Source organism: Somniosus microcephalus, chromosome 6 (assembly GCF_052327205.1).
Source record: "Somniosus microcephalus isolate GS21.2 chromosome 6, FLI_Smic_1.0, whole genome shotgun sequence".
Classification (NCBI taxonomy): Eukaryota; Metazoa; Chordata; class Chondrichthyes; order Squaliformes; family Somniosidae; genus Somniosus; species Somniosus microcephalus.
In genome coordinates, this window is record NC_140992.1 from 119,353,709 (window position 1) to 119,497,887 (window position 144,179).

The 144,179-nt window shown below is 47.8% G+C and overlaps 1 protein-coding gene across 1 annotated transcript; it reads left to right on the plus strand.

The window, feature by feature from the left end:
* Positions 1-21,151: 21,151 nt before the first annotated feature.
* LOC147116043 (ciliary rootlet coiled-coil protein 2-like) lies at positions 21,152-97,728 on the plus strand. The gene is made up of 3 exons (XM_085991996.1): positions 21,152-21,393; positions 30,909-31,059; positions 97,556-97,728. The coding sequence occupies exons 1-3, from the start codon at positions 21,343-21,345 to the stop codon at positions 97,726-97,728; spliced, it is 375 nt and encodes a 124-aa protein (XP_085848122.1). The 5' UTR covers positions 21,152-21,342.
* Positions 97,729-144,179: the final 46,451 nt, after the last annotated feature.

Sequence of the window (144,179 nt, forward strand, 5' to 3'; positions counted from 1 at the left end):
GTAAGCCACCGGGTTTACCCCCTCATCCAAGACACCGACACGTACCCGGCCGCCTGCGACATCCTAAAGGTGCATTACCAGCAGCCTACGAACGAGGTGTACACTAGGCATCTGCTCGCTACTCGCACACAGCGACCTGGGGAATCGCTGGATGAGTTCCTAGTCACCCTGAAAACGCTTGGCAAAGACTGCAAGTGCCAAGATGTAAAAGCCGCAGTGTACACCGACGAGCTTGTTCGTGGTGCCTTTATCACAGGCCTCAGCTCCACTTACATCCGGCAGAGACTACTGGAAAAAATGGGATTGGACCTGAAACAGGCTGTGGACACAGCGCGATCCCTGGATGTGGCCCAGAGAAACTCGGAAGCCTACTCTTCAGCCCACGCCGCCCACACCGCCACGTGTGCACCAAGGGTGCCGCCATCTTGGAAGGCATCTTCCCCGCCCGGCAGCCCGACACCGTCGGGGCCCCACTCTCCCCCCAGAAGCCCTACGACAGCCGCGACACGTCGGGGCCCCAACTGCTACTTCTGCGGGCAGCCGAAGCACACCAGAAACCTGTGCCCGGCAAAAGGCGCCACCTGCTTTAAGTGCGGTAAGAAGGGGCACTGCGGGAAGGTGTGCAGAGGGAACCCCGCTGGAAAACCCACCACCGCCGCGTGTGCGCCGTGGGAGCGGCCACCTTGGACGCCATCTTGCCCGACCTCGTGGGGTCCGCCATCTTGTGAGCAGACAGCGTGGACGCCATCTTGTCTCGATCAGGGCCCTACAGTGGCATCGGTCACAGTGGACCAGACCAGACCGCACCCGCTATCCAAATCAATGGTGGACATCGAGGTAAACGGGTGCGGGGTTAAATGTTTATTTGACAGTGGAAGCACGGAGAGTTTTATTCACCCTGGACTAGTACAACAACTATCTCTAACGGTGGTCCCTGCTCGGGGCACCATCTCTATGGCTGATAAAACCCAGACATCGACCATTATGGGTTACTGCGCGGTACAATTGTCCGTTAACGGAACTGTATGTGATAATTTTAAATTACTAATCATGAAGAGTCTATGTGCGGGCGTGATCTTGGGCCTGGACTTCCAGTGCCACCACCAAAGCATCACGCTCAATTACGGTGGGTCCCAGCCGCCCCTCACAGTGTGCGGTCTGGCTACCCTGAAGGTAAAGCCGCCTTCGCTATTCGCGAACCTTACTCCCAACTGCCGGCCAATAGCGACCAAAAGCAGGAGGTACAGCTGGGAGGACAGGCGGTTTATCGCGACTGAGGTGGACAGGCTGCTGAGGGAGCGCGTTATTGAACGCAGCAACAGCCCGTGGCGCGCCCAAGTGGTGGTGGTGAGAGGTAGCGAGAAGAAACGGATGGTGATCGACTATAGCCAAACGATCAACATGTACACCCAACTAGACGCCTACCCGCTACCCCGCATATCAGAAATGGTGAACCAAATTGCCCAATACCGGGTGTTCTCCACCATCGACCTCAAGTCAGCGTACCACCAGCTCCCTATCAGACCAGAGGACCGCCCGTACACCGCCTTCGAGGTGAACGGACGCCTCTACCAATTCCTCAGAGTCCCCTTTGGGGTGACGAATGGGGTCTCGGTCTTCCAGAGGGAGATGGACCGCATGGTCGATGACCACCACTTGCAGGCAACCTTCCCCTACCTCGACAACGTCACCATCTGCGGTCACAACCAGCAGGATCACGACTCGAACCTCAAGAGGTTCCTGAAAACCGCACAAAAACTCAACCTCACTTACAACAAGGACAAGTGCGTTTTCAACACCACGCGCCTCTGCATACTAGGCAGCATGGTGGAGAATGGGGAAATCGGACCAGACCCCGACCGATTGCGCCCCCTACGGGAGCTGCCCCTGCCCAACACTCCCAAAGCCCTGAAAAGGTGCCTGGGGTTATTTTCTTATTATGCCCAATGGGTTCCCAACTACTCCGACAAAGCCCGCCCCCTCTTGAAAGCATCCTCTTTTCCGCTCTCTGCTGAGGCCCACGCCGCCTTCAAAAGCATTAATCGGGATATTGAGCGGGCCACGCTACAGGCAGTGGACGAGGACACTCCCTTTCAAGTGGAAAGTGATGCGTCTGACTTTGCCTTGGCGGCCACCCTCAACCAGGCGGGGCGGCCCGTAGCTTTCTTCTCGAGGACCCTCCAAGGGCCCGAGATCAGACACTCCTCCGTGGAAAAGGAGGCCCAAGCCATCGTGGAGGCAGTGCGCCACTGGCGCCACTACCTAGCCGGCAAACGCTTCACCCGACTTACCGACCAGCGGTCGGTAGCGTTTATGTTTAATAATAAACAGAAGGGGAAGATTAAAAATGATAAGATTCTCAGGTGGCGGATCGAGCTCTCCACCTTCGAGTATGACATCATTTACCGGCCAGGGGCCCTTAACGAATCCCCCGACGCCCTCTCACGAGGGATGTGTGCCAGCGCCACCGGGGATTGGCTACAGACCCTCCACAACGACCTCTGCCACCCAGGGGTCACACGGCTGTTCCACTTCATAAAGTCCCGCAACTTACCCTACTCGATTGAGGAAGTTCGGTCTCTGACCAGGAACTGCCGCACTTGCGCTGAGTGCAAGCCTCGGTTCTACCGCCCAGATAGAGCCCACTTAATCAAAGCTACACGGCCCTTTGAGCGGCTCAGCTTAGATTTCAAGGGCCCCCTCCCGTCAGCCAACCGCAATGTTTACTTCCTGAACATTGTGGACGAATACTCCCGTTTCCCATTCGCCTTCCCCTGCCCAGACATGACCAGCGCCACGGTCATTAAATGCCTCAACAGCCTGTTCTGCCTGTTCGGTATGCTGAGCTACATCCATACGGATAGGGGGGTGTCCTTCATGAGTGAAGAGCTACGCCAGTACATGCTGTCCAGGGGGATCGCCGCGAGCCGTACCACCAGCTACAACCCCCAGGGTAACGGTCAGGTGGAGCGAGAGAATGGGACAGTATGGAAAGCAGTCACTCTAGCTCTAAGGACCAAGGGCCTCCCTACCTCCCGCTGGCAGGAAGTCCTCCCAGATGTGCTCCATTCGATACGGTCGCTATTGTGTACTGCCACTAATGCCACGCCTCATGAACGAATGTTCGTCTTTCCCCAGAAATCCACCTCAGGCGTATCCATGCCTCTCCACCCCAGGTCCGGTATTTGTACGAAGGCATGTGAGGGGCCACAAGACAGACCCTCTCGTGGAGTCAGTGCACCTACTCCATGCCAACCCCCAATACACGTATGTCCGGCACGCCGACGGAAGGGAGGACACCGTGTCCATAAAAGACGTCACCCCAGCCGGTAACGACAACAAACACGACAACAACAGCAACAACGATCACAGCAACTCTTACCCACCCACTATTCCTTCATCACCCCCGGAAGAACATAGACCAATGGTGCCCCCACCAACTACCCCTTCAACAACCCTGGCGGCGCCCCCGGCAGAGACCCAGGAGGCCACCGGGGACACCCAGCCGACACCCGCGGCACCACAACAGCTACGTCGGTCACAGAGGACTACCAAACCCCCGAACAGACTAAATCTGTAGAAGGGGTGAATGTGATGAAATATGCCATTCATCAGTCACGCTGTATTCTCTGTGTTTGATTGTGCCTGTGACTGTGACAAGCAGGGGAGTTTAGTTTCAGTTTCATTTCCTTACCTGTAATGTATTGTGTGTAGGGCTCCGCCCATACCTGGCCCCTACTTAAGCAGGCCCCAGCGTGTCTCACAGGCAGTACAGCAGATCTCTGGATGAGAGACACTTCTCCACTGTGTATTACTTTCTGAGTTAATAAAAGCCTTGCTTTGCTCCGTTAACATTGAGTCTCGGATTCATTGAGGCACATCACTGTTCTCCCAAAGTCCGTGTATTATTGAGGCGCGGACTTTACAGTGGCGATGTGTAAGTTCGAACTCACCTGCAGTGTGGCATCATCTCACGGGGATCTCGCCTGAAAGGAAGGTCCTGGAAGGTCGTAGTCTGAGCAACGGGCGTCGACCAAGGGTAACCGCCCAAAGAATCCATCGGTGTTTGGAGAATTGCAGGAGAGACTGTGGTTCCAGCGAATCGTGCTGGTAGCAGGTAGCGCGCTGACCCTTCCGGACTGCGGCGGGCTCAAGCTCGATCGAGCAGCTCTACAAATCGGGCCGCGCAGCATCACCGGGAAAAGAAAACAAGAGAGAGAGGGTGGAGCGCACAGGGCGCGGTCGGTGCTCGAGAAAAGGACAGCGGAGAGAAACTAAATGGGGGGGGAAGGAGACGCGCCGAAGCTGCGGGTCGCCGCCATTACCCCGTAGAACGCTAGGAGCAGCGTGGCAGTAAGGGGAAGAAGCAAAAGCGCGGGAGGTGCCATTTTATCCCATTGGGGAAGAAGCAAAAGCGCAGGAGGTGCCATTTTATTCCATTGGGGAAGAAGCAAAAGCGCAGGAGGCGCCATTTTATTCCATCGGGAAAGAAGCAAAAGCGCGGGAGGTGCCATTTTAAATTGGCCAAGATGCCGAAAAGTGGCAGTATCACTGCTTTCGACAACGAGGTAGAAGACTGGACCACGTATGTGGAAAGAATTGAAGTGTACTGCAAGGCAAATGAGGTGGCCGATGGAAAGAGGGCGTCGGTATTATTAAATCTGATGGGTGCGAGTACGTATGGCCTATTGCAGAATTTAATTACCCCAGCTAAACCAATGGAGAAAAGTTTTGAGGAGATTGTTCATATCTTACAGGAACACCTAAGCCCTACACCACTGCTGATAGCAGAAAGATTCAAGTTCCATAAAAGAAACCAGCACAAAGATGAGAGCAATGCTGACTATCTTACGGAACTATGCAAGTTATCAAAGCACTGCCAGTTCGGAGCAGGACTGGCAGACACCTTACAGGATAAGTTTGTCTGCGGGCTCCAGAGTGAAGGAACCCAGAAACGACTACTTTCAAAAAAGGACCTGACGCTAGAACAGGCTTTCAGCGTGGCAGTATCCTATGAAGCAGCAGCACGGGGAGCTGCGGAAATACAACAGAAACCACAAGAATACAGCGCTAACGAAATGGTGTATGGAGCCGAAAAGTATTATCGCTGCGGCAGAACAACCCATGAGCAGAAGGACTGCTGGTTTAAAGACAAAATATGCAGGCAATGCGGGAAAATGAGACATCTAGCAAGAGTCTGCAGGTCAGGAAAGAAGACCAACACGACAAGAACTACTAAGGAACAGTACAGGAAAGTAAAGAAACTGACAGATAGTAGTTCAGAAGATCAGGAGAGTGATAAGGACTCCGGGAGCAGGCAACTAAGTTGTTTAAAGTTACATAACGTGATCACAAAAGAAGATCACCGAACCATTTGGGTCACCCTCATGATAGCAGGGTCCCCAGTGAAGTTGGAATTGGACACAGGATCAGCCCTAACTGTCATGAATCGACGAGACTATGAGCAGCTATTCTCACACATACCCTTAAAGGACACGTCCATTGTATTGAAGACATACATGGGGCAAAAGGTCTACCCCAGAGGAAAAATAAGAGTGCCAGTTGAATATAACGGAAAGGAAACACAGAAACTATACATGTATATACTACGAGATGGAGGACCACCATTATTGGGACGTGAATGGATCCAAAGACTACAATTGGATTGGCATTCCATTCTGGCACTAACTGTGACTGACAAAAAAGATGATGACGTCGCACCTGGACGTCTGTCACAAATTCTATCTGACGTGGAAGAGGTGTTCCAACAAGGACTTGGGACTCTAAAAGGAGTAAAGGCAACCATAAAGATTGAGGATAACGCAACCCCAAAATTTTTCAAGGCCAGACCGGTGCCATACGCAATACGCCCAGCTGTGGAAGCTGAACTGGAGAGTCTGGAGCGTTCGGGGGTGCTGTCTAAGGTGGACTGGAGCGAGTGGGCCACACCCATTGTTCCTGTAATGAAGAAAGCATTGAGCAGCACGCCTGGGGAGCCAAGGAAGGTTCGCATCTGTGGGGACTTCAAGGTGACTGTGAACCCAGTCCTGCACACAGTACAGTATTCGCTTCCGCGGATAGAAAATATTTTCGCCTAACTATCTGGAGGGAAACGTTTTACAAAGATTGACCTGGCTCAAGCGTATCTACAAATGGAGGTGGAAGAAGCATCTCGGAAATACCTCACGATAAACACTCACAAAGGCCTTTACCAGTACAATCGACTGGTATTTGGGGTAGCATCGGCCCCGGCTATGTGGCAGAGGGCAATGGAACAAGTCCTGCAAGGGATCCCGGGGACCCAGTGTTATTTGGACGACATCCTGGTTACGGGCGAAAATGACAATGAACACCTTGCCAACCTGGAACAGTTGCTCACGAGATTGCAGGAATATGGGCTACGAGCCAACCGTCCCAAATGCGAGTTCTTCAGGAGGCAAATCTCGTATTGTGGCCACATGATTGATGAGGAAGGGTTGCATAAGTCGCCGGACAAGATTGAGGCTGTAGTCAAGGCTCCAGCACCAGAAAATGTGTCGCAACTGAGGTCGTTCCTCGGGTTGGTGAACTACAGGTAGACTATCCTTTATCCGAAAACCTCGGGACCAGCCGAGTTTCGGATAAAGGAGAATTTCGGATTTCGGAAGGTGGGTCGGCGGGGGTCCGCGGGGGGGTCGGCGGGGGGTCATGCGCACGACTTACGCTGACACTCAGCGTAAGTCAGTCGGGGTCGGCGGGGGTCGGGGCCGGCGGGGTACGCGGGGGGGTCGGCGGTTGTCGGGGCTGGCGGGGTCGGCGGTTGTCGGGGCCGGCGGGGTCCGCGGGGGGGTCGGCGGTTGTCGGGGCTGGCGGGGTCGGCGGTTGTCGGGGCCGGCGGGGTCCGTGGGGAGGTCGGCGGTTGTCGGGGCTGGCGGGGTCGGCGGTTGTCGGGGCTGGCGGGGTCGGCGGTTGTCGGGGCTGGCGGGGTTGGCGGTTGTCAGGGCTGGCGGGGTCGGCGGTTGTCGGGGCCGGCGGGGTCCACGGGGGGGTCGGCGGGGGGTCGTGCGCATGACTTACCCTTTATCCGGACTTCTGAAAACCAAAACCCTCTAAAAACCGAAGGTTTTCTCGTTCAGCGTAAGTTGTACGCACGACTTACGCTGAATGAAAAAACCTTCGGTTTTTAGAGGGTTTCGGTTTTCAGAAGTCCGGATAAAGGGTAGTCTACCTGTACTACCATAAGTTCTTGCCGAATTTATCTACAATTCTGCACCCACTGAATGCCCTCCTTCAAACTGGTGTAACATGGAAATGGTGTGATGAGTGTAAGTGTGCCTTTCAGGAATGTAAATGCCAAATCACTTCAAAAGAAGTATTGGCCCACGACAACCCAACACTACCGATTCGGTTGGCATGTGATGCATCACCTTACGGCATTGGAGCGGTGCTGTCACACAAATTCCGTGACGGTTCAGAGAGGCCAATAGCCTTTGCATCGTGCTCGCTAACCTCAGCCGAGCGTAACTACGCCCAGATTGACAGGGAGGCCCTCAGCCTGGTGTGGGGGGTGAAGAAGTTCAATCATTATCTGCACGGGCAGAAATTCACCCTACTGACTGATCATCAACCCCTGGTCTCAATTTTTAACCCAAAGAAGGACGTTCCGGTGATGATGGCGCAACGGCTGCAAAGATGGTCACTTTTTCTAGGGGCACATCAGTATGACATAGAGTACAAAGGTACGAAACAACATGGAAATGCTGATGGGCTGTCACGCCTACCGTTGCCTATGGCGGAAGAAGCACCTGCAGTGGACCCAGTGGAGATATTCCATGCGACCATAGTCGAATGTTTGCCTGTTACAAACGCAAGTATTGAGAAGGAAACCCGAAATGACCCGACACTCTCTCGGGTCTATGATTTGACGGTGAAGGGATGGCCAGCATATGGCGATTCACTGTTGCCAGCATTCTCGCCAAGGAGGGAACAGCTGTCAGTGTGCCGGGGAACCTTGATGTGTGGATCCTGAGTGGTAATTCCACCCAAGCTGAGAGATAGAGTATTCAATGAGCTTCACGAGGGTCATCTGGGAGGGGTAAAAATGAAGAGCCTAGCCAGGGCGTTTGTGTGGTGGCCGGGAATCGATAAAGAAATCGAGGATATGACCAAGAGATGCAAAGGATGCCAGAAGGTCCAAAACGCTCCACCACAGGCCCCGCTACATCCATGGGAGTGGCCCTCATCTCCATGGCAATGGGTACACATTGATTTTGCTGGTCCATTTATGGACTCAATGTTTCTAATCACTGTGGACGCCCATTCGAAATGGCCAGAGGTCATTAAAATGTCCTCCACCACCACGGAGAAAACTATTGCAGTCCTAAAGACCATCTTCACCAGGAATGGGTTGCCAGAACAGATCTGTTCCGACAATGGCCCAGAGTTTGTGTCTGAGGATTTCCGGAGGTTCCTGAAGAATAATGGGGTGAACCATTACACATCTGCCCCATATCATCCAGCCACAAATGGATTGGCTGAGAGGTTTGTTCAGACCTTTAAAAAGGCCATAAAGCCAATGTATAATGACGACATACCATTGCAACACAAGGTGGATAACTTCCTGTTTGCTTACCGGAATGCAACACATGCAGTAACCAACCAAACTCCAGCCGTACTGTTTTTCAACTGGAGACTAAGATGTCGCTTGGATTTGCTCAAACCAAACATAAGGCGAGATGTTGAGGATAAGCAGTTCCAGCACATAAATGAGAAGCCAACCAGGAGCTTCAAGATAGGGCAACCAGTCTTGGCCCGCGACTACCGAACAGAAAAATGGCAGCCAGGCATGATATGCACACAGCAGGGACCACTAATGTACACAGTGGACGTTGGAGAGAGCATCGTGAGACGCCATGCTGACCAGATTCTAGAGTCACAGGAACAAGCCAAACCTGTACCACAAGCATGTGCACCTGGTAATGAGCCCGAAGTACAGATTGCATCTACCTCAGAAGCAGGGGTATTGGAAGCTGACGAACTAACCAATGACAATGAGCCCGAATTGACTCCACCGCCAGAACAGGATACTTGAGAAAGGCGCTATCCAGTCCGGATCAGAAAGCCTCCTCAAAGACTGAACTTATAAATGACTATTTCAGTTGATGTATATATTACTGAGAAAATTGTAATTTTAATTAGTTATTATTTAGTTGTTAAGTGAATGTTATGTACTGTTTATCTAAAAGGGGAGGAATTGTTGTGTCTGTACCTTTAAGGGAATAACTGGTCTTAGACTGCAGTACCAGCAGTGACCACCCCTGTATAAAAGGCCCTAGCAGGCTTCTGTATTTTCAGTTTCAAGCTGCCTCTTGTTCAGTAAAGTACCTGTTAAACTGTTCTCCCGAAGTCCGTGTATTATTGAGGCGCGGACTTTACAAGAATGAGACTGATGACATCAATCTGGTCAAACCTGTTCTCGAGTAAAACTACAGATGGACAGAGGGAGGTGTTCCAAAAAGGAAACAGCACATACAATTGCAAAGAATATTATAGATCCAGGAACTGGGATAGATATAAAGAACAGCAAAGGAAGACAAAAAGATTGTAAGAGCTGCAAGAAGGGAATACGAAAAGAAACTTGCGAGGGCAATCAAGATTAACACAAGAAGTTTTTCCAATTATATTAGAAGAAAATGAGAGTCAAGGTTAATGTGGGCCCTTTATAAACAGATGGGGCTAATATTGCAAATGAAAATGAGAAAATGGCAGACTTGTTGAATGATTACTTTGTGTCAGTCTTCACAGTAGAGGAAGAGGATAATATACCTGACATTCCAGGGAATTAACAATGAATTAAGGTCTGGAACTCAGGCGATAAACAGTATTAGGAAAAATAATGGCGCTAAAGACTGACAAATCTCCAGGATTTTAAACACAGAGTTTTAAAGGAAGTAGGTGAGGAAAGTGCAGATGCTTCAGCCATAATCTTCCAAAGCACTCTCGATTCAGGAATTGTGCTTCAGATTGGAATATTGCAAATGGAACTCTATTATTTAAGAAAGGTGAGAGAGAGAAAACAGGAAATTATAGAGCTGTTACACAAACATCTGTTGTGTGGAGTTGTGTGGATATTATTAGAATCTATAGTTGAGGACAGAGTGATTGAGCACTTAGATAAATTTGAGCTGATTAGAGAGAGCCAACGTGGATTTGTAAAGGTAGGTCATGTCCAACGAACCTAATTGAATTTTTTGAGGAAGTAACTACAGTAGGAGACAGGGGAATGTCTATGGATGTTATATGGATTTCCAGAAAGCATTCGATAAGGCTCCGCATATGAAGATGTTAGCACAAATGAAAGCTCAAGGAATTGAAGGCAAATTATTCATCTGGTTCGGAGATTGGTTAGCCAGTAGAAGACAAAGGGAGGAATTTTAATCTAAAAAAGCGGGTAATGCATCACAAAGGTCACCGATGCTATGTTGAACAAGACAGCCAATCCTGTGATTTTTTCCAGTGCTGAAGCCAGTGTTATTGAGTGGGCGCTCGGCTTTGCAGCTCTGGTTGGCATTCCCTGGGTGCAGGGTATCATGGTGTGCACACATGTTGCCATCGGGGCAAACCCACATCAGCCAGGTGTGTTTGTAAACCACAAGGGCTTCCACTCCCTCAATGTGCAGCTCGTCTGCAACCATAGGAAGATGATCCTGCATGTGTGCACCAGATTCCCTGGCTGCTGTCATGACTCTTTTGAGCTGCGCCGGTCCAACCTCCCTCAACTCCTCGCACCTCCAAACACACTTACCGGCTGGCTGCTTGGAGACAAGGGCTATCCACTAAAGACGTGGCTCGCACGCACCCGACCCGACCCTAAGGTGGAACTCCTGGTCAGAGAATCCATTGTGGCTCTGCCTAAGAGCTCAACGGGTTAATTTGATGATTCCTAATTTCCTTCTGTCACCGTGCGGAAATACCCACTTAAACTAAGAAACTGAAATTTAATAATGCCACGTAAACGGGAGGCGTATGACAGATACCGAGGGCTAAACACTCCAGAATCTTTAGAGTACAGAAAATGCAGGGGTGCGATTAAAAAGCATATTAGGAAAGCAAAGAGAGAGCATGAAAAATTCTTGGCAAGTAAAATCAAGGAAAACCCAAAGATATTTTATAAATATATTAAGGTTAAGAAGATAACTAAAGAAAGGGTATGGCCTATTAGAGATGAAGAGGGTAATCTGTGTGTGGAGGCGGGCGACGTCGGTAGGGTTCTTAATGAAAACTTTGCGTCTGCTTTCACAAAGGAGAGGGGTGAAGCAGATATTGCCATCAGGGGGGAGGAGTGTGAAATACTAGATGAAATAAACATAATGAGAGAGGAAGTATTAAGGGGTTTATCAGCTTTAAAAGTGGATAAATCCCCAGGCCCGGATAAAATGTATTCCAGGCTGTTAAGCGAAGCAAAAGAGGAAATTGCAGAGGCCCTGACCATCATTTTTCAATCCTCTCTGGCTTCAGGTGTGGTGCCGGAGGACTGGAGGATTGCTAATGTGGTACCCTTGTTTAAAAAGGGAGAAAAGGATAGACCGAGTAATTACAGGCCAGTCAGTCTAACCTTGGTGGTGGGAAAATTATTGGGAAGAATTCTGAAAGACAGGATAAATCTTCATTTAGAAAGACACGGATTAATCAAGGATAGTCAGCACGGATTTGTTAAGGGAAGGTCGTGTCTGACAAACTTGATTGAATTTTTTGAGGAGGTAACAAGGATGGTAGATGAGGTAGATGAGGGTAGTGCATTTGATGTAGCGTATATGGACTTTTGCAATACTTTTGATAAGGTTCCACATGGCAGACTGGTCACGAAGTTAAAAGCCCATGGGATCCAGGGCAAAGTGTCAAGTTGGATTCAAAACTGGCTTGGAGCCAGGAAGCAGATGGTTGATGGGTGTTTTGTGACTGGAAGGCTGTTTCCAGTGAGGTTCTGCAGGGCTCAGTACTGGGTCCCTTGCTTTTTGTCGTAGATATCCATGATCTAGACTTAAATATAAGGGGTATGATTAAGAAGTTTGCAGATGATACTAATTTCGGCTATGTGGTTGATACTGAAGAAGGAAGCTGTAGACTGCAGGAAGATATCAATAAATTGGTCAGGTGGGCAGAACAGTGGCAAATGGAATTCAATCTGGAGAAGTGTGAGTTAATGCATTTGGGGAGGGCTAACAAGGAAAGGGAATACACATTAAATGGTAGGACACTGAGTAGTGTAGAGGAACAAAGAGACCTTGGAGTGCATGTCCACAGATTCCTGAAGTTAGCAGGCCAGGTATATAAGGTGGTTAAGAAGGCATACGGAATGTTTGCCTTTATTAGCCATGGCATAGAACACAAGAGCAGGGAGGTTATGCTTCAACTGTATAAAACACTAGTTAGGCCTCTGCTAGAGTGCTGCATGCAGTTCTGGTCACCACATTACAGGACAGATGTGATTGCACTAGAGAGGGTACAAAGAAGATTTACAAGGATGTTACCGGGAGTAGAGAATCTTAGCTATGAGGAAGGACTGGATAGGCTGGGTCTGTTTTCCTTGGAACAGAGGAGGCTCAGGGGAGACCTTATTGAGATGTATAAAATTATGAGGGGCATCGATGAAGTGAATAGAAAGGGCCTATTTCCCTTAGCAGAGGTGTCAAAAACCAGGGGACACAGATTTAAAGTAATTGGTGGAAGGTTTAGAGGAGATTTGAGGGGACATTTCTTCACCCAGAGGGTTGTGGGGGTCTGGAACTCACTGCCTGAAAGGGTGGAAGAGGCAGGAACCCTAACCACGTTTAAAAAGTACTTGGATGTGCACTTGGGATGCTCTAACCTGCAGGGCTATGGACCAAGAGCTGAGAAGTGGGATTAAGCTAGATAGCTCTTTGTTGGCCGGCTATGGCATGATGGGCCGAAATGACCTCCTTCCGTGCTGTAACTTTCTATGATTCTATGATTCTATGTATAAATTTACATCCAGCAATAAAAAAGTGCTTCCTTGCTGAATTAAGAAAACTGCTGTCAGTGGATAGGGTTAACTTCTTTGCAGGTTTATAAGAAGTTGGGTCAAAACTTGGTCAGACATCAATACGTCACTTCACGTAAACCGAAGAAAACTTTCCCAAACAAACAAATGCCATCTTTTTATATTTTATTCCCTCAGCCACTGTCATGGTCAAACACCATATAAGTTTGTATCTGCTATACTCGCTTATCAAATTGAATACTACTCACACATATATGAGTTCTTTTATCCTGAGTCCTGCTGCGTTGCCTTGGTTTGTCATTGGTGAAAGTAGTATAACTCCTGCCCTAGAGTTCATTTGTGATTGAGTTCCTGATGGTTGGGGATTGACATCAATCCATTCTCAACGCCATGGTTTTCAAACAGCTACAAAATCAGGTCCTTCGCTAGGCTCGCCAATGTTGTATTATGCAAACTTCTGTTGTTCGCTTGAGTAGTAACAAATTCAGTCTTCTGGTTATAATCATTTTATTCTTTAACTTCAGCATAAAAAAGCAATTGACAAGCAAAGTATAGTCACAGATAGAGAACATGAACCTAGGCATGGGTCCCTTTTTGTGCTGCTTGAACAAAGGAAAAAGCTATATTTATACACTGTTTCCTTATCAAACTGAAACTGGTATTGCCCAATTATGGTAATCTCTGGCTACTGCTATGTACAGAGACACAAGTCTACATTTTACATCAACAACCTTACATGAAAGATGTCTTGTCCTTGCTATGGTAAACATATCCAAGGCCAGTTGGTTGTGAACACCAGCTATTGCTAAGTGAAATCTGTAACCCTCTCTCTCTCTCTCTCTAATGATGCCAACCACATTTTTCTCCTATATTGAATGAACTAAACATGAATACCTTTCAGAAGTTGAATTAACCGAGTTCCATATGCCAACAGGTTGGAGGCGTGGGGTCAGTTAAAGTGTTAAAAATGTGAATCCCGACCTGAACCCACCTCCAACCCGCACACTTCTGTTTTTAATGGAGGCAGGACGGGGGAGGGGAGGGGCAGAGAACCTGCTGCCAGCAGGCGGGTTGTCTATTAAATATTATGATATGGCTGGAAGCCTCTTCTTTAACCTCCATTTTGTCTTTAACTTTAGCTGGTTGGGTTTTGCACACCTCGTGAAACCTGCCAGCTAATGCAAGGCGAAGACTGCTGCACCCAGGAGGAAAGTGTGTTTACAGGGACCTCATGAATACAGGATCCCTGCCTACCCATCCCCGTGATCAGAGAAACCCCCACGAGGCCTCCGATCATGTCCCAGGCCTCCGATTTCCACCCAGGCCTACCTCAATAATAATAATAATAATAATCAACTTTATTGTCATTGTTAGTGCACAAGTGCAGTACAACGAAATGTAGGCTTGCGGCTCCCGAGAGTGTACATTTAGGTTAAGACATTTAAACATTCAACATACATTTGGCTTGTAATACATTAACATAAACATAACCATAATAAAGTGCATTGGCAGATGTGCAGGCTTTAGAGTTTATTTGTGGAGTTCAGTAGGATGACAGCCCTGGGAAAGAAGCTGTTCCTAAATCTGGTCGTACGGGTGCGAATGCATCTGTAGCATCTCCCAGATGGCAGGAGGGTGAACAGACTGTGGCTGGGGTGGGTAGGGTCTTTGATGATGGTCCGTGACCTCCGTAAACAGCGTTTCTGGTATATGTGCTCTATGGTCGGTAGCCGGGTGCCGGTAATGCGTTGGGCAGTTTTGACTACCCGCTGCAGGGCTTTCCGGTCATAGTAGCTACAGCTGCCATACCATACTGTGATACAGTTCGTCAGGATGCTCTCTATTGCGCAATGGTAAAAGTTAGAGAGGATCAGGGGTGACAGGTTACATCCCTTCAGCCTCCTTAGGAAATATAGGCGCTGCTGGGCCTTCTTCACCAGAGAGGAGGTATTGAGGGACCAGGAGAGGTCTTCCGTGATGTGGACTCCGAGGAACTTAAAGCTGTCCACCCTTTCCACCACAGCCCCATTGATTTGGATGGGGGTGTGACTTCCGCCTTTCGACTTCCTGAAGTCCAAAATGATTTCTTTGGTTTTCTTGATGTTAAGGGCCAGGTTGTTATCGGCGCACCACTTCATGAGATGCTGGACCTCCTCCCTGTAGGCTGACTCATCGTTGTTGGTGATCTGGCCTACTACCGTGGTATCAACCACAAACTTGATGATGGTGTTGGAACCATGAACAGCCACACAGTCGTGGGTGAAGAGGGAGTAGAGGAGGGGGCTCAGCACACATCCTTGTGGGGCCCCCGTGTTCAGGGTCGGGGGGGGGGAGGTGTGGTTACCTAATTTGACAGACTGGGGGCTGTTTGTTAGGAAGTCCAGGGTCCAGTTGCAGAGGGAAGTGTTCAGGCCAAGAGTGTGGAGTTTGGTGGCCAGCTTATTGGGGACGATAGTGTTGAATGCTGAGCTGTAGTCTATGAACAGCATTCTGATGTAGGTCTCTTTACCATCTAAGTGATTCAGTGCAGTGTAGAGCAGTTGTGATTGCATCCTCCATTGATCTGTTTGCACGATAGGCAAATTGGTGTTGGTCAAGAGAGGCGGGAACACAGGCTTTGATATGAGCCAGGACCAGTCTCTCGAAACATTTCATTATGATGGGTATGAGTGCGACAGGTCGATAGTCGTTCAGGCACGTCACAGCCATTTGTTTTGGCACAGGAATAATGGTAGCGGTCTTGAAGCATGTAGGGACTACTGCCTGGGCCAATGACAGATTGAAGGTGGCGGTGAAGACATCGGCCAGCTGATCAGCGCATTCCTTGAGTACCCGTCCAGGGATGCTATCTGGTCCAGCAGCCTTTCGTGCGTTCACTCCGCGTAGAACACCCCTTACGTCGGAGGTCGACAGAGTGAGCACCTGGTCTTCCGGGGGTGGCAAGGCTTTGGTAGCCGGCTCCCTGTTGTCCCTGTCGAAGCGAGCGTAGAAGTTGTTAAGCTCCTCCGAAGGGAGGCATCGCTAACCGGGGGGCTGGTGTTTTTGCTCTTGTCATCAGTGATGGACTGGATGCCTTGCCACATGCGCCGGGAGTCCGAGTTGTTGTGGAAATGATCCCCTATCCGCAGTGTCTGTTTCCTTTTGGCAGTCCTGATACCCTTTTTTAGGTTGGTCCTAGCTGCACTGTAAGCCGCCGCGTCGCCAGATTTAAATGCTGCGTTGCGTGCTTTCAACAGCGAGCGGACCTCTCCGTTCATCCAGGGTTTCTGGTTGGGGTATGTCCTGATATTTTTATGGGTCGTGACGACCTCGACGCAACTGTTAATGTAGAATAACACTGTGGATGCATATTCCTCGATGTCATTATGGGCAAACATGCCCCAATCAGTGCGTTCGAAGCAATCCTGAAGCTCCGAGACTGCCCCCTCTGGCCATACTTTCACTGATCTCACTGATGTTCTCATTCTTTTGATGAGCGGTTTGTATGCCGGGGCTAGAAACAGGGAGAGGTGGTCAGACTTCCCAAGGTGGGGGCAGGGAATGGCCTTATAAGCGTCTACAATGCTTGTGTAGACTTGACCCAGTGTGTTCTCCCCTCTTGTGGGGCAGGAAACATTCTGGTGGAATTTCGGTAGTACAGTTTTTAGGTTTATGTGATTGAAGTCCCCCGCGATGATAAAAGCTCCATCTGGGTACGCAGTTTGTTGTTCGCTGATGGCCCTGTAGAGGTCCTTCAGTGCTAGTTTGGCATTAGCGTGTGGTGGGATGTAGACCGCAGTGATGATAACAGCCGTGAATTCCCGAGGCAGGTAGAAGGGTCTGCACCATACCTCAAGGCCTCTGATTCCCCACAAGCCCTCCGCCCCTACTCCTCCCCCACCCATCTGCCCCACCTTAATGTGCTGCTCCTGTCCCCTGATCCTCACCCATCGCCCAGTCCCCCACCGTTGTAAGATTCGAAATTTTCAGCAATAATCGCGCAAGAAAACCGGATAAAATAAGGCTGTTTATTGACCAAAGTAAGCTTGCACAGAAAAACCTTTGATAAAAGGGCATACAAAATGGCCGCCGGGCCCCGTGATCAGTTTTCTGGACCATTTTATTTCTGTTACTGCAAGCCAGACAGGCTTGTGGATTGAAGACAGTAAGCCCGCGAAAGCCAGTATCTGGGAACCGAAACTCAGGGAAACAGCATACATATTCAATGGATTCTAAGTACAGGATGGGGCCCATCAAGATATGGGCGGACAATGCAAAAACACTTATACCCATTTATTGTACAAAGGAGAAACCGTTTAACAGCCATCAAGGAAAATCTCCGGACCGATCAATATGCGAACCGAGTCGCGATGACAATGTAAAAGACATTAAAAGACATTATCGGCCAGGAAGGCCAGTTAAGTAATCACCGGCTCCCGTTACAAGACAAAGCGCCCCTGCAGAGATTTCTGCCTGCCAAAATTAATACAAAGACAGGACTATGATTTGGCGGGAGATAAGACTGTCCCAAAAGAGTATAACTATGGATTGAAAGTCCATCTAAACACAACTTCTTCTACAAGGAACGATCGGAGGAAACACGATCGACATTATCGGAGTGATCGACGGAACGAACGGACGAACGAAGGACGGACGGTGACGGTTACACCGATCCAGGATCGGCGCCTCTTCTACCTCGGTAGCTTTGGAATTGATGAAGACACTTCGTCTTTTTGAAGACGCTTCGGACGGACAATTTCGGCGAAAAGACAACGTGGTCGGTGTTCAGCCAGACAAGGCTCGGTGACGACGGGAAGATGACGAGGGTGGCCCGGGTACTGGGGTCGGGAGATCATCGACGACCCAGGCCGAAGGAGAAGAAACCCTCTGGAAAGCCACCGAGCCAGGCGGGAGCGAGGGAGGTCCTCGGCATACCATTCGGCCAGAGACCTTCAGATTCTCCCATTTGTATGCAGTTCTTCAACTGCTTGTAGCTGATCTTCAACCTTGACGAGCGCTCATCGAGGCTGTGTCTACCCCGCCGCCTCGAGAGAGAGAGAGAGAATATCGACTGCGCCAGAATTTTCCAAATCCACGTGACGACGGAAAGCGGTGCCAAAAGGCTGCGAACCCCCTTTTTCGCGATTTTGAGAGTGGTGAGCATGATCCCAAGTTCCCCAGGTCGAAACTTAGTTTAGGTATAGGGGAGGGAGTTAAGGGTAATCGTAATGTGTTTTCCCTTTTACGATGTGCCGTGTGTTCCCCATTTCCATAGAGTCAAGTTCATAAATTTGTGCATGATTGTAGTTACTTTAATCTGTGCCTATGACATGTATTTTGTAATGCTTCAAACTGTTTAAAAATAAAAGCATCCATTTTGTGCTGTTCAACCTGGTCTATTGAGTCCTTTCTCTGCACTACTGTTCTCTGCATCTAAGTCCAAGGTCTAGAACCGTAGGGGGAGCGGGTCGAACCACTCAAGGGTAATTATTGCACGAAGCCTGGCAGGAGACCAGAACGAGCAAGAGAAACCCCCTACAATTGGGTCTAAAGATCCAGGCTATCTCTCCCTAAAGGAAAGGAACAACCCGAGAATGTTACCCTCCTCCAGATAACACTTTTAATAAGTTTAGCTAGACTGTAACGTCCCGGATATTATGAGGGTCCGGAGAACTCCTTTAGAATTCTGTAACTCTTCACCAAAGAGTGTACAGAGATTGATTTTGCGAGTTATTGATACAGAAGACTTATGTGAGACAATTCTAAAAATATATAGAGAACCAACGTGCAATTTACAGTTGGTGAATCAGTCAATCACAAAGTTAACAATTCCACAAAGAGAAAAAATATGATCTTTTTAACAGAGAATCTTACTTTTAAATCTTAACTTCACTACAGTATTACAGTTCTTAAAGTTTTCTATACAGGATATCTATCAATATCAAATACCTTTGATCCCCGAGGTACAAAGAGGTAGACCAGAGAGTCGCCTCTGTAGCTGAGAATCGCCTTGCCCGATTAAAGCGACTCTGATATCCCATTTGAAACTTCAATATTTATACCCTTTTCCAGTTGTATTTCCTTTAAGGTTTTCTGCTGATGCAAGTTAATTATCCCTATTCATCTTTCTGCTGACCTCTGCAATTCTTTACTGCTACATCAGCTTGTAATATTCCAGAATCTTGTCTTTCTCCAGGTGTTCTGGGTTAACCATATAAAACGGTGTGACGGGCAGGTGTCCCTTATTTTATGTCATTTTTATGAGGGCAGATGTTCCTTATCTTATGTGCCATCTTTACGAAGTTTAAATTAAAACACCTTGGGCTCGATTTTCCAAGCCCCGAGGAGGCGGGTTTGGAGGCAGGAGTGGTGGGAAAATTGCAGAATCAGGGGGGGCAAGAACCCATCCCGCCCCCAACCCGCCTCCGTGCCAATGTCCCAGGAGGCGGGTACCTGACCTGTGCTGGGAGCCGCCTCCCTGAGGCGGGAAGGGGATTAGTGCCAATTAACTGCCTGTTAACAGGTAGTTAACAGGCAGTTTTTTGCCTAATCCCTATTTTTAACCCTGAAGTGTGGGCTGTCCGACGGCTCCAAACCACGCCAAGTTAGCGAGGCAGACCGTCGGTCTGCAGGGGTTGGAGGGGTCGAGATGTCCATTGTGCAGGTGAATGATGGGTGCATGTGTGCAGAGGTAATTGTGTGAGGTAAGTGTAAAGTCTTTTAATAAGTTTTACTTACCTTTACTTTCTCCTGCAGGCTTCCTTCCTTCAGTTCTTGGGAGTCCCTCAGCTCACCGGCACAGAAAGCAGAATGGCCGCTGAACTGTCAAAAGCTGCAGCCTCTGCTTTCTGGTCTGGAGAGATCTCTAACTGAGTCTGAGTAGAAGGACTCAAGTTAGAAGTCAGATTGTCAATGTTGGACAGCTTCACAGAGCTGTCAAACACTGATTTTTCATCTGTCAAAAGCTCTTGACAGATGAAATGTCAATCGCTGACGTCACCAGTAACCAGGTGTCCCTTAATTGGCCTGCTGAGCCCGCTGGGCAGGCTTAACAAGGTCAATCAAGGGAAAATAGCATGGGTTGGCCACAAGTCAATGGGGGTGGGACTACAACCCAAAAAGTGGGAGTCCCGCCTCCAAAAGCTCCCCACTGACAAAATCGAGCCCCTTATCCAGGGTGAACCATTGTTTTTGTTCCCAAAAGTCAGCCTGTCGGAGCCATGCACCTTCTGTTTCAATAAGGTTATTTATTCAGGGTCAACAACTGTCTTATCTCAATAGCCAGAATACTTTCATAGCTATTTCATAGTTAGGTTTCTAAATTTCCAAACCCAGTTTGTCATGTTTTAAAGAAGTTATAAGGTAGTGTTCCTTATAGTATATTCCTTTACAGTGCCAACGGCAGTTTAACCTCCGGTGGCTCTGTAACCTTATCCTACACTAGCTGCCGGTTAAGCAGCGCCTTGGTTTCAAAATTCTCATCCTTGGTTTCAAATCCCTCCATGGCCTCGCCCCTCCCTATCTCTGTAATCTCCTTCAGCCCCACAACCCCCCGAGAAATCTGCGCTCCTCTAATTCTGCCCTTTTGAGCATCCCTGATTAGAGTCGCTCAACCTTTGGTGGCCGTGCCTTCTGTCGCCTCGGCCCTAAGCTCTGGAATGCCTTCCCTAAACCTCTCCGCCTCGCTACCTCTCTTTCCTCCTTTAAGACGCACCTTAAAACCTACCTCTTTGACCAAGCTTTTGGTCACTTGCCCTAATTTCTCCTTATGTGGCTCATGTTCCGTCTTTAACACTCCTGTGCAGCGCCTTGGGACGTTTTACTACGTTAAAGGCGCTATATAAATATAAGTTGTTGTTAATGTTGCAGCCACATGCAACCACTTCAATGCAGATTATTGATTTGATAGTTGAGCCCATGCAATGTTTTTCTTCCCCCTTTTATTCTGCCTCTCATGTTTTGTCCTGTGTGTTGCTGCTGCCGATCCCGCTCCTCGCTGCCTGGATCCCGCCGGTCTGGACGCCCTCCCTCCAGCACTCTCCCGACTGCAGACGCAGCTTTCCAAAGCGTCCCCGTCTCCAGGCGACCCGCCTTCGCCCGGCGTCCCGTTTCCACGACAACGCAAGCTGTTTCCCCAGCAACCGTCGCCGGGGAGGGTTCGGCGGGGGAAAGACCGTGGGGGACCGGGGCTGCAGCTGATCGCCCGCCAGAGCCGGGACTGAGTGCAGCCGGCGAGAGCAGCGAAGGGCGGCCGGGCCCGGCCAGCAGCAACCCCAGCACCCCCTTCCCATCCCGCAGGTCGTGCAGCCGGGGCCGAGCTGCTGCTTGCCTGCTGCGGGTGGTCCAGGGGCACCGGGATCCCCATGAGTTCACCGAGCGAGCGCCTTGAGGAGAAGCTGGAGACTGTGATCCAGGTAGACGCGGCTGTTTTCCTTTCACTTTGGCACTTAATTTCCCACCTTACAACGTGGCTACACTTCAAAATGCACTTCATTGGCTGTAAAGCGCTTTGGGACGTCTGGTGGTCGTGAAAGGCGCTATATAAACGCACATCTTTCTTTCAAACAACGAGTGGGAATCCCCAAGGTAGGGAATTACTTCCAGCCAAACTTCGCCTCCCCTCCCCGGGGGTGGCTCCCCTCCCTGGGGTAGCGGGGGAGCCGGGTTGGCAGACTGCCTTGTTCGCCTGCAATGTGTGAGCTTGGTGCTCAGGTACAGCCCAGCACTGAGGAATGTGTTCCCTTGAGGGGCTGGTGCAGTCTCAAGGGACAGAGAATCCTGGGCAGCGCAGCCACCCTTTCCCGAGAAGCACAGCCAGGTGCCTCAGGCTCCGCTCCGGGAGCGCTGCTTCGCAAAATTGTCCTGTCCCTGCAGTGCGGCTCTGAGCACGCGTGATCCTAAAACTGGCAGCGTGATTTGGGGAGATTACTCACCACGCGAAAGCCATGTGTGATATGGATCATTGAAACACGTAAAATTCTTACAGGGCTTGGCACGGTAGATGCTGGGAGGATGTTTCCCCTGGCTGGAGAGTCCAGAACTAGGGTCACAGTCTCTGGATAAGGGGTCGGCCATTTAGGACTGAGATGAGGAGGAATTTCTTCACTCAGAGGGTGGTGAATCTTTGGAATTCTCTACCCCAGAGGACTGTGGAGGCTCAGCTGTTGAGTATATTCTAGACAGAGATCAATAGATTTTTGGATACTCAGGGAACCAAGGGATATGGGGATAGGGCAGGAAAGTGGAGTTGAGGTAGAAGATCAGCCATGATCTTATTGAAGGGCAAATCAGGCTCAAAGGGCCGAATGGCCTACTCCTGCTCCTATTTCTTATGCTCTTATGTGCGATATGCACTTCTTCCCACCCATCTTGAGTCTGCACCGGGTGCAGTTTAACTCAGGAGACCACCCAGTGAATTAAATCCACCTTTGAAACTTCCTTCTGTTTCTGTACTGACCCCTGTCCAGCTGCATTTTGGTTGTACCAAATACCCGCCACCCCCCCCCCATCGGACTTCATTTTGAGTTTGACCTCTCCCAATCTGACTTTATTTTTGAGGCTGTACCATTCACCCTGCTGCCCCCCTCCCCCCATTGGACCCCACTTTGAGTTTGAAACTCAAGAGGCCATCCAGCAGACTAAAGCCATAAAGTGTTGGGCCCAATCTCCATCTCACTACGGTTTGAATCATAGAATTTACAGCACAGGAACAGGCCATTCGGCCCCACATTTCTATGCTGGTGTTTATGCTCCACGTGAGCCGCCTCTCACCTTACTTCATCTCACCTTCAACATATCAAACACCTTTGACTTGGGGACCAACTTTGACTATTATGCACAGGGACATTAGCAGTGGTAGACATCGCCCATCTAAGCTGTGTATTCAGTTCATTTTGTGATTCTTCACTTTTATCAGGCTGATGGCCAATGAAGGTTGTAATTTTTCTGTCTCACTTTCTACGTTGTCAAATTAATGAGTAACATCACAACCATCTGCTAATTTCCACTCACCACAGTGTGCTTCATGTGCCTGCCTTAAGAGTTCTACTCTGGCAAAAGGTCACCGATCTGAAACGTTAACTGTTTCTCTCTCCACAGATGCTGTCTGACCTGCTGAGCATTTCCAGCATTTTCTGTTTAGCTGATGTGTCTGCCATCCTGAATTATTACCTGTAACTGGCCTGTAGTAGGGATCAGAAAGAAAACATTGAGGTCAAACCGAACACAATGGCTAATGGTTCCCAGTGAATGGAGAGTTAGTGTAAAGATTAGCAATGTTGTATGTGTAGTACTGGACACGTGCTGCATGCACTCTCATACACAAATGCTGGAGGAACAGGCTTGCAGCTACTGAAAAGCCACAGGTAAGGGCCGATACCACAATCAGGCGCTCCCAGCAAAGAGTGATGCTCGCAGGGAGCACTGGTTGAGATGTCACGGCCCGCAGCCTCTAATCTTTCACCCATTTAAATCAATCAGGGAGGCAGGCCTGCGGTTTCCTGGTCAGTTCTCCCCGTGGGTGCCTTCAATGCCTGGAACATCTACTGGGAGAGTCAGCCCTGTAATACACTTACTGCTACTTCACTGCAAGCCAATTATCACGCAGTAAACTGCCACTCATTGCCTCAAAACTATTAAACCTTCAGTTTGGACCATGTTTGGATAACCTACCTGGAGCAACAGGGCCATGACATGTACAAAGACCAAATTCTGAATGAAACTGTATAAATGAATACAGATCTCCATCCCCTGTGATTTAGTTGGTAAGCGCAGGGCTTGTTGTCATCTGACTATACTTGGCTGTGCTAAGCCAAGGCATCAGAACTCATTCAATGACCCATGCACTTTGCTGGGCAGCTGCTAATGGCAGCTCTGAGTTGGAAGGTTGTGGGCTTGAGTCCCACTCCAGGAGTTTAGCACATAATCTGAGCTGACACTTCAGTGCAGTATTGCTGGGAACTGTGCAGCAAAGTAAACAAGGCTGTGCTTCTACCTCAAGAAGCTCCATGATCGATTTAAAGAGGTGTTTCTTTTGCCAATATTCAGCCCGTATATACAGGCTTCTGATGCATCTTGTTGCTTGCTGGCTTGCATATATCCATCTCCACTTAGTGGCGAAGGTGTGACTGCTATGAACTAATCCAGAAATCAAGAGTTTGAGATATATAAACTTGTACAAGCACCGTTGTTTTTTTTCTGTATGCCTGTTACTCTGAGCACTGCCCCATGAAAAGAACAGGCAGTTAGGCTCTTGGGCAATGTTGAAATGGGTCACAAAACCACAGTATCCCACTGCACCCCTGTAATTGTGTTTTTCTAGTATATTGCAAAACAAGCTGCCCTGCTACAACACTCCCTCCAGCCTGGCATCATCTGCTACGGAGATAAGCAACTACAAATCAGCTTGTCTGCTCACACCACTGATCTCTGCATTTGCCCTTGGGTTGCTATCAATCAAGCAGCAAAATCTTAGGGTTGGTGGGCAGAGGTCACCAGTGGGAGTGCACCAACCAGAAACTTTTGGGATGTTTGTCCAGAGTCTCTACTTCAGTCATCAACTCCGGTAATGCATTCGACAGCCTCGCAACCTCTAGAACCTGGGTAAGGGCCCCTATTGAAAAAGAGTTTGGACAGTTTCAACCCTGCTCCTAGTGGAGTGAGGACTTCAGTACAAAACCGCTCCTAATTTGGAACTAAAGGGGTGATCTGTGGCGCAGCTGGCAGATACCTGGAATGCATATCAGAAATTGTGAACCCCAAGCCACTGATTTTCCATCCATTAAAATTGATGGACTGAAGATCACAGGCCAGGCATGTGCAACTTCCAGAAAGGTGCCGTGAGCCCTCGGCAGGAGTGCTGAAGTGAACCGGTGGCAGTGAGTCAGGAGCAGCCCAACTAGAGCGGGCCTGTGTGGGAACACAGCATCGGCGGCAGTTCAAACCGGTGGCAGTGAGTCAGGAGCAGCCCGACTAGAGCGGGCCTGTGTGGGAACACAGCATCGGCGGCAGTTCAAACCGGTGGCAGTGAGTCAGGAGCAGCCCGACTAGAGCGGGCCTGTGTGGGAACACAGCATCGGCGGCAGTTCAAACCGGTGGCAGTGAGTCAGGAGCAGCCCGACTAGAGCGGGCCTGTGTGGGAACACAGCATCGGCGGCAGTTCAAACCGGTGGCAGTGAGTCAGGAGCAGCCCGACTAGAGCGGGCTTGTGTGGGAACACAGCATCGGCGGCAGTTCAAACCGGTGGCAGTGAGTCAGGAGCGGCCCGACTAGAGCGGGCCTGTGTGGGAACACAGCATCGGCGGCAGTTCAAACCGGCGGCAGTGAGTGAGGAGCGGCCCGACTAGAGCGGGCTTGTGTGGGAACACAGCATCGGCGGCAGTTCAAACCGGCGGCAGTGAGTCAGGAGCAGCCCGACTAGAGCGGGCCTGTGTGGGAACACAGCATCGGCGGCAGTTACAGTTACACCAGCGGCAGTGAGTGAGGAGCGGCCCAACCAGTTCAACAGCAGGGGAGAGAGGTAAAAAGTAATCAAAGTGTGACGTCACCAGGAAGCAGGTAAGTGATTGGTTGGTGAGTATTTGGTTGGTGAGTATTTCTCTTTTTTCTTTAAACTTTAACTCTGGTTTATAGTTTCTAAGGTCTCTCTGGTGTAGCAGGGACTGTTGGTAAACCAGTTAACTGTAGTGTAATTAGTGGGATTGATTGATTTAATTTAAATTCAATTAATTAAAGGGTAAGTCATGGCAGGACAGCCGGGCCCCGTGATCTGCTCCTCCTGCGATATGTGGGAACTCAGGGACACTTCCTGTGTCCCTGACAACTACATGTGCAGGAAGTGTGTCCAGCTGCAGCTACTGACAGACCACATTGCGGCGCTGGAGCTACGATTGGACACATACTGGAGCGTTCACGATGCTCAGGACAACGTGAATAGCACATTTACAGAGTTGGACACACCGCAGGTAGAGGTTGGACAGGAAGAAAGGGAACGGGTGACCAACAGGCAGAGTACTAGGCGCAGGCAGGTAGTGCAGGGATCCCCTGTGGCCATCCCCCTCTCCAACAGATACACCACTTTGAGTACTGTTGGGGGGGATGGCTTATCAGAGGAAGGCAGCAGCAGCCAACTTCCTGGCACCAGGGGTGGCTCTGCTGCACAGAATGGGAGGAAAAAGAGGGGTAGAGCTATAGTAATAGGGGATTAAATTGTAAGGGGAATAGATAGGCGTTTCTGCGGCCGCAAATGAGACTCCAGGATGGTGTGTTGCCTCCCTGGTGCAAGGGTCAAGGATGTCTCCGAGCGACTCCAGAACATCTTGGAAGGGGAGGGTGAACAGCCAGTTGTCGTGGTGCATATAGGCACCAACGATATAGGTAAAAAGCGGGATGAGGTCCTAAAAGCGGAGTATAGGGAGTTAGGAGATAAATTTAAAAACAGGACCTCAAAGGTAGTAATCTCAGGATTGCTACCAGTACCACGTGCTAGTCAGAGTAGAAATAGAAGGATACTTCAGATGAATATGTGGCTAGAGGAATGGTGCCAGGGGGAGGGATTCAAGTTCCTGGGACATTGGAACCGGTTCTGGGGGAGGTGGGACTAGTTCAAACCGGACGGTTTGCACCTGGGCAGGGCTGGAACCAATGTCCTAGGGGGAGTGTTTGCTAGTGCTGTGGGGGAGGGTTTAAACTAAAATGGCAGGGGGTTGGGAACCTGAGCAGGGAGACAGAGGAAAGGGAAACAAGGATAAAAGCAAAAGATAGGAAGGAGAAAAACAAAAGTGGCAGTCAGAGAAATCAACTGTTTAAATCAAACATGGCCACAGTAAATAATAATTCTAATAGGTCTAAGAGCGTTAAAAAAACAAGCCTGAAGGCTTTGTGTCTTAATGCGAGGAGCATTTGTAATAAGGTGGATGAATTGGCTGCGCAAATAGAAGTAAACAAATATGATTTGGTTGGGATTACGGAAACGTGGCTCAAGGAAGGCCAGGACTGGGAACTCAACATCCAGGGGTATTCGATATTCAGGAAAGATAGGCAAAAAGGAAAGGGAGGTGGGGTAGCATTACTAGTTAAAGAAGGGATTAACACAATTGTAATGAAGGATATTAGCTCTGATGAGGTGGAATCTGTATGGCTGGAATTGAGAAATACTAAGGGGAAAAAAACGTTAGTGGGAGTGGTTTATAGACCTCCAAACAGTAAGGCGGAGGTTGGGGATGGCATTAAAAGAGAAATTAAAGAAGCGTGCAATAAGGGCACAGCAGTCATCATGGGTGACTTTAATCTACATATAGATTGGGCCAACCAAATGAGTAACAATACTGTGGAGGAGGAATTCCTGGAGTGTTTACGGGATGGTTTCCTGGACCAATATGTCGAGGAACCAACCAGAGATCAGGCCATCTTAGACTGGGCATTATGTAATGAGAAAGGATTAATTAGCAATCTTGTTGTAAGAGGCCCCTTGGGTCGGAGCGATCATAACATGAACGAATTCTTCATTAAGATGGAGAATGAAGTAGTTGACTCGGAGACTAGGGTCCTCAATTTAAATAAAGGAAACTATGATGGTCTGAGGAGCGAGTTGGGTAGGATTGATTGGGGAATGGCACTCAAAGGGTTGACGGTGGATAGGCAATGGCAAACATTCAAAGACCGAATGGATGAACTACAGAATTTGTTCATCCCAGTTTGGCATAAAAATAAAACAAAAAAGGTGACCCAACCGTGGCTAACAAGGGAAATTAGGGATAGCATAAGGTCCAAGGAGAGGGCATATAAATTGGCCAGAAAAAGCAATAATCCTGAGGATTGGGAGCAGTTTAGGATTCAACAAAGGAGGACAAAGGGATTAATTAAGAAAGGGAAAATAGAATATGAGAGTAAGCTTGCAGAGAACATAAAAACTGACTGTAAAAGCTTTTATAGATATGTGAAGAGAAAAAGATTGGTGAAGTCAAGCGTAGGTCCCTTGCAGTCAGAATCGGGGGAATTTATAATGGGGAACAAAGAAATGGCAGACCAACTAAATACATATTTTGGTTCTGTCTTCACAAAAGAGGACACAAATAACCTCCCAGAGATGCCGGGGAATATAGGGTCTGATGAAAGGGTGGAACTGAAAGAAATCAGTATTTGTAGGGAAATGGTGTTAGGAAAATTGATGGGACTGAAGGCCGATAAATCCCCAGGGCCTGATAATCTACATCCCAGGGTACTTAAGGAAGTGGCCCTAGAAATAGTAGATGCATTGCTGGTCATCTTCCAGAACTTGATAGACTCTGGAACGGTACCCATGGATTGGCGGGTAGCTAATGTTACCCCACTATTCAAAAAAGGTGGTAGAGAAAAGGCAGGGAATTATAGACCGGTAAGCTTGACATCGGTAGTGGGGAAAATGCTAGAGTCCATTATAAAAGATGTAATAGCAGAGCACTTGGAAAACAGCGACAGGATCGGACAAAGTCAACATGGATTTACAAAAGGTAAATCATGCTTGACTAATCTACTGGAATTTTTTGAGGATGTAACGGGCAAAATAGATAAGGGAGAACCAGTGGATGTGGTGTATTTGGACTTTCAGAAGGCTTTCGATAAGGTCCCGCATAAGAGATTAGCATGCAAAATTAAGGCACATGGGATTGGGGGCAAGGTATTGACTTGGATAGAGAGCTGGTTGGCGGACAGAAAGCAAAGAGTTGGAATAAACGGGTCGTTTTCCGAGTGGCAGGCAGTGACTAGTGGGGTACCGCAAGGATTGGTCCAAGGACCCCAGCTGTTCACAATATATATTAATGATCTGGACGAGGGAATTGGATGTAATATCTCCAAATTTGCAGACGACACAAAGCTGCGGGGGAGGGTATGCTGTGAGGAGGATGTCGTGAAACTCCAGCACGATTTGGACAGGTTGGGTGATTGGGCAGAAACATGGCAAATGCACTATAATGTGGATAAATGTGAGGTTATCCACTTTGGTGACAAAAACAGGAAGGCAGATTATTATTTGAATGGTAATAGATTGGGAGAAGGGGAAGTGCAAAGAGACCTGGGTGTTCTTGTGCACCAGCCGCTGAAGGTAAGCATGCAGGTGCAGCAGGCGGTTAAGAAGGCAAATGGTATGTTGGCCTTCGTAGGAAGAGGGTTCGAGTACAAGAACAAGGATGTCTTGCTGCAGTTGTACAGGGCCTTGGTGAGACCACACCTTGAGTATTGTGTGCAGTTTTGGTCACCTTACCTGAGGAAGGACGTTCTTGCCATGGAAGGAGTGCAGCGAAGATTCACCAGGCTGATACCTGGGATGGCAGGAATGACGTATGAGGAGAGATTGTGTCGATTGGGCTTATACTCACTGGAGTTTAGAAGATTGAGAGGGGATCTCATCGAAACCTATAAAATTCTGTCAGGCCTGGACAGACTAGATACAGGAAGGATGTTTCTGATGGCCGGGGAGTCCAGAACCAGGGGTCATAGTCTAAGGATAAGGGGTAAGCCATTTAGGACTGAAATGAGGAGGAATTTCTTCACCCAGAGAGTGGTGAACCTATGGAATTCTCTGCCACAGAGGGCGGTGGAGGCCAGTTCATTAAGTATATTCAAGAAAGAGTTGGATATATTTCTTAAGGCTAAAGGGATCAAGGGATATGGGGAGAAGGCAGGGCCCGGGTACTGAATTTGGATGATCAGCCATGATCTCATTGAGTGGCGGAGCAGGCTCGAAGGGCCGAATGGCCTACTCCTGCTCCTATCTTCTATGTATCTATGTATCTATGTAAAATACTCTCCTTAAATTGGCAACCTCATTCAGAGAGGTCACAAAGTTGTCTGGTGTCGGATTGGATTAAAGGAATATTCGTGGGGCAGAGTAGTGGGAGCTTTACTTTGTTGCTCCATTCCCCATTAATCAACAACACTAAAAAAAAAGATTACCTGGCCATTATCACATTGCTGTTTGTGGGAGCTGGCCATGTGCAATTTGGCGGCTGCGTTTCCTGCATTACAAGAGTGACTACGCTTTAAAAAAATACATAATTGGCTGTAAAGCACTTTGGGCTGTCTGGGGGTCGTGAAAGGCCCTATATAAGTGCAAGTCCTGTTGCCTAGAAATTCGTGACTACCACAAAAGCTGCCAGTGCACTGCGGCTGGGCGTTAACGGCCGCCGAAAATGGTGGCTCTGGCAGGACCGAAAAATTGGCGCTGAGGCTAATTAACATTTGCCCAGCGCTTAACTCACTGTGCGATGCCGTCCTGGCGGGGTGCAAGCAAGCGAGCGGGACTGGACTAAGTGACTTGTTGTGCCAAGTTATATGGGCTGCAGATTGACTGATAGGCTGATAGCCACAGTCTGGAAGGAGCTGGAGGCAAAAAAAGTTCCACTGCAGTAAATCTGATGGTGCAAAGCTACATGGAAGTCAGTTGGAACTGATTTCTGCCCAATTTCCTGGTGTGTAACATTCATCTTTGCCCAGTTTCTGGGCATAATGGGGCGCTAACTTTGACTTCATTGCCTCTCCGTCTAGTGATTCTGGGGCACTATGTGGCTTAACCTGATGTAAATTCTTATCCAGATCCTGTGTCTTAAAATCAGTGCATCCTTCTAAAGGTAGATGTTTCTCCAGTGGTCAGTCCAACAGTTGAGTTTCTCATGGACATGCACATGGACTTGCGTATGGCATTCTTTCCTGTAGGGTTCACTGTTCCCTTGCTTTCTCTTAACACTTCTGTTATTTTAATGTTAATAAAGGTTTTGGCAAACTTTGTGAAAACTTCATAAAATAGTACCAAACACTGGCATTGGGATTAAGTTCTCCAGGTCTATTATTTTAAGTGTCTGGGAAACTACAGTAGATGCTGCAGAACATTCTGAGTTTGTGGGTCTGAGTATGTGTGTGTGTGTCTCAGCTAATTATTTTCCTGTTGTTTCAGAAACTGGAAGACACTGTCCTGAACCCAGAGGTAAGTGGAGAGGACAAAAGTCTGACGGTGCGTGGAGAAGGGGAAGGCGCTGCACCAACTCTGGTCCCTGCTCGAATCCGAGAGATAGTTACCAAGAATCTAACTGAGGAAATAATGGAAGGTTAGTGTACAGCTCTAAATAAAAATCACATTACTAGGGAGCGGAAGGGTAATGGTGAATACAATACGTTACTATGGAAATGGAGAGTGACATTTACATTTAGTTTACAAGGGCCACGTCTTCTGCCTCCTGAGGCTTTTGCAGTGCGCTTTTGTATTCCAGTGCTTGCTGCAGTGTATTGTATTTTGTTAAGTCTGTGGGAGTGGCATTTCTTTTTATTCATTCATGGGATTTAGGAGTCGCTGGCAAAGCCAACATTTATTGCCCATCCCTAATTGCCCTTGAAAAAAAAGCCCTTGGTGGCAGTGAGCCATCTTCTGGAACCGCTGCAGTCCGTGTGGTGAAGGTACGGCCACAGTGCTGTTAGGTAGCGAGTTCCAGGATTTTGACCCACCGACGATGAAGGAATGGCGAAATATTTCCAAGTCAGGATGATGTGTGACTTGGAGGGGAACTTGGAAGTGGTGGTATTCCCATGCACCTGCTGCCCTTGTCCTTCTACTAGGTAGAGGTCACGGGTTTGTGAGGGGCTGTCGAAGAAGCCTTGGTGAGTTGCTGCAGTGCATCTTGTAGATGGTGCACAGTTTTAGTGCCAGAAAATTGCATTAAATGGAAGTTCATTTTTTACTCTTTTTTGTCAACACACAACTTCCCCGTGCATTTTCAAATTGGGCGGATTCTAATTAATGCTCAGAGCCAATCAGCACGTGACTGCAATTATGCTGCTGAGCTCCTTGTTACCGTTACTTGCTGAGCTGCTAATGTTCTGTGTACTGAGCATGCCTCCAGTACTTCTTGCTCGGTTAATAGTGCTTTATTAATTAGCTTATTGCTCCTAGCTGTTCTTTTCATACAGCTTATCGCTGGCTGCAAGATACGTATCCATCAACTCATGGGACAGCTTGGCCATCTTTCAAACTTTCAGGATGAAATCACATAACAGGCAACACGTAGCAGGAGTGTAAAATGTTACACCGTTGTTCACAGGGAATGCGATGAGTTAGCACCTGTTATACTGGGACTACTTATGAGCTCACATACAGAATGATGTTATTTGTAAAATTGTTATTTACTGTACGTAATGGATAAGTGAGGAAGTGTGTAAGTATTCCAGAATATGCAGTACGGCTCAGCTTCTTCACTCTGTTCATTTTGGCACATCAGAACCTGTAAATATGTCTGATCCCATTGTGCTTCAGATTTTCAGTGCCTGTATTGAATGGTACGTAAAATTCATTCACACCATGCTGTTAGCAGATCGAATGTCAGCATATGTATTAAAGTTTGGCACTTTGCCTATATCATCGTCACTGCATTCATTGTGTGAAGTACTCGGAGACCTGTTGGTGATTTGATAAAGTGCTGTATAAATGCAAATATTTATTTTATTGCTCAAAGGTAAGTACCATTGAAGGAGGCCATTTGGCCTATCCAGCTCATCCTTTCATAGAAACCTATGGTCCCCTATCACAGCACACAATTGCCTGTAAATAACTCCATAGTTTTCTCTCCACTACCCTACCTGGTGACCATTCCATGTATTAATCACTCTTGGTGTGAAGAAGTGCTTCTGACATCATTGATCCAGTGACAATGAAGGAATAACAATATGGGGGAGAAATTGGGTATAGCCCCGTTTGGGGCGCTAGTCTGGCGAAGCGCAAAGCCTAGTGCCAGTTGCGATTTAGCGCCACCTGGCACGATATTGGGTCGTTGCGCCCCTGAGGGTGATTGCGGCGCTAAATCAGGCACTGCACGAGGCTCTTAAGGTGCTAACTCGGGGGCGCAACCCAATTTAGCGGCGGCGGGACGCAGCGCAGGTGCTTTCAATAATCACTTTCCCTGAGACACACTGGCACCGGCCAGTTCTTAAAGGGGCAGGTCAATTGGCATCACCAGACACACTCACTGCCTTGTAGGCCTTCAAAGCAGCGGGAGCCTACCTGTGGCGCACCAGCCTAGCAAGAAATGGAAAGGGTGAGGCAGAGGGCGGAACGCCTCACTGATGGGGCATTGGATGCTTTGGTTGGCGCAGTGGAATCAAGGCCAAGGAAGATGGTCGGAATGTGATTAATGTTTTGGACAGTCTCCCGGGTGTGAGAGGCAGTTATGTGTCAGTGTATTAGTTTTGCTTTCTGTTGCCATAGCTTTCTCATGTTTGAAGGGACCACATTTTGTGTAATGAAACACTTTCTTCATTTACAATGGCCATGCCTTCTATTTACATGCATCTTGCCCTTCACAGGCTTGGGGGTATCAGACCGGTTCCATTCCTGTTCTTGGAATGGCAGCAAGCATTCCGTGAGAGGGGCCTAGAAGCTACTTCTGATCAGCCTCTGACGCGCAGCCTGAGAAGAGCCGCTCGCGTAGAAGTTCAGGCCAGCAGGCATCTTCTCAGCCACCGAGAGAGATGTCCTGCACCTTATCTGAGGCTGCAGATCTGGCTGAAGCAGCTGGCACAGCTCAGCCACCACCTTCTTTCTAAATCGCAGCCTTCTGACACACTGCTCCTCCGGCATGTTCATGCAGGAAAACTGCTGTTGGAAAACCCTGCCAGCGTAAGGTCTGCTGTGGCGACGTCTGTTGGCCCTCCTCCGTCTGGCCATGCCCGCCCCCCTCTCCCAGCGTCTCAGTGCCCTTTCCAGATTATTCAGCAGCAGGACGTTCCCCTCCAATGCAGCCCCCATAATAAGTGCCCACAGGAAGGTTCCCCGTTGTCAAGGCTCACCAACAGCAAGGTGATGGTCAGAAGGCTGAAGATCGTCTGCCTGCGCTGGCTCAGTGGTCAAATGGCTCTCAGTGTGCAGCTCAGCAACTCTTTGTAGCTCTCGAGGAAGTTGTGCACCAAAAATGGCTGCCGCTTTTAAACCACACCAGTCCCCTTTAAATAACGCTCCTCCAGCCCAAGAGCGACTTGGTAAGGTCCAGGTAAGCTGTCACTATTAGCGCCAGGTGCTACGGAGGGGGGCGCCACTGAATTTCCAGTCCGGGGCACCCAAAAGGTGTTGCACACTCAAATGACATCATAATCAGCCTACACCCATGAGTGGGCGCTAAGATTTAGCGCCGGCGCTAAATGCATGCTCAATATGGGGCGAGGCGCTAGGCGCCTTGCGCCCGCCCGGAAATTGGCTAACGCCCCACTTCTCGGCCTCTTTAGGCGTTAATCGGTGGCGCAACCAGCTGAATTTCTCCCCCTAAATGTCCAAGTCAGGATTCACACAACACCAGGTTATAGTCCAACAGTTTTATTTGAAATCACAAGCTTTCGGAGCGCTGCTCCTTCGTCAGGTGAAGTGGAGAGATGCCTATAGACACAGATTATATAGTCAGAGAATAATGCCAGATGATTATAGGTAATCTTTCTAACTTGTGTGACTTCTTACATTTGTCCACCCCAGTCCAACACCGGCATCTCCACACCAAGTCAGGATGGTGTGTGACCTAGAAGGAAACTTTGAGGTGATGGTGTTCCCATGCATCTGCTGCTTTTGTCCTTCTAGGTGGTGAAGGTCATGGGTTTGAGAGGTTCTGCTGAAGAAGCCTTGCTGAGTTGCTGCTATGTATCCTGTAGATAGCACACCCTGCAGCCACGATGGTGGAGAGAGTGGATGTTTAAGTCAGTGGTTGGTGTGCCGATTAAGCTGACTGCTTTGTCCTGGATAGTGTTGAGCTTTTTCAATGTTGCTGGAGCTGTACCCATATAATAATAATAGTAATAATAATAATCAACTTTATTGTCATTGTTAGTGCACAAGTGCAGTACAACGAAATGTAGGCTTGCGGCTCCCGAGAGTGTACATTTAGAATAAGACATTTAAACATTCAACATTCATTTGGCTTGTAATACATTAACATAAACATAACCATAATAAAGTGCATTGGCAGATGTGCAGGCTTTAGAGTTTATTTGTGGAGTTCAGTAGGATGACAGCCCTGGGAAAGAAGCTGTTCCTAAATCTGGTCGTTCGGGTGCGAATGCATCTGTAGCGTCTCCCAAATGGCAGGAGGGCGAACAGACTGTGGCTGGGGTGGGTAGGGTCTTTGATGATGGTCCGTGACCTCCGTAAACAGCGTTTCTGGTATATGTGCTCTATGGTCGGTAGCCAGGTGCTGGTAATGCATTGGGCAGTTTTGACTACCCGCTGCAGGGCTTTCCGGTCATAGTAGCTACAGCTGCCATACCACACTGTGATACAGTTCGTCAGCAAATGGGGAATATTCCATCACAATCCTGACTTCTGTAGGTGATAGAGAGGCTTTGGGGAGTTAAGAGGTGGTCACTGTTGCCAATGCTGTCATGGAAAGATGGATCTGCGACAAATAGATTGGTGAGGACGAGGTCAAGTAGGTTATTCCCTTGTGCTGGTTCTGGCACCACCTGCTGCAAGCCCAGTCTAGCAGTTATATCGTTCAGGACTCGGCCATGTTGGTCAGTGGTGTTAATAACCAGCTTATCTTGGTGAGGAACATTGAAGTCTCCCACCCAGAGTACATTCTGTGCCCTCGCTACCCTCAGGGCTCCCTTCAAGTGGTGTTTAATGAGGAGTAGTGTTGATTCATCAGCTGAGGGAGGATGGTAGTTGGTAATCAGCAGGAGGTTTCCTTGCCCTTGTTTGACCTGAAGCCGTGAGACTTCATGGGGTCCAGAGTCAAGGTTGAGCACTCCCACTCTACCCTGACTCCCCATGCCAACCTGCATTCTCCTCCCCTTTCCCCATCCTAACCTTACAATCATAGAAACATAGAAGTTGGGGCAGGAGTAGGCCATTCGGCCCCTCGAGCCTGCTCCGCCATTCAATGAGACCATGGCTGATCATCCAAATTCAGTACCCTGTCCGTGCCTTCTCCCCATATCCCTTGATCCCTTTAGCCTTAAGAAATATATCCAACTCCTTCTTGAATATATTTAATGAATTGGCCTCCACTGCCTTCTATGGCAGATAATTCCACAGGTTCACCACTCTCTGGGTGAAGAAATTCCTCCTCATCTCTGTCCTAAATGGCTTACCCCTTATCCTTAGACTGTGACCCCTGGTTCTGGACTCCCCGGCCATCGAGAACATCCTTCCTTCATCCAGTCTGTCCAGTCCTGTTAGAATTTTATAAGTTTCAATGAGATCCCCTCTCATTCTTCTAAACTCCAGCGAGTATAAGCCCAATCGACCCAATCTCTCCTCATAAGTCATTCCTGCCATCCCAGGTGTCAGTCTGGTGAATCTTCGCTGCACTCCCCCATGGCAAGAACATCCTTCCTCAGATAAGGCGACCAAAACTGCACACAATACTCAAGGTGTGGTCTCACCAAGGCCCTGTACAACTGCAGCAAGACATCCTTGTTCTTGTCTGTAATGTCCGAGGATCAATAATACTCAGACTGCAGGAGAACAATAAAACAGGTATTTACTGAACAGAGAGTAATTCAAAACTGAAATACAGAAGCCTGCTATGGCTTTATATACAGGGGTGGTCACTGCCGGTACTCGCATTTGGGGTGGTTGGCTCGTAGCCCATATTCCTGTAATCTCGTGAGCACCTGCTCCAGGTTGGCAAGGTGTTCACTGTCATTTTCGCCCATAACCAGGATGTCGTCCAAATAACACTGGGTCCCCGGGATCCCTTGCAGGACTTGTTCCATCGCCCTCTGCCAAATAGACGGGGCTGATGCTACCCCGGATACCAGTCGATTGTACTGGTAAAGGCCTTTGTGAGTGATTGTCGTGAGGTATTTCCTAGACGCTTCTTCCACCTCCATTTGTAGATACGCATGGGCCAGATCAATCTTTGTAAAGCGTTTCCCTCCAGATAGTGAGGCAAAAATATCTTCTATCCGTGGAAGTGGATATTGTACTGTGTGCAGGACTGGGTTCACAGTTACCTTGAAGTCCCCACAGATGCGAACCTTCTTCGGTTCCCCAGGCGTGCTGCTCAATGATTTCTTCATTACAGGAATGATGGGTGTGGCCCACTCGCTCCAGTCCACCTTGGACAGCACACCCGAACGCTCCAGACTCTCCAGCTCTGCTTCAACGGCTGGGCGGATCGCGTAAGGTACCGGTCTGGCCTTAAAAAAATTTGGGTTTGCGTTATCTTCGATTTTTATCGTTGCCGTTACTCCTTTTAGAGTCCCAAGTCCTTGTTGGAACACCTCTTTCGCGTCAGTTAGAATTTTTGACAGTCGCCCAGGTGTGACATCATCATCCTTTTTATCAGTCACAGTTAGCGCCTGAATGGAATGCCAATCCAATTGTATTTTTCGGATCCATTCACATCCCAATAATGGTGGTCCTCCATCTGGTAGTATATATAGATACAGTTTCTGTGTTTCCTTGCCGTTGTATTCAACTGGCACCCTTATTTTTCCTCTGGGGTAGACTTTTTGCCCCGTGTATGTCTTCAATACAATGGACGTGTCCTTCAAGGGTATGTGTGAGAATAGCCGCTCATAGTCTCGTCGATTCATGACAGTTAGGGCTGATCCTGTGTCCAATTCCATCTTTACTGGGGACCCTGCTATCATGAGGGTGACCCAAATGTTTCGTGATCCTCCTTTGCGATCACGTTGTGTAACTTTAGACAACTTAGTCTCCTGCTCCCGGAGTCCTTATCACTCTCCTGATCTTCCGAAATACTGTCTGTCAATTTCTTTACTTTCTTGTACTTTTCCTTAGTAGTTCTTGTAGTGTTGGTTTTCTTTCCCAACCTGCAGACTCTTGCTATATGTCCCATTTTCCCACATTGCCTGCATACGTTGTCCTTAACCCAGCAGTCCTTCTGATCATGGGTTGTTCTGCCACAGCGATAGCACTTTTCTGCTCCATACGCCATTTCGTTAGCGCTGTATTCCTGTGGTTTCTGTTGTATTTCCGCAGCTCCCCGTGCTGCTGCTTCGTAGGATACTGCCACGCTGAAAGCCTGTTCTAGCGTCAGGTCCTTTTCCGAAAGTAGTCGTTTCTGGGTTCCTTCACTCTGGAGCCCGCAGACAAACTTATCCCGCAAGGTGTCTGCCAGTCCTGCTCCGAACTGGCAGTGCTTCGATAACTTGCGTAGTTCCGTAAGATAGTCAGCATTGTTCTCATCTTTGTGCTGGTTTCTTTTATGGAACTTGAATCTTTCTGCTATCAGCAGCGGTGTAGGTTTTAGGTGTTCCTGTAAGATATTAACAATCTCTTCAAAACTTTTCTCCATTGGTTTAGCTGGGGTAATTAAATTCCGCAATAGGCCGTACGTTCTCGCGCCCATCAAATTTAATAATACCGACACATTCTTTCCATTGGCCACCTCATTGGCATTGCAGTACACTTCAATTCTTTCCACATACGTGGTCCAGTCTTCTACCTCGTTGTCAAAAGCAGTGATACTGCCACTCTTTGGCATCTTGGGTTATTTAAAATGGCGCCTCCCGTGCTTTTTCTTCTTCCCCAATGTAATAAAATGGCGCCTCCCGTGCTTTTCCTTCTTCCCCAATGGAATAAAATGGCGCCTCCTGCGCTTTTCCTTCTTCCCCTTGCTGCCACGCTGCTCCTAGCATTCTACAGGGTAATGGCGGCGACCCGCGGCTTCGGCGCATCTCACTTTTCCTTCCCCGCATTCTATCCTCTCCACGCTGCCCAGTTCTTGAGCACCGACCGCGCCCTGTGCGCTCCACCGTCTCTCTCTCTCTTCCTCCCGACTACGTTGCACGGCCCCTTTGCAGAGCTGCTCGATCGAGCCCGAGCCCGCCGCAGTCCGGAAGGGTCAGCACACTACCTGCTACCAGCACGACTTGCTGGAACACCTCGACTGGGGAGCCAGGCCCAGCTCTCCACAGCCTCCCCTGCAACTCTCCGATGGATCCCTGGGCGGTTGCCCGCGGTCGACGCCCGCCGTTCTGACTTCAACCTCCAAGAAGCTTCTCTTCAGGGAAAAGATCCCCGTGAGGTGATGCAGTACTGCAGGTGAGTTCAAACCTGCCCGTCGCCAGTGTAATATCCGAGGATCAATAATACTCAGACTGCAGGAGAACAATAATACAGGTATTTACTGAACAGAGAGTAATTCAAGACTGAAATACAGAAGCCTGCTATAGCTTTATATACAGGGGTGGTCACTGCCGGTTCTGCAGTATAGAATCAGTTCTTCTCTTAAAGGCACTTACACAACATTGTCCTCGAACCCTCTCGCTACGAAGGCCAACATACCATTTGCCTTCTTAACCGCCTGCTGCACCTGCATGCTTACCTTCAGCGACTAGTGCACAAGGGCACCCAGGTCTCGTTGCGCTTCCCCTTCTCCCAATCTTTGCCGTTCAGATAATAACCTGCCTTCCTGTTTTTGCCACCAAAGTGGATAACCTCGCATTCATCCACATTATTATACTGCATCTGCCATGCATCTGCCCAATCACCCAACCTGTCCAAATCATACTGGAGTTTCTTGGCATCCTCCTCGCAGCACACATGCCCACCCAGCTTTGTGTCATCTGCAACCTTGGAAATATTACATCTAGTTCCCTCGTCTAGATCATTCATACATATTGTGAATAGCTGGGGTCCTAGGAACGATCCCTGCGGTACCCTACTAGTCACTGCCTGCCACTCGGAAAAAGACCCGTTTATTCCAACTCTTTGCTTCCTGTCTGCCAACCAGTTCTTTATCCAAGTCAGTACCTTGCCCCCAATCCCATGTGCCTTAACTTTACACACTAATCTCTTATGAGGGACTTTATCGAAAGCCTTCTGAAAGTCCAAATACACCACATCCACTGGTTCTCCCTTATCTATTCTACCAGTTACATCCTCAAAAAATTCCAGTCGATGAGTCAAGCATGATTTACCTTTTGTAAATCCATGTTGACTTTGTCCGATCCTGTCACTGTTTTCCAAGTGCTCTGCTATTACATCTTTTATAATGGACTCTAGCATTTTCCCCACCACCGATGTCAGGCTTACCCTGTTTTCTCTCTACCACCTTTTTTGAATAGTGGGGTAACATTAGCTATCCTCCAATCCATGGGAACTGTTCCAGAGTCTATCGAATTTTGGAAGATGACCAGCAATGCATCTACTATTTCTAGGGCCACTTCCTTAAGGGATTTATCGGCCTTCAATCCCCTACTCTTTCCCCATTCTGACCTTACAATCCCCTCCCCTTTCCCATCCTAACCTTCCATTCTCCTTCCCTTTCCTAGCCTAACTTCTTAACTCCCTTCCCCTTTGTCCATCTAATCTCTCCATTCGCCTCCCATTTCTTGAATGAATCATTTAATCAATTAATTTTGGTTCCAATCTTTTATTATCAATATGTCTGAGAGGAATCTGTTGTTCAAAAACTCTCAAAAGAGGAATGACAGCCTTTGTATACAATCTTCATATTAATTATGTTCTTGAAGGACAAATCAAGATTTTACAAAGGTTCATTAAACGCTGTTGGAGTAAATGGGTGGAACACAATGAATCTGTGAGAGTGTGGACAGAGTGTGAGGAGAACAACACCATCCTCTATATTCTGTGAAAATGGGGTCTACATTTAATGGGAAGCAACAATCTAAAGGATTGAACAGATCATAGGATTTTTTATATGCACTTGGATTCTGAACATTGTGAAGGCTCTTTACAGGGACTTCTCTGCTTTCGTCACCTCTGCAGAGACCTCTGGAGACCCTCCTGGAGATCTGCATCATGATATTGCTTTGGAAGGTGCCTCAGGCAGAAAGGGTGCTGGATTCTCTGTGGCTGGACCAACAGAATTCTTTTTGGATGTCTGGCACCCTTCCTGGATTTCCATACACAGGATATGGATGGCGAAGGAGATAGGATAGATAGTGATTTTGGCTTTCTAAGTTCCTTCAGCAGGTTTCCTGTTGTTGTATTGGCCAGACTTTCTTACTACGATCTGTCCTGGATTAAAACTAGGGCGGGGCATTCCTTGCATGGTCTGGAGCTTTCCCATCTGCCCCATGTCCACGTTGTGGATGGAGGGGTCCCAAGTCCTTGGTATGCAGGTTCCATCACACATTTTATGAATTATTTCCCTAAATGTATATGCTGATTAGCCTGGCTGAATTTTCTAATCCAAATGGGCCCTGTAATGTGACGTGTCAACTGCACCAACAGTTGACCTCTTCAGATACCCACTGAAGCATTCTCGCCTCATGACTACTCAGGAAACAGTTGCATTGGCAGTGGGATGGAATGCAGGTTGTGAGTGTTGCTCAGGGGCTGCTCATGAATGGCATGGCAATTCAATTGGGAATGTTTCATGTCAACTGGCTGTGTAGCACCAGAAGGCAAGTTGTGGTACTAGTGTTGTTAATTAATAACTGAATGGCCGTTATCTGCTCTTGGGCTCAAAATGATTGAAATGATTAATGCTGAATTCAGAAGTCATTGTAACGAGAGTGTGTGAAACCAAGGCCAAAATTGTGCACAGCAAGGTCCAACAAAGTGTGTCAGGTATTGCTGATATAAAGTGCGAGGGGAACAACGTTACCTGCAACTGGTGCATCATAACTACAGTACCTCATAGTCACTACATTACAGCTCACTTCATGTCCTGAGAGTATAGTTTACTTCATGTACTGACAGTATAGCTCACTTCATGTACTGACAGTATAGCTCACATCGTGCACTGACAGTATAGCTCACTTCATGTCCTGACAGTATAGCTCACTTCATTCATTGAAAGAATAGCTCACTTCATGTACTGACAGTATAGCTCACTTCATGTACTGATAGTATAGCTCACATCATGTCCTGAGAGTATAGCTTACTTCATGTACTGACAGTATAGCTCACTTCATTCATTAACAGAATAGCTCACTTCATGAACTGATAGTATAGCTCACATCATGTCCTGACAGTATAGCTTTCTTCATGTATTGACAGTATAGCTCACTTCATGTACTGACAGTATAGCTCACTTCATGTCCTGACAGTATTTAGGGAGCTAGGTAGCAGATTAAAAAGCACGATCTCAAAGGATGTAATCTCTGGATGTAACTGAACCAACCAGGGGGCAGGCAATCTTAGATCTGGTCCTGTGTAATGAGACAGGATTAATAAAAATGTCCTAGTAAAGGATACCCTTGGAATGAGTGACCATAATATGGTTGAATTCCAAATTCAGTTTGAGGGTGAGAGAGTTGGATCTCAAACCAGCATACTAAGCTTAAATAAAGGAGACTATGAAGGTATGAGAGTAGAATTGACTAAAGTGGACTGGGAAAACAGATTAAAGTGTAAGACGGTACAAGAGCAGTGGTCTACATTCAAGGAGATATTTCACATCTTTCAAGATAAATATATTCCACTGAGGAAAAAAGGGAGTAACAGAAAAGACAGCCATCCGTGGCTTAGTAAAGTAATAAAGGATAGTATTTGACTGAAAACAAGGGCATATAAATTAGCCAAATCTAGTGGGAGGATAGAAGATTGGGAAGCATTTAAAAGCCAGCAAACATTAACTAAAACATTAATTAAGAAAGGGAAGATAGATTATGAAAGTAAACTAGCAAAAAATATAAAAACAGATAGCAAGAGTTTCTACAGCTATATAAAAAGAAAAAGGGTGGCTAAAGTGAACGTTGGTCCCTTAGAGGATGGGACCGCGAAACTAGTGGTGGGGAACATGGAGATGGCAAAGACGCTGAACAAATATTTTGTATCAGTCTTTACAGTAGAGGACACTAAAAATATCCCAACACTGGACAAACAGGGGGCAATGGGGGGGAGGAGCTAAACACGATTAAAATCACTAAGGAGATGGTACTCAGTAAAATAATGGGACTTAAGGCAGATAAATCCCCCGGACCTGATGCCCTACATCCTAGGGTCTTGAGAGAAGTGGCGGTAGGGATTGTGGATGCATTGGTGATCATTTTCCAGAACTCCCTGGACTCAGGAAAGGTCCTGGCAGATTGGAAAACTGCTAATGTAACACCCTTATTTAAGAAGGGAAGTAGACAAAAAGCTGGAAACTATAGACCAGTTAGCCTAACATCTGTGGTTGGCAAAATGTTGGAGTCCATTATTAAGGAAACAGTAACAGAGCATTTGGATAAACATAATTTAATAGGACAGAGTCAGCATGGTTTTACGAAGGGGAAGTCATGTTTGACAAATTTGCTCGAATTCTTTGAGGATGTAACATACAGGGTGGGTAAAGGGGAACCAGTGGATGTAGTGTATTTGGACTTCCAAAAGGCATTTGACAAGGTTCCACACAAAAGATTACTGATCAAGATAAAAATCACGGGATTGGGGGTAATATACTGGCATGGGTGGAGGATTGGCTATCTAACAGAAAACAAAAAGTTGGGATAAATGGTTCATTCTCGGGCTGGCAATCAGTAACTAGTGGTGTTCCGCAGGGGTCAGTGCTGGGACCCCAACTCTTTACAATCTATATTAACGATTTGGAGGAAGGGACCGAGTGCAACATATCCAAGTTTGCCGACGATACAAAGATGGGAGGGAAAGCAGTGAGTGAGGAGGACATAAAAAACCTGCAAAAGGACATAGACAGGCTAAGTGAGTGGGCAGAGATTTGGCAGATGCAATATAATGTTGGAAAGTATAATAATAATATAATAAACAACTTTATTGTCATTGTTAGTGCACAAGTGCAGTACAACGAAATGTAGGCTTGCGGCTCCCGAGAGTGTACATTTAGATTAAGACATTTAAACATTCAGCATACATTTGGCTTGTAATACATTAACATAAACATAACCATAATAAAGTGCATTGGCAGATGTGCAGGCTTTAGAGTTTATTTGTGGAGTAAGTCCAAAGATGTGCGAGTTAGGTTGATTGGCTATGATAAATTGACCCTTAGTGTTAGGGGGATTAAATACGTGGGGATAGGGTGGGATATGTGTTGGTGTAGGGGTTACGGGGATCGGGTGGGATATGTGTCGGTGCAGGCTCAATGGGCCGAAATGGCCTCTATCTGCACTGTGGGGTTTCTGTGATTCTGTGATTCAGTAGGATGACAGCCCTGGGAAAGAAGCTGTTCCTAAATCTGGTCGTACAGGTGCGAATGCATCTGTAGCGTCTCCCAGATGACAGGAGGGTGAACAGACTGTGGCTGGGGTGGGTAGGGTCTTTGATGATGGTCCGTGACCTCCGTAAACAGATTTTCTGGTATATGTGCTCTATGGTCGGTAGTCGGGTGCCGGTAATGCGTTGGGCAGTTTTGACTACCCGCTGCAGGGCTTTCCGGTAATAGTAGCTACAGCTGCCATACCATACTGTGATACAGTTTGTCAGGATGCTCTCTATTGTGCAGCGGTAAAAGTTAGAGAGGATCAGGGGTGACAGGTTACATCCCTTCAGCCTCCTTAGGAAATATAGGCGTGTGAGTTTATGCACTTTGGCAGAAAAAATCAAAGAGCAAGTTATTATCTAAATGGAGAGAAACTGCAAAGTGCTACAGTACAAAGGGATCTGGGGGTCCTGGTGCATGAAACACAAAAAGTTAGTATGCAGGTGCAGTAGATGATCAGGAAGGCCAATGGAATCTTGGCTTTTATTGCAAGGGGGATGGAGTATAAAAACAGGGAAGTCTTGCTGCAGTTATACAGGGTATTGGTGAGGCCACACCTGGAATACTGCGTGCAGTTTTGGTTTCCATATTTAAGAAAAGATATACTTGCTCTCGAGGCGGTTCACAGAAGGTTCACTCGGTTGATTCCAGAGATGAGGGGGTTGACGTATGAGGAAAGGTTGAGTAGGTTGGGACTCTACTCATTGGAGTTCAGAAGAATGAGAGGCGATCTTATCGAAACATATAAGATTGTGAGGGGGCTTGATCGGGTGGATGCGGTGAGGATGTTTCCACTGATGGGTGAGACTAGAACTAGGGGGCATAATCTTAGAATAAGGGGCTGCCCTTTCAAAACTGAGATGAGGAGAAACTTCTTCACTCAGAGGGTAGTAAATCTATGGAATTTGCTACCCCAGAGAGCTGTGGAAGCTGCAACATTAAATAAATTTAAAATGGAGATAGACATTTTCCTAGCAGATAAGGGAATTAGGGGTTACGGGGAGAGGGCAGGGAAGTGGACGTGAGTCTAGATTCAGATCAGCCATGATCCTATTGAATGGCGGAGCAGGCCCGAGGGGCCGTATGGCCTACTCCTGCTCCTATTTCTTACGTTCTTATGTTCTTATGTTACTCCCGGTGCCACGTGCTAGTGAGTATAGGAATAGGAGGATAGAGCAGATGAATGTGTGGCTAAAGATTTGGTGCAGGAGGCAGGGCTTTAGTTTCCTGGATCACTGGGTCTGCTTCTGTGGAAGGTGGGACCTGTACAAGTCAGACGGGTTGCACCTGAACCACAACGGGACCAACATCTTTGCGGAGAGGTTTGCTTGTGCTGTTGGTGGGGGGGTGGTTTAACATAAGAACATAAGAAATAGGAGCATGAGTAGGCCAATCGGCCCCTCGAGCCTGCTCCGCCATTCAATAAGATCATGGCTGATCTGATCCTAACCTCAAATCTACTTTCACTCTCCATCCCACCCATGCCCATGTGATCTCCCGGGAGAGGCGAAAAACCAGATAATAAACCCAATGGCCAATTTGGGAGAAAAAATCTGGGAAATTCCTCTCCGACCCATCTAGGCGATCGAAACTCGTCCAGGAGATCACTCTGTCCCTGTATTTCCTGCAGTACTTACCTTCTGTAAGAGGTGATCTCCACCCCAGCCAGGAACAGGCCCAATTTACTCTTGAAGGACTCCTAGCTGGCAGCCTGTTCCCGAGGTCTCCACTAATCCCTGTGAATAGAACCATCTCCTGAAATCTAACACAGAATTAGAACACAAGAAGTAGTAGCAGGATCAGGCTACACGGCCCCTGGGCCCGCTCCGCCAACCACAGGGCCATGACCGATCTGAACCTAGCCTCATGTCCGATTTCCTACCCGCTCCCCGTAACCCCTAATTCCCCTTACTTCTAGGAAACTGTCTATTTCTGTTTTAAATTTATTTAATGATGTAGCTTCCACAGCTGTCTGGGGCAGCAAATACCACAGACCTACCACCCTCTGAGTGAAGAAGTTTCTCCTCATCTCAGTTTTGAAAGAGCAGCCCCTTATTCGAAGATTATGCCCCCTAGTTCTAGTTTCACCCATCATTGGGAACATCCTCACCGCATCCACCCGATCAAGCCCCTTCACAATCTTATATGTTTCAATAAGATCGCCTCTCATTCTTCTGAACTCCAATGAGTAGAGTCCCAATCTACTGAACCTCTCCTCATATGTCAACCCCCTCATCCCCAGGATTAACCGAGTGAACCTTCTTTGTACTGCCTCAAGAGCAAGTATGTCTTTTCTTAAGTATGGACACCAAAACTGTATGCAGTATTCCAGGTGTGGTCTCACCAATACCTTGTACAACTGCAGCAATACCTCCCTGTTTTTATATTCCATCCCCCTAGCAATAAAAGCCAACATTCCATTGGCCTTCTTGATTACCTGCTGCACCTGCATACTAACTTTTTGTGTTTCGTGCATCAGGACCCCCAGATCCCTTTGTACTGCAGTACTTTCCAGTTTCTTGCCATTAAGATAATAACTTGCTCTATGATTTTTCCTGCCAAAGTGCATAACCTCACACTTTCCAGTATTATATTCTATCTGCCAAATCTCTGCCCACTTACTTAGCCTATCTATGTCCCTTTGCAGGTTTTTTATGTCCTCCTCACTCACTACTTTCCCTCCCATCTTTGTATCATCTGCAAACTTTGATATGTCACACTCGGTCCCTTCCTCCAAATCGTTAATATAGATTGTAAAGAGTTGGGGTCCCAGCACTGACCCCTGCGGAACACCACTAGTTACTGATTGCCAGTCTGAGAATGAACCATTTATCCCAACTCTTTGCTTTCTGTTAGCTAGCCAATCCTCCACCCATGCCAGAATATTACCCCCAATACCGTGATTTTTTATCTTGAGCAATAATCTTTTATGTGGCACCTTGTCAAATGCCTTTTGGAAGTCTAAATACACTACGTCCACTGGTTCCCCTTTACCCACCCTGTATGTTACTTCCTCAAAGAACTCAAGCAAATTTGTCAAACATGACTTCCCCTTCGTAAAACCATGCTGACTTTGTCCTATTAAATTATGTTTATCCAAATGTCCCATTACTGTCTCCTTAATAATGGACTCTAACATTTTACCAACCACAGATGTTAGACTAACTGGTCTATAGTTTCCAGCCTTCTGCCTACTACCCTTTTTAAATAAGGGTGTTACATTAGCAGTTTTCCAATCTGCCGGGACCTTTACTGAGTCCAGGGAGTTTTGGAAAATGATTACCAATGCATCCACAATCCCTACCGCCACTTCCCTCAAGACCCTAGGATGTAAGCCATCAGGTCCAGGGGATTTATCTGCCTTAAGTCCCATTATTTTACCGAGTACCACTTCCTTAGTGATTTTAATCGTATTTAGCTCCTCCCCCCCTAGAGCCCCTGTTTGTCCAGTGTTGGGATATCCTTAGTGTCCTCTACTGTAAAGACTGATACAAAATATTTGTTCAGCGTTTTTGCCATCTCCATGTTTCCCACCATTAATTTCCCGGTCTCATCCTCTAAGGGACCAATATTTACTTTAGCCACCCTTTTTCTTTTTATATAACTATAGAAACTCTTGCTATCTGTTTTTATATTTTTTGCTAATTTACTTTCATAATCTATCTTCCCTTTCTTAATCAATCTTTTAGTTATTTTTTGCTGTCTTTTAAAGACTTCCCAATCATCTATCCTCCCACTAGATTTGGCTACCTTATATGCCCTTGTTTTTAGTCAGATACCATCCTTTATTACTTTACTCAGCCACGGATGGCTGTCTTTTCTTTTACACCCTTTTTTCCTCAGTGGAATATATATTTTTGAAAGTTGTAAAATAACTCCTTGAATGTACACCACTGATCATGTACCGTCTTACCCTTTAATCTATTTTCCCAGTCCACTCTCATCAATTCCACTCTCATACATTCATAGTCTCCTTTATTCAAGCTCAGTACATTTGTTTGAGATCCAACCTTCTCACCCTCTAATTGAATATGGAATTCAACCATGTTATGGTCACTCATTCCAAGGGGATCCTTTACTAGGACATTTTTAATTAATCCTGTCTCATTACACAGGACCAGATCTAAGGTTGCTTGCCCCCTGGTCAGTTCAGTTACATACTGCTCAAGAAACCCATCCCTAATACACTCAATGAACTCTTCCTCAAGGCTGGCTTGCCCAATTTGATTTGTCCAGTTAATATGAAAGTTAAAATCCCCCATAATTATAGATGTTCCCTTATTACAAGCCCCAACTATTTCCTGATTAATACTCCGTCCAACAGAGTTGCAACTGTTAGGAGGCCTATAGACTACGCCCACCAGTGTTTTTTTCCCCTTATTATTCCTTATCTCCACCCAAACTGTTTCATTATCCTGATCCTTTGACCCAATATCATTTCTCTGTATTGCAGTGATTCCATCCTTTATTAACATAGCCACCCCACCTCCCCTTCCTTCCTGCCTGTCCTTCCTGATTGTTAAATACCCTCGTATGTTTAATTCCCAGGCATTGTCACCCTGCAGCCATGTTTCTGTAATGGCCACAAGATCATACCCATATGTAGTTATTTGTGCCGTCAACTCGTCCATTTTGTTACGAATGCTACGTGCATTCAGATAAAGAACTTTCAAATATGTTTTGTGACACTCAGTTCCTGCTTTTTCCCCTTTTACTACTTTACCTTTTACTCCATACATTCTGGCCTAGAAATTCAGTTGGCTGTGCCAGCCGTTAGCGCCTTAGGAGGAGCAGATCTCGAGCGCTAGGCGCTTAGCGCCCGGGCGCAGCGCGATCTGCGCCTCGCCCCAACTTCAGTAGACATTTGCGCCGGCGCAAAGTCTTTGCACACGCTCATCTGCGCGCGCAGCTCATGACGTCATTTCGTCGTGCAACGCCCTTTGTGCGCCCGGAACCGGAACTTCACTCGCGCCGCCCCATTGTGCGCCGGGCGGCCCTAACGACTGTTGAGTGGAACGGTACACAGCCGAGGCGGGCCGCGGGGAGCGCAAATTAAAGGGCACTTACCCTGCACTATAAAGGGCAGCCATTTTGCAGCACTCACTCTTGTGCAACGGATTTTTGGAGAGAGACCAAGGAAGGGAGCTTACTGCTTTGGCCCAACACTAGGACAGGTATTTTTGGCTTCAGGCCAGAGCTTTGCAATTCTCTTTGCCTTCATTGAGATCTCAGTGTTTGCCAGCATATTATGGGGGCTGCATTGGGTGCCAACGCTGAGTTTCAGCATTATGTCGGAAGGGCTTACAGACGCCGTGAGAGAGTGGCAGCCCTGGCTAGACGCAGAGGGGGCAACAGGCGTCGCCAAGGGAGGCCTTACCCACCCAGGGTATTCTGCCAGCAGTTCTCCTATCTCAACATGTCTGCCGCGCAGTGTGTTAGGAGGCTGCGATTCAGAAGGGAGGTGGTTGCAGAGATCTGCCAGCTGCTTCACAGAGATCTGCGTCCACAGCTGAGGCGCAGGACGTCTCTGTCGGTGGCAGTGAAGGTAACGGTGGCTCTCAACTTCTATGCCACCGGCTCCTTCCAATCCGCTGCTGGGGACATCGCTAACATCTCCCAGTTCGCCGTGCATTGCTGCATCCGCCAGGTGACCAATGCCCTTTTCAGAAGGAGACGCCAATTCATCTCCTTCCCCATGACCCTGGACAAGCAGCAGCAGCGTGCAGTGGGATTTGCAAGAATAGTGGGCTTCCCCATGATGCAGGGCGCCATTGACTGCACGCATGTGGCTTTGCGGGCACCTCTGGAACATGCCGAGGATTACCGCAACCGGAAGGGCTACCATTCCCTCAACGTACAGCTGGTGTGTGACCACAGGCAGCGCATCCTAGCTGTCAATGCCCGCTTTCCAGGCAGCAGCCACGATGCCTTTATCCTGCGACAGACAACTGTGGCTGACATGTTCCAGGCACAGCCTCACCCAAGAGGATGGCTTATCGGGGACAAAGGCTATCCTTTGTGTACCTGGCTCATGACCCCGCTCCGCGCGCCCAGGACCCCTGTTGAAGAGGCATACAACGAGAGCCATCAAGCGACCAGGAACCTCATCGAACAAACAATCGGCATCCTGAAGCAACGGTTCCACTGTCTGGATCGCTCCGGGGGAGCCCTCCAGTATTCGCAGGAGCGAGTCTCCCAATTCGTCGTCGTTTGCTGCATGCTGCACAACCTGGCTATCTGCAGGACTCAGGCACTGCCACCTCACGTTGGACCACCACCTCAGGAGGAGGAGCAGGAGGAGCATGAGGAGGAGGAGGAGGAGGACCAGCCCAGGAGGGAGGCAGAAGGTCCAAGGGCCGCCCGTCGGCGGCTTATTGAACGTCACTTCTAGGCCCCCTGTCAGGGAATGGCTTGTGCCAATGAAAGAACATGATTGCAGCCGCTCCGCAAGCCCTCAGCCGGTTAAGGCAACAAACACTTCAAAGATCAAACATGGACAATGTGAATAAATAAAATGGTTTATTGTACAAACTCAGGGCCCTTCCCACATGAAAACCAAAAACACACGAAACCCCCAAAAAACACTCACACACATGACTCACTCCCACAACCTGGGGAGGATTAACAAAAGATGTAAACAAAAATGGCCTTCATCCTTGGCCTTCACAAAACACCCATTCCAAAAAACAAAACATTTGGTCACACCCTCTACTTTGTGGCCCGCGACGGCGATGCCTTCTGCAAACTTTGGCGGCCCCTGCACGCCCTGCTGCTCCTCCTCAAAGTGAGGCCAGTGGCTGCTGCAAGGCTGGGGGAAGGCTCCTGAGGGGCACATGTCGTGACGGCAGATGCCATTGGGGGTCGGCCTAGATGAGTTCTGGCCCTCGAGGGGCCGACTGGTGAATGCTGCAGCTGTGGCTGGGCAGCATCAGTTGCTGCAGCAGCTCGTGGCAGCTCCACTGGGGGAGTGGCAGTGGCGGCTGGAGGAATGGGGGCAAGCTGGCGGATGGCAGGCACTCGCTGGTCGCCTGAGACACTGGCACTCGCCCGGGCCAGCACTGCAGCATGCGCAGCAATCTGCCGAGCGACAGACCGCTGTGCTGCTGCAGCGCGGCGGGTGCCCTGGCGATGCCTGGCTGACACAGCGAGTGTGGCAGCAGTGAGTGCCCGTGTTGCCCTGTTCTGTGACCGCACCAGAGCAGCCAGTGACTGCACGGCACCACTGATCACCTGGCCAGTCGCTGCCTGAGCTGCCCCGAATTCCGCCCGACTCGCTGCCTGATCTGCCCCGAATTCCGCCAAACTGGTGGTCTGTGAGGCCCCGAATTCGGTCACACTCCGAGACAGGGACTCGATGGCCTCAGGCATCCCTGCCACTACCCCCATGAGCTCCGTGTGCCGGCGCTCTGAGTCCGCGGACATGTCCTCGAGGAGGCGCAGCTCCTCGGCGTTGACCGTCTCCGGACTGGAGGCCGGACTCTCCCTCTGGGGAGAAGGCCGCCGAGCTGCCCGACCCTTCCTGCGTTGCTGGACGCTGCTGGGCCCAGCAATTGGACTCCCCTCCAACCCTTCCCCCCTCTGGGGAGAAGGCCGCTGAGCTTAAACCCCACTCCCGCATTTCTGCAGGCCGCTGGTCCCAGGAGCTACACTCCCCTCCGACACTTCCCCCAGGCTCCCCTCCAGGGAAGACGTGTCCCCTACATTGGCATGGCTTGCCGCGGCTGAGGGTTCCCCTGATGGGCCGCCTTCCTCTTCCTCATCCTCCTCCTCCTCTTCTGAGGGGCTGTCGCTGGCAACTTCAGGGACCTCCTCCTCACCACCTGAAAGCAGGAAGGCACAAGAGTAGCTTTAGAGTGAGGAGAGGGCGTCAGCGAGGGATGCATGAGTGGTGGCATTCAGCGCATTGGTCGGACAGTGGCAAAGGATGTAGATCTGATGCACAAGTGGGACGAGAGAGGTCCAAAAGGTGATGTCCTTACCATTGGTGCCTAGAACAGGGTCGGCATCTCCAGATGCAACGGGGCCAATCACCCGGGCACCCATGATGCGCTCCACGCGCTGTTGCAGCTCGGTGAGCTGCTGGATCTGGGGTCCGCCTCCCCCGGTCTCAGTCCGGCTCCTCTTATTATTGGCCAGCTTGGCCTGCAAGAGAAAGGACGGCCTCTAAGTACAGTGTGTAGCCCTGATCTTGTGTGCACTGCCTCCCATGGTGGAATAGCCTGGCCAGTGTGTAGCCCTGATCTTGTGTGCACTGCCTTCCATGGTGGAATAGCCTGGCCAGTGTGTAGCCCTGATCTTGTGTGCACTGCCTCCCATGGTGGAATAGCCTGGCCAGTGTGTAGCCCTGATCTTGTGTGCACTGCCTCCCATGGTGGAATAGCCTGGCCAGTGTGTAGCCCTGATCTTGCGTGCACTGCCTCCCATGGTCGAATAGCCTGGCCAGTGTGTTAAGTGCACAATGTGCAATTGATGTTCATGACTGTCCCATAGCTGCTTCATGAGGGCTGGCCATTAGGGTTTTCAGGTCCCTTTGCCCATAATGTGAGGTGCACATGCAAGGATGAGGAGGACACTGGAAAGGGTACTCACCCTGACAATCCTGGCGAGGTCATTTAGCTTTTTGCGGCATTGTACAGAGCTCCTGGGGACCTCACTGTTGGATGTCACCCTGGTGGCGACATGCCTCCAGGCTTTCCGGTAGACGCGGGCCGCCGGCTTCTTCCCATTGTCCGGAAACAAAATATGGCGTCTCTTCTCCACAGTGCCAACCAGCACCCTCAGATCATGCTCTGAGAAGCGCTGCGCTCGTTCACAGGCCTTCTCCATCCTTTCAGGCGCTATTTGGGTCCAGCAGCAGTGTTCAGACCTAGCTGGAGGGCTGCAGTGTCCAGGGCGTGGCAGCAGACCAACTCGACCCTTCCCCCTTAAGAGCTGGCCGGCGCCAGGGTGTCTGCTGTCAATCAAGAAATGACCGCACCTGCGCTGCGCCCGGCCTTGGCGGTATCGCTCAGCACCGCCGGCTTAGCGCCTAAAGAGAGCCGTGCATCGCCAGTTTTAGCGCTCGAGCAAACTCTTAGGGCGAAGCTAATGAATATCGGCGAAGTGGCCTCGAATTTGTGCCGGGCGCAAACTTTAGCGGCCGCCCGACTTTACCGCCCCAAAAGTGGCTATAATGAATTTCTAGGCCTTTGTCCCTTCCTGACACTCTCTGGTTTTTAATTCCCCCACTGCTACCTAGGTCTATGACCTTCTCCGTTGTCATTTTTATTATTTGCTCTCTAGAAACCTCCCCCCCAGTAATTAGTTTAAAGCCCTCTCTACAGCCCTAGTTGTATGATTCGCCAGGATTCTAGTCCCAGCACTGGCCAAGTGAAGTCCGTCCCAATGGAACAGCTCTCACCTGTCCCAGTACTGGTGTCAGTGTCCCAAGAAGCAAAACCCATTTCTCCCACACCAGTCTTTGAGCCACGCATTTAACTCTCTAATTTTATTTATCCTAGCCAAATTCGCTCATGGCTCAGGTAATAATCCAGAGATTATTACCCTTGAGGTTCTGTTTTTTAATTTGACCCCTAGCTGCTCATACTCCTTTAACAGAACCTTCTTCCTTGTCCTATCTACGTTGTTGGTACCAACATGGACCATGACAACTGGATCCTCCCCCTCCCACTCCAAGTTTCTCTCCAGCCCAGAAGAGATGTCCTTAACCCTGGCACCGGGCAGGCAACACAGCCTTCGGGACTCCCGCTCTCGACTGCAGAGAACCCTACCTATCCCCCTATTGATACTATCCCCTACCACTACAACATTTCAACTTACTCCCCCCTCTTTAATGGCCCCCCATTCCACGGTGCTGTGGCCAGGTTGCTCATCCTCCCTACAGTCCCTGCTCCCGCCCCCACAGGGAGTAAGAACCTCGAACCTGTTTGACAAGAGCAAGGGCTGCGGCTCCTCCAACACTACCTCCTGGATCCCCGTGCCTGCCTCACTCATAGTCACACCGTCCTGTCCCTGACCATGGACTACATCTGAATTAATTAATTTCATAGGTGTGACTACCTCCTGAAACATAGAGTCCAGGTACTTCTCCCCCTCCCTGATGTGTCGCAGTGTCTGAAGCTCGGTCTCAAGCACATCAACACGGTGCCGGAGTTGCTCTAGCATCAAACACTTACTGCAAATGTAATCACTGTGAGCATCAATGGTGTCCACCGGCTCCCACATTTCGCAGCAGTAACACATCACCTGGTCACCCATTCTATATAATTAATTAAATTTCTTATTATTAGTTATGAAGACCCTCTGCCCCGATATAGATGATAATATCACACCACTATTTAATAGGACTTACCAACTTATAAAGGTATAAAAGAGAAGGAAGAGGACCTACCAACCAGCTGATCACCTACCTCCCTTTTGAATGCTGTCTGTGGGGCCTGTTAGGTTGATTCGCCTCACTGCTCCGCTTCCGCAGTGCTGGCTAAGCCTGAGAGTGGGAAACAAAGCAGGGCAAAAACATCCCCTCACCTCCCACTTGCCCGAACTCTCTCACTTACCAAACTCTCGCTTGCACTCAACGCCGACTGCACTCGCGCTGCCGCACTCGGCCTGCCCCTTTTTAAACCCGGATTCTACTTCCGGTTTAAACTCCCCAACAATTTAATTTACTTTAATAAATTAAACTTACTTCAAAAAATTAAATTTTCCCTTCACATAAATTCTCTAAATAAACTTAAATAACTTTTCTCTCACTTACTAAACTCTCGCTTGCACTCAACGCCGACCGCACTCGCGCTGCCGCACTCGGCCTGCCCTTTTTTAAACCCGGATTCTACTTCTGGTTTAAATTCCCCAACAATTTAATTTACTTTAATAAATTAAACTTACTTCAAAAAATTAAATTTTCCCTTCACTTAAATTCTCTAAATAAACTTAAATAACTTTTCTCTCACTTACCAAACTCTCGCTTGCACTCAACGCCGACCGCACTCGCCTAGTTTAAACTAACTTGGCAGGGGGAGGGGATATGGAGTGGAGCTATAGTAGGGGCTGATGCACAGCCAAATATAGAGGAAAAAAACAAGTCAGCCTGGAAGGCAGTGCAAATATGTAATGGCACAAGGGAGTATGGCAAGGCTGGATGGCATTTATTTTAATGCAAGGAGTCTTGCAAGTAAGGCAGATGAATTGAAAGTGTTGATGAACACATGAGAGTATGATATTGTTGCTATCACTGAGACTTGGTTGAGGGAGGGGCAGGACTGGCAGCTCAATATTCCGGGGTATAGAATCTTCAGGTGAGGCAGAGGGGGTGTAAAAGAGGTGGGGGTGTCGCAATATTAATCAAGGTGTCAATTACTGCTGTAAGGAGGGATGATATCTTAGCAGGTTCCTCTAATGAGGCCATATGGGTAGAACTTTAAAAAAAAAGGGGGCAAGCACTTTGCTGGGAGTGTACTATAGGCCCCCAAACAGTCAGAGGGTGATAGAGGAACAGATATGTAGGCAAATCTCAGAGAAGTGTAGAAATAATAGGGTAATAATAGTAGGGGATTTCAACTTCCCCAATATTAACTGGGACAGTCAGAGTGTGAAAGGCTTAGAGGGTGCGGAATTCTTAAAGTGCATCCAGGAGAGCTTTTTGAGCCAGCATGTAGAAAGTCCTACAAGAGAGGGGGCGGTACTGGACCTAATTCTAGGGAATGTAGCCAGGGAAGTGGTAGAAGTGTCAGTAGGAGAGCATTTTGGTGACAGTGACCATAATTCGGTGAGATTTAAGGTAGTCATGTAAAAGGACAAAGTTGGACCGGAAAGAAAGGTTTTAAATTGGGGTAAGGCCCATTTTAATATGATAAGGCAGGATCTGGCCAATGTGGACTGGGATCAGCTACTTGTAGGAAAATCCACATCAGAGCAGTGGGAGTCTTTTAGAAAGGAAATACAGAGAGTACAATGCCAACATGTTCCCGTAAAGGTCAAGGGTGGGACCAACAAGTCCAGGGAACCCTGGATGTCAAGGGATATACAAGAATGGATTAGGGAAAAAAGGGAGGCTTTTGGCAGATACAAAGGACTAAAAACAGTGGAAGCCCTAGAGGAGTATAGAAAGTGCAGGGGGGTATTAAAAAATAAATTAGGAGAGCAAAGAGGGGGCATGAAAAAACACAGGTGGGCAAAATAAAGGAAAATCCCAAGGTGTTTTATAAGTATATTAAAGAGAAGAGGATAACCAGGGAAAGAGTAGGGCCCATTTGGTACCAAAGTGTCAATCTGTGTGTAGAGCCAGAAGATGTAGATGAGGTTTGAAATGAATATTTTGTATCTGTGTCCAATATAGAGAAGGATAATGTAGGCATAGAAATCAGGCAGGGGGATTGTGATATATTTGAACAAATTATTATTGAGAGGGAGGAGGGACTAGCGGTTTTAGCGGGCTTAAAAGTGGATAATTCCCCAGGCCCAGATGAGATGTATCCCAGGCTGTTGTGTGAGGCAAGGGAGGGGATTGCAGGGGCTCTGACACAAATTTTCAGAACCTCTCTGGCAACAGGGGAGGTGCCAGAGGACTGGAGGACAGCTAACATAGTACCATTATACAAGAAGAGTAATAGGGATAAACCAGGCAATTACAGGCCAGTGAGCCTAACATCAGGAAATTATTGGAAAAAATTCTGAGGGACAGAATTAGTCTCCACTTGGACATTAATGATTTAGATATGAATGTAGGAGGTATGATCAGCAAGTTCGCAGATGAAAAGAAAATTGGTGGAGTGGTAAATAGCGAGGAGAGAAGCCTCAGGCTACAGGACGATATAGACGGGTTGGTCAGATGGGCAGAACAGTGCCAAATGGAATTTAACCCTGAAAAAGTGTGAGGTGATGCATTTTGGGAGGACTAACAAGGCAAGGGAATACACAATGAATGGTAGGACCCTAGGAAGGACAAAGGATCAGAGGGACCTTGGTGTGCATGTACATAGATCCCTGAAGGCAGCAGGACAGGTAGATAAGGTGGTTAAAAAGGCATATGGGATACTTGCCTTCATTAGCCGAGGCATAGAATATAAGAGCAGGGAGGTTACGATGGCGCTGTATAAAACGCTAGGTAGGCCACAGCTGGAATACCATTCAAAATGGGGACACATGGGTAAACCACTTTGAAAAATTATACCAGAAAAACACACTAAGACCAGAGCAACACCAAATACGCAAAAAACTGGAAAAGCTTGAAATGGCCATAAAAGATAACCAAAACCCGCTAGACGCCATAATAACAGAAAAAGAACTTCTTGAAACACTCAAGGACCTGCGACCAGGAAAAGCTTGCGGGACAGACGGCATACTAAACGAGATGATTAAACACGCAGACGACAAACTGAAACTGGCTATCCTAAAACTCTTCAACTTGGTTCTGAGTGTCGGTTATTTCCCTGACATCTGGAACAAAGGACTCATAACACCCATATACAAAAGTGGGGACAAAATCGACCCAAACAACTATCGAGGCATCTGTGTAAACAGTAACCTGGGGAAGGTATTCTGTAGCATCATAAACAAAAGACTTATAAACTTCCTTGAAGAGCACAATGTCTTGAGTAAAAGCCAAATTGGATTCCTGCCAAACTATAGAACATCCGATCATATCTTCACCCTACAGACCCTAATTGACAAACACGTTCACCATAACAAAAGCAAAATCTACGCATGCTTTGTAGATTTCCAGAAGGCTTTCGACTCCATCTGGCATGACGGTTTATTCCTGAAACTTATCGAAAGCGGGGTAGGAGGGAAAACATATGATTGATTTAATTACATGTATACAAACAATAAATGTGCAGTTAAAATTGGAGACAAACAAACAAAATACTTCCCACAGGGGCGGGGGGTGATGCAGGGCTCGCCAATCTCACCGACACTCTTTAATATTTACATTAATGGATTGGCAAAACTACTTGAACAATCTACAGCACCCGGCCTCACCCTATATGAATCCAAGGTTAAATTCCTCCTCTATGCCGACGACCTGGTTCTGCTGTCACCAACTAAGGAGGGTCTACAGCAGAACCTGGACCTGCTGGAGTCGTACTGCCAGACTTGGGCCCTGACAATAAATCCCCAAAAAACCAAAGTCCTTGTGTTCCAGCAAAGATCCAAACAACATGGACCCACAATAAATTTCACAGTAGGAACAACCAAAATTGAACAAACCACTCACTACACATACTTGGGCTTAAAAATCAGTTCTACGGGAAACTTCAAACTGGCTGTGAATGAACTGAAAGAGAAAGCAAGAAGGGCTTTCTATGCCATCAAAAAATCAATCCAAATAGAAATCCCAATTAGCATTTGGCTCAAAATTTTCAAATCAGTAATTGAACCAATTGCACTCTATGGCAGTGAGGTATGGGGACCGCTAACTCAACAAGAATTCGCAAAATGGGACAAACACCCAATTGAGACCCTACATGCAGAATTCTGTAAAAGTATCCTCCGGACTCAAAGGAAAACAGTAAACAACGCATGCAGGGCGGAACTAGGCCAATACCCATTAATAATCACTATCCAAAAAAGAGCCACCAAATTTTGGAATCACCAAAAATGAGCAACCCCCAATGCTATCACTACGACGCCCTGAAATGCCAAGAGCTGACCATAAAGAAGAATACCCTCAGTCAACTAGTCCTGGGACTCAATAAAGTAACTAATAACAATACTAACAATAACCAGTCCCAGGACAGTGACAGGGTAACACAAAGAATTCGACCCAACACAATCGTCGCTAAGCAGAAGGAAAAATATCTGTCATATTGGGCAGAAACAACAAAAACCCAAAGCAAACTCAATTGCTACTTGGCCCTAAACAGACAATACAACATAGCTGATTACCTGACCATGGTAAAGGATAACAAACTGAGAAGAACCTTGACAAGGTACAGACTTAGCGAACATAGCCTAGCGATCGAAAAAGGCAGACACAGGCAGACCAGGCTGCCAAGAGAAGACAGGATATGCTCTCACTGCAGTCAGGGAGTAGTTGAGACAGAGATGCACTTCCTCACAGCCTGTGGAAAATATCAGGGCATCAGAAAGAATTTCTACCAAAAATTCTCACAAATATGCCCTGAATTCAGAAATCTGACTGACAACCAAAAACTCCCATTCCTACTCATAGAGTCATAGAGTCATAGAGTAATACAGCACGGATAGAGGCCCTTTGGCCCATCGTGTCCGCACCGGCCATCAAGCCCTGTCTAATCTAATCCCATATTCCAGCATTTGGCCCGTAGCCTTGTATGCTATGGCATTTCAAGTGCACATCCAAATGCTTCTTAAATGTTGTGAGGGTTTCTGCCTCCACAACCCTTTCAGGCAGTGAGTTCCAGACTCCAACCACCCTCTGGGTGAAAAAGTTCTTTCTCAAATCCCCTCTAAACCTCCCGCCCTTTACCTTGAATCTATGCCCCCTAGTTATCGACCCCTCTACTAAGGGAAAAAGCTCCTCAGCATCCATCCTATCTATGCCCCTCATAATTTTGTACACCTCAATCATGTCCCCCCTCAGCCTCCTCAGCTCCAAGGAAAACAAACCCAACCTGCCCAGTCTCTCTTCATAGCTGAAGCGCTCCAGCCCTGGTAACATCCTGGTGAACCTCCTCTGCACCCTCTCTAACGCGATCACATCCTTCCTGTAGTGTGGCGACCAAAACTGCACACAATATTCCAGCTGTGGCCTAACCAGTGTTTTATACAGCTCCATCATAACCTCCTTGCTCTTATATTCAATGCCTCGGCTAATGAAGGCAAGTATCCCATATGCCTTTTTTACCACCTTATCCACCTGTTCCGCCGCCTTCAGGGATCTGTGTACTTGCACACCCAGATCCCTCTGACCCTCCGTCTTGCCTAGGGTCTTTCCATTCATTGTGTATTCCTTTGCCTTGTTAGTCCCCCCAAAGTGCATCACCTCGCACTTTTCCGGGTTAAATTCCATTTGCCACTGTTCCGCCCATCTGACCAACCCATCTATATCGTCCTGCAGACTGAGGCTACCCTCCTCGCTATTTACCACCCTACCAATTTTTGTATCATCCGCGAACTTACTGATCATACCCTTTACATTCATATCCAAGTCATTAATGTAGACCACAAACAGCAAGGGACCCAGCACCGATCCCTGTGGTACCCCACTGGCCACAGGCTTCCAGTCACAAAAACAACCTTCGACCATCACCCTCTGCCTTCTGCCACTAAGCCAGTTTTGTATCCAATGTGCCAAGGCACCCTGGATTCCATGGGCTCTTACCTTCTTGACCAGTCTCCTGTGCGGGACTTTATCGAAGGCCTTACTGAAATCCATGTATACCACATCCACTGCGTTACCCTCATCCACACACCTAGTCACCCCCTCAAAAAATTCAATCAAATTAGTCAGACATGATCTTCCCTTGACAAAGCCATGTTGACTATCCCTGATTAATCCTTGCCTCTCCAAGTGGAGACACATTTTGTCCCTCAGGATTTTTTCCAATAATTTTCCTACCACTGATGTTAGGCTCACTGGCCTGTAGTTCCCCGGTTTTTCCCTACTACCCTTCTTGAATAATGGTACTACATTAGCGGTTCTCCAGTCCTCTGGCACATCCCCTGTGGCCAGAGAGGTCCTGAATATATGTGTTAGAGCCCCCGCAATCTCCTCCTTTGCCTCACACAGCAGCCTGGGATACATTTCATCCGGGCCTGGGGATTTATCCATTTTTAGGCCAGCTAAAACCGCCAATACCTCCCCCCGCTCGATGTTAATATGTTCGAGCATATCACAGTCCCCCCGCCCTATTTCTATGTCTACATCGTCCTTCTCCATAGTGAAAACAGACGCAAAAAATTCATTCAGAACCCCTCCTACATCTTCCGGCTCCACACACAGATTGCCACTTTTGTCCCTAATGGGCCCTATTTTTTCCCTAGTTATCCTCTTACCCTTAATATACTTATAAAACATCTTCGGATTTTCCTTTATTTTGCTTGCCAGTATTATTTCATGGCCCCTCCTTGATCTCCTAATTTCTTTTTTAAGTATCCCCCTGCACTTTTTGTACTCCTCTAGGGCTTCCTCCGTCTTTAGCCTTTTGTATCTACCAAAAGCCCTCCTTTTTTTCCTAATCCATTCCCGTATATCCCCTGACATCCAAGGTTCCCTGTGGTTTTTGGAACCACCCTTGACCTTTACGGGAACATGTTGCCATTGTATGTTCTCAATCTCCCTTCTGAAAGCCTCCCATTGCTCCGATGCGGATTTTCCTACAAGTAGCTGATCCCAGTCCATTTTGGCCAGATCCTGCCTTATCCTATTAAAATCGGCCTTCCCCCAATTTAGAACCTTTATTTCCGGCCCATCCCTGTCCTTTTCCATGGCCACCTTAAATCTTACCATATTATGGTCACTATCACCAAAGTGCTCACCTACTAGCACTTTTTCCACTTGGCCGGCCACATTCCCGAGAATTAGGTCCAGTACCGCCCCCTCTCTTGTAGGACTTTCTACATGCTGGCTCAAAAAGCTCTCCTGGATGCACTTTAAGAATTCTACACCCTCTGAGCCTTTCACACTCTGACTATCCCAGTTAATATTGGGGAAGTTGAAATCCCCCATTATTATTACCCTATTATTTGCACATTTCTCTGAGATTTGCCTACATATCTGTTCCTCTATCTCCCCCTGACTGTTTGGAGGCCTATAGTACACTCCCAGCAAAGTGCTTGCCCCCTTTTTGTTTTTAAGCTCCACCCATATGGCCTCATTAGAGGACCCTGCTACTGGGGGAGGAGAGAAGCTGTGTAACACTGGCGGCACACTATGTTACAGCTTGCCATGAACAGAGGGACAACCAGTAAACTAAGACAAGAGTATATATAAACAAGGCGAATGTATATTTATAAACTCAGGGATATATCTGTTTATACACTGTATGAATGGAACCGCGTTTATGTGTTCAACCATAAATGTATTTTGATGCTTTGGCAACATAAGATGTACCTTATCATGCCAATAAAGCGATTTGTATTGTATTGTATTGTATTGTGTGCAGTTCTGGTCGCCACACTATAGGAAGGATGTGATTGCATTGGAGAGGGTACAGAGGGGACTCACCAGGATGTTACCTGGGCTGGAGCGCTTCAGCTATGAAGAGAGACTGGACAGGCCGGGGTTGTTTTCCTTAGAGCAGAGAAGGCTGAGCGGGGACCTGATTGAGGTGTACAAAATTATGAGGGGCATAGATAGGGTAGATAGAAAGGAACTTTCGCCCTTAGTAGAGGGGTCAATAATCAGGGGGCATAGTTTCAAGGTAAGGGGCTGGAGGTTTAGAGGGGATTTGAGGAAAAATGTTTTCACCCAGAGGGCGGTTGGAATCTGGAACTCACTGCCTGAAAGGGTGGTAGGGGCAGGAACCCTCACAACATTCAAGAAGCATTTAGATGAGTACGTGAAAAGCCATAGCATACAAGGCTACGGGCCAAGTGTTGGAAAATGGGATTAGAATAGTTAGGGATTGATGCCCGGCGCAGACGCGATGGGCCGAAGGGCCTCTTTCTGTGCTGTATGACTCTATGACTCTAGTATAGCTGACTTCATGTCCTGACAGTATAGCTCACTTCATGTACTGACAGTATAGCTCACTTCATGTACTGACATTATAGATCACTTCATGTACTGACAGTATAGTTCACTTCATGTACTGACAGTATAGCTCACTTCATGTCCTGAGAGTATAGCTCACTTCATGTCCTGACAGTATAGCTCACTTCATGTACTGACAGTATAGCTCACTTCATGTCCTGACAGTATAGTTCAGCTCATGTACTGAAAGTATAGCTCACTTCATGTATGACAGTATTGCTCACTTCATGTACTGACAGTATAGCTCACTTCATGTACTGACAGTATAGCTCACTTCATGTATGACAGTATAGCTCACTTCATGTACTGACAGTATAGCTCACTTCATGTACTGACAGTATAGCTCACTTCATGTATGACAGTATAGCTCACTTCATGTACAGACAGTAAAGCTCACTTCATGTACTGACAGTATAGCTCACTTCATGTATGACAGTATAGCTCACTTCATGTATGACAGTATAGCTCACTTCATGTATGACAGTATAGCTCACTTCATGTACAGACAGTAAAGCTCACTTCATGTACTGACAGTATAGCTCACTTCATGTATGACAGTATAGCTCACTTCATGTACAGACAGTAAAGCTCACTTCATGTACTGACAGTATAGTTCAGCTCATGTACTGACAGTATAGCTCACTTCATGTACTGACAGTATAGCTCAGTTCATGTACTGACAGTATGGCTCACTTCATGTCCTGACAGTATTGCTCACTTCATGTACTGACAGTATAGCTCACTTCATGTACTGACAGTATAGTTCAGCTCATGTACTGACAGTATAGCTCACTTCATGTATGACAGTATATCTCACTTCATGTACTGACAGTATAGCTCACTTCATGTACTGACAGTATAGCTCACTTCATGTATGACAGTATAGCTCACTTCATGTACTGACGGTAAAGCTCACTTCATGTACTGACAGTATAGCTCACTTCAAGTACTGACAGTATTGCTCACTTCAGGTACTGACAGTATAGCTCACCTCATGTACTGACAGTATAGCTCACTTCATGTCCTGACAGTATAGTTCAGCTCATGTACTGACAGTATAGCTCACTTCAGGTACTGACAGTATAGCTCACCTCATGTACTGACAGTATAGCTCACTTCATGTACTGACAGTATAGCTCACTTCATGTCCTGACAGTATAGCTCACTTCATGTTAAGAAAAAAAGAAATAAAGAACTTGCTTTTGTATAGCACCGCTCATGTTCCCAGAACACCCAAAGGCGCCTTACAGCCAATGAAGTCCTTTTGAAATGTCGCTACTGTTGTAAAGTAGGCAAACACGACGGCCAATTTGCACAGAAACGGTCCCACAAATATCAGTAAGACAAATGACCAGGTAATCTGTTTTAGTCGTGTTGGTTGAGAGATAAATGTTGCCCAGGACAGCAGTTGAACTCCCCAGCTCTTCTTCGAATAGTGCTATGGGATCCTTCCATTCACCTGTGAGGGCAGATTGTTTAACATCTTATAAAGTATGTGTCTATACTTAATCCAATAATGAAGAGACAGCTTGGAAGATTCAACGTAGGTCTTTACTTAATACCAACAGGCGGGAACTGAGGGGAGATCAGTACCCACAGTACTATTTATACCCCTATGGCCAGGAGTGGTACTACGGTATCACTACGCCCTACAAAGCAGTGCTGCCCTGGCCATAGGTTTAAAGTAACATACCTATTACATACACAACATTCCTCCCCTTTTAATTAAAATGTACCCGTGCAATTAAGTCAATAGATGCCCCATAACTAGGGCTAATAACATTTGGTAATACAATATACATAACATATTTACATCAAGAGTTGTCTACTTATATATATATAAACAGAACATGTTATAGATTCAGTCTCTGAGGAGGCCTCCTATCTCGACTAGGATAACGTCTTTCTCTAGTCGGTCTCGGTGTAGGCGGCGGTACTTCCGTCACCCCTTCATCGCTGGACTCGTCAGTGTCTGATGGCACATCCTGTGCCGTGGAGATCACTGGAGTGCTGAACTCCTCGCAATCCTGAGACCTCTGTAACGACGAGCTGGGCCGTGATTCCACTGTAACAATGTGCTGAGATGTTTGAGGTAGTGAATCAGTTGGGTTTCTGGACTCCACAAGTTGATCAGCATGCCGTCTGATTATGCCTTCCCCGTCTCAACTGTGTACATCAAGGGTCCCTGGCGGGCCTTTATCGTACCAGACCGCCACTTTTCATTCCGATAATCACGGGCCAACACTTGCTGCCCCACCTCGAAGCTCCGTGTCTGTCTGTCAGGAGCCCTACGAAATACTCGGTTTTCCACATCTCTCCGGATGTTTGGTCTGAGCAATTCAAGGCGAGACCTTAACCTTCTATTAAAGAACATGACGGCGGGGGCCTGGTTGGTCACCGTATGTGCAGCATTACGGTATGCGAATAGGAAGTTGTCTACCTTGTGTTGTAGTGGCAACCTTTCCTTCCCCATCGCCTTGATGGCCTTTTTAAAAGTCTGTACAAAGCGCTCTGCCAGCCCATTTGTAGCCGGATGATATGGTGCGGACGTATAATGTCGCACTCCATTCCTTTTAAGGAATGCTTGAAATTCTTCTGCCACAAATTGTGGCCCATTGTCCGAACAGACTTGCTCGGGCACCCCGTTTCGGACAGAAATGGTCCTTAAGACTGCGACCGTCTTTTCGGCTGTCGTTGATGACATCTTTATGACCTCCGGCCATTTTGAATGGGCGTCCACTACAATAAGGAACATCGCATCCAGGAAGGGGCCAGCGAAGTCCACGTGGATCCTTTGCCACGGCGTTGAGGGCCACTCCCACAGATGTAGTGGGGCTTGTGGTGGTACGTTCTGTACCATCTGGCACCCTTGGCACGCTTTTGCTACTTCCTCCATGTCCCTTTCAATGCCGGGCCACCAGACGTAGGCTCTGGCGAGGCTTTTCATTTTGACACCCCCCAGATGACCTTCGTGTAAGTCCTGCAACACATTATGTTGTAATTTTTGAGGGACCACCACCCTGGCTCCGCACATCAATGTGCCCCGGCAGACGGACAACTGGTCCTTCCTTGCCGAAAATGCCGGCAATGATGCATCACCCTGCGCCGGCCAGCCTTTCACGGTTAACTCGTAACCCCTTGCCTATGTCAGGTCGTTCCGTGTTTCCCGTTCGATACATTGGCTGGTGATGGGCAAGTGTTCCATAACAGCCGTATGATATATTTCCACGGGGTCCTGTACTATCTCTTCGATCTCGGCAGGCAAGGGTAGCCGCGACAGGCCATCCGCATTGCCATGCTGTTTGGTACCCTTATATTCGATAAGGTACTGGTGTGCTCCTAAGAACAGTGACCATCTCTGTAGCCTTTGGGCCATCATCAGGGGCACCCCTTTTGTTGGATTAAATATCGACACCAACGGTTGATGATCCGTCAGTAGTGTGAAACGTTGCCCATGCAGGTAGTGGTGGAATTTTTTTACACCCCACACCAGACTGAGGGCCTCCCTGTCGATTTGCGCATAGTTTCTTTCGGCTGTAGTTAACGACCTTGAGGCAAATGCTATTGGCCTCTCCGTCCCGTTGGGAAATTTGTGTGACAACACTGCCCCTATACCGTACGGGGAGGCGTCACATGCCAACCTCATTGGCATTTTTGGGTCAAAGTGTGCGAGCACTTCCTTTGATGTAATGAGTTGTTTACCCTTTTTAAAAGCAGCCTCACACGCTTCATCCCAATTCCAGGAGACTCCCTTTTGCAGCAAGGAATTTAGTGGATGTAAAATGGACGATAAGTTCGGGAGGAACTTATGGTAATAGTTTATAAGGCCTAAGAATGATCGTAACTGAGATACATTCTCAGGGGGCGGGGCCTTCACTACTGCCTCGATCTTTTCCGGGGACTTATGCAGGCCTTCCTTATCTATAATGTGACCACAGTATGAGATACGTTCCTGGAAAAACTCACATTTCTGCTTGTTCGCCCTGAGTCCGTATTGTTGCAACCGCAGAAGTACTCGCTCCAGGTTAGCGAGGTGGTCGTTATCCGTTTGTCACCAGGATGTCATCCAGGTAGCACTGCGTTCCTGGAATGCCCTGTAGGACCTGTTCCATGTTCCTCTGCCATATTGCCGGGGCGGACGCCACACCAAATACCAGGCGATTGTACTGGTACAATCCCTTGTGTGTGTTAATCGTTAGGAGCTTTTTCGAGTCCTGTTCCACCTCCATCTGTAAATAAGCTTGACAAAGGTCAATCTTCGTAAAGTGTCTACCCCCAGCTAATGATGCGAATATGTCCTCTATCCGCAGCAGCGGATACTGTACCGTGTGCAGGACTGGGTTAATAGTTATCTTAAAATCCCCGCAAATGCGAACCTTCTTTTGTTCCCCCGGCGTGTTATTTGCAGATTTCTTTATAACTGGGACGATGGGCGTGGCCCACTCACTCCCCTCAATCTTTGTAAGGACACCTGCACTCTCTAAGGCATCCAGTTCTGCTTCCACAGCTGGCCGAATGACGTAAGGCACCGGTCTGGCCTTACAAAACTTGGGGTTTGCGTCTTGAGCAATAGTTATTTTTGCTCTAATGTCCTTTAAGGTCCCCAGCCCTTGTTGGAACAGCTCTGGCGTTTTTGCCAATATATTCGACAGCCTGCTTGTAATGGTTGTATCATCCTTGGTGGTCTCTACTTTTAACTCGTGTATCGACTTTCAGTCGAAATGGATTTTTCTTATCCATTCCCTACCCAAAAGTGGTGGTCCACCGTTTGGTAGGACGTATAAATAAAGTCCTGGCACTTTCCTGCCGTTGTATTTAACTGTTACTTGCATTTTTCCCTTCGGGTAAACTTTTTGTCCCGTATATGTTTTTAATTTAATTTCCGTATCCTTTAAGGGAATGCGTTTGAACAGCCTGTTATAATCTTGTTCATTAATTACTGATAGGGCCGAACCCGTGTCCAGCTCCATATTAACTTTGACGCCTGCTACCTTCATTTTAACCCACATTGTGCTGTGGTCCTCCGTTTTGTCTACGCCATATAACTTGAGACATCCCAGACATTTAGGCTCTGCTTTTGTGCCTTCCTGTGACTCGTCTGAGCTACTGTCAGACATCTTATGTATTTTTGTCCTTGCCTTGGTACTGCTCGGACTGCCCCCACTATTGGGTTTCGTACCCGACCGACAAACTTTCGCTATATGCCCCTTTTTTCCACACTGCCGGCATATTTTATCACGAAACCAACAATTACTTTGGTCGTGGGTGGTTTTGCCACAACGGTAGCATTTACCTTTGTGAAATGTCACCTCATGGGTGTCATAGCAGGTTGTGTTTTGTCGCATTTGAGCAGCACCCTGTGCTGCTGCTTCGTGGAGCGATGCTATTTCAATCGCCTGATCTAGGCTGAGCTGTTTCTTGGCTAGCAACCGTTTTCGTGTACTCTCATTTAACATGCCACAGACAAATCTGTCTCTGATCGCGTCCGCCAAAAAGGCTCCAAATTGGCAATGTTTGGACAACCTTCTGAGCTCAGCTAAATAGGCTGCCTGCGAATCATCATTCCTTTGGTCGTGTCTGTAGAAGCGGTACCTTTCCGCTATAAATGGTGGCTTAGGGTTTAAATGTTCCTTTAACGTATCAACAATTTGGGCATACATTTTGCCTGCTGGCTTTTCTGGAGTAAGAAGATTCCTCAGCAGACCGTATGTTTTTGCCCCCATACAATTTAATAAGGTTGCTACCTTTTTGTCATCTTCCACCTTGTTTACTATGCAATAAAGTTCATGCCTTTCGATATAGGCATCCCACTCTTCTGTGTCCTCAACAAATGCTGACAACCAGCCTTCTTTAGACATTTTAAACTGCTGAAGAGCTTTTCCCGCCTTTCTCCACTAGATGGCGTTTTTTATTTTTTTTATTTTAAACTGCTGAAGAGAAAAAAAACTTATCCCCTTTGTCCACTAGATGGCGTTTTTCCCGCCTTTTCTCCTGCTGCGGCTAACGACCTCTCTCCAGCTTCATTATTTTTGGCCCTTGCAGCTCCCGTTATTGCCACCGCCACTATTAACAAAGACCTTCCCCTCTCGTGGCTTGCTAGTCCTCGTGGCTCCGTTTGTTCCCCAGATCGCCTGCCCGTTCTGGCCCTTGCAGCTCCCGTTCCCCAGGAAGGCTTTCAGTTCACCTGGCCCTGGGTGGACTTTTGCCCCGTGGCTGGAGCGCCCATTCAGCCTCTTCTCTCAGCTGCTGCAGCCTCCGCTGGAAACCTCTCTCTCTCGCTCCATTGCTGCCGCTCCTCCTGAACCTGGAGTGCTGGGTGGCCTCCTTCGGTCAACGCTGGACTCTGCAGGCTGGCTGGTAAGAAGCCTCTCTCCTTCTCTCTCCGTACTGCTGCCGTTCCTTTGTTGCACCGTGTACTGGTGAGTTCGAACCTTACTCGTCGCCAGTATAAAGTATGTGTCTATACTTAATCCAATAATGAAGAGACAGCTTGGAAGATTCAACGTAGGTCTTTACTTAATACCAACAGGCGGGAACTGAGGGGAGATCAGTACCCACAGTACTATTTATACCCCTATGGCCAGGAGTGGTACTATGGTATCACTACGCCCTACAAAGTAGTGCTGCCCTGGCCATAGGTTTAAAGTAACATACCTATTACATACACAACACATCTCATCCAAAAGGTGACATAGGAAGCATTTCCTCAGTAATGCACTGAGGTGTACTGTGTATGCAACTCAACTTATGTACTGCAAGCACAGTTCACTCCATGTACAGCAAGCACAGCACAGCTCATTTACGGCAAGCACAGCTCAGCTGATGTACTGCTATACAGCTCACCCCATGTACTCTAAGACAGCTCACTCAATGTCCTGCCAATACAGCTCACCCCATGTACTGCCAATACAGCTCACCCCGAGAGCTGGAACTGTGGGTTTAATTAACTCAGTGTGGACCAATTGAACCAGGGGAACTCCCTGTCTTTTTGGCCCTGTCCATCCTGGGCAGTGCACTGACTCTCTGGCACATTGGGAAGCTTATTGTCAAACCCATGGTTGGCACAAAATCTTTTGATAAAATGCCATCTCCCATGTAAATTGGTTGAATGATGACCTATCCAGGTTTGTTGATTAAAGCCGGTCAACAACATTATGGCGCCGAAATTCCACCCGGTGAGCTGAGTCGGATTGTATCATTGTGTCAGGAGTTGCAGTCTCTGATACCCGCCAGAATTTTGTGGATCAGCTTATTTGCATATCCATTCAAGCATCACCAGCTCAAATCCCATGTAAAATGCGAGTTATCTGCTGGGGCGGCTTCGGAATTAGAGCATAGTCTTTAAAAAGCTAAGTCTGGCTGAGGATTGCAGTAGCAGGCTGAGGTAGTAGCAGGGAAGTGTTTGACTCACTGAGATCCCTGTCAGGTATCTCAGCGATTTTGTCCCACAGGAGCATCTGGCACAGATTTCTGAAGGTACAACAGCATTGCAAGGGGAACAGAAGAAGAGCACACAACTTCAGTGGGAGCAATCTCCAAATCCAATGATCTGGCAAGAGCAGGCAAGGTAACACGCTGGTGACTCTCACTTCTCTTATTTGGTCATCCTGGGTGTGAGTATACACTTCACCCTCTAAAATTAAAAGCTGCAAAACTAACCCTTTACACTGCACTCTTGTTAAAGAGGGCAATAATTAGGGATCCCACTGTACGTGTAGCTGTCTCGCATAACAGCACTTTACTTGCATGCACATTCTTAAAACCCCTTCCTCCACTTTAACAGGTGATACCACCACATCTCTTACATCTTACATCAGCTGTCCGATGTCACCTCGGAGACAGTCCTCAGTTGTTAACCATCACCTAATTCACTCAATCTAGTTGCAGGAGAACATAAGAACATAAGAAATAAGAGCAGGAGTAGGCCATTTGGCCCCTTGAGCCTGCTCCACCATTCAACAAGGTCATGGCTGATCTTTGACCTCATCTCCACTTTCCCGCCCAATCCCCATATCCCTTGATTCCCTTAGAGTCCAAAAATCTATCGATCTCTGTCTTGAATATGCTCAACGACTGAGCATCCACAGTCCTCTGGGGTAGAGAATTCCAAAGATTCACCACCCTCTGAGTGAAGAAATTTCTCCTCATCTCGTTCCTAAATGGCCAACACCTTATCCTGAGACCATGTACCCTAGTTCTAGACTCTCCATCCAGGGGAAACAGCCTCTTGTGCAAATTGTCTGTGAGAAGCAGGGGGACATTCCAAACATGAAGAAGCTCATCCCCTGTGAGAAGCAGGCTGTAAAGCAGACAGAGAGGCACTCTGCTCTTGCCATTGGAGATGGTGAGGTCAGGGCACAGTGCCAGGTTAGCAAATGAGCACGTACAGAGTCCCTGTGGTATCTCTGAAGCAGCATACAGCTACAACTTTCCACACCCTTCTCAGCTTCTTTAATTCCAAGGGGGTTATGCTTGCCCATTCTGAGCTTGTACTCTCCTTTCATGCAGATCCAATACAGCAATGGGGCAGAGGATAAGGAAGATGATGATGAGGAGGAAGAGGAAGAGGAGAGGTGGAGCTTCTTCCTACGAACATACGTACATATGAACATACAAATTAGGAGCAGGAGTAGGCCACTTGGCCCCTCGAGCCTGCTCCGCCATTCCATAAGATCATGGCTGATCTCATTACTCCACATTCCCGCCTACCCTCGATAACCTTGTCAACCATGGGGATGACAAAGACAAGGATGGCGATGAAGAGGGAAAGGATGGTGATGAAGAGGGAAAGCAAGTTAAAGTCAACTCATCCATGAGATCCTGGATTAGCATCCTACCACCTGTTCCTCTGCCACAGCCCCCTCGATGCCACCCTCTGGGTCACTGCATCCTCACTCACGCACCAGCTCAGATATTTCCACTGGGAGGAATTAGATAGCGTACAGAGCATGAGGGAGCAGAAAAGTGGGGAGTGGGTGAGGCTGAGCCACCTTCCCACTGGAAGCTGAGGAGAAGATTTCCCATAGCTTAGGAGTTTTGAGACCCAAGTCTCAAGCATACTTGAAAAGAAAGATGCTCAAGGAGCATCATACCTGCGTACAGGCTCTGAGGTCAGTGACCAAGGATGTGTGGCAACTGACAGGTGTAACTCTAGAGTCTACAGCGCTCATGTGCAGCAACATCAGAGACGCTTTATCTTTATTGCTGACAGCAACATAGCATGTGACAGCTTCACTGGAATCTGGAGCAGACCCACACTGACGAAGCAACTACAGACCAATTGGTCCCTCCTCCTCCTCCAGGAAGCACAGACTACATCTCTGTTGACAATAGGCAACAGAATAGACAGGACCCAGCATACCAGCTTCCAGAGCCGAGTGCCCGGGTGCAGGTTCATGTCTCTCAGGATCTGATAATTGTAACCAGATCAGCCAACCTGCTGATCAGTGGGGACACAAATATCAGAGCTCAGTGGAACGGTGGCGGCTGGAATCGACCTGCCTGACAGTACCCTCACTCAGGACCGCAGCACATGCCAGGCCTCTGATCTTCCCCTTTCGAGCACAATGCCAAAGGCACATAGCAGGTCATACCAGCTGCCCGGGTTTAGCTCCATAAATGCAGTAAACACATCATCAGTGAGAATGGTAATTAAAAACCTCTACCTACCCATAGTGCAAATTAAAAAGTGCAACGAGCATCTTAAAGCTATGTACAGCAGCTCGAATGCCATTATTTCAGCCCAGTTTCTAATCCAAGAGCAAGCTGCCACAAGAGGAGTGCCACCTTGGTCCCATGTGTCCTTTGTAGCACAGGAGCAGTGAATCACCTCCTGTGATACTGGCCCTCCAGAGAACTAGAATAACAGAAAGAAAGGCACATTTAGACACCCAGGGGAAGCACAATGTTAGAAAAGAGTAGGTTGGCTTCTGCTCACTTTAGAGTTTGTTGTATTGAAGGACAATGTGCACGTATGTCATGCTTTGTTATTCATGTCAGTTAGAGTCATACAGGAAAGGGTGCACTTATGTTGAGTTGACTTATTCAATCAGGTGGTGATTATTGGTAGGGTCATGCAGAGGCAAAAAGGACTCATGTATATTATAATATTCTAGATGGGTACTGGATTGAAGAAGTAATCTTTTACTTGATGGTGGAAGAGAAGGAGATAAGACAGTGACAATAACTGTGTTAAACAGAGGAGAAAACTTCAGCTGTGCTCTTATGCCACTTGCAGCAGTCACTGAGAAGTCACCTGAGTGATAGTCATCATGATACTCTTCTCCATGTACTTCTGCCTCCTAAGCAGCTAGGACCACCTTCCTTGCAAGGTCCAAGTCCAGGCCAAATTTTTATATGGCAAAGTTGTACAGGGCACAGCAGGCAAAAAACAATGCAGGACACGCAAACTGGAGCATGATGCAGAGTCCCTCACAGCCTGTCAAGACAACAGAAGTGTCCCTTTAAGTCTCAGATGGTCCTCTCAATGACCATTCTTGTAGAGGAATGAACTCCTCTGCTGCTGTTCTTACAACTCTTAGTGGGGTCATTACCCATAGGAGCAGATCCCTGGCCTTGCCACCCACAAGCTACTCATTGAGCTTCTTAGAGCTTAGGAAGGGCTGAATTCTGAAGAATGAATTAATTATGATAAGTTGCAGCATATCCCTCATTGACTTGTCAGATCCTTTTCCTGTTGCCACACGCAAACTGTAGGTACCAGCTTTGGCTCAATGCTTGCGCTCTTGCCTCAGAGTCAGAATGTCATGGGCTCAAGAACCACACCAGAGATCTGAGTACATAATCTAGGCTGAGGCATCAGTGAAGCACTGTGGGAGTGCTGCAGTGTCAGAGGTGATGTCTTTCGATGAGACGTTAAACCGAAGCCCTGTTTTCTCTCTCAGACAGATATAATGGGCGCAACCTTGCCAGCCTTGGGGAGGCGGGTATGGAGGCGAGACTGCCGGGAAAATGGCAGAATCCAGGGGCAGGTGCCCAACCCGCCCCCAACCCGCCTCTGTGCCATCTTACCAGGAGGCGGGTAGCCGACCCGCGCCGGGTCCTGTCTCCTTGGAGGTGGGAAGGTGATTACAGCACTTAACTGCTTGTTAACAGGTAGTTAACAGGGAGATAAGAGGATTATCCCCATTTTACCCACACAAGTGCGGGCTTCCTGAAGGCTGCGAACCCCGCCAGGGTCACTGAGATGAGCAATGGGTCTGCGGGGGTCGGAGGGGTGCAAATGTGCGCTGTGAAGGTAAGTGATGGGTGCAAGTGTGGAGAGATGAGGTATGTGGAAAGTGTTAGAAAAAGTTTACTTACATTTGTTTCTTCCTGCAGGCTTCAAGAGTTGGGGATGCGGAGAGTCTCGCACCTCCGCGGCAGAGATGACAGATGGCTGCTGCATCCTCCAATGCAACAGCCATCTAATTTCTGCTCAAGAAAGAGGTTTGATGAGTCTTGAATTCAAGAACTCATCAAACTACAGAGAATGTCAGCTTCTGACGTTCTCTGTAACCGGCTTCCCCTTAATCTGGAATCAAGGGAAAATAGCATGGGCTGACCACAAATCGAGGGAGGCGGAACAACGACCCGACAAGCAGCAGCACCGCCTCAAACACGCCCTCATTGGCAAAATCGCCCCCAATGGATCCCGTGACTATTTGAAGAAGAGCAGGGGAGTTCTCCCCTGTCCAATATTTATCAACCAGCATCAGAGTGTCTGGTCATTTCAAACTTTCAACAGTGTTCAGGCTCAGAAACTTCTGACTTCCTGGGAACGGCAGTGCCTTATCTTTCTCTTTCTGATTTACATTTCTCGCTTTGCGAGAGTAAACCAGGGATTTCTGGGCCATATTTTAATGTATGTTAATTAGGTGGCTGGGGATTTGGCGTCTGGATTGCGGGAAGGGCCGAATCCTGTTAGGAAACTCAGCAGGAATGATTTTGGGTCAGAAAACCTGCAAAAATGTCTTCCGTCCCGAATTGCTGCTCAGGAAAAGGATATTGCACCAAAAAAGTTCTGAAAATGTGTGGAATTTTGGTGGACTTGATGTCTTTTTTTAAAATTCATTCTTGGGATGTGGGTGCCCCGGCAAGACCAGCATTTATTGCCCATCCCTGGATGCCCTCGAGAAGGTGGTGGTAAGCCGCCTTCTTGAACCGCTGCAGTCCGTGTGGTGAAGGTTCTCTCACCGTGCTGTTAGGTTGGGAGTTCCAGGAATTAATTTTTGTAGCAGTATGATACAACTGAGGGGCCTGCTAAGCTATTTCAGAGGGCAGTTAAGAGTCAAACACGCTGGTGTGGGACTGGAGTCACAAACAGCCCAGACCGGGTCGTGACAGCAGGTTTCCTTCCCTAAAGGACATTAGTAAAATAGTTGGGTTTTAAACTGAATTCTATTGTGTCTCAAGGGGTTTTATACCCTTACCTATATAACAATTAAGAAGGACTCCGGGGTGGAGAGTTTAGTTAACGGCCATTTTATTTACAATGTGCTTCTTCACTCAATGCACTACATTTCCCATAGTGCATTGCAAATCACCACTACAGTATCCCATGTAGGACAATTCTAATACACATTCAAAATACACAACATATTTCCTCGCCCTTAAAATAGAATGTCCACAAAACAGAATAACTGAAAATGACGATAACTTTGGAAGAGAGGGTAGACTGCCTCTACATTCCGCTAACCCTGGGGATTATTCTGCCCCATGCACACAGGTTAGCACTAACTGTAACTAAGGCGCTCTGGAGGCTGCCTTTCTCTTTGGGGGTAACGCCTAGTCTCAGGCGCAGGCTCTGGCTGGCTCTCCCATGACGCTGCAGGCATGGCTTCCTCCCTCGATGGCACAAGAGTGGATGGTGCCACCGTCTCAGGGTCGGACGACCAGTCCCTGCTGGAGCCCCCAGCAGGTCCTTGATCCTCTGTTTCTTGGGTTACCTGTGGCGACTGTCTTGGCAGTAACTGGTCTACATGCCATCTCCATGTTCGGTCGTCTCTGGTGCGGACTCGGTATGAAATGGGACCTGTCTTTTGAATGACCGTAGCCGGGACCCACCACTCCGGGGTGGTGTAGTTACGCGCGAGGACTTTGCCCCCCACCACAAAGTGTTGTTCTTTGGACCTCTGAGCTCATCTGCTGACTTGATCCTGCTGATTGGCGTGCACCACTGCTTCTGTGGACGTTGGCCTCAGCAGAACAAGGCGTGTCCATAGCTGCCTTCCCATGAGTAGGTAAGCAGGAGATGCTCCAGTCGTAGCATGAGGCGTGTTTCAGTATTTCAGCAAGAAAGCATTCAGGCGCTGCTTTAGAGGAGCATCAATTCTTGCTGCTTTCAACGCGCGTTTCAGCGTTCTGACAAATCTCTCCGCCAATCCATTCATGGATGGATGATAAGGCGTGGAGAACGTGTGCTGGATTCTGTAATGTATGTACCTTTAAGGGGGAGAACTACTTTTTACAGCTCCTGTATCCTGTAGTACCGGCAGTGACCACACCTGTATATAAACCCTGAGTAGTGATCTGTACAGTCAGTTGCAGTTTGAACCCTCATTCAGTAAACACCTGTTGATCGTTCCCTGCAGTCTGTTGTCTGATTATTGAAGGACACAACATTAAGATACACGGATATAACATTGGCGACGACGCAGATTCGAACCTACCTGCAACTCTGCATCACCTCCCAGGGATTCGCTCCTGGAGAACAGTGGAAGGAGGTCGAGTCCAGAAGCACGGGCGTCGACCACGGGCAACCGCCCAGTCATCCAGCGGAGATTTGAGCATCGCAGGGGAGGCTGTCGAGAGCCAGGCTTGGCTTTCCAGTCACGGTGGTCCAGCGAAACGGGCTGGCAACAGGTACTGCGCAGATCCTTCCCGGACAGCGGCGGCTAGAGCCGACCGAGCGGCACAGAAAAAGGCCGAGCAGCGTCGACGGGGAAGAGAGAGAGGGCAGAGCGCACAGGGCGCAGCTGGTGTTCAGGATCAGCCCTAACAGTCATAAACCGAAGGGACTACAAGCGGCTATTCTCACATATACCCTTGAGAGATACAAAGATTGTCTTGAAGACGTACACGGGGCAAAAAGTCTACCCCAAAGGAAAAATAAGGGTGAATGTTATATATAACGGCAAGGAAACACCAAAAATGGACCTATATGTATTGCCAGATGGAGGACCACCACTACTAGGACGTGAATGGATCCGGAAGATACAGCTAGATTGGCATTCCATACAAGCACTGACTGTAGATGCCAAAAAGGATGACGACGTCACACCTGGACGACTGTCAAAAATGCTAACTGACGCACAAGAAGTGTACCAGCAGGGGCTCGGAACACTAAAAGGCATAACAGCGACGATCAAAATAGAGGAAAATGCAAGCCCAAAGTTTTTAAGGCCAGACCTTATGCGATCCGCCCAGCCGTCGAAGCAGAGCTGGAAGGTTTGGAACGTTCAGGAGCACTGTCCAAGGTGGACTGGAGCGAGTGGGCTACACCCATCGTTCCTGTAATGAAGAGGTCATTGAGTAATACGCCTGGGGAACCAAAGAAGGTTCGCATCTGTGGGGACTTTAAGGTGACAGTGAACCCAGTCCTTCACACTGTACAATATCCACTTCCGCGGATTGAAGATATTTTCGCCTCGCTATCTGGAGGGAAACGCTTCACTAAGATTCATCTGGCCCAGGCGTACCTGCAAATGGAGGTAGAAGAAGCCTCGAAACAGTACCTCATGATCAACACTCATAAAGGTCTCTACCAATACAACCGGCTGGTGTTCGGGGTAGCATCAGCTCCGGCTATTTGGCAAAGGGCAATGGAACAAGTTCTGCAAGGGATTCCAGGGACCCAGTGTTATTTGGACGACATCCTGGTCACGGGCGAAAATGACAGTGATCACCTTGCCAACCTGGAGCAGGTGCTCACTAGATTGAAGGAATATGGGCTCCGAGCTAATCGCCACAAATGCGAGTTTTTCCAGAAGCAGATCTCGTATTGTGGCCACGTTATTGATAAAGAGGGGTTACATAAGTCCCCTGAAAAGATTGAGGCAGTAGTCAAGGCTCCAGCACCGGAAAATGTGTCACAACTGAGGTCGTTCCTCGGGCTGGTGAACTACTACCATAAGTTCTTGCCGAATTTGTCTAACGTACTACACCCACTGAACACCCTACTACAAACGGGGGTACCATGGAAGTGGAGTGACAAATGTAAACGAGCTTTCCAGAAGAGCAAAGCATTGATCACATCAAAAGAGGTGTTGGCTCATTTCAACCCAGCACTACCAATTCGGTTGGCGTGTGATGCATCACCCTATGGCATTGGAGCGGTGCTGTCGCACAAATCCCTGGACGGCTCAGAGAAGCCAGTAGCCTTTGCGTCTCGGTCACTAACCTCAGCCGAGCGTAACTATGCCCAGATTGACAGGGAGGCCCTCAGCCTAGTGTGGGGAGTGAAAAAGTTCAACCACTATCTGCACAGGCAGAAGTTCACCTTGCTGACTGACCACCAAACACTTGTCTCCATCTTTAATCCAAAGAAGGGCGTTCCGGTGATGACTGCGCAACGGCTACAAAGATGGTCCCTTTTTCTAGGGGCGCACCAATATGAAATCGAGTATAAAGGCACGAAACAGCATGGAAACGCTGATGGGCTATCACGCCTGCCACTGCCTACTGCGGAGGAAGCACCAGCAGTGGATCCTGTCGAAATATTTCATTCGACTATAATTGAATGCATGCCAGTAACTAACGCTGGTATAGAGAAGGAGACCCGAAATGACCTGACACTGTCTCGGGTATATGATTTGACGGTGAAGGGATGGCCAGCACATGGCGACTCACTGTTGCCAGCATTCTCATCCAGAAGAGGACAGCTGTCAGTATGCCAGGGGACCTTGATGTGTGGATCCCGAATGGTAATTCCACCCAAGTTAAGTGAGAGATTGCTCAATGAGCTTCACGAAGGTCATCTGGGAGGGGTGAAAATGAAAAGCCTTGCTAGGGCTTATGTGTGGTGGCCGGGGATCGATCAGCAAATCGAGGACCTGACAAAGAGCTGCTCAGGATGCCAGAAGGTCCAAATTGCACCACCACATGCCCCTCTACACCCATGGGAGTGGCCCTCATCTCCATGGCAACGGGTGCATATTGATTTTGCTGGTCCATTCATGGACTCAATGTTTTTAATAGCCGTGGATGCGCACTCGAAATGGCCTGAGGCGATCAAAATGTCCTCCACCACCACGGAGAAAACTATTGCAGTCCTACGGAACATTTTTGCCAGGAACGGCTTGCCAGAACAGATTTGCTGTGATAACGGACCACAGTTTGTGTCCGAAGAGTTTCGAAGATTTATGAAAAGGAATGGGGTAAGGCATTACACATCCGCCCCGTATCATCCAGCCACAAATGGATTGGCTGAGAGGTTCGTACAAACCTTTAAAAAAGCAGTAAAGGCCATGTGCGATGATGACATTCCACTGCAGCATAAGGTGGACAATTTCCTGTTAGCCTACAGAAATGCGACACATGCAGTCACCAACCAGGCCCCGGCCATGATGTTCTTTAACCGAAGGTTGAGATCTCATCTGGATTTGCTCAGACCAAATGTACGAAGAGATGTTGAGAGTAAGCAATTCCAGCACATCAATGAAAAGCCGACAAGGAGCTTCAATGTAGGGCAACCAGTCTTGGCCCGCGACTACTGAACAGAGAAATGGCAACCAGGAACGATATGCACATGGCAGGTGCCACTAATGTACACAGTGGATGTTGGGGAGAACATTGTGAGACGTCATGCTGACCAGATCCTAGAGTCACAGGAACGAGTCAACCCCATGTCTCGGCCATACGTACCTGGTGAAGAACCCGACGTACATGTCACATCTACCTCAGAAACAATAGCATTGGAAGCTGATGAATCAACTGATGACAGGGTGTTAGAATCGCCTCCGCACCAAGAGTGAGACACTCGGGAAAGGCGTTATCCAGAAAGAATCAGGAAGCCTCCCCAAAGACTGAATTTATAAATAGACTATTTTCAGTTAATGTTGCATGTTAAAAGTGTTAATTGTAATTAGTTTGATATTTAATTGTTAAATGAGTGTTATGGTACTGTTAATCTAAAAGGGGAGGAATTGTAATGTATGTACCTTTAAGGGGGAGGACTACTTTTTACAGCTCCTGTATCCTGTAGTACCGGCAGTGACCACACCTGTATATAAACCCTGAGTAGTGATCTGTACAGTCAGTTGCAGTTTGAACCCTCATTCAGTAAACACCTGTTGATCGTTCCCTGCAGTGTGTTGTCTGATTATTGAAGGACACAACATTAAGATACACGGATATAACAGATTCCATTGCTCTTGAGGAACTCCTCCATCTCCTGGGATGTGAACTGTGTTCCATTGTCGGTTACGATCTGCTCCGGCAGACCAAATCGCCCGAACATCTCTCTCAGAGTCTCGATGGTTTTCTCCGTAGTGGTAGTGGACATTACTGCAACCTCCGGCCATTTGGAATGGGAGTCCACCGCGACCAGGAACATCGCTCCTTCCACTGGTCCCGCAAAGTCCAGATGGATCCGTTGCCACGGTGTCGCCGGCCATTCCCATGGATGCAGTGGCGCTGCTCTTGGCGTATCCCTGGTTGTCTCGCATGATGGGCATGATTTCGCTTCAACTTCAATTTCATGATCCAGACCGGGCCACCAGAAGTAGCTTCGTGCCAGCTCCTTCATCCGAACAATACCACAATGTTCTGAGTGCAGCTCGTTGAGGACATGTTTCCGCAGCTTTGGTGGTATGATCACTCGCATGCCCCAAAGGAGGCATCCTGATGTGACAGACAACTCCTTCCCTCTTGACAGGTAAGGTAGGAGCTCAGGTGGTGCGTCTGACACCCGTGATCTGTCTCCTCGCATCACCCGATCCAGCACCTTGGATAGCGTAGGGTCCACTCTGGTCTCTTTCTTGACCTGCCGGGCCGTGACAGGGGCATTGCTCACCATGTCAAAGTAGAAACTCTTCTGCTCACAGCCTTCAGAGGGCACAGGCAGCGGAAGTCTTGACAATCCATCCGCATTGCCTTGTGCTGCTGATCTCCGGTATTTGATGTTGTAATTGTGAGCGCTTAACATCAGCGCCCAGCGCTGCATCCTGCACGCTGCCAGGGAGGGTATTCCTGTGTGTGGACCAAAGATCGATGTCAGAGGACGATGATCCGTCAGCAAGGTGAATTTCCTTCCGAACAAGTAGTGATGGAACTTTTTGATTCCAAAGATGATGCCCAAAGCCTCTTTTTCGATCTGCGGGTATTTCACCTCCGCCTTGCTCAGGGACCTTGGTGCAAATGCAATCGGCTTCTCTTCGCCTGAGGGAAAGATGTGGGACATGACCACGCCGACGCCATAAGGCGACGCGTCACAGGCCAGCTGAATCTGCAACGACGGGTCAAAGTGCATCAACACTCTGGGGTCAGTCAAAGCTGCTTTGGATTTCTTGAATGCAGCTTTGCACTCCTTCGTCCATGCCCAGGCCTTGCCCTGACACAGCACCTCATGTAATGGCTTCAACAGTGATGCCAGCTATGGAATAAACTTTCCGTAATAGTTCAGGATGTTGTGTCGGTACCTTTTTAACCTAGACACAATTAGAACTCAGAACTCAGAGATTCAAACATGAAGTGCTTTATTCAAAGGGAAAAGGGAAGTTCTGGAGAGTTCCGAACAAAGAGAGCTAAACTTAACCAAGAGAACACCAAACCATTTATCTGCTGTGACAGCGCCACCACAGGTGAGAGAAGAACACACAATACATAACATATTCCTCCCCTCTTAAATGGAAGGTCCACATTATTCCTCAACAGGTAAGTTACTTTCAATGCACTCAACTAACCTAGGGGAGAGGTAGACTGCCTCAACCCCTGACTTTACCCTGGGGCTTATTCTGCCCCAGTCTTGTGGGTAAGTCACTAAGCCTACAGATCCAAGCGTCTTGGAGGCCGCCGCTCTCTGACAGGATACCGGCGGTCATCGCTGGCTTCCACAGCAGTAGGCAGTGACACAGGCCTGGATGGAGAAGGTGCCTGTGTCAGTCGAAAGTCAGGAGTTTGCACAGGTGGAACAGTCTCTTTGACTTCCTGTGTTGGGGAAGAGCACTGTGGCAAAGGATGCTGGTTTGCAGTATCATCCGGAAACAGTTCAGGCCAACCAGCCGTTGGAGCCTCTGTGGCTGTCTCTGCTCCTAGCAACAGTTGATCTGTGTGTCTTCTCCAGACGACGTCCTCAGCAGTCTCAACCGTGTAAGACACAGGGCCCGTCTGCGCGATCACCGTAGCAGGAACCCATTTTGGTCCAGTGTTGTAGTTTCGAGCTAGGACGTGCTCTCCCAGATGAAACCATCTATCCTTGGCTCTTTTCTCTCTCTTTTCAACTTGAGCTTGTTGTTGACGATGGACAACCTGCTCTGCCCTTGGAGGTTTGAGTAAGTTAAAACTTGTCCGCAACTGCCTCTTCATCATGAGCGAAGCGGGGGAAGTTTTGGTTGTGGCATGCGGCTCGTTCCTGTAGGACAACAGGAAGCTGTTCAGACATTGGTGGATTGAGCCCTGACCTTGCGATGCCTTCAAGGCGTGCTTCAAAGTTTGCACGAACCTTTCTGCCTGGCCGTTAGTAGAGGGATGATAGGGCGCAGACCTGATGTGTTGGACACCAATCACATGCAGGAAGGTTGCAAACTCCTGTGATACAAATTGTGGACCATTGTCACTTACGAGTTGTTCTGGTGAGCCATAATGGCTGAACATCTCACCAAGTTTCTCAATTGTTTTCTCTGCCGTGGTGGACCTCATCACAGTGACCTCTGGCCACTTGCTACGAGCGTCCACAACCACCATAAACATCTTCTCTTTGAAAGTACCGGTGAAGTCCACATGTACTCGCTGCCACACTTCTGCAGGCCAATCCCAGGGGTGTAGGGTTGCCAGCTGTGGAACATTCCGGACCCTTTGACATGGGGAACATGTTTTGGCTTTCTCCTCAATATTCCCATCGAGACCTGGCCACCAGAAGTAGCTTCTTGGCATTTCCTTCATCCGAACCATCCCACTGTGGCCTGTATGAAGTTGTTGCAGTATAGGTTCCCTCAGAGGTGGCGGAATGATGACACGGCGTCCCCAAAGAAGACAACCTGCCTGGACGGAGAGCTCAATTCTTTTTGAAACGTAAGGTTTCAAACTAAGAGAAACTCCTATAGCTCTCCCTCGAATGACATCGTCCATTACCTCAGACAGGACTGGATCGTTGTGGGTGTACCTTTGCACCTGAACTGCAGTGACAGGTGCTCCCTCCACTTGTCTAAAGTAGAAGATGTCTATCTGACGAGGCTCTGGGGGAGTAACAGGCAAGGGTAGCCTCGAGAGACCGTCTGCGTTGCCGTGCAAGTCTGATTTGCGATATTTGATGTCGTATGTGTGTCCTGACAACAGTAAAGCCCACCTTTGCATCCTGCTTGCAGCGAGAGATGGAATTCCGGTGTGGGGCCCGAAGATTGAAGTCAATGGACGGTGGTCCGTCAGGAGTGTTAACCTTCTCCCAAACAGGTACTGATGAAATTTTCGAATTCCAAAAACGATTCCCAAGGCCTCGCGCTCGATCTGCGCATAGTTACTCTCGGCCTTGTTCAAGGTGCGTGATGCGAAGGCGATAGGTTTCTCTCCACCCGAAGACATGATGTGGGATATGACTGCTCCCACACCATATGGTGATGCATCACATGCTAGCTGCACGGGTAGCTTTGGGTCGAAGTGTGTCAGGACTTCCGATTTCAGCAATGCTTTCTTTGCTTGGGCGAAAGCTTCGTTGCACATTTCAGTCCATTTCCATGTTTTGCCTTGACATAGCAACTGATGTAATGGCTTCAGCAATGTTGCTAAGTCTGGAATAAACTTCCCATAGTAGTTAAGTAGCCCAAGAAATGAACATAACTGGCTCACATTCTGGGGTGCTGGGGCCTCCACGATCGCCTTGACCTTTGACGGCACCTTATGCAGGCCAGTAGCGTCAATCACATGCCCCAGGTACTCAACTGAAGACTGAAAGAATTCACATTTGTCTTTACGAACTCTGAGTCCGTATTCTTTCAATCGTTGTAGTGTCGCATCCAAGTTCAGAAGATGATCCTCCTCATTTGTCCCAGTGACAAGGATGTCATCCAGGTAGCACTGGACTCCTGGCAGTCCACTCAAAATCTGATCCATTGCCCTTTGGAATAGAGCAGGGGCCGACGTAATTCCAAACGGAAGGCGGCAGTACCTGTATAGCCCCTTGTGTGTCACAATTGTCAGCAGCTCCTTTTATTTGCCATCAACATGCATTTGTAGATAAGCCTGGCATATGTCTATTTTGCTGAACTTTTGCCCTCCGGCCAGGCCCGTAAAAAGATCATCAATGAGGGGAAGAGGGTACTGTTCCACAGACAGCACCGGGTTAATAGTCACTTTAAAATCCCCGCAGATTCGAACAGATCCATCCTTTTTCAGGACAGGAACAATGGGTGTGGCCCATTTGCTCACGCTCACAGGCTCCAGGACTCCATTCTCGACTAAGGCCTCCAAGTTAGCCTCAACTTTTGGCCTAATTGCATAGGGTACAGGTCGGGCTTTGTGAAACTTCGGCTTGCTGTCAGGTTTAATGTCCAGTCTCACGCTGATCTTTTTCATGCTCCCAAGTTCCCCATTGAAGAGTTCTGCATGTTTGTATAACACTGCAGTCAGACCTGACTCCCCTTTTGACATCATGCGGACTGCAGGCCAGTCCAGTGTGATTTTCTCTAGCCACGCACGTCCCAGTAGCGATGGGTAATTTCCCTTTACAGCATATAGTGGCAGTTTTGCAGTCTGTCCGTTCAATTTAACTGTCACCTCAATGGCGCCTCTCATGGCCACAGGTTCGCCGGTATACGTCTTTAGCACAATGTTTGTTGGTTGAAGGGTAAGATGCTTTAGCATTTTGTTGTAGACAGTGTCTGAAACAAGGGACACAGCCGCGCCTGTGTCCACCTCCATCCGCACTGATTGTCCCTCTACCAGTGGTGACACCCAGTAGCCATTTGAACCACATGCAACCGTCAGTATGTGCACCTCTTCCTCTTCAGAGGTGTCGCTCCCCTCTGTTTTGCTTGTTCCATCATACTGCACTGAATGAACACTCTTTTTCCTCTCTTGTCCAAATACAGACATTTTGCTTCCATGCTTCCCAGCTCTGTCTGTTCTTTTTTTACCTCTACAGGCGCGTTCAATGTGACCCTTTTTGCCACAATTTCGGCATTCCAGCTCCGTACACCAGCAGTCATTAGCGTGATGGCCCATTTTCCCACAACGGTAACATGTGCCGTTCCGCGCACCTTTAGGTTCAGACGACACCTTGTGAACTCTCCCTGTTGAACTCAACTGGTAAGCCTCCTTTTCCGCCATCTCCATGGAGACACTAACTTCAATGGCCTTTTCAAGAGTAAGGTTGTCCTCAGTAAGAAGGCGCTTATATGTGGCTGCACTTTGCAGACCACACACAAGTCTGTCTCTAATGGTGTCATTCAGCACCTCCTTGAACTGGCAGTGTTCCAACAACCTTTTTAAAGCAGCAATAAACATCATCACTGATTCCCCCTCCTCTTGATTCCGTTTGTGAAATCTAAATCTCTCAGCAATAACCAGAGGTTTTGGTGAAAAATGTGCTCCAAGAATTTCAACTAGTTGCTTATATGTTTTAGTTCCTGGCTTATCTGGCTGCACAAGGCTGCAAAGTAAATTGAATGTCTTTGGCCCCATTACACTCAAAAAGGTAGGCACGACCTTTTCGTTTGCCACCGCATTCGCCAAGACAAAATAGTCAAAACGTTCCGTATAAGCGCTCCATTGCTCCACATTTTCATCAAAATCACCGATGTTTCCTAATATAGTAGCCATCTCACGTTTCAAATTTAAATTTCTGTTTACTCACTGCACCCGTAACGTACGCAGATTCATCCGCTCCTCGTCGCCACTTTGTTGTGTCGGTACCTTTTTTACCTGGACACAATTAGAACTCAGAACTCAGAGATTCAAACATGAAGTGCTTTATTCGAAAGGAAAAGGGAAGTTCTGGAGAGTTCCGAACAAAGAGAGCTAAACTTAACCAAGAGAGCACCCAACCATTTATCTGCTGTGACAGCGCCACCACAGGTGGGAGGAGAACACATAATACATAACACAGGAGACCTAAGAATAACCGCAGCTGGCCGACATTTGTAGGTGCAGGAGCGTCGGCAATGGCTTTCACTTTCGACGGTGCCGTGTGTAGGCCGTCCGCGTCGATGACATGGCCTAGGTACTCCACTGATGGCTTGAAAGATTTGCATTTGTCCTTGCGAATGCGTAAGCCATATTCTTCAAGTCTTCCCAGTGTCTTCGTCAGGTTCTGCAGATGCTCGTTGTCGTCCTTTCCTGTGACATGGATATCGTCGAGATAACATTGTACCCCTGGAATGCCGCTTAAGATCTGGTCCATAGCCCGCTGAAACAATGCTGGTGCTGACGTTATACCAAAGGGTAGGCAGCAGTACCTGTAGAGGCCCTTGTGGGTGGTGATGGTGAGGTACTTCTGTGAGTCCTCTTCTACATGCATCTGCAAGTAGGCTTGGCATAGATCAATCTTGCTAAACTTCTGACTGCCTGCTAGACCCGCGAAAAGATCTTCAATGATGGGGAGGGGGTACTGTTCAGCTGAGAGCACAGGACTCACTGTTACTTAGAAATCTCCACATAAACGAACCGCGCCGTCACTCTTCATCACTGGTACCACGGTCGTGGCCCACTCACTGTGCGAAACCGGCACCAGGACCCCTATTTTGACCAGACGCTCCAGGTCAGCCTCCACCTTTGGTCTAAGGGCATAGGGAACGTTCCTGGCCTTCAGGAATCGTGGCTGGCTGTCAGGCTTCACCTTGAGTTTGACCGTAATCCCCTTCATACTCCCCAATTCTCCGTCAAAGACAGCCGCATGCTTTGTCAACACTGCCGCTAGCCCCGCTTCTTCGACTGACACCGCATTCACTTTTTTCCAATCCAGATGAATTTTCTCCAACCATGGCCTGCCCTTCAGGGATGGATAGTCACCCTTGACCACGTAAACTGGCAGCATCACGGTTTGCCCATTAAGCTCCACCTTGACCTCCGTCTTACCCAGCATTGGGACTGTTTCCCCAGTGTAGGTCGTTAAGATGAGCTTGGCCGGCATCAGTGATAGGTGGTTCAGTTTTTCTTTGAATAGCTTCTCTGAAATCATGGAGACAGCGGCCCCCGTATCCAGCTCCATTTTGACCGGTACTCCCTCTAGTAGTGGAGTGACTCCATAGCCTGATGAGCCTCCATTCACCGTCAACACATGGAGATTCAGCTCCCCATCAGAGTCTGTGTCACTGTCTTCCTGTTCTTGTTTCACCATGTGTAGGTTTTTCTTTTTAGAACGCCAGTTGGATGTGTTTCCTTGTTTGTTTTTGTGCGTCTCTGTGTAGGATTGTTTGCTTTGCCCTTTACACACACGTTCCATGTGTCCTTTCTTTTCACATTTCCAACAGGTCAGCTCTTTACACCAGCAATCAGATGGCTGATGACCTGACCTTCTGTAGTGTATGTAACCTGTACTACCTTAAGAGGATACCTTAAGGTGATGGACTACTTTTTGATGGCTCCTGTACATTGTAGTACCGGTGGTGACCACACCAGTATATAAACCCTGCGGAGCAAAGTGTATCTCAGTTCAGCCCTGACCCTCAATCACTAAAGACCTGTTTAATTACTTCTGTAGTCTGTGTCCTGTTATTCAGCATAACTACATCTGAAAACACAGACTCAACACCTTCCACATCTGTAACACTCTCTGGCGCCCCTTGCATGCTTATCCGGTGTAGCTGCTACCCTGTGCACTCTTGTTGCAGCCCCCAACAGCTGTGCATCTTTAGCTGCTAACTCCATAGACACAGCGAGCTCCACTGCTGATTTAAGCGTCAGTTTGTCAGTCATGAGCAAACGCTTCTGTGTTGCTTCACATCTTAATCCACACACAAACCTATCACGGACAGTGTCATTTAGAGTTTCACCAAACTCACAATGCTCAGTTAGCTTCTTTAGCACTGCAACATATTCGGCTATGGACTCACCCTCCCCTTGGCTTTGTTTGTGAAACCTGAACCTCTCGGCAATCAGCAGCGGCTTGGGTGCGAAATGTGTTTCCAAAACTTCCACAATCTGATCATATGTCTTAGCACCGGGCTTATCCGGGTGCATCAAACTCCGTAACAAGCCAAATGTTTTTGCTCCGATCACACTGAGGAACATCGCCACTTTCACGTCATCTTTAATGCCATTTGCAGTCACGAAAAATCTGAAACGCTCTGTATAAGCACTCCATTGCTCCGTCGTTTCATCAAATGGTCCAAACGCTCCGGTTAGCATAGCCATTTTGTTTTCCTTTTTTTTAATCTTTACAGTCCTTTCCTCCACTTTTTAAAATTTTTTTACAATCCCTTTCCCCCACTTCATTTCACTGTATCATTGCTCGCCCCCTTCTTATTTGTGTAACACACGAACTGCCACCTTTACGAGGCGATTGCATCAGCACTAAACTGCGGGCGCGCCATTAAGAAAAGACAGGAACTTCTTACTTTAAACATCGCCGATTCCAGTACAAAGTGATGCGCAAGTCCGTCATCCTCGTCGCCAGTTTTATTGTGTCTCAAGGGGTTTTATACCTGAAATAAAGAATAGATTTGCCTTCCAAAGCTAGGCTTTATTAATTTTAAAATCTGCAGCACATCTTTCCACATCCAGTCCCAACCAAAGCTGGAAAAGAACTGAATTTAAGGTGGCCACCACACATCATGTGACATCAACTACCAATGAGATTACAGCATATATCCCAAGGCAGTTAACAAACAACCAATCACAATACTTTTACTAAACAAGGAATAATCACCACATTCACCCCTCCTTTTAAAATATACTCCAACCTAAATAACCTTTACAATTTATAATTAATTATTTACAACTAAAACTATGCACAACAAGAGTAAAACTGTTTACATGACACAATACTAAGTGAACAACAACAAATAATAACATTGCACATAAGTATTAAGTATCTCTCAACTAAAACAATATAATGTAATATTTCAACAATTTAAAACATTACTATCAATTTAAAAGTCCATTTTCAATCGGTCGACCGGATATCTTGTTCGTGTCGACCTTCTTAACCTTGGTGAAATTCCTTGCCCTCCCACACCAGAAGGCACAGAAGTATCTTCAGCAGGAAGGCTATCCATATCCCGATTTTCAACGGTTTCCGGATTAGAAATCCCATCAGAAGGTAAACTGGGACGGTCATAAACATCCATCAAGGGCTGACTAATAGAAGTATAATTATCTGCAATCGGATTGGAGACATTCGTAGTATCTGTAACAGCACCCACATTATCTAAATCATGACGATTGTTAATATCCTCAGAAGAGGGCTGGCCACCACAAGGAGCCAAGTCTTTAATTGAAACAGTACTTTCTTTCCCATCTTGGAATCGAATATGAGCATATTGGGAATTTGCCTCCAACAGCTCCACCTCCTCCACTAAAGGATCATATTTTGACAATCTAACATGGCGTCGAAGCAGCACAGGTCCCTGCATAGTAAGCCATGAAGGCACCGAATATCCCGTAGTAGATCTCCGCGGATAGTTAAAGAGCCTTTCATGGGGGGTCACATTAGTAGCCGTTGAAAGCAATGATCTAATGGAATGCAGGGCATCAGGCAGTACCATTTCCCACTGTGTATTCTTAAGGTTCCGGGATGTCAAAGCCAACATAACTGCCTTCCAGATCACCCCATTGTATCATTCGCACTGTCCATTACCCTGGGGATTATACGGGGTAGTTCTACTAGTAGAAATTCCCCGACTCTGAAGGTATTCCTTCAACTGGGAAGACATAAAAGAACTTCCCTGATCCGAATGGATATACGCAGGCATCCCAAAGATGACAAAAAGTTGAGTCAGACATTTGATAACTGTAGCAGCTGATACATCTGCACAAGGAAAAGCAAAAGGGAACCTTGAAAACTCATCCACAACAGTAAAAATATATCGGTTTTGAGTAGTTGAAGGAAGAGGCCCCTTAAAATCGACGCTCAAATGTTCAAAAGGAGAAGTAGCCTTTATAAGATGAGCTCGTTGATGCTTAAAGAAATTCGGTTTACACCGAGCGCAGATAGAACATGATGAAGTCATCCGCTTGACGTCTTCAACTGAAAAGGGCAAATTCTTACTGCGTACGAAGTGTATCATCCTCGTAACCCCAGGATGACATAAGGCATTGTGAAGATTAATAAGCGTATCTCCATGAATCACAGGACAATAAGCCCTCGACAGTGCATCAGCAGCAACATTATCCTTCCCCGGACAATAAACTATGTCAAAATGGTAACATGCCAACTCAATCCTCCATCTCATTATTTTATCATTTTTGATCTTTCCAAAATGATTAACATCAAACATAAAGGACACAGATTTTTGATCAGTTACCAACGTGAAATGTCGCCCCGATAAATAATGTCTCCATTTACGCAATGCTTCTACTATTGCGTATGCCTCTTTCTCTATTGAAGAATGTCTTTTTTCACTATTGTTCAAAGTACGTGAGAAAAAGGCCACAGGTCTTCCATTTTGGTTCAGAGTAGCCCCAATTGCAAAATCAGAAGCATCTGTCTCGATCACAAAAGGAACCTGCTCATCAATAGAATGCACAACTGCTCCTAAAATATCCTTTTTAAAATTCTCAAAACATGTTCTGGCCTCCCATGATAGAGGATATGTCGTAACCCGAATAAGAGGCCAGATCTTCCGTGAAAAATTTGCAATCCAATTAGAATAATAAGAAAACAGTCCAACAACTCATTGCAAAGCCTTAGAATTAGTAGGACAAGGTAAATCAATCAATGGTCGCAGACGTTCTGGATCTGGTTTAATCTTGTTTCCCGAGATAATATACCCCAATAGATTTACCTCAGTAGTCGAAAAGATACATTTCTCTTTATTAAAAGTTAAACCAACTTTTTCCGCAGCCTGAAGGAATCTTTTAAAATTAGAATCATGCTCCACCCTTGATTTGCCACACACTGTGATGTCATCTAAGTATGAAAAGGTGTCAGAGAGGGAGTTATCACTTATAAAAGCATCCATTGCCCGTTGAAAACAAGCAACACCATTAGTAACACCAAATGGTATTCGGCAAAACTGATACAGCTTTCCACCAGCCTCAAAGGCCGTATATGGTTGATCCTTCTTAACAATAGGAATCTGATGATAAGCACTCTTTAAGTCAATAGTGCTAAAAATCTTATACTGAGATACTTTATTGATAAGCTCATCAATCTTAGGCAAAGGGTACACATCTAATTGAGTATACCTATTAATAGTTTGGGAATAGTCTATCACCATTCGTTTCTTGTGTCTCTCGTTAGTCGTGACAACTACCTGTGCTCGCCAAGGCGAACAACTAGGTTCAATGATTCCTTCCAATAAGAGACGTTGAACTTCAGAATTAATAAATTCTCTATCCTGACTACTATATCTTCTTGACTTGGTAGCAATTGGCTTACAATCCGGCATCAAATTGGAAAAAAGTGATAATGGAGAAATGGATAAAGAGGTTAATCCACAAATAGATAAAGGTGGCTTAGTCCCTCCAAATGAAAGACTAAGAGACTCGTGTAACTGAAGCACATCATGTCCAATCAAAATATCCACACAGAGATTAGGCAAAACAGATAGGCGTATATCAGTATACGTATTACCTAGAAGAATCATTTTCACAATGCAACAACCAGCTATTTGTGAAGTAAGGGTCGTCTGAGCCATACACACCTGATACGTAACAGGCAAAATTTTCAAATGCTTCTTCTTCGCAAACTGAAGACTTATAAAACTCTCAGTACTGCCCGTATCTATAAGGGCCTTCACTTCCAACCCATTAACTTGAGCCGTAACTATAGCTTTGTTTAGGCCATGACCAAATGCAGCAGAAATTGATGCAATAAATGCCCTATCTAAAGGCTGAATAGTCACAGAGGAGGAGATGGTAGAGGAGGGCCCTCCCACACCAGGAGAGGAGGAGGTAATTGAACCTGATGATTTGCACACGCGTGCATAATGACCTCTCTTGCCGCATTTACTACACACAGCCTCCCGAGCAGGACACTTCAGACGAGGGTGCCGGATATTCCCACAAAAATAACACTTCTGAATCCTAGAGGCAACAGCCGCTGAAGTAGAAACTGTTTCAGAGTCTAGTAAACCACTCCCATTAAGTCCACATAATTCCTTTTCATCCGAAACTGCCGAAACCATAGTCGCAGGCCGATTATAAAGAGCATAAGAATCCGAACTTCTCTGAGCCACATCCAATGTAGAAGCTTGCTCAAAAGCACTTTTAAGATCCAAAGTCTTATTTTCTAACAACCGCTGATGAATTGATCTAGACAGTAATCCATTAATAAAAGCATCCCGTACCGATTCTTCCTTATATTCTTCAGCCGTCACGGCCTTATAATTACAGTTAACACTAAGGCACCGAAGTGCTTGTAAATAAGTATCCAAAGATTCTCCCACCTGCTGCCTATGGGCAGATAGAAGGTGACGTGCAAATACCTCATTCTTTGGTTTAACAAAAATCTTTTCCAATGTAGAAATAGCCACTTCATAAGTTTTACAGTCCAAAATATATTTATATACATCCGGAGCAATGTAGTTGATCAGCATATTCAGCTTATTTAGAGACTCTTGATCCAACACGCCCAAAAAGTTTTTAAATGTACAATACCAATGTTTCCATTTATCATCCACTCCAGCAGAATTGGGGTCAGCCTTGAATCGTTCTGGTTGAAGATATCGCTCCATTCTAACATAAAGTTAATAAATTGAAATAAAGAATAGATTTACCTTCCAAAGCTAGGCTTTATTAATTTTAAAATCTGCAGCACATCTTTCCACATCCAGTCCCAACCAAAGCTGGAAAAGAACTGAATTTAAGGTGGCCACCACACATCATGTGACATCAACTACCAATGAGATTACAGCATATATCCCAAGGCAGTTAACAAACAACCAATCACAATACTTTTACTAAACAAGGAATAATCACCACATTCACCCCTCCTTTTAAAATATACTCCAACCTAAATAACCTTTACAATTTATAATTAATTATTTACAACTAAAACTATGCACAACAAGAGTAAAACTGTTTACATGACACAATACTAAGTGAACAACAACAAATAATAACATTGCACATAAGTATTAAGTATCTCTCAACTAAAACAATATAATGTAATATTTCAACAATTTAAAACATTACTATCAATTTAAAAGTCCATTTTCAATCGGTCGACCGGATATCTTGTTCGTGTCGACCTTCTTAACCTTGGTGAAATTCCTTGCCCTCCCACACCAGAAGGCACAGAAGTATCTTCAGCAGGAAGGCTATCCATATCCCGATTTTCAACGGTTTCCGGATTAGAAATCCCATCAGAAGGTAAACTGGGACGGTCATAAACATCCATCAAGGGCTGACTAATAGAAGTATAATTATCTGCAATCGGATTGGAGACATTCGTAGTATCTGTAACAGCACCCACATTATCTAAATCATGACGATTGTTAATATCCTCAGAAGAGGGCTGGCCACCACAAGGAGCCAAGTCTTTAATTGAAACAGTACTTTCTTTCCCATCTTGGAATCGAATATGAGCATATTGGGAATTTGCCTCCAACAGCTCCACCTCCTCCACTAAAGGATCATATTTTGACAATCTAACATGGCGTCGAAGCAGCACAGGTCCCTGCATAGTAAGCCATGAAGGCACCGAATATCCCGTAGTAGATCTCCGCGGATAGTTAAAGAGCCTTTCATGGGGGGTCACATTAGTAGCCGTTGAAAGCAATGATCTAATGGAATGCAGGGCATCAGGCAGTACCATTTCCCACTGTGTATTCTTAAGGTTCCGGGATGTCAAAGCCAACATAACTGCCTTCCAGATCACCCCATTGTATCATTCGCACTGTCCATTACCCTGGGGATTATACGGGGTAGTTCTACTAGTAGAAATTCCCCGACTCTGAAGGTATTCCTTCAACTGGGGAGACATAAAAGAACTTCCCTGATCCGAATGGATATACGCAGGCATCCCAAAGATGACAAAAAGTTGAGTCAGACATTTGATAACTGTAGCAGCTGATACATCTGCACAAGGAAAAGCAAAAGGGAACCTTGAAAACTCATCCACAACAGTAAAAATATATCGGTTTTGAGTAGTTGAAGGAAGAGGCCCCTTAAAATCGACGCTCAAATGTTCAAAAGGAGAAGTAGCCTTTATAAGATGAGCTCGTTGATGCTTAAAGAAATTCGGTTTACACCGAGCGCAGATAGAACATGATGAAGTCATCCGCTTGACGTCTTCAACTGAAAAGGGCAAATTCTTACTGCGTACGAAGTGTATCATCCTCGTAACCCCAGGATGACATAAGGCATTGTGAAGATTAATAAGCGTATCTCCATGAATCACAGGACAATAAGCCCTCGACAGTGCATCAGCAGCAACATTATCCTTCCCCGGACAATAAACTATGTCAAAATGGTAACATGCCAACTCAATCCTCCATCTCATTATTTTATCATTTTTGATCTTTCCAAAATGATTAACATCAAACATAAAGGACACAGATTTTTGATCAGTTACCAACGTGAAATGTCGCCCCGATAAATAATGTCTCCATTTACGCAATGCTTCTACTATTGCGTATGCCTCTTTCTCTATTGAAGAATGTCTTTTTTCACTATTGTTCAAAGTACGTGAGAAAAAGGCCACAGGTCTTCCATTTTGGTTCAGAGTAGCCCCAATTGCAAAATCAGAAGCATCTGTCTCGATCACAAAAGGAACCTGCTCATCAATAGAATGCACAACTGCTCCTAAAATATCCTTTTTAAAATTCTCAAAACATGTTCTGGCCTCCCATGATAGAGGATATGTCGTAACCCGAATAAGAGGCCAGATCTTCCGTGAAAAATTTGCAATCCAATTAGAATAATAAGAAAACAGTCCAACAACTCATTGCAAAGCCTTAGAATTAGTAGGACAAGGTAAATCAATCAATGGTCGCAGACGTTCTGGATCTGGTTTAATCTTGTTTCCCGAGATAATATACCCCAATAGATTTACCTCAGTAGTCGAAAAGATACATTTCTCTTTATTAAAAGTTAAACCAACTTTTTCCGCAGCCTGAAGGAATCTTTTAAAATTAGAATCATGCTCCACCCTTGATTTGCCACACACTGTGATGTCATCTAAGTATGAAAAGGTGTCAGAGAGGGAGTTATCACTTATAAAAGCATCCATTGCCCGTTGAAAACAAGCAACACCATTAGTAACACCAAATGGTATTCGGCAAAACTGATACAGCTTTCCACCAGCCTCAAAGGCCGTATATGGTTGATCCTTCTTAACAATAGGAATCTGATGATAAGCACTCTTTAAGTCAATAGTGCTAAAAATCTTATACTGAGATACTTTATTGATAAGCTCATCAATCTTAGGCAAAGGGTACACATCTAATTGAGTATACCTATTAATAGTTTGGGAATAGTCTATCACCATTCGTTTCTTGTGTCTCTCGTTAGTCGTGACAACTACCTGTGCTCGCCAAGGCGAACAACTAGGTTCAATGATTCCTTCCAATAAGAGACGTTGAACTTCAGAATTAATAAATTCTCTATCCTGACTACTATATCTTCTTGACTTGGTAGCAATTGGCTTACAATCCGGCATCAAATTGGAAAAAAGTGATAATGGAGAAATGGATAAAGAGGTTAATCCACAAATAGATAAAGGTGGCTTAGTCCCTCCAAATGAAAGACTAAGAGACTCGTGTAACTGAAGCACATCATGTCCAATCAAAATATCCACACAGAGATTAGGCAAAACAGATAGGCGTATATCAGTATACGTATTACCTAGAAGAATCATTTTCACAATGCAACAACCAGCTATTTGTGAAGTAAGGGTCGTCTGAGCCATACACACCTGATACGTAACAGGCAAAATTTTCAAATGCTTCTTCTTCGCAAACTGAAGACTTATAAAACTCTCAGTACTGCCCGTATCTATAAGGGCCTTCACTTCCAACCCATTAACTTGAGCCGTAACTATAGCTTTGTTTAGGCCATGACCAAATGCAGCAGAAATTGATGCAATAAATGCCCTATCTAAAGGCTGAATAGTCACAGAGGAGGAGATGGTAGAGGAGGGCCCTCCCACACCAGGAGAGGAGGAGGTAATTGAACCTGATGATTTGCACACGCGTGCATAATGACCTCTCTTGCCGCATTTACTACACACAGCCTCCCGAGCAGGACACTTCAGACGAGGGTGCCGGATATTCCCACAAAAATAACACTTCTGAATCCTAGAGGCAACAGCCGCTGAAGTAGAAACTGTTTCAGAGTCTAGTAAACCACTCCCATTAAGTCCACATAATTCCTTTTCATCCGAAACTGCCGAAACCATAGTCGCAGGCCGATTATAAAGAGCATAAGAATCCGAACTTCTCTGAGCCACATCCAATGTAGAAGCTTGCTCAAAAGCACTTTTAAGATCCAAAGTCTTATTTTCTAACAACCGCTGATGAATTGATCTAGACAGTAATCCATTAATAAAAGCATCCCGTACCGATTCTTCCTTATATTCTTCAGCCGTCACGGCCTTATAATTACAGTTAACACTAAGGCACCGAAGTGCTTGTAAATAAGTATCCAAAGATTCTCCCACCTGCTGCCTATGGGCAGATAGAAGGTGACGTGCAAATACCTCATTCTTTGGTTTAACAAAAATCTTTTCCAATGTAGAAATAGCCACTTCATAAGTTTTACAGTCCAAAATATATTTATATACATCCGGAGCAATGTAGTTGATCAGCATATTCAGCTTATTTAGAGACTCTTGATCCAACACGCCCAAAAAGTTTTTAAATGTACAATACCAATGTTTCCATTTATCATCCACTCCAGCAGAATTGGGGTCAGCCTTGAATCGTTCTGGTTGAAGATATCGCTCCATTCTAACATAAAGTTAATAAATTGAAATAAAGAATAGATTTACCTTCCAAAGCTAGGCTTTATTAATTTTAAAATCTGCAGCACATCTTTCCACATCCAGTCCCAACCAAAGCTGGAAAAGAACTGAATTTAAGGTGGCCACCACACATCATGTGACATCAACTACCAATGAGATTACAGCATATATCCCAAGGCAGTTAACAAACAACCAATCACAATACTTTTACTAAACAAGGAATAATCACCACAATACCCTTACCTATATAACAATTAAGAAGGACTCCGGGGTGGAGAGTTTAGTTAACGGCCATTTTATTTACAATGTGCTTCTTCACTCAATGCACTACATTTCCCATAGTGCATTGCAAATCACCACTACGGTATCCCATGTGGGACAATTCTAATACACATTCAAAATACAAAACAAATTCAAATTCACAGACTGCCATGGTGGGAATTGAGTTCACTGAATTATTAGTCCAGTAATATAATCACTTTGCTACCGTACCTGTTTACCAGTATCAGGTAGGACAATTCCACTCAGTCTGGAAACAGAGGCACTAATACTTACTCTTTTGATTTTTTTTCAAGCAGCCCCACAAGACAGGGCCTCTGTGGCCAATCTCCAGGAAGAGAACTGCATGCTGCAGGAGGAACTGTCCCGTATGGAGGACCTGTTGGCACAGAGCCATGCCGAGCGCGATGAACTAGCCATCAAGTTCCGTGCTGTCAGTGAGCGGGTAAGGACAGATACATTCCTCAGGTGAAGCCCGTGGATTTGAATCATAAATGTTGCATCTTTTAAGAATTGACTTCACCAGTTTGAATGAGCTGATTGGAGCCAGCGTTCAACAAATGAAAGCTATAATATACACTCTGTACTACCTTCCCGTGACAACTGCAGTCAAACGATTTTGATGACTCGTTAAATGTAAATGATTGAAGTGCTGTACCTGGCGTACTGGGTATTATACCTGCTGCAGTGGGTGCTGTAACTGAAGCAGTGGGTATCATTCCTGCTGTAGTGGGTGTCATTCCTGCTGCAGTGGGCATCATTCCTGCTGTAGTGGGTGTCATTCCTGCTGTAGTGGGTGTCATTCTTGCTGCAGTGGGTGTCATTTTTGCTGTAGTGGGTGGCATTCTTGCTGCATTGGGTGTCATTCCTGCTGCAGTGGGTGTCATTCTTGCTGCAGTGGGTGTCATTCCTGCTGAAGTGGATGTCAATCTTGCTACAGTGGGTGTCATTCTTGCTGCAGTGGGTGTCATTCTTGCTGCAGTGGGTGTCATTGCTGCTGCAGTGGGTGTCATTCTTGCTGCAGTGGGTGTCATTCCTGCTGTAATGTGTGTCATTCTTCCTGTAGTGGGTGTCAGTCTTGCTGCAGTGGGTGCCATTCTTGCTGTAGTGGGAGTCAGTTTTGCTGCAGTGGGTGTCATTCTTGCTGTTGTGGGTATCATGCTTGCTGTAGTGGGTGTCATTCCTGCTGTAGCGTTTGTCATTCTTGCTGCAGTGGGTGACATTTCTGCTGTGGTGGGTGTCATTCCTGCTGCAGTGGGCATCAAGCCTGCTGTAGTGGGTGTCAATCCTGCTGCAGTGGGTGTCATCCCTGCTGTAGTGGGTGTCATTCTTGCTGTAGTGGGTGTCAGTCTTGCTGCAGTGGGTGTCATTCCTGCTGTAATGATTCTAATTCTTGCTGTAGTGGGTGTCAATCCTGCTGCAGTGGGTGTCATCCCTGCTGTAGTGGGTGTCAATCCTGCTGCAGTGGGTGTCATCCCTGCTGTAGTGGGTGTCATTCTTGATGTAGTGGGTGTCAGTCTTGCTGCAGTGGGTGTCATTCCTGCTGTAATGATTCTAATTCTTGCTGTAGTGGGTGTCATTCTTGCTGCAGTGGGTGTCATTCCTGCTGCAGTGGGCATCATGCTTGCTGTAATGGGTGTCATTCCTGCTGCAGTGGGTGCCATTCCTGGTGTAGTGGGTATCATTCTTGCTGCAGTGGGTGTCATTCCTGCTGTAGCGGGAGTCATTCTTGCCAAAGTTGGTGTCATTCTTGATGTAGTGGGTGTCATTCTTGCTGTAGTGGGTGTCATTCTTGCTGTAGTGGGTGTCATTTTTGCTGTAGTGGGTGTCATTCTTCATGTAGTGTGTGTCATTCTTGCTGTAGTGGGTGTCATTCTTGCTGTAGTGGTTGTCATTCTTGCTGTAGTGGGTGTCATTCTTGCTGCAGTGGGTGTCATTCATGCTTTAGTGGGTTTCATTCCTGCTGCAGTGGGTGTCATTCCTGCTGCAGTGGGTGTCATTCCTGCTGTAGTGGGTGTCATTCTTGCTGCATTGGGTGTCATTCCTGCTGCAGTGGGAGTCATTCCTGCTGTAGTGGGTGTCATTCCTGCTGTAGTGGGTGTCATTCTTGCTGCATTGGGTGTCATTCTTGCTGCAGTGGGTGTCATTCTTGCTGTAGTGGGTTTCATTCTTGCTGTAATGGGTGTCATTCTTGCTGCATTGGGTGTCATTCCTGGTGCAGTGGGTGTCATCCTTGCTGTAGTGGGTGTCATTCTTGTTGCATTTGGTGTCATTCTTGTTCTGGTGGATATAAATCTTGCTGTAGTGGGTGTCATTCTTGCTCCAGTGAGTGTCACTCCTGCTGTAGTGGGTGCCATACATGCTGCAGTGGGAGTCAATCCTGCTGTAGTGGGTGTCATTGTTGCTGTAGTGGGTGTCATTCTTGCTGTTGTGGTTGTCATTCTTGCTGTAGTGGGTGTCATTCTTGCTGCAGTGGGTGTCATTCATGCTTTAGTGGGTTTCATTCCTGCTGCAGTGGGTGTCAATCCTGCTGCAGTGGGTGTCATTCTTGCTGTAGTGGGTGTCATTCTGGCTGCATTGGGTGTCATTCTTGCTGTAGTGGGTGTCATTCTTGCTGCAGTGGGAGTAATTCCTGCTGTAGTGGGTGTCATTCTTGCTGTAGTGGGTGTCATTCCTGCTGCAGTGTGTGTCATTCTTGCTGCAGTGGGTGTCATTCTTGCTGCAGTGTGTGTCATTCCTGCTGTAGTGGGTGTCATTCTAGCTGTAGTGGGTGTCATTCTGGCTGCATTGGGTGTCATTCTTGCTGTAGTGGGTGTCATTCTTGCTGTAGTGTGTCATTCTTGCTGCAGTGAGTGTCATTCCTGCTGTAGTGGGTGTCATTCTAGCTGCATTGGGTGTCATTTTTGCTGCAGTGTGTGTCATTCTTGATGCAGTGGGTGTCATTCTTGATGTAGTGGTGTCATTCTTGCTGTCGTAGGTGTCATTCTTGCTGTAGTAGATGTGATTCTTGATGTAGTGTGTGTCATTCTTGCTGTAGTGAGTATCATTCTTGACGTAGAGGGTGTCATTCATGCTGCAGTGGGTGTCATTCTTGCTGCAGTGGGTGTCATTCTTGCTGCAGTGGGTGTCATTCCTGCTGCAGTGGGTATCATTCTTGCTGCAGTGGGTGTCATTCTTGCTGTAGTGGGTGTCATTCTTGCTGCAGTGGGTGTCATTCCTGCTGTAGTGGGTGTCATTCTTGCTGCATTGGGTGTCATTCTTGCTGCAGTGGGTGTCATTCTTGCTGTAGTGGGTTTCAATCTTGTTGTTGTGGGCGTCATTCTTGCTGCAGTGGGTGTCATTCGTGCTGCAGTGGGTGTCATTCTTGCTGTAGTGGGTGTCATTCTTGCTGCATTGGGTGTCATTCTTGTTCTAGTGGGTGTCATTCCTGCTGTAGTGGGTGTCATTCTTGCTGCATTGGGTGTCATTCTTGCTGCAGTGGGTGTCATTCTTGCTGTAGTGGGTTTCAATCTTGTTGTTGTGGGCGTCATTCTTGCTGCAGTGGGTGTCATTCGTGCTGCAGTGGGTGTCATTCTTGCTGTAGTGGGTGTCATTCTTGCTGCATTGGGTGTCATTCTTGTTCTAGTGGGTGTCATTCCTGCTGTAGTGGGTGTCATTCTTGCTACAGTGGGTGTCATTCTTGCTGCAGTGGGTGTAATTCCTGCTGTAGTGGGTATCATTCTTGCGGTAATGATTGTCATTCTTGCTGCAGTGGGTGTCATTCCTGCTTGTAAGGGGTTTTTGCTAGGTCTCTCTCTCTGGCGAGACATCTCTCTTTTGCACAGTAATTTACCGAGTGGTTCGACCCACCCACCCCTTAGGTTCTGCACACCGGACTTTGAGGCAGGATCTACAATGCAGAGAATACTCTGTAGACCAAGTTTAATGAAACGAAGTGAAATTTTATTGCATAAACGAAAAATTGAATGTAAGCCAATAAGGTACATGGGAGGGGAAAACAAATAATACAGTACTAACCAATATGTCCACAGACATATTATACTTTACAAGGTTCATCATGAAATAGGGAAACACACGGAACATCGAGGGACAACAACTCATTGTTAATTATCCCCTAAAATGCCCAACCCCTAAATCTAGCTAGATTAGATTATGAGGGGCCAGAAACATGCTCACCAGTCCCAGTTAGAAAATAAAGGTTTTTGAAGTCGGCGTTTTGGTCCTCTTAGGCGTCCTGTCTCCACGTGGTCAGCGGAATGCAGCGGGCTGTGACACACTCTTTTCTCCCTCGAAGTAATGGACACGGACAGGCTGGATGTTAGTAGACCTGGACGTCAGCGTGGAGAGAGCCCAACTGTTTGACCATTTTCATAAGGTCTCTTCTTGGAGTGTCGCCATCTTTTTGTCTCGTCAATGGCCTGGGGTTTGTTGATGATCTCCCGATAGCTACCCAGGGTCTGGACGCTGACTCAACCTGAACCACCAATGGCTACTCTGAGTCTTCAACACGTCTCCGATCCCAATCGTCTGCCGAATCGTCTTCTTCTTCCGAGTCTGAACGGCCTCTCTACCGAACCCGAACTCCTAACCGAACTGCACCTTCTTCGGACCCCCGAACGATCTCTCGAAAATTATCTCTACAATGCTCCTTCTCGATCAACTCTCTCGATCATCTCCCGATAGCTACCCCGGGTCTCCAGTTATACTTCTCATCGAGGCCCTTATCTCCCACTATATCAAGGTTAGTCTTTGTTTAATTTTTGGCGGGCTTGTAGCACAGAGGGGTAGTTATTGTGTTTAAAGTACTTTCGGGATGGCCGGTAACTGCCATCTCTGGTCTGGAATGACCTTGTATTGTCTTTAATGGGTCTTGATGTCCCCCTTTGAACTTGAGGCTGTTTCCCTTTGTCTGGGTAAACATTTTGATGGCCTTTATCTACAGGCCGATCTGATTGGATCTGCATCCAATCCATATGTATGGGGTTCTGTCTGGTTTCGCATTCTCCGAAATTGCATTCCAGAACTTACTGTGGGCTAAATCCACAAAAGCTGTCTGTGGACTGCAGGAACCATTTTAAAATGTCCCACAATGCTGGTCACGGGGTCTGGCGGCCATTTTGTGTGCCCCTTTTTTCTGGGCTTCTTTTAAAACAGTCTTAAATAAAATTAAGGCCTTTTCTGCCAATAGACCCTTATAAGACAATGTTCAATTTTGCGAATCCTACAGTCCCCCTGATGATACTATAACTTGCTTGAAGTATCATAACTCTGGGTGAGCAAAATTTTCTGACTCTCCATAATCAAACCATCCCCTGTATTTACCTATCTATGACCCCACGACGCATGCATTTGCCATTTCAGAAAACCCACAGTGTACATTAAGCATCTATAGATGGCAATGCATTGGAGTTAAAATCTGACACACATATTTCCAGGCGTGGAGGGGGGCCTAATATCCCTACACCACCTGGTTCATACATATTGGCCTAGAAATTGAGTTGGCGCCGCGCCAGGGCTTTAGCGCTGGAAATTTAGCGCCGGCGCTAAGTCCCCCTGCGCGCGCCAAAAATTCAGTAGCGCCGCGCCCAGACGGCTGCCGGCGCTACTGGCGGGCGTGAGCGCCTCCCAATGGGCGCTGACTGCCGCATTGCGGCGCTAATCCGGCGCTGCGGGACCCGATGCGGTGCGGCAGGCTGGGGAAGTGCAGGCCTCCTCCTTCAGTTAAGGAGGAGCTGCCTGCACCCGCCCGCTGTCCGTTCAAATATTGAAAAAAATGAGCCCGGCACCTCGGACAAGTGCCGGGCTTGCAGGCCAGACGCACCTGTTCCGCGGGGGGGGGGTGGAGGAGTCCGGGGAGGGAGGTGCGGGCAGGCGGCCGGCGGGAAAGCGGCCGGCCGCCGCGCGACCTGAATGCGCCGGCGCTAACTCGGGGAAGACTCGGTTGAAAAAATCTTAGTTGCGGCTGCCACGGGCGAGGCGGCCGCAACTCAATTTCGGCGCTGGGGCCCGTCACCACGGCAACCGGGACGCTGCGCACACCGATGACGTCATCGGTGCCGGCGCAGCGCTACCGGTCTACCGCCGATTCTAGGGCCCCAGGGAATTTCTAAACTGGCCATAACTCCGGCGCTAGGCCCTCTAGTGCCTCAAATGCGGCGCTAAGGCTACTCAATTTCTAGGCCATTATCTTTTATTAATAACAACACACATAATAAACTTCAATAAAAATAATAAAGAAAGAAAGTACACACAAAATCACACATGAATACTATCAAAAATAGAGGAAGGAGGGAAACTCTAACTCTATACATAGCAGCAAAATTTAAACGGATGTCTCCTCGTCTACCCGCACATAATGCTCCCTCCATTCTCCTTTGTTCTCATACTTCTGGAAACGTTTGTCCCTCTTACAATGTACAAAGAGTAAATAAATTGCAATAAAAATCTGACATACTACAAGGATGTGGGAGGCTATCCTAATCCAAGAAGGGACTTCTATATTAGTGAACAGGTCCCACCACTGTGGGGTCACTATATCTAATATGTCTGCCCCTATTTCTAATGTCTTCTGCTCCAGCGTGTAAAAATGTTTCTGTGAAACGGCAACGGCTTTTAGTATCTTGGTGAGGTGTTCAGGGAGAGGGGGAATGACGTAGCCAAAATGTGCAACGAATCGTTGCAGATCGGTGAAATTTTCTTTGACAGTGAGGTGAACAGTAGAAGGTTCAGGAATAGGGACAATTCGCTTTTGGGCCACTTGAACTTCTGCCTTGGGTTTGAAGCAGAAATTGCTGTCACTGACCGGACACCAGCTGTGCTGTCCATGTTGGTAGTGGGGCGCTGCAGTGGTGACACAGTATGTCCCACCTCCTATATATGCCACCTGCAGGGGCACATGGCTTTGTGCCATTGCCTCCATGATGCAATTTATAGGCTTCGCGCCAGCAGTTCTGAACCCGCGCTGTGGTTTCGAATAGGCATTCAAGTGCTGGGGACACAGGATGATGTGTGCTCCCCGGCTCCGGCACCCCGAGAGGTTGGTACCCGTCATTGCATGCTCCCATCGAATGACGTAAGGTGGGACCGCTGTGTAGCGAATGTGTGCACCCCCTTGAATGACTCCAATGTTCTCCACCCTGTATACCGGGGTGGGTTTAGCTGCCTTTCCCATAACCGGCATTCTTACCACTATACCCATAATGGTGTGATTAGACCGCCCACAGTCCATTGGGACTGGGTAGGCCTCTGAAGCTAGTCTGAGCTGGCACGGACTTAATGCGTTCTCAAAAGGGTGGAGGGCTACGAGCTGCTTATTGCTGATCCAGGAGGGGACCAAACCTTGTTTTAAATCCTCCAGATTACTGCGGCCCTCGCCCAGTAACCACGCCCCGTACAGCACACACGCCTCGTTCTGCGCAGCCTAATCTGACGCATTCCGATCCTCTCTGATGAGAGCATTTACCATTTTAGCATGTTTCTCCAGCTCAGCTATGATTGCTTTTAAGTGTAGTATCATGGCCTGGTCCTCATGTAACTCAGAACCCACTACCTTATTCCCGTCCATCAGTATCTTTCTTAACCGCGCTTTTAAACCATTGATCTGGGTCTGCAGCTCCATGTCATCCAGAGTGTTGATGACGGAAGTCCCTGTGTTAAAGGCGGTAAAAATATCATTGACTGTACCCCTTCTTTGTTTCCCTACCCTGTCCAAGACCTCATGTGGTGTGGTGTACAATCCGGCTCTTTCGACATCGGCAAAGTCGAACTCATAAAATTGTCTGAACATATTTGTTAACAGGACCTGGTACAATTGTTCCGTTTCCTTGGGGCACCACTCTGGCAACCGCACCTCGGTGAGGTTTAATATCACCGAGGCTACCGCGTAGTGCACCCCTTGGTACAGCACCTGACCTGTGGGTACCAATACCAGTCCGTTCCCGGGTCCCTTGGTAGTGGCGGGGCACCCTTCCTTGCAGGCTTTGGCTACCGGAATCGTGGGCAGGGGCTTGTGGGGGCGGGTGATGAGCTCAGTGGCATTCAGCGGGATCGGAGAGTATGGGACTCCGCACGCCCGCGTGCTGACGTCCCACCTCATCCCTTTCCCAGCATCCTGCCACTATCTCTGGAAAAAGATGGAGACGCCTGTGGGGCAGACGCGTTCTGAACCCCACATGCAGATGTAAATCTCTTCATCTGGTTCCCACCATTTGTCCCAACAGACACTCAATCCCCCATGAGTCCCCGTAATAGTCCGATGGGTATTGTTACCCAGTCGCTCCCACTCGACCGTGGAGTTTTTCATGGTCTTACTCAGCTTCCGAAGCCACCACCATCTGTCCAAAGGAACATGTCCGTTGCATACTAAACAAATCTTCCTCCCGATGGTTACGCTGACTCTGGGCGCGATGATCCTCACTCTGGGACACATTAGAGAAGTCTCTCCATATGCAAACCCGGACTGGCTGGAGTATTCTGTAGAGTTTGACCCCAGCCATCCTGGCCACCTCCCTTCATGGAAGTAGGTGGCTGTTTACTCAATGTCCCGTTCACCTGTCCCATCAGTCGCGATGGGGGCTGTGTCCCCGGAGCAGCCATACACGATGGAGTCCTTGGTGTAGCCCCGATAGGCCAAGCTACACCCGATCACTGCGAACATGATGAGAATCCTCTCCATGGTACCTTTGGTTCCTGCAACAGATTAAAACGATACAGCCAGGCTCCCGAGAGATTCTGGCCTAGGTGAAGGCATGATCGGATCTTTCGACCTCGATCCAAAACAAACACACATGCTGGGCAGTTTCCAAAACTATTTCTTATAACACCCATCACCTTAAAAATTTACACACCTTATACTTAACCAAACTTAAACTTACTAAATTTATGTACAGCGCCGCCCATCCCTGGGCGGCCTGCCTAATCCCTGTTCGGACTGCAGCTCACCGCTCCCTGTGGCGGGGCCGCACTGACCTGTAGTTTGAGTCCCCTGCAGCCTTTTGCCGCCAATTGGGGACTGCGTCTTTCTAGGGATTTCCCAAGTCGGTGTCTGCTGAAGTAGGGGGAATCTGGCCAGAGCTTTATTGGCTGAGGCGTCCGAGACGACCTGCGAGGGGGTACTTCGGGCGAGGCTCCCTTTGCGAGTGCACCTTTGGTTGGGACTTTAGCCCTCACAGCCCGTGGCTTCTCCACGACTGTCGGCTTCAGCTCCCTTCCCTCAGACTCCGCCCCTTTGGGATTTGGGTCTGTGGCAGACGACTCCTCCCTACCTGTCCCTACAGGTGGAGAATCTCCGCCCCCAAGTTCTACCTCCCCTAAGCTTGAGCCGAGGGCGGGACCTCCGTCCTCCGACTCCACCTCCTCCAGAATCGTGTCAGGGGCGGGGCCTAGCTGTTCGGGCTCCCCCCTAACTGTGCTCTGGTCAGGGGGAGGGGCTTGGTCTTCGGGCTCTTCCCCGTCTGAGTCCCAGGCCAATGGGGAAACCTCCCAGGTAAGTGGGATAGCTCCTCCCCTCAAGCAGGCTGCGGCGCCAGCCTGTGTGGTCTGTGACTTTTTGCACGCCTCAGGCTCAGGATTTTTATCCTCAGACCTGGCCTCGGTTGTTGACTCTTTTGCACCTGGATTAAATAGTTTGCACTGGTTTACGTGAAACCATTTAGTGCGCCGGGGCAACTTCAATGCGTATACCATGGGGCTGGCTTTATCTACAATACTGTAGGGCCCCATGTACAGTGGTTCTAAACTCCCCACTCGGGCGTAGTTTCTCACCATGACCTGATCTCCAACTTCCCACTCCTGTGTTTTACGGGTTTCGAGCAGCAGTCGGTGGCCCTGATGCTGCTTTCACATGTTCCCAGCCGCTTGCCCATAAATCTGTTTCAGGCGCTCCAAAAGGGTCCGGGCAAACTTGTCCCGATTTACCTCTCGGAGCTGACCCTCAGTGAGCACCGGGGCTAGTACATGGGTGGGGTTTCGCATGACTCTCCCAGTCATTAATTCGTGCGGGGAGTACCCCGTACTTTTAGACTGGCTAGCCCGGATCCCCATGAGGACTAAAGGCAGGATCTCCGCCCATTTCTGGGGCGAGTCCATCGTCTCTTTCCTCAGTTTTTCTTTGAGGGTGCGGTTCATGCGTTCCACAATCCTGGATGACTGCGGGTTGTGGGCCACGTGCCACTTCCCTTCGATGCCTAAGAGCAGGAGGGTGTTCTGCATCACTTGGTCGGTGAAATGACTCCCTTGGTCAGACTCCACAAATCGTGGTAGTCCCCACCGCGAGCACACTTCCCGGACCAAGATCCTGGCAGTACTAAGTGCCGTGGCTGTTTTGCATGGGAAGGCTTCTACCCATTTGGTGAACACATCCACCAGGACAAGGCAATACTTATAGCCTCCCTGGGCGGTGGGCAGGGGCCCGATGTAGTCGACCTGTATCGACTGCCATGGTCCCTCTACTCTCCTGATGTGTCCCATGGGCACCTTCATTTTCTGGGGGTCTGGGTTGTTTGCAGCGCACACAAGACAATTAGCACAGAACTCGCGGACATCGTCCCGAAGTCCCAGCCACCATCCCGCCTGTTCTACCCGTTGCCAGGTGACCTCAGGCCCAGGGTGTCCCGCTCTTGGACCCTCATGGGCCAGTTGAAGGAATTCCCTCCGGTGCTGCTGCGGCATAACCCACTGTTCCCCTCGGAACAGCATGCCTTCCTTGATGGAGAGGGCTGCTGTACCATACAGACACTCTACTTCCTTGCCCTCAGTGATGGCATTGAGGATTGTTTTTAGGGCGGGATCTAGGGTTTGGACGGTCTTGAGGTCTGGGGGCAGTGTTACCCCTGTGTTCCCCTGAGTCCCATCCCTGCCTCGGATTACTGCCACAGGTTTGGACCCATAGGGATCCCAGAAAGTGCCTGTGCGGGCACCTTCCCTGGCTAGCGTATCCGCTCGCTGGTTACCCTGGTTGCGGGGTTCCGTGGAGGAATGGGCCTTCACCTTGTGGATAAAAACTTCCCCTTCCTCCCCCACTGCGGCCAGGATCTTTTCCAGTAGGGGCTTTATGGTCAAGGGTCGCCCGTCCACAGAGGTATATCCGCGGCGAGACTAGATGGCCAGGTACTCCGTACACGAGTTGCATGTGAACATGCTGTCCGAGCAAATCGTATATGGGGTGGGGAAGATCTCAGGGTGGGTAACCACGTACGCCACCGTGGACAGTTCAGCCTGCTGGGCGCTCATAGTGCTGGGGAGCTTAATCGCCAGGGCAATGTTTGCCGCGGGGTCATAAACTCCACACCCTGTGAGTCGTTCGCCAGCGGATACCATGCTGAAACCATCTACGTAGATCTCGCGGCCCGTGGGGTGTATCCCGGCCCGTAAACCTACGTTCACTTCCCATACCCCTTCTACGGAACACCGATGGGCTGTTCTGGGACATACCATGTTGGCCGCGAGCTTGGGCTCGCAGAGACCCTTCACCTTCAGATCCATCTGGGAAAGGAGGAGGGTCCAGCGCGCAATGCGGGCATTGCTTACTGTCCCATCCTTAATCCTTCCATCCAGAAGCATCCAAGTGGGTGTGTGATGGGTGAGGAGAGTGATGGGAGAGGTGCCTGTGAAGATCAAAGACCTTTTCACAGCTCAATGCGTGGCCAAAAGATGCCGCTCGCAATTGGAAAAGCTCCTTTCCACATCTGTGAGCACCCTGGAGGAGTAAACCACTGGCCTTAGCCTGCCGTGTCGCTCTTGGAGCAGTACAGCACTCAGGCTATCCCCGCTAGCCGCTACCTCCAGGAAAAACTCTTTTCCCCCATCTATGGCCCCCAGAGCTGGTGCGGTCTGCAAGTCCCCCTTGAGTTTTTCAAATGCTGCCTGGCAACCCTCATCCCAGGACCACTCCACTCCTTTGTGTAGGAGTCGGAGCAGCGGGGCTGCTGTGGCTGCATAGTCCTCAATGAAGTCTCTGCAGTACCCGGTCAGTCCCAGAAAGGACCTCACACCCGATACGGTGGTGGGGATCGGTAGATCTTGCATCGATTCCCGTCTGGCCTTGTCTATGGCTCTCTCTCCAGCGCGGATGGTCAGACCCAGGAATTTTACTTCCTGCTGGCCGATCCGTGCCTTCTTTGGGTTCACCTTGAAACCCTTTCTGCCTAACAGCTCCAATAGCTCGGCCAATAGTGGGCCACGCTCCTCTCTGGAATCTGTGAACAGGAGCAGGTCATCCACATACTGCACTAGCTGATTGGGCTGGCTGAACTCCTTTAAGCTCCCTGCCATACATTGATGGAAAACGCTGGGGCTGTTATGGAAACTCTGTGGCAAGCAGTTCCAGGTGTACTGTTGCCCTTTAAAAGTAAAGGCAAACTTGTACTGATCCTCCCTCCTTAAAGGGATGGACCAAATCCCATTGGAAATATCCAGCACCGTGAACGTGGTCGCGGATGCTGGAATACTCCCTATCAGGTCGGCAACTGATGCTACCGTCGGCGCGCAGGCTGGGATGGTGCTATTGAGGACTCTGTAGTCCACCGTGGCTCTCCAGGAATTGACCGGCTTCTTCACCGGCCACAAAGGAGAGTTTACGTGGGTGGCTATCGGCCTCAACACGCCCGGCTGCACCAGTGAAAACATTGCTGCCTCCATGTCGGGCTCTGCTTCCCTGGGGAAGTTGTACTGTTTTTGGGGGCTGGCCATGGGGTCCCCGTCTACTCTGACCTCAAACCCGGTGACCCTCCCGCAATCATGTTTGTGAGTGGCAAACGTAGTCAGGTGGTCTGACACGAATGCCTGCAGATCTTGTGGGACGTTGGCGACCATGAGCTCGAGGTCGTAGTCCTCTTTTGGCTTCACGGTACATAGGGTCCCTTTCCCTTCCCTGGGATGATGACTACCTCGCCTTTCTTACCTGTACTCGCTCCCCAGAGACAGTGATTTCTAAGATCCACGAGGATCCCGTGTTCTACTAAGAAATCGGACCCAAGGATCCCTTTTCCACCCTCCACCTCCCACTTCATCAGTATACACTTCCACGTGGTGCGGAGTGGTCCTAAATGAATGGAGAGGGGGATGGAGAATGCGCCAGCCTGTTCTTTGCCCGTGAAGCCCGACAGAATATATGGAACCCCGGTGGACAGAGGTGAGGTGGTAGGGTTAGCTGTGTGGATCACGGTGCACGATGCCCCCGTATCCAACAGATAGGTCCCTTTTACCTTCTTTACCTCCATCACCACGAGGGGTCGCCTCCATAAATCATATTGCAACGAACACAGGTAAACGGGCTGCGCTGGCTCTAGTCATTGGGGTGAAGCGGTCGGGGCCGCGGGAACGACGGGACCGGTGGTGACTGCTATCTTCCCCTGTGAGATCATAAGAGACTGCATTGTCTCTAAAATTGATTCTATCGCAGCGGGATCTATAGCTGCACCGGCTCCTTTTCCTGGGACAGGGGCTGCGGCTTGGACCTGGACTCGTGCTGGGGTGGCGGTCTGGGCTTGGGCTTGGGCTGCGGGAGATTTTCCCTTATTATCCTTCCATGGATTTTTACAGTCCCTGCACCAATGTCCATCCTTCCCACACCCGTAGCAATTGAGCTTGGCCTGGGGAGGACGATTCCCCTCCTGATGCCACTCCTTTTTACTTGGGCCTGCGGGTTTTGCCTCATGCACTTTTCCCTTAGAGGGATGTGCCTCCTGACCCCTGCAATTCTTATACGCAATGGTGAGCTGTCGGAGCACTGCCTCCTCTGTGGTACCGGGACCTTGGGGGTCAAACCAAGATTTGGCTTGGGCCTGTATCTGCGGTAAGCTGTTGGCAACCACGCAGCAGAGCCAATGAACCCACTGGACATCGTTCATTGCGGCCCGTCCAGGCATGCCCGGACAGCTGTGCCGATACACTGGCCACAGCCTTTCTGCGAAAACCCGCGGGGGCTCTCCAGTTAGCTGCATAGTCCCTTCCATACGTAGGAACGGGCTGCCGTCGTCCACTCCCATAACCTCCAGGACCTTATCCCGGAGTTCCTCATACCCTCTCTGCCCCCTCTTACTCCCATCTGAGAGGCACTGAAGGATTGTGCTATCCAGGGAGAATAGCAACATCTTAGCCTGTTCTGGACCATCGCAGTCATTGACGGCAGCTGTCTGCTCTATCTCCCTGAAATGGACTGAGGGATCTCCCTTCTCGGAGAGTTTTGGGAGGTGGCTCACCATCGCTCTGATTTGTTGGGCACTGTGGGGCAGTATGAATGGTTCTGGAGGGGTCCGTCATTGCCATTTGCGGCGGTGGGACCGTACCTCTGGTGCCGAGCAGGACACATTGGTGCCAGCTCCGGCTTCACTACCGGGGGTTGTTCTTCCTCCTGTTCTACCTCGGTTTCCTCCTCTTCTAACACCCCCCCTTTGGGCCAAACCTCACTATAGCTCGGCGGTGCTGAGGGTTCTGTGGCTGGTGCCACAACTACTTCACGTGGAATCGGTTTTTTGGATTCCTTTGGGCTTACGAGGCATACCATGCCTTTTGCCTTAGCCAGGGCCATTCTTAGGCCTTCTACAGCCTTTTGGCAGGGGCTGTGGTCTGCGCTTTCAAACCCCTGCTCGATGGCCAGCCTGTAAGCTGCCTTAACCTCCACTACTTTCTCCTCCTGCGCTCTTAGCTGTTGTGCGAGGCGGGCGCTTTTCTCCCGTACTCTCGCTTCATGAATCTTTGCCTCAGTATCCTGGCATTCCAGGTACTCTACTTTAGCCTGATGTGGGCTGGCTACAGTTTGGCGTTCCTGATTCAGCGCGTGAAGCGTTACGATCAGCTTTTCCCCACCCATGGCCCTTTCCTCCATTTCTGATGCCTGGGTTTTGATCTTGGCTGCCTGCGCTGCAACGACTCTGTCCAAAATCTGGACTTGTCTTTTGTTGCACATCAGCCACACTGCCTTCTCTACTGACCGTTTATGTTCTTTACTCTCTCTCCACCTGACGGCTGCGACTACCGGACGCCCATCCAGTAAGAGATCGGAAATCCACTGCTTAGTGAGATTTACCTTAACAAAAACATAATCCGCTATCCTCTCATCCATAACATTTCGTCCATTTAAACCTGGGTCTAATACATTGCAATCCTGCTTCCAATGTCCTGCCGCGGTCGCCATTTTCTGTAAGGGGTTTTTGCTAGGTCTCTCTCTCTGGTGAGACATCTCTCTTTTTTGCACAGTAATTTACCGAGTGGTTCGACCCACTCACCCCTTAGGTTCTGTACACTGGACTTTGAGGCAGGATCTACAATGCAGAGAATACTCTGTAGACCAAGTTTAATGAAACGAAGTTAAATTTTATTGCATAAAGGAAAAATTGAATGTAAGCCAATAAGGTACATGGGAGGGAAAAACAAATCATAATAGAGTACTAACCAATATATCCACAGGCATATTATGCTTTACAAGGTTCATCATGAAATAGGGAAACACACGGAACATCGAGGGACAACAACTCATTGTTAATTATCCCCTGAAATGCCCAACCCCTAAACCTAGCTAGATTAGATTATGAGGGGCCAGAAACATGCTCACCAGTCCCAGTTAGAAAATAGAGGTTTTTGAAGTCTGCGTTTTGGTCCTCTCAGGCGTCCTGTCTCCACGTGGTCAGCGGAACGCAGCGGGCTGCGACACACTCTTTTCTCCCTCGAGGTAATGGACACGGACAGGCTGGATGTTAGCAGGCCTGGACGTCGGCGTGGAGAGAGCCCAACTGTTTGACCATTTTCATAAGATCTCTTCTTGGAGGGTCACCGTCTTTTCGTCTTGTCAATGGCCCGGGGTTTGTCGATGATCTCCCGATAGCTACCCCGGGTCTGGACGCTGACTCAACCTGAACCACCAATGGCTACTCTGAGTCTTCAACACGTCTCCGATCCCAATCATCTACCGAATCGTCTTCTTCTTCCGAGTCTGAACGGCCTCTCTACTGAACCCGAACTCCTAACCGAACTGCACCTTCTTCGGACCACCGAACGATCTCTCGAAAATTATCTCTACAATGCTCTTTCTCGATCAACTCTCTCGATCATCTCCCGATAGCTACCCCGGGTCTCCAGTTATACTTCTCATTGAGGCCCTTATCTCCCGCCATATCAAGGTTAGTCTTTGTTTAATTTTTGGCGGGCTTGTAGCAAAGAGGGGTAGCCATTGTGTTTAAAGTACTTTCGGGATGGCCGGTAACTGCCATCTCTGGTCTGGAATGACCTTGTATTGTCTTTAATGGGTCTTGATGTCCCCCTTTGAACTTGAGGCTGTTTCCCTTTGTCTGGGTAAACATTTTGATGGCCTTTATCTACAGGCCGATCTGATTGGATCTGCATCCAATCCATATGTATGGGGTTCTGTCTGGTTTCGCATTCTCCGAAATTGCATTCCAGAAATTACTGTGGGCTAAATCCACAAAAGCTGTCTGTGGACTGCAGGAACCATTTTAAAATGTCCCACAATGCTGGTCACGGGGTCTGGCGGCCATTTTGTGTGCCCCTTTTTCCTGGGCTTCTTTTAAAACAGTCTTAAATAAAATTAAGGCCTTTTCTGCCAATAGACCCTTATAAGACAATGTTCAATTTTGCGAATCCTACAGTCCCCCTGATGATACTATAACTTGCTTGAAGTATCATAACTCTGGGTGAGCAAAATTTTCTGACTCTCCATAATCAAACCATCCCCTGTATTTACCTATCTATGACCCCACGACGCATGCATTTGCCATTTCAGAAAACCCACAGTGTACATTAAGCATCTATAGATGGCAATGCATTGGAGTTAAAATCTGACACACATATTTCCAGGCGTGGAGGGGGGCCTAATATCCCTACACCACCTGGTTCATACATATTGGCCTAGAAATTGAGTTGGCGCCGCGCCAGGGCTTTAGCGCTGGAAATTTAGCGCCGGCGCTAAGTCCCCCTGCGCGCGCCAAAAATTCAGTAGCGCCGCGCCCAGACGGCTGCCGGCGCTACTGGCGGGCGTGAGCGCCTCCCAATGGGCGCTGACTGCCGCATTGCTGTTGTGGGTGTCATTCTTGCTGTAGTGGGTGTCATTCTTGATGTAGTGTGTGTCATTCTTGCTGTAGTGGGTGTCATTCTTGCTGGAGTGGGTGTCATTCTTGCTGCAGTGGGAGACATTTCTGCTGTAGTGGGTGTCATTCCTGCTGCAGCGGGCGTGAAGCTTGCTGTAGTGGGTGTCATTCCTGCTGCAGTGGGTGTCATTCCTGCTGCAGTTGGTGTCATACCTGCTGCAGTAGGCGTCATCATTGCTGTTGTGGGCGTCATGCTTGCTGTAATGGGTGTCATTCCAGCTGCAGTGGGTGCCATTCCTGGTGTAGTGGGTGTCATTCTTGCTGCAGTGGGTGTCATTCCTGCTGCAGTGGGTGTCATTCCTGCTGTAGTGGGTGTCATTCTTGCTACAGTGGGTGTCATTCTTGCTGCAGTGGGTGTCATTTCTGCTGTAGTGGGAGCCATTCTTGCCATAGTGGGTGTCATTCTTGCTGTAGTGGGTGTCATTCTTAATGTAGTGGGTGTCATTCTTGCTGTAGTGGGTGTCATTCTTGCTGCAGTGGTTGTCATTCTTGCTGTAGTGGGTGTCATTCATGCTTTAGTGGGTTTCATTCCTGCTGCAGTGGGTGTCATTCCTGATGTAGTGGTTGTCATTCCTGCGCATGTGCGTGTCATTCCTGCTGTAGTGGGTGTCATTCTTGCTGTCGTGGGTGTCATTCTTGCTGTAGCGGGTGTCATTCTTGCTGCATTGTTTGTCATTCCTGCTGCAGTGGGAGTGATTCCTGCTGTAGTGGGTGTCATTCCTGCTGTAGTGGGTGTCATTCTTGCTGCATTGGGTGTCATTCTTGCTGCAGTGGGTGTCATTCTTGCTGCATTGGGTGTCATTCTTGCTGCAGTGGGTGTCATTCTTGCTGTAGTGCGTTTCATTCTTGCTGTAGTGGGTGTCATTCTTGCTGCAGTCGGTGTCATTTTTGCTGCAGAGGGTGTCATTCTTGCGGTAGTGGGTGTCATTTTTGCTACAGTGGGTGTCATTCCTGCTGTAGTGGGTGTCATTCTTGCTGCATTGAGTGTCATTCTTGCTGCAGTGGGTGTCACTCTTGCTGTAGTGGGTATCATTCTTGCTGTAGTGAGTGTCAATTCTGCTGTTGTGGGTATTATTCTTGCTGTAGTGGGTGTCAATGTTTAAGTAATAGTTGTCATTCTTGCGTTAGTGGGTGTCATTCTTGCTGTAGTGGGTGTAATTCTTGCTGTAGTTGGTGTCACTCTTGCCGTAGTGGGTGTCATTCGTGCTGTAATGATTGTCATTCTTGCTGCAGTGGGTGTCATTCTTGCTGAAGTGGGTGTCATTCTTGCTATAGTGGGTGTCATTCTTGCTGCAGTGGGCGTCGTTCCTGCTGCAGTAGGTGACATTCTTGCTGCATTGGGTTTCATTCCTGCTGCAGTAGGTGTCATTCTTGCTGTAGTGGGTGTCATTCTTGCTGCAGTGGGTGTCATTCCTGTTGTAGTGGGTGTCATTCTTGCTGTACTGGGTGTCATTCTTGCTGCATTGGGTATCATTCTTGCGGCATTGGGTGTCATTCCTGCTACAGTGGGTGTCATTCCTGCTGTAGTGGGTTCAATCAGATTGCCATAACATGAGGAAAAAACTTAGAAAAATATCAAACCAAAAACACAGACATCCAGAAAACGAGGAACTACGCCTTACTTATTGTCAGACACTAACACAATACAGAAACACACTCAGAACCAAAAAAGAGCAATATATTAAGAATACACTCAGCTCCATGGAGGAATCCATTGATTCCAATTGTTTCTGGGAAAACTTGAAAACACTACACAAAAAACAACACGACGATTTGGCCATTCAAAATGGGGACACATGGGTAAACCACTTTGAAAAATTATACCAGAAAAAAACACTAAGACCAGAGCAACACCAAATATGCAAAAAACTGGAAAAGCTAGAAATGGCCATAAAAGATAACCAAAACCCGCTGGACGCCATAATAACAGAAAAAGAACTTCTTGAAAAACTCAAGGACCTGCGACCAGGAAAAGCCTGCGGGACAGATGGCATACTAAACGAGATGATTAAACACACAGACAACAAAATGAAACTGGCTATCCTAAAACTCTTCAACTTGGTTCTGAGTGTCGGTTATTTCCCTGATATCTGGAACAAAGGACTCATAAGGCCCATATACAAAAGTGGGGACAAAATCGACCCAAACAACTATCGAGGCATCTGTGTAAACAGTAACCTGGGGAAGGTATTCTGTAGCATCATAAACAAAAGACTTATAAACTTCCTTGAGGAGCACAATGTCTTGAGTAAAAGCCAAATTGGATTCCTGCCAAACTATAGAACATCCGATCATATCTTCACCCTACAGACCCTAATTGACAAACACGTTCACAATAACAAAAGCAAAATCTACGCATGCTTTGTAGATTTCCAGAAGGCTTTCGACTCCATCTGGCATGACGGTTTATTCCTGAAACTTATCGAAAGTGGGGTAGGAGGGAAAACATATGATGTAATTAAATCAATGTATACAAACAACAAATGTGCAGTTAAAATTGGAGACAAACAAACAAAATACTTCCCACAGGGGCGGGGGGTGACGCAGGGCTCGCCAATCTCACCGACACTCTTTAATATTTACATAAATGGATTGGCAAAACTACTTGAACAATCTACAGCACCCGGCCTCACCCTATATGAATCCAAGGTTAAATTCCTCCTCTATGCAGACGACCTGGTTCTGCTGTCACCTACTAAAGAGGGGCTACAGCAAAACCTGGACCTGCTGGAGTCGTACTGCCAGACTTGGGCCCTGACAATAAATCCCCAAAAAACCAAAGTCCTTGTGTTCCAGCAAAGATCCAAACATCAGGGACCCAAAATAAATTTCACAGTAGGAACAACCAAAATTGAACAAACCACTAACTACACATACTTGGGCTTAAAAATCAGTTCTACGGGAAACTTCAAACTGGCTGTGAATGAACTGAAAGAGAAAGCAAGAAGGGCTTTCTATGCCATCAAAAAATCAATCCAAATAGAAATCCCAATTAGCATTTGGCTCAAAATTTTCAAATCAGTAATTGAACCAATTGCACTCTATGGCAGTGAGGTATGGGGACCGCTAACTCAACAAGAATTTGCAAAATGGGACAAACACCCAATTGAGATCCTACATGCAGAATTCTGTAAAAGTATCCTCCGGACTCAAAGGAAAACAGTAAACAATGCATGCAGGGCGGAACTAGGCCAATATCCATTAATAATCACTATCCAAAAAAGAGCCACCAAATTTTGGAATCACCTACAAATGAGCAATCCCCAATGCTATCACTACGACGCCCTGAAATGCCAAGAGCTGACCATAAAGAAGAATACCCTCAGTCAATTAGTCCTGGGACTCAGTGAAGTAACTACTAACAATACTAACAATAACCAGCCCCAGGACAGTGACAGGGTAACACAAAGAATTCGACCCAACACAATCGTCGCTAAGCAAAAGGAAAAATATCTGACATATTGGGCAGAAACAACAAAAACCCAAAGCAAACTCAATTGCTACTTGGCCCTAAACAGACAATACAACATAGCTGATTACCTGACCATGGTAAAGGATAACAAACTGAGAAGAACCTTGACAAGGTACAGACTTAGCGAACATAGCCTAGCGATCGAAAAAGGCAGACACAGGCAGACCAGGCTGCCAAGAGAGGACAGGATATGCTCTCACTGCAGTCAGGGAGTGGTGGAGACAGAGATGCACTTCCTCACAGCTTGTGGAAAATATCAGGGCATCAGGGAGAATTTCTACCAAAAATTCTCACAAATATGCCCTGATTTCAGAAATCTGAATGACAACCAAAAACTCCCATTCCTACTGGGAGAGGAGAGAAGCTGTATAACACTGGCGGCGCACTATGTTACAGCTTGCCATGAACAGAGGGACAACCAGTAAACTAAGAAAAAAATATATATAGACAATGCGAATGTATGTTTATACACTCAGGGATATACCTGTTTATACACTGTATGAATAGAACTGCGTTTATGTGCTAAACCATAAATGTATTTTGATGCTTTGGCAACATAAGATGTGACTTATCATGCCAATAAAGCGATTTAAATTGTAAAAAAATTGTAAAATTGGGTGTCATTCTTGCGGTAGTGGGTTTCAATCTTGCTGTCGTGTGTGTCATTCTTGCTGCATTGGGTGTCATTCATGCTGCAGTGGGTGTCATTCATGCTGCAGTGGGTGTCATTCTTGCTGTAGTGGGTGTCATTCCTGCTGTAGTGGGTGTCATTACTGCTGCAGTGGATGACATTCTTGCTGCAGTGGGTGTCATTCTTGATGTAGTGGGTGTCATTCTTGCTGCATTGGGTGTCATTCCTGCTGCAGTGGGTGTCATTCCTGCTGTAGTAGGTGTCATTCTCGCTGCATTGAGTGTCATTCTTGCTGCAGTGGGTGTCATTCTTGCTGTAGTGCGTTTCACTCTTGCTGTAGTGGGTGTCTTTCTTGCTGCAGTGGGTGTCATTCTTGCTGCAGTCGGTGTCATTCTTGCTGCAGTCGGTGTCATTCTTGCTGCAGTGAGTGCCAATTCTGCTGTTGTGGGTGTCATTCTTGCTGTAGTGGGTGTCAATGTTTATGTAATAGTTGTCATTCTTGCGTTAGTGGGTGTCATTCTTGCTGTAGTGGGTACAATTCTTGCTATAGTGGGTGTCTCTCTTGCCGTAATGGGTGTCATTCGTGCTGAAATGATTGTCATTCTTGCTGCACTGGGTGTCATTCTTGCTGAAGTGGGTGTCATTCTTGCTATAGTGGGTGTCATTCTTGCTGCAGTGGGCGTCGTTCCTGCTGCAGTAGGTGACATTCTTGCTGCAATGGGTTTCATTCCTGCTGCAGTAGGTGTCATTCTTGCTATAGTGGGTGTCATTCTTGCTGCAGTGGGTGTCATTGCTGTTGCAGTGGGTGTCATTCTTGCTGTACTGGGTGTCATTCTTGCTGCATTGGGCGTCATTCTTGCAGCATTTGGTGTCATTCCTGCTACAGTGGGTGTCATTCCTGCTGTCGTGCGTTTCAATCCTGCTGTAGTGGGTGTCATTCTTGCTGCAGTGGGTGTCATTCTTGCTGTAGTGGGTTTCAATCTTGCTGTCGTGTGTGTCATTCTTGCTGCATTGGGTGTCATTCATGCTGCAGTGGGTGTCATTCTTGCTGCAGTGGGTGTCATTCTTGCTGTAATGGGTGTCATTCCTGCTGTAGTGGGTGTCATTATTGCTGCAGTGGATGACATTCTTGCTGCAGTGGGTGTCATTCTTGATGTAGTGGGTGTCATTCTTGCTGCATTGGATGTCATTCATGCTGCAGAGGATGTCATTCATGCTACAGAGGGTGTCATTCTTGCTGTAGTGGGTGTCATTCCTGCTGTAGTGGGTGTCATTCCTGCTACAGTGGGTGTCATTCTTGCTGCAGTGGGTGTCATTCCTGCTGTAGTAGGTGTCATTCTTGCTGCATTGGGTGTCATTCTTGCTGCAGAGGGTGTCATTCTTTCTGTAGTGGGTTTCATTCTTGCTGTAGTGGGTGTCATTCTTGCTGCATTGTGTGTCATTCGTGCTGCAGTGGGTGTCATTCTTGCTGTAGTGGATGTCTTTCTTGCTGCATTGGGTGTCATTCTTGCTGCATTGGGTGTCATTCCTGCTGCAGTGAGTGTCAGTCCTGCTGTAGTGGGTGTCATCCCTGCTGCAGTGGGTGTCATTCTTCCTGCAGTGGGTGTCATTCCTGCTGCAGTGGTTCTCATTCCTGCTGCAGTGGGTGTCATTCCTGCTGAAGTGGGTGTCATTCTTGCTGTAGTGGGAGTCATTCTTGCAGCATTGGGTGTCTTTCCTGCTACAGTGGGTGTCATTCCTGCTGTAGTGGGTGTCATCCCTGCTGCAGTGGGTGTCATTCTTGCTGCAGTGGGTGTCATTCCTGCTGCAGTGGTTCTCATTCCTGCTGCAGTGGGTGTCATTCCTGCTGAAGTGGGTGTCATTCTTGCTGTAGTGGGAGTCATTCTTGCAGCATTGGGTGTCTTTCCTGCTACAGTGGGTGTCATTCCTGCTGTAGTGGGTGTCATCCCTGCTGCAGTGGGTGTCAATCTTGCTACAGTGGGTGTCATTCCTGCTGTAGTGGGTGTGATTCTTGCTGCATTGGGTGTCATTCCTGCTGCAGTGGGTGTCTTTCTTGCTGCAGTGGGTGTCATTCCTGCTGTAAAGTTTGTCATTCTTCCTTTCGTGGGTGTCATTCTTGCTGCAATGGGTGTCATTCTTGCTGCAGTGGGTGTCATTCTTGCTGTACTGGGAGTCATTCTTGCTGTAGCGTTTGTCATTCTTGCTGCAGTGGGAGACATTTCTGCTGTAGTGGGTGTCATTCCTGCTGCAGTGGGCGTGAAGCTTGCTGTAGTGGGTGACATTCCTGCTGTAGTGGGTGTCATTCTTGTGACAGTGGGTGTCATTCTTGCTGCAGTGGGTGTCATTCCTGCTGCAGTGGGTGGCATTCCTGCTGTAGTGGGTGTCATTCTTGCTACAGTGGGTGTCATTCTTGCTGCAGTGGGTGTCACTCCTGCGCATGTGCGTGTCATTCTTGCGGTAATGATTGTCATTCTTGCTGTAGTGGGTGTCATTCTTGCTGCAGTGTGTGTCATTTCTGCTGTAGTGGGAGTCATTCTTGCCATAGTGGGTGTCATTCTTGATGTAGTGGGTGTCATTCTTGCTGTAGTGGGTGTCATTCTTAATGTAGTGGGTATCATTCTTGCTGTAGTGGGTGTCATTCTTGCTGTAGTGGTTGTCATTCTTGCTGTAGTGGGTGTCATTCATGCTTTAGTGGGTTTCATTCCTGCTGCAGTGGGTGTCATTCCTGATGTAGTGGTTGTCATTCCTGCGCATGTGCGTGTCATTCTTGCAGTAATGATTGTCATCCTTGCTGTAGCGGGTGTCATTCTTGCTGCATTGTGTGTCATTCCTGCTGCAGTGGGAGTGATTCCTGCTGTAGTGGGTGTCATTCCTGCTGTAGTGGGTGTCATTCTTGCTGCATTGGGTGTCATTCTTGCTGCAGTGGGTGTCATTCTTGCTGTAGTGGGTTTCATTCTTGCTGTAATGGGTGTCACTCTTGCTGCATTGTGTGTCATTCCTGCTGCAGTGGGAGTGATTCCTGCTGTAGTGGGTGTCCTTCCTGCTGTAGTGGGTTTCATTCTTGCTGCATGGGGTGTCATTCTTGCTGCAGTGGGTGTCATTCTTGCTGTAGTGGGTATCATTCTCGCTGCATTTGGTGTCATTCTTGCTGTAGTGGGTGTTATCCTTGATGTACTGTGTGTCATTCTTGCTGCCGTGGGTGTCATTCTTGCCATAGTGGGTGTCATTCGTGCTGCAGTGGGTGTCATTCTTGCTGCAGTGGGTGTCATTCTTGCTGCAGTGGGTGTTATTCCTGCTGCAGTGGGTGTCATTCTTGCTGCAGAGGGTGTCATTGTTGCTGTAGTGGGTGTCATTTTTGCTGCAGTGGGTGTCATTCCTGCTGCAGTGGGTGTCATTCTTGCTGCATTTAGTGTCATTCTTGCTGCAGTGTGTGTCAATCTTGCTGTAGTGGGTTTCAATCTTGCTGTAGTGGGTGTCATTCTTCCTGTAGTGGGTGTCAATGTTGATGTAATAGTTGTCATTCTTGCAGTAGTGGGTGTCATTCTTGCTGTAGTGGGTGTAATTCTTGCTGTAGTGGGTGTCACTCTTGATGTAGTGTTTGTCATTCTTGCTGTAGTGGGTGTCATTCTTGCCGTAGTGGGTGTCATTCGTGCTGTAATGATTGTCATTCTTGCTGCAGTGGGTGTCATTCTTGCTGAAGTGGGTGTCATTCCTGCTGCAGTAGGTGTCATTCTTGCTGCAGTGGGTGTCATTCTTGCTATAGTGGGTGTCATTCTTGCTGCAGTGGGTGTCGTTCCTGCTGCAGTAGGTGACATTCTTGCTGCATTGGGTTTCATTCCTGCTGCAGTAGGTGCCATTCTTGCTGTAGTGGGTGTCATTCTTGCTGTAGTGGGTGTCATTCTTGCTGTAGTGGGTGTCATTCCTGCTGTAGTGGGTGCCATTCCTGCTGTAGTGGGTGTCATTCATGCTGCAGTGGGTGTAATTCTTGCTGCAGGGGGTGTCATTCCTCTTGCAGTGGGTGTCATTCTTGCTGCAGTGGTTGTCCTTCGTGCTACAGTGGGTGTCATTCCTGCTGCAGTGGGTGTCATTCCTGCTGTAGTACGTGTCAGTCTTGCTGCATTGGGTGTCATTCTTGCTGCAGAGGGTGTCATTCTTTCTGTAGTGGGTTTCATTCTTGCTGCATTGTGTGTCATTCGTGCTGCAGTGGGTGTCATTCTTGCTGTAGTGGATGTCTTTCTTGCTGCATTGGGTGTCATTCTTGCTGCATTGGGTGTCATTCCTGCTGCAGTGTGTGTCAGTCCTGCTGTAGTGGGTGTCATCCCTGCTGCAGTGGGTGTCATTCTTCCTGCAGTGGGTGTCATTCTTGCTGTAGTGGGAGTCATTCTTGCTGCAGTGGATGTCATTCCTGCTGTAGTAGGTGTCATTCTTGCTGCATTGTGTCTCATTCGTGCTGCAGTGGGTGTCATTCTTGCTGTGGTGGGTGTTATTCTTGCTGCATTGGGTGTCATTCTTGCTGCATTGGGTGTCTTTCCTGCTACAGTGGGTGTCATTGCTGCTGCAGTGGTTCTCATTCCTGCTGCAGTCGGTGTCATTCCTCCTGAAGTGGGTGTCAATCTTGCTACAGTGGGTGTCATTCCTGCTGTAGTGGGTGTGATTCTTGCTGCATTGGGTGTCATTCCTGCTGCAGTGGGTGTCTTTCTTGCTGCAGTGGGTGTCATTCCTGCTGTAAAGTTTGTCATTCTTCCTTTCGTGGGTGTCATTCTTGCTGCAGTGGGTGTCATTCTTGCTGCAGTGGGTGTCATTCTTGCTGCAGAGGGTGTCATTCTTTCTGTAGTGGGTTTCATTCTTGCTGTAGTGGGTGTCATTCTTGCTGCATTGTGTCTCATTCGTGCTGCAGTGGGTGTCATTCTTGCTGTGGTGGGTGTCATTCTTGCTGCATTGGGTGTCATTCTTGCTGCATTGGGTGTCTTTCCTGCTACAGTGGGTGTCATTGCTGCTGCAGTGGTTCTCATTCCTGCTGCAGTCGGTGTCATTCCTCCTGAAGTGGGTGTCAATCTTGCTACAGTGGGTGTCATTCCTGCTGTAGTGGGTGTGATTCTTGCTGCATTGGGTGTCATTCCTGCTGCAGTGGGTGTCTTTCTTGCTGCAGTGGGTGTCATTCCTGCTGTAAAGTTTGTCATTCTTCCTTTCGTGGGTGTCATTCTTGCTGCAGTGGGTGTCATTCTTGCTGCAGTGGGTGTCATTCTTGCTGTACTGGGAGTCATTCTTGCTGCAGTGGTTGTCATTCTTGCTGTTGTGGATGTCATTCTTGCTGTAGTGGGTGTCAATACTGCTGTAGCGTTTGTCATTCTTGCTGCAGTGGGAGACATTTCTGCTGTAGTGGGTGTCATTCCTGCTGCAGTGGGTGTCATTCTTGCTACAGTGGGTGTCATTCTTGCTGCAGTGGGTGTCACTCCTGCGCATGTGCGTGTCATTCTTGCGGTAATGATTGTCATTCTTGCTGTAGTGGGTGTCATTCTTGCTGCAGTGTGTGTCATTTCTGCTGTAGTGGGAGTCATTCTTGCCATAGTGGGTGTCATTCTTGATGTAGTGGGTGTCATTCTTGCTGTAGTGGGTGTCATTCTTAATGTACTGGGTATCATTCTTGCTGTAGTGGGTGTCATTCTTGCTGTAGTGGCTGTCATTCTTGCTGTAGTGGGTGTCATTCATGCTTTGGTGGGTTTCATTCCTGCTGCAGTGGGTGTCATTCCTGATGTAGTGGTTGTCATTCCTGCGCATGTGCATGTCATTCTTGCAGTAATGATTGTCATTCTTGCTGTAGTGGGTGTCATCCTTGCTGTAGCGGGTGTCATTCTTGCTGCATTGTGTGTCATTCCTGCTGCAGTGGGAGTGATTCCTGCTGTAGTGGGTGTCATTCCTGCTGTAGTGGGTGTCATTCTTGCTGCATTGGGTGTCATTCTTGCTGCAGTGGGTGTCATTCTTGCTGTAGTGGGTGTCATATTTGCTGCAGTGGGTGACATTCCTGCTGCAGTGGGTGTCATTCTTGCTGCATTTAGCGTCATTCTTGCTGCAGTGTGTGTCAATCTTGCTGTAGTGGGTTTCAATCTTACTGTAGTGGGTGTCATTCTTGCTGTAGTGAGTGTCATTCCTGCTGTTGTGGGTGTCATTCTTGCTGTAGTGGGTGTCAATGTTGATGTAATAGTTGTCATTCTTGCAGTAGTGGGTGTCATTCTTGCTGTAGTGGGTGTAATTCTTGCTGTAGTGGGTGTCACTCTTGATGTAGTGTTTGTCATTCTTGCTGTAGTGGGTGTCATTCTTGCCGTAGTGGGTGTCATTCGTGCTGTAATGATTGTCATTCTTGCTGCAGTGGGTGTCATTCTTGCTGAAGTGGGTGTCATTCCTGCTGCAGTAGGTGTCATTCTTGCTGCAGTGGGTGTCATTCTTGCTATAGTGGGTGTCATTCTTGCTGCAGTGGGTGTCGTTCCTGCTGCAGTAGGTGACATTCTTGCTGCATTGGGTTTCATTCCTGCTGCAGTAGGTGTCATTCTTGCTGTAGTGGGTGTCATTCTTGCTGTAGTGGGTGCCATTCCTGCTGTAGTGGGTGTCATTCATGCTGCAGTGGGTGTAATTCTTGCTGCAGGGGTGTCATTCATGCTTGCAGTGGGTGTCATTCTTGCTGCAGTGGTTGTCCTTCTTGCTACAGTGGGTGTCATTCCTACAGTAGTGGGTGTCATTCTTGCTGGAGTGGGTGTCATTCTTGGTGTAGTGGGTGTCATTCCTGCTGCAGTGGGTGTCATTCTTGCTGCATTTAGTGTCATTCTTGCTGCAGTGGGTGTCATTCTTGCTGTAGTGGGTTTCAATCTTGCTGTAGTGGGAGTCTTTCTTGCTGCAGTGGGTGTCATTCCTGCTGTAGTGGGTGTCATTCCTGCTGCAGTGGGTGTCATTCTTGCTGCATTTAGTGTCATTCTTGCTGCAGTGGGTGTCATTCTTGCTGTAGTGGGTTTCAATCTTGCTGTAGTGGGTGTCATTCTTGCTGTAGTGAGTGTCATTCCTGCTGTTGTGGGTGTCATTCTTGCTGTAGTGGGTGTCAATGTTGATGTAATAGTTGTCATCCTTGCGGTAGTGGGTGTCATTCTTGCTGTAGTGGGTGTAATTCTTGCTGTAGTGGGCGTCAATCATGATGAAGTGCTTCTCATTCTTGCTGTAGTGGGTGTCATTCTTGCCGTAATGGGTGTCATTCGTGCTGTAATGATTGTCATTCTTGCTGCAGTGGGTGTCATTCTTGCTGAAGTGGGTGTCATTCCTGCTGCAGTAGGTGTCATTCTTGCTGCAGTGGGTGTCGTTCTTGCTATAGTGGGTGTCATTCTTGCTGCAGTGGGTGTCGTTCCTGCAGCAGTAGATGACATTCTTGCTGCATTGGGTTTCATTCCTGCTGCAGTAGGTGTCATTCTTGCTGTAGTGGGTGTCATTCCTAATGTAGTGGGTGTCATTCTTGCTGTAGTGGGTGTCATTCCTGCTGTAGTGGGTGTCATTCCTGCTGTAGTGGGTGTCATTCATGCTGCAGTGGGTGTAATTCTTGCTGCAGGGGGTGTCATTCCTCTTGCAGTGGGTGTCATTCTTGCTGCAGTTGTTGTCCTTCTTGCTACAGTGGGTGTCATTCCTACAGTAGTGGGTGTCATTCCTGCTGCAGTGGGTGTCATTGTTGCTGTAGTGGGATTCATTCTTGCTACAGTGGGTGTCATTCTTGCTGCAGTGGGTGTCATTCATGCTGTAGTGGGTGTCATTTCTGCTGCAGTGCCTGTCATTCCTGCTGTAGTGGGTGTCATTCTTGCTGTAGTGGGTGTCATTCTTGCTGCAGGTGGTGTCATTCCTGCTACAGTGGGTGTCATTCCTACTGTAGTGGGTGTCATTCCTGCTGTAGGGGTGTCATTCCTGCTGCAGTGGGTGTCATTGTTGCTGTAGTGGGATTCATTCTTGCTACAGTGGGTGTCATTCTTGCTGCAGTGGGTGTCATTCATGCTGTAGTGGGTATCATTTCTGCTGCAGTGCCTGTCATTCCTGCTGTAGTGGGTGTCATTCTTGCTGCAGGGGGTGTCATTCCTGCTACAGTGGGTGTCATTCCTACTGTAGGGGGTGTCATTCCTGCTGTAGTGGTGTCATTCCTGCTGTAGTGGGTGTCATTCTTGCTGTAGTGGCTGTCATTCCTGCTGTTATGGGTGTCACTCTTGCTGCAGCGGGTGTCATTCTTGCTACAGTGGGTGTCATTGTTGCTGCAGCGGGTGTCATTCTTGCTGTAGTGTGTGTCATTCCTGCTGCAGTGGGTGTCATTCCTGCAGTCGTGGGTGTCATTCTTGCTGTAGTGTGTGTCATTCCTGCTGCAGTGGGTGTCATTCCTGCAGTCGTGGGTGTCATTCTTGCTGTAGTGGGTGTCATTCTTGCTGCAGGGGGTGTCATTCCTGCTGCAGGGGGTGTCATTCCTGCAGTCGTGGGTGTCATTCTTGCTACAGTGGGTGTCATTCTTGCTGTAGTGGGTGTCATTCTTGCTATAGTGGGTGTCACTCCTGCTGCAGTGGGTGTCATTCCTGCTGCAGTGGGTGTCATTCCTGCTGTAGTGGGGGTCTTTCCTGCTGCAGTGGCTGTCATTCTTGCTGTAGTGGGTGTCATTCCTGCTACAGTGGGTGTCAATCATGCTGCAGTGGGTGACATTCTTGCTGCAGGGGGTGTCATTCCTCTTGCAGTGGATGTCATTCTTGCTGCAGTGGGTGTCCTTCTTGCTGCAGTGGGTGTCATTCCTGCTGTTGTGGTTGTCATTCTTGCTGCAGGCAGTGTCATTCCTCCTACAGTGGGTGTCATTCCTCCTGCAGTGGGTGTTATTCTTGCTGTAGTGGGTGTCTTTCCTGCTACAGTGGCTGTCATTCTTGCTGTAGTGGGTGTCATTCTTACAGGAGTTGGTGTCATTCTTGCTGTCTTGGGTGTCATTCTTGCTACATTGGGTGTCATTCCTGCTGCAGTGGGTGTCATTCTTGCTGTAGTGGGTCTCATTCCTGCTGCAGTGGGTGTCATTCATGCTGCAGTGGGTGTCATTCTTGCTGTAGTGGGTCTCATTCCTGCTGCAGTGGGTGTCATTCCTGCTGCAGTGGGTGTCATTACTGCTGTAGTGGGTGTCATTCTTGCTGTAGTTGGTGTCATTCCTGCTTCAGTGGGTGTCATTCCTGCTGTTGTGGGTGTCATTCTTGTTGTAGTGCGTTTCATTCTTGCTGCATTGGGTGTCATTCCTGCTACAGTGTGTGTCATTCATGCTGTAGTGGGTGTCATTCTTGCTGTAGTGGGTGTCATTCTTGCTGCATTAGGTGTCATTCCTGCTGTAGTGGGTGATATTCCTGCTGCAGTGGGTGTTATTCTTGCTGCAGAGGGTGTCATTGTTGCTGTAGTGGGTGTCATTTTTGCTGCAGTGGGTGTCATTCCTGCTGCAGTGGGTGTCATTCTTGCTGCATTTAGTGTCATTCTTGCTGCAGTGTGTGTCAATCTTGCTGTAGGGGGTTTCAATCTTGCTGTAGTGGGTGTCATTCTTGCTGTAGTGAGTGTCATTCCTGCTGTTGTGGGTGTCATTCTTGCTGTAGTGGGTGTCAATGTTGATGTAATAGTTGTCATTCTTGCAGTAGTGGGTGTCATTCTTGCTGTAGTGGGTGTAATTCTTGCTGTAGTGGGTGTCACTCTTGATGTAGTGTTTGTCATTCTTGCTGTAGTGGGTGTCATTCTTGCCGTAGTGGGTGTCATTCGTGCTGTAATGATTGTCATTCTTGCTGCAGTGGGTGTCATTCTTGCTGAAGTGGGTGTCATTCCTGCTGCAGTAGGTGTCATTCTTGCTGCAGTGGGTGTCATTCTTGCTATAGTGGGTGTCAATCTTGCTGCAGTGGGTGTCGTTCCTGCTGCAGTAGGTGACATTCTTGCTGCATTGTGTTTCGTTCCTGCTGCAGTAGGTGTCATTCTTGCTGTAGTGGGTGTCATTCTTAATGTAGTGGGTGTCATTCTTGCTGTAGTGGGTGTCATTCTTGCTGTAGTGGGTGCCATTCCTGCTGTAGTGGGTGTCATTCATGCTGCAGTGGGTGCAATTCTTGCTGCAGGGGTGTCATTCCACTTGCAGTGGGTGTCATTCTTGCTGCAGTGGTTGTCCTTCTTGCTACAATGGGTGTCAATCCTACAGTAGTGGGTGTCATTCTTGCTGTAGTGGGTGTCATTCTTGGTGTAGTGGCTGTCATTCCTGCTGCAGTGGGTGTCATTCTTGCTGCATTTAGTGTCATTCTTGCTGCAGTGGGTGTCATTCTTGCTGCAGTGGGTTTCAATCTTGCTGTAGTGGGAGTCTTTCTTGCAGCAGTGGGTGTCATTCCTGCTGTAGTGGGTGTCATTCCTGCTGCAGTGGGTGTCATTCTTGCTGCATTTAGTGTCATTTTTGCTGCAGTGGGTGTCATTCTTGCTGTAGTGGGTTTCAATCTTGCTGTAGTGGGTGTCATTCTTGCTGTAGTGAGTGTCATTCCTGCTGTTGTGGGTGTCATTCTTGCTGTAGTGGGTGTCAATGTTGATGTAATAGTTGTCATTCTTGCGGTAGTGGGTGTCATTCTTGCTGTAGTGGGTGTAATTCTTGCTGTAGTGGGTGTCACTCTTGATGTAGTGTTTGTCATTCTTGCTGCAGTGGGTGTCATTCTTGCTGAAGTGGGTGTCATTCCTGCTGCAGTAGGTGTCATTCTTGCTGCAGTGGGTGTCATTCTTGCTATAGTGGGTGTCATTCTTGCTGCAGTGGGTGTCGTTCCTGCTGCAGTTGGTGACATTCTTGCTGCATTGGGTTTCATTCCTGCTGCAGCAGGTGTCATTCTTGCTGTAGTGGGTGTCATTCTTGCTGTAGTGGGTGCCATTCCTGCTGTAGTGGGTGTCATTCATGCTGCAGTGGGTGTAATTCTTGCTGCAGGGGTGTCATTCCTCTTGCAGTGGGTGTCATTCTTGCTGCAGTGGTTGTCCTTCTTGCTACAGTGGGTGACATTCCTACAGTAGTGGGTGTCATTCTTGCTGGAGTGGGTGTCATTCTTGGTGTAGTGGGTGTCATTCCTGCTGCAGTGGGTGTCATTCTTGCTGCATTTAGTGTCATTCTTGCTGCAGTGGGTGTCATTCTTGCTGTAGTGGGTTTCAATCTTGCTGCAGTGGGAGTCTTTCTTGCTGCAGTGGGTGTCATTCCTGCTGTAGTGGGTGTCATTCCTGCTGCAGTGGGTGTCATTCTTGCTGCATTTAGTGTCATTCTTGCTGCAGTGGGTGTCATTCTTGCTGTAGTGGGTTTCAATCTTGCTGTAGTGGGTGTCATTCTTGCTGTAGTGAGTGTCATTCCTGCTGTTGTGGGTGTCATTCTTGCTGTAGTGGGTGTCAATGTTGATGTAATAGTTGTCATCCTTGCGGTAGTGGGTGCCATTCTTGCTGTAGTGGGTGTAATTCTTGCTGTAGTGGGCGTCATTCTTGCCGTAGTGGTTGTCATTCGTGCTGTAATGATTGTCATTCTTATTGCAGTGTGTGTCATTCTTGCTGAAGTGGGTGTCATTCCTGCTGCAGTAGGTGTCATTCTTGCTGCAGTGGGTGTCGTTCTTGCTATAGTGGGTGTCATTCTTGCTGCAGTGGGTGTCGTTCCTGCAGCAGTAGGTGACATTCTTGCTGCATTGGGTTTCATTCCTGCTGCAGTAGGTGTCATTCTTGCTGTAGTGGGTGTCATTCCTAATGTAGTGGGTGTCATTCTTGCTGTAGTGGGTGTCATTCTTGCTGTAGTGGGTGTCATTCCTGCTGTAGTGGGTGTCATTCATGCTGCAGTGGGTGTAATTCTTGCTGCAGGGGGTGTCATTCCTCTTGCAGTGGGTGTCGTTCTTGCTGCAGTGGTTGTCCTTCTTGCTAAAGTGGGTGTCATTCCTACAGTAGTGGGTGTCATTTTTGCTGTAGTGGGTGTCATTCTTGGTATAGTGGCTGTCATTCCTGCTGCAGTGGGTGTCATTGTTGCTGTAGTGGGATTCATTCTTGCTACAGTGGGTGTCATTCTTGCTGCAGTGGGTGTCATTCATGCTGTAGTGGGTGTCATTTCTGCTGCAGTGTCTGTCATTCCTGCTGCAGTGGGTGTCATTCTTGCTGTAGTGGGTGTCATTCTTGCTGCAGGGGGTGTCATTCCTGCTACAGTGGTTGTCATTCCTACTGTAGTGGGTGTCATTCCTGCTGTAGGGGTGTCATTCCTGCTGTAGTGGGTGTCATTCTTGCTGTAGTGGCTGTCATTCCTGCTGTTATGGGTGTCACTCTTGCTGCAGCGGGTGTCATTCTTGCTACAGTGGGTGTCATTCTTGCTGCAGCGGGTGTCATTCTTGCTGTAGTGTGTGTCATTCCTGCTGCAGTGTGTGTCATTCCTGCAGTCGTGGGTGTCATTCTTGCTGTAGTGGGTGTCATTCTTGCTATAGTGGGTGTCACTCCTGCTGCAGTGGGTGTCATTCCTGCTGCAGTGGGTGTCATTCCTGCTGTAGTGGGGGTCTTTCCTGCTGCAGTGGCTGTCATTCTTGCTGTAGTGGGTGTCATTCCTGCTACAGTGGGTGTCAATCATGCTGCAGTGGGTGTCATTCTTGCTGCAGGGGGTGTCATTCCTCTTGCAGTGGGTGTCATTCTTGCTGCAGTGGGTGTCCTTCTTGCTGCAGTGGGTGTCATTCCTGCTGTTGTGGTTGTCATTCTTGCTGCAGGCAGTGTCATTCCTCCTACAGTGGGTGTCATTCCTCCTGCAGTGGGTGTTATTCTTGCTGTAGTGGGTGTCTTTCCTGCTACAGTGGCTGTCATTCTTGCTGTAGTGGGTGTCATTCTTACAGGAGTTGATGTCATTCTTGCTGTCTTGGGTGTCATTCTTGCTACATTGGGTGCCATTCCTGCTGCAGTGGGTGTCATTCTTGCTGTAGTGGGTCTCATTCCTGCTGCAGTGGGTGTCATTCATGCTGCAGTGGGTGTCATTCTTGCTGTAGTGGGTCTCATTCCTGCTGCAGTGGGTGTCATTCCTGCTGCAGTGGGTGTCATTACTGCTGTAGTGGGTGTCATTCTTGCTGTAGTGGGTGTCATTCCTGCTTCAGTGGGTGTCATTCCTGCTGTTGTGGGTGTCATTCTTGTTGTAGTGCGTTTCATTCTTGCTGCATTGGGTGTCATTCCTGCTACAGTGTGTGTCATTCATGCTGTAGTGGGTGTCATTCTTGCTGTAGTGGGTGTCATTCTTGCTGCATTAGGTGTCATTCCTGCTGTAGTGGGTGATATTCCTGCTGCAGTGGGTGTCATTCTTGCTGCAGAGGGTGTCATTGTTGCTGTAGTGGGTGTCATTTTTGCTGCAGTGGGTGTCATTCCTGCTACAGTGGGTGTCATTCTTGCTGCATTTAGTGTCATTCTTGCTGCAGTGTGTGTCAAACTTGCTGTAGGGGGTTTCAATCTTGCTGTAGTGGGTGTCATTCTTGCTGTAGTGAGTGTCATTCCTGCTGTTGTGGGTGTCATTCTTGCTGTAGTGGGTGTCAATGTTGATGTAATAGTTGTCATTCTTGCAGTAGTGGGTGTCATTCTTGCTGTAGTGGGTGTAATTCTTGCTGTAGTGGGTGTCACTCTTGATGTAGTGTTTGTCATTCTTGCTGTAGTGGGTGTCATTCTTGCCGTAGTGGGTGTCAGTCGTGCTGTAATGATTGTCATTCTTGCTGCAGTGGGTGTCATTCTTGCTGAAGTGGGTGTCATTCCTGCTGCAGTAGGTGTCATTCTTGCTGCAGTGGGTGTCATTCTTGCTATAGTGGGTGTCAATCTTGCTGCAGTGGGTGTCGTTCCTGCTGCAGTAGGTGACATTCTTGCTGCATTGTGTTTCGTTCCTGCTGCAGTAGGTGTCATTCTTGCTGTAGTGGGTGTCATTCTTAATGTAGTGGGTGTCATTCTTGCTGTAGTGGGTGTCATTCTTGCTGAAGTGGGTGTCATTCCTGCTGCAGTAGGTGTCATTCTTGCTGCAGTGGGTGTCATTCTTGCTATAGTGGGTGTCAATCTTGCTGCAGTGGGTGTCGTTCCTGCTGCAGTAGGTGTCATTCTTGCTGTAGTGGGTGTCATTCTTAATGTAGTGGGTGTCATTCTTGCTGTAGTGGGTGTCATTCTTGCTGCAGTGGGTGCCATTCCTGCTGTAGTGGGTGTCATTCATGCTGCAGTGGGTGCAATTCTTGCTGCAGGGGTGTCATTCCTCTTGCAGTGGGTGTCATTCTTGCTGAAGTGGGTGTCCTTCTTGCTACAATGGGTGTCAATCCTACAGTAGTGGGTGTCATTCTTGCTATAGTGGGTGTCATTCTTGGTGCAGTGGGTGTCGTTCCTGCTGCAGTAGGTGACATTCTTGCTGCATTGGGTTTCATTCCTGCTGCAGCAGGTGTCATTCTTGCTGTAGTGGGTGTCATTCATGCTGCAGTGGGTGTAATTCTTGCTGCAAGGGTGTCATTCCTCTTGCAGTGGGTGTCATTCTTGCTGCAGTGGTTGTCCTTCTTGCTACAGTGGGTGACATTCCTACAGTAGTGGGTGTCATTCTTGCTGGAGTGGGTGTCATTCTTGGTGTAGTGGGTGTCATTCCTGCTGCAGTGGGTGTCATTCTTGCTGCATTTAGTGTCATTCTTGCTGCAGTGGGTGTCATTCTTGCTGTAGTGGGTTTCAATCTTGCTGTAGTGGGAGTCTTTCTTGCTGCAGTGGGTGTCAATCCTGCTGTAGTGGGTGTCATTCCTGCTGCAGTGGGTGTCATTCTTGCTGCATTTAGTGTCATTCTTGCTGCAGTGGGTGTCATTCTTGCTGTAGTGGGTTTCAATCTTGCTGTAGTGGGTGTCATTCTTGCTGTAGTGAGTGTCATTCCTGCTGTTGTGGGTGTCATTCTTGCTGTAGTGGGTATCAATACAATACAATACAATACAAATCGCTTTATTGGCATGATAAGGTACATCTTATGTTGCCAAAGCATCAAAATACATTTATGGTTGAACACATAAACGCGGTTCCATTCATACAGTGTATAAACAGGTATATCCCTGAGTTTATAAATATATTTTCGCCTTGTTTATATATACTCTTGTCTTAGTTTACTGGTTGTCCCTCTGTTCATGGCAAGCTGTAACATAGTGTGCCGCCAGTGTTACACAGCTTCTCTCCTCCCCCAGTAGGAATGGGAGTTTTTGGTTGTCAGTCAGATTTCTGAATTCAGGGCATATTTGTGAGAATTTTTGATAGAAATTCTCTCTGATGCCCTGATATTTTCCACAGGCTGTGAGGAAGTGCATCTCTGTCTCAACTACTCCCTGACTGCAGTGAGAGCATATCCTGTCTTCTCTTGGCAGCCTGGTCTGCCTGTGTCTGCCTTTTTCGATCGCTAGGCTATGTTCGCTAAGTCTGTACCTTGTCAAGGTTCTTCTCAGTTTGTTATCCTTTACCATGGTCAGGTAATCAGCTATGTTGTATTGTCTGTTTAGGGCCAAGTAGCAATTGAGTTTGCTTTGGGTTTTTGTTGTTTCTGCCCAATATGACAGATATTTTTCCTTTTGCTTAGCGACGATTGTGTTGGGTCGAATTCTTTGTGTTACCCTGTCACTGTCCTGGGGCTGGTTATTGTTAGTATTGTTATTAGTTACTTTATTGAGTCCCAGGACTAGTTGACTGAGGGTATTCTTCTTTATGGTCAGCTCTTGGCATTTCAGGGCGTCGTAGTGATAGCATTGGGGGTTGCTCATTTGTAGGTGATTCCAAAATTTGGTGGCTCTTTTTTGGATAGTGATTATTAATGGGTATTGGCCTAGTTCCGCCCTGCATGCGTTGTTTACTGTTTTCCTTTGAGTCCGGAGGATACTTTTACAGAATTCCGCATGTAGGATCTCAATTGGGTGTTTGTCCCATTTTGCAAAATCTTGTTGTGTTAGTGGTCCCCAGACCTCACTGCCATAGAGTGCAATTGGTTCAATTACTGATTTGAAAATTTTGAGCCAAATGCTAATTGGGATTTCTATTTGGATTGATTTTTTGATGGCATAGAAAGCCCTTCTTGCTTTCTCTTTCAGTTCATTCACAGCCAGTTTGAAGTTTCCCGTAGAACTGATTTTTAAGCCCAAGTATGTGTAGTGAGTGGTTTGTTCAATTTTGGTTGTTCCTACTGTGAAATTTATTGTGGGTCCATGTTGTTTGGATCTTTGCTGGAACACAAGGACTTTGGTTTTTTGGGGATTTATTGTCAGGGCCCAAGTCTGGCAGTACGACTCCAGCAGGTCCAGGTTCTGCTGTAGACCCTCCTTAGTTGGTGACAGCAGAACCAGGTCGTCGGCATAGAGGAGGAATTTAACCTTGGATTCATATAGGGTGAGGCCGGGTGCTGTAGATTGTTCAAGTAGTTTTGCCAATCCATTAATGTAAATATTAAAGAGTGTCGGTGAGATTGGCGAGCCCTGCGTCACCCCCCGCCCCTGTGGGAAGTATTTTGTTTGTTTGTCTCCAATTTTAACTGCACATTTATTGTTTGTATACATTGATTTAATTACATCATATGTTTTACCTCCTACCCCGCTTTCGATAAGTTTCAGGAATAAACCGTCATGCCAGATGGAGTCGAAAGCCTTCTGGAAATCTACAAAGCATGCGTAGATTTTGCTTTTGTTATGGTGAACGTGTTTGTCAATTAGGGTCTGTAGGGTGAAGATGTGATCGGATGTTCTATAGTTTGGCAGGAATCCAATTTGGCTTTTACTCAAGACATTGTGCTCTTCAAGGAAGTTTATAAGTCTTTTGTTTATGATGCTACAGAATACCTTCCCCAGGTTACTGTTTACACAGATGCCTCGATAGTTGTTTGGGTCGATTTTGTCCCCACTTTTGTATATGGGTGTTATGAGTCCTTTGTTCCAGATGTCAGGGAAATAACCGACACTCAGAACCAAGTTGAAGAGTTTTAGGATAGCCAGTTTCAGTTTGTCGTCTGCGTGTTTAATCATCTCGTTTAGTATGCCGTCTGTCCCGCAAGCTTTTCCTGGTCGCAGGTCCTTGAGTTTTTCAAGAAGTTCTTTTTCTGTTATTATGGCGTCTAGCGGGTTTTGGTTATCTTTTATGGCCATTTCAAGCTTTTCAAGTTTTTTGCGTATTTGGTGTTGCTCTGGTCCTAGTGTGTTTTTCTGGTATAATTTTTCAAAGTGGTTTACCCATGTGTCCCCATTTTGAATGGACAAATCGTCGTGTTGTTTTTTGTGTAGTGTTTTCAAGTTGTCCCAGAAACAATTCGACTCAATGGATTCCTCCATGGAGCTGAGTGTATTCTTAATAAATTGCTCTTTTTTGGTCCTGAGTGTGTTTCTGTATTGTGTTAGCGTCTGACAATAAGTAAGGCGTAATTCCTCGTTTTCTGGATGTCTGTGTTTTTGGTTTGATAGTTTTCTAAGTTTTTTCCTCATGTTATGGCAATCATGGTCAAACCATTTTTCATAGTTTTTTGTTTTGGGTTTGTTCTTGCGAGCTTTCAAGTTTGCATTTGTTGCCAAATTATCAAAAATATTGTTTAGTTTACTAACTGCCCGGTTTACGCCTTCTTTATTGTGAGTGTATATGTTATCCAGAAAGGTGTCTAAGAGAGCTTGAGTTGATGCATTGCTAATTGTTTTCTGGTATTTTTCCGTGTCGTTTTTGGCCCATCTGTACGATTTTTTGGTGTTGTACAGTTTACTGGGTTGTGTTTCTATGTTGTTTGTTTCTGTCTTTTTGAGAAACATAGTAATTTGACTGTGATCTGACAGTGTTGTTTGTGGTTTGACTGTGAATGCTCTGAAAGAGGATGGGTCCAAGTCTGTAATCATATAGTCTACTGTGCTGCAGCCAAGAGGTGATGTAATAGTTGTCATCCTTGCGGTAGTGGGTGTCATTCTTGCTGTAGTGGGTGTAATTCTTGCTGTAGTGGGCGTCATTCTTGCCGTAGTGGGTGTCATTCGTGCTGTAATGATTGTCATTCTTGCTGCAGTGGGTGTCATTCTTGCTGAAGTGGGTGTCATTCCTGCTGCAGTAAGTGTCATTCTTGCTGCAGTGGGTGTCGTTCTTGCTATAGTGGGTGTCATTCTTGCTGCATTGGGTTTCATTCCTGCTGCAGTAGGTGTCATTCTTGCTGCAGTGGGTGTCATTCCTAATGTAGTGGGTGTCATTCCTGCTGTAGTGGGTGTCATTCATGCTGCAGTGGGTGTAATTCTTGCTGCAGGGGGTGTCATTCCTCTTGCAGTGGGTGTCATTCTTGCTGCAGTGGTTGTCCTTCTTGCTACAGTGGGTGTCATTCCTACAGTAGTGGGTGTCATTTTTGCTGTAGTGGGTGTCATTCTTGGTGTAGTGGCTGTCATTCCTGCTGCAGTGGGTGTCATTGTTGCTGTAGTGGGATTCATTCTTGCTACAGTGGGTGTCATTCTTGCTGCAGTGGGTGTCATTCATGCTGTAGTGGGTGTCATTTCTGCTGCAGTGTCTGTCATTCCTGCAGTAGTGGGTGTCATTCTTGCTGTAGTGGGTGTCATTCTTGCTGCAAGGGGTGTCATTCCTGCTACAGTGGGTGTCATTCCTACTGTAGTGGGTGTCATTCCTGCTGTAGGGGTGTCATTCCTGCTGCAGTGGGTGTCATTGTTGCTGTAGTGGGATTCATTCTTGCTACAGTGGGTGTCATTCTTGCTGCAGTGGGTGTCATTCATGCTGTAGTGGGTATCATTTCTGCTGCAGTGCCTGTCATTCCTGCTGTAGTGGGTGTCATTCTTGCTTTAGTGGGTGTCATTCTTGCTGCAGGGGGTGTCATTCCTGCTACAGTGGGTGTCATTCCTACTGTAGTGGGTGTCATTCCTGCTGCAGGGGGTGTCATTCTTGCTACAGTGGGTGTCATTCTTGCTGTAGTGGGTGTCATTCTTGCTGCAGTGGGTGTCATTCCTGCTGCAGTGGGTGTCATTCATGCTGTAGTGGGTGTCATTCCTGCTGCAGTGGGTGTCATTCTTGCTGTAGTGGGTGTCATTCTTGCGATAGTGGGTGTCACTCCTGCTGCAGTGGGTGTCATTCCTGCTGCAGTGGGTGTCATTCCTGCTGTAGTGGGGGTCTTTCCTGCTGCAGTGGCTGTCATTCTTGCTGTAGTGGGTGTCATTCCTGCTACAGTGGGTGTCAATCATGCTGCAGTGGGTGTCATTCTTGCTGCAGGGGGTGTCATTCCTCTTGCAGTGGGTGTCATTCTTGCTGCAGTGGGTGTCCTTCTTGCTGCAGTGGGTGTCATTCCTGCTGTTGTGGTTGTCATTCTTGCTGCAGGCAGTGTCATTCCTCCTACAGTGCGTGTCATTCCTCCTGCAGTGGGTGTTATTCTTGCTGTAGTGGGTGTCTTTCCTGCTACAGTGGCTGTCATTCTTGCTGTAGTGGGTGTCATTCTTACAGGAGTTGGTGTCATTCTTGCTGTCTTGGGTGTCATTCTTGCTACATTGGGTGCCATTCCTGCTGCAGTGGGTGTCATTCTTGCTGTAGTGGGTCTCATTCCTGCTGCAGTGGGTGTCATTCATGCTGCAGTGGGTGTCATTCTTGCTGTAGTGGGTCTCATTCCTGCTGCAGTGGGTGTCATTCCTGCTGCAGTGGGTGTCATTCTTGCTGTAGTGGGTCTCATTCCTGCTGCAGTGGGTGTCATTACTGCTGTAGTGGGTGTCATTCTTGCTGTAGTGGGTGTCATTCCTGCTTCAGTGGGTGTCATTCCTGCTGTTGTGGGTGTCATTCTTGTTGTAGTGCGTTTCATTCTTGCTGCATTGGGTGTCATTCCTGCTACAGTGTGTGTCATTCATGCTGTAGTGGGTGTCATTCTTGCTGTAGTGGGTGTCATTCTTGCTGCATTAGGTGTCATTCCTGCTGTAGTGGGTGATATTCCTGCTGCAGTGGGTGTCATTCTTGCTGCAGAGGGTGTCATTGTTGCTGTAGTGGGTGTCATTTTTGCTGCAGTGGGTGTCATTCCTGCTGCAGTGGGTGTCATTCTTGCTGCATTTAGTGTCATTCTTGCTGCAGTGTGTGTCAATCTTGCTGTAGGGGGTTTCAATCTTGCTGTAGTGGGTGTCATTCTTGCTGTAGTGAGTGTCATTCCTGCTGTTGTGGGTGTCATTCTTGCTGTAGTGGGTGTCAATGTTGATGTAATAGTTGTCATTCTTGCAGTAGTGGGTGTCATTCTTGCTGTAGTGGGTGTAATCCTTGCTGTAGTGGGTGTCACTCTTGATGTAGTGTTTGTCATTCTTGCTGTAGTGGGTGTCATTCTTGCCGTAGTGGGTGTCATTCGTGCTGTAATGATTGTCATTCTTGCTGCAGTGGGTGTCATTCTTGCTGAAGTGGGTGTCATTCCTGCTGCAGTAGGTGTCATTCTTGCTGCAGTGGGTGTCATTCTTGCTATAGTGGGTGTCAATCTTGCTGCAGTGGGTGTCGTTCCTGCTGCAGTAGGTGACATTCTTGCTGCATTGGGTTTCGTTCCTGCTGCAGTAGGTGTCATTCTTGCTGTAGTGGGTGTCATTCTTAATGTAGTGGGTGTCATTCTTGCTGTAGTGGGTGTCATTCTTGCTGTAGTGGGTGCCATTCCTGCTGTAGTGGGTGTCATTCATGCTGCAGTGGGTGCAATTCTTGCTGCAGTGGTGTCATTCCTCTTGCAGTGGGTGTCATTCTTGCTGCAGTGGTTGTCCTTCTTGCTACAATGGGTGTCAATCCTACAGTAGTGGGTGTCATTCTTGCTGTAGTGGGTGTCATTCTTGGTGTAGTGGCTGTCATTCCTGCTGCAGTGGGTGTCATTCTTGCTGCATCTAGTGTCATTCTTGCTGCAGTGGGAGTCATTCTTGCTGTAGTGGGTTTCAATCTTGCTGTAGTGGGAGTCTTTCTTGCTGCAGTGGGTGTCATTCCTGCTGTAGTGGGTGTCATTCCTGCTGCAGTGGGTGTCATTCTTGCTGCATTTAGTGTCATTCTTGCTGCAGTGGGTGTCATTCTTGCTGTAGTGGGTTTCAATCTTGCTGTAGTGGGTGTCATTCTTGCTGTAGTGAGTGTCATTCCTGCTGTTGTGGGTGTCATTCTTGCTGTAGTGGGTGTCAATGTTGATGTAATAGTTGTCATCCTTGCGGTAGTGGGTGTCATTCTTGCTGTAGTGGGTGTAATTCTTGCTGTAGTGGGCGTCACTCATGATGTAGTGTTTGTCATTCTTGCTGTAGTGGGTGTCATTCTTGCCGTAGTGGGTGTCATTCGTGCTGTAATGATTGTCATTCTTGCTGCAGTGGATGTCATTCTTGCTGAAGTGGGTGTCATTCCTGCTGCAGTAGGTGTCATTCTTGCTGCAGTGGGTGTCGTTCTTGCTATAGTGGGTGTCATTCTTGCTGCAGTGGGTGTCGTTCCTGCAGCAGTAGGTGACATTCTTGCTGCATTGGGTTTCATTCCTGCTGCAGTAGGTGTCATTCTTGCTGTAATGGGTGTCATTCCTAATGTAGTGGGTGTCATTCTTGCTGTAGTGGGTGTCATTCTTGCTGTAGTGGGTGTCATTCCTGCTGTAGTGGGTGTCATTCATGCTGCAGTGGGTGTAATTCTTGCTGCAGGGGGTGTCATTCCTCTTGCAGTGGGTGTCATTCTTGCTGCAGTGGTTGTCCTTCTTGCTACAGTGGGTGTCATTCCTACAGTAGTGGGTGTCATTTTTGCTGTAGTGGGTGTCATTCTTGGTGTAGTGGCTGTCATTCCTGCTGCAGTGGGTGTCACTGTTGCTGTAGTGGGATTCATTCTTGCTACAGTGGGTGTCATTCTTGCTGCAGTGGGTGTCATTCATGCTGTAGTGGGTGTCATTTCTGCTGCAGTGTCTGTCATTCCTGCTGCAGTGGGTGTCATTCTTGCTGTAGTGGGTGTCATTCTTGCTGCAGGGGGTGTCATTCCTGCTACAGTGGGTGTCATTCCTACTGTAGTGGGTGTCATTCCTGCTGTAGGGGTGTCAGTCCTGCTGCAGTGGGTGTCATTGTTGCTGTAGTGGGATTCATTCTTGCTACAGTGGGTGTCATTCTTGCTGCAGTGGGTGTCATTCATGCTGTAGTGGGTATCATTTCTGCTACAGTGCCTGTCATTCCTGCTGTAGTGGGTGTCATTCTTGCTTTAGTGGGTGTCATTCTTGCTGCAGGGGGTGTCATTCCTGCTACAGTGGGTGTCATTCCTACTGTAGTGGGTGTCATTCCTGCTGTAGGGGTGTCATTCCTGCTGTAGTGGGTGTCATTCTTGCTGTAGTGGCTGTCATTCCTGCTGTTATGGGTGTCACTCTTGCTGCAGCGGGTGTCATTCTTGCTACAGTGGGTGTCATTCTTGCTGCAGCGGGTGTCATTCTTGCTGTAGTGTGTGTCATTCCTGCTGCAGTGGGTGTCATTCCTGCAGTCGTGGGTGTCATTCTTGCTGTAGTGGGTGTCATTCCTGCTACAGTGTGTGTCATTCTTGCTATAGTGGTTGTCACTCCTGCTGCAGTGGGTGTCATTCCTGCTGCAGTGGGTGTCATTCCTGCTGTAGTGGGGGTCTTTCCTGCTGCAGTGGCTGTCATTCTTGCTGTAGTGGGTGTCATTCCTGCTACAGTGGGTGTCAATCATGCTGCAGTGGGTGTCATTCTTGCTGCAGGGGGTGTCATTCCTCTTGCAGTGGGTGTAATTCTTGCTGCAGTGGGTGTCCTTCTTGCTGCAGTGGGTGTCATTCCTGCTGTTGTGGTTGTCATTCTTGCTGCAGGCAGTGTCATTCCTCCTACAGTGGGTGTTACTCTTGCTGCAGTGGGTGTCTTTCCTGCTACAGTGGCTGTCATTCTTGCTGTAGTGGGTGTCATTCTTACAGGAGTTGATGTCATTCTTGCTGTCTTGGGTGTCATTCTTGCTACATTGGGTGTCATTCCTGCTGCAGTGGGTGTCATTCTTGCTGTAGTGGGTGTCATTCCTGCTGCAGTGGGTGTCATTCCTGCTGCAGTGGGTGTCATTACTGCTGTTATGGGTGTCACTCTTGCTGCAGCGGGTGTCATTCTTGCTACAGTGTGTGTCATTCCTGCAGTCGTGGGTGTCATTCCTGCAGTCGTGGGTGTCATTCTTGCTATAGTGGTTGTCACTCCTGCTGCAGTGGGTGTCATTCCTGCTGCAGTGGGTGTCATTCCTGCTGTAGTGGGGGTCTTTCCTGCTGCAGTGGCTGTCATTCTTGCTGTAGTGGGTGTCATTCCTGCTACAGTGGGTGTCAATCATGCTGCAGTGGGTGTCATTCTTGCTGCAGGGGGTGTCATTCCTCTTGCAGTGGGTGTCATTCTTGCTGCAGTGGGTGTCCTTCTTGCTGCAGTGGGTGTCATTCCTGCTGTTGTGGTTGTCATTCCTGCTGCAGGCAGTGTCATTCCTCCTACAGTGGGTGTCATTCCTCCTGCAGTGGGTGTTACTCTTGCTGCAGTGGGTGTCTTTCCTGCTACAGTGGCTGTCATTCTTGCTGTAGTGGGTGTCATTCTTACAGGAGTTGGTGTCATTCTTGCTGTCTTGGGTGTCATTCTTGCTACATTGGGTGTCATTCCTGCTGCAGTGGGTGTCATTCTTGCTGTAGTGGGTCTCATCCCTGCTGCAGTGGGTGTCATTCATGCTGCAGTGGGTGCCATTCTTGCTGTAGTGGGTCTCATTCCTGCTGCAGTGGGTGTCATTCCTGCTGCAGTGGGTGTCATTACTGCTGTAGTGGGTGTCATTCTTGCTGTAGTGGGTGTCATTCCTGCTTCAGTGGGTGTCATTCCTGCTGTTGTGGGTGTCATTCTTGTTGTAGTGCGTTTCATTCTTGCTGCATTGGGTGTCATTCCTGCTACAGTGTGTGTCATTCATGCTGTAGTGGGTGTCATTCTTGCTGTAGTGGGTGTCATTCTTGCTGCATTAGGTGTCATTCCTGCTGTAGTGGGTGATATTCCTGCTGCAGTGGGTGTCATTCTTGCTGCAGAGGGTGCCATTGTTGCTGTAGTGGGTGTCATTTTTGCTGCAGTGGGTGTCATTCCTGCTGCAGTGGGTGTCATTCTTGCTGCATTTAGTGTCATTCTTGCTGCAGTGTGTGTCAATCTTGCTGTAGGGGGTTTCAATCTTGCTGTAGTGGGTGTCATTCTTGCTGTAGTGAGTGTCATTCCTGCTGTTGTGGGTGTCATTCTTGCTGTAGTGGGTGTCAATGTTGATGTAATAGTTGTCATTCTTGCAGTAGTGGGTGTCATTCTTGCTGTAGTGGGTGTAATTCTTGCTGTAGTGGGTGTCACTCTTGATGTAGTGTTTGTCATTCTTGCTGTAGTGGGTGTCATTCTTGCCGTAGTGGGTGTCATTCGTGCTGTAATGATTGTCATTCTTGCTGCAGTGGGTGTCATTCTTGCTGAAGTGGGTGTCATTCCTGCTGCAGTAGGTGTCATTCTTGCTGCAGTGGGTGTCATTCTTGCTATAGTGGGTGTCAATCTTGCTGCAGTGGGTGTCGTTCCTGCTGCAGTAGGTGACATTCTTGCTGCATTGGGTTTCGTTCCTGCTGCAGTAGGTGTCATTCTTGCTGTAGTGGGTGTCATTCTTAATGTAGTGGGTGTCATTCTTGCTGTAGTGGGTGTCATTCTTGCTGTAGTGGGTGCCATTCCTGCTGTAGTGGGTGTCATTCATGCTGCAGTGGGTGCAATTCTTGCTGCAGGGGTGTCATTCCTCTTGCAGTGGGTGTCATTCTTGCTGCAGTGGTTGTCCTTCTTGCTACAATGGGTGTCAATCCTACAGTAGTGGGTGTCATTCTTGCTGTAGTGGGTGTCATTCTTGGTGTAGTGGCTGTCATTCCTGCTGCAGTGGGTGTCATTCTTGCTGCATTTAGTGTCATTCTTGCTGCAGTGGGTGTCATTCTTGCTGTAGTGGGTTTCAATCTTGCTGTAGTGGGAGTCTTTCTTGCAGCAGTGGGTGTCATTCCTGCTGTAGTGGGTGTCATTCCTGCTGCAGTGGGTGTCATTCTTGCTGCATTTAGTGTCATTCTTGCTGCAGCGGGTGTCATTCTTGCTGTAGTGGGTTTCAATCTTGCTGTAGTGGGTGTCATTCTTGCTGTAGTGAGTGTCATTCCTGCTGTTGTGGGTGTCATTCTTGCTGTAGTGGGTGTCAATGTTAATGTAATAGTTGTCATTCTTGCGGTAGTGGGTGTCATTCTTGCTGTAGTGGGTGTAATTCTTGCTGTAGTGGGTGTCACTCTTGATGTAGTGTTTGTTGTCATTCTTGCTGTAGTTGGTGTCATTCTTGCCGTAGTGGGTGTCATTCGTGCTGTAATGATTGTCATTCTTGCTGCAGTGGGTGTTATTCTTGCTGAAGTGGGTGTCATTCCTGCTGCAGTAGGTGTCATTTTTGCTGCAGTGGGTGTCATTCTTGCTATAGTGGGTGTCATTCTTGCTGCAGTGGGTGTCGTTCCTGCTGCAGTAGGTGACATTCTTGCTGCATTGGGTTTCATTCCTGCTGCAGTAGGTGTCATTCTTGCTGTAGTGGGTGTCATTCTTAATGTAGTGGGTGTCATTCTTGCTGTAGTGGGTGTCATTCTTGCTGTAGTGGGTGTCATTCCTGCTGTAGTGGGTGTCATTCATGCTGCAGTGGGTATAATTCTTGCTGCAGGGGGTGTCATTCCTCTTGCAGTGGGTGTCATTCTTGCTGCAGTGGTTGTCCTTCTTGCTACAGTGGGTGTCA

Coding starts and splice junctions, on each gene's coding strand:
- LOC147116043 (XM_085991996.1), top strand. CDS start 21,343: ATGAGTTCACCGAGCGAGCGCCTTGAGGAGAAGCTGGAGACTGTGATC. Junction 21,394..30,908: donor AGCTGGAGACTGTGATCCAG/GTAGACGCGGCT, acceptor CTGTTGTTTCAG/AAACTGGAAGACACTGTCCT. Junction 31,060..97,555: donor AACTGAGGAAATAATGGAAG/GTTAGTGTACAG, acceptor TTTTTCAAGCAG/CCCCACAAGACAGGGCCTCT.